We start from the raw sequence: 144179 nt of genomic DNA, 5'->3' as shown, positions 1-144179 counted from the left end.
ATATGAGAGTATGAAAAAAGCAAGCCATTGATTAGGGAATTATATTTGTAAATCATGCATTCACAAAAATATTGAAACCAGAATATTTAATAAACTTGCACAAATGAAAGTGAAAACAACTGAATGCCCTCATCCCTAGTCCATGATGGAAAGAAAATTTTAAAAATGCATTTTACAAAATAAGATATAAAATGGCCAATAAATATATACATATTTATATAAGTATACTAAAAATTGATAGGTATAAGAGAAATACAAATTAAATGCAGTATGACACATACAAATTAAATGATATATAACACAGAAAATTAAATAAAAAATCAGGATTTAGAAAGGATGCAGAGTAATTGTGCTTATATACAGTGAAATGGGAGTATAAGTTGCTATAATTACTTTGGATAATGATTGACCCTAGTTAGCAAAGTAGGACAGACTTTGTGACCCACAGTACAGAAATACCTCAAGTGACCATTAACAGTAGAACAGGTAAATTTTATACATTTTTACACTGAAATTTTATACCAAGAAAAATAACTAATTATTGCAACAATAAATAGTATGTTACATCTCTCAGAAAAATGAGCAAATGATGTCAGACACAAAATCTATTTCTGTATGATTCATTCTTTATAAAAAGTTCAGAAACAAGCAAATATAATACATGGTGATAGAAACTTGAAGAACAATTTGGAGGCAGGAAATGCCATGATCATTGTTTCTGATATGCAAGTAATATATTATATCTTGATATGTTGGACGGTTATTTTCAGTCTAAAACTTCATTGAATATATACTAATGAGTCATGGATTTTTCTTTAGATACGTTTTTGCTTCAACAGTTTATTTAAAAATAAATTCATGAGATAAAACTAAATTAGGACTTAGATAAAATAACTTTATATAAACTTAACAGGAATCAAATGAGGTTATAAAGTAATGAGCTGAACAGTCAACTCAGAAAATTGTAAAAAGAACATCTCAGGAAATCTAAAATAAGGAGAAAGAAATATTAAAGAAAAAGGCTGAAATAAGTGCAATAGAGTAGAGAATAAGAAGTTTAATAGAACCAAATTATTTGAAAAGATTAGTAATGTAAAAATATCCTTGGCATAACCTAACAAGAAAAAATGGCTATAACTGTGTGGTATAATTTTTACTATCATTCAATAGAAGAAAAAGATTTATTAGTATATGTTGCTGGGAAGAATGGCTGAAAATAAGGAGGAAACCCAAACAAATAAAACCACTAAATCCTTTCATAATACCACATATATAAGTGAAATGCATATGAATTAATGATAGATCCTAAATCTGAAAATCAATAAAAGAAAATGTAGGAGAATATTTCTATGATATGGATATGCAAAAGGGCTTCTTAAATAATTCTTTATAACTGTCATGGCAAAAAATATTGAATTTAGTTACCACAAACAAGTATTTCTGTTTACTGAAGGACACAGTGAATAGAGTTAATGAACATATGACATATTGGAAGATAACTGTAATGTGTGAAAATGACAAGGGAGCAGTGTCCAAAATGTATGAAAATAATCAAGTGACATAAAGACCACAGAATGAAATCAAATACATTATGGACTTCAAGTCTACAACAAGCTAAAAATAGTGTGAAACCATGATGAAACTAATTAGTAATCAGAAAAATGTGAGAATGAGATATCACTTATGATGCTGAAAATAAAGATTGAATGAAAAATTAATGCCAACTGAGAGCACACAGCACAAGTAGACATTTCCAGAAGCAGCTTTTAAGGATGCATTTCAGAGTAAAGGAAGATAACTCCTGAAAGATAATTTAAAAGGCAAGAAGGAATGAAGAAAGAATGAAATAGCATGCATCTATATTTATTTAAATGACTCAATGTATAAAATAACAATAAATTTATCTAATTTGGAAGTTTAACATTTGTTTAAAATTCTTGGCAAAATTTCAAGTTTAAACCTTACAAAAGGAAGAGTGCAGAGCATAAATTTCAAACCAGATGAGTATAAATGTCAAAGAAAATGAAAAATTTGAATAAAGAGAAATTAAGATAAACCTCAAATTCAAAATATAACTCATAAAGAGAAAAATGTAGGCAAATAGAAAGTGCACAAAATTGAAAACAAAATAATTAATATAATGGAAAAAGCCCAAATATATTAATAAGCACTACAATTGCAAATGGACTAAGTGCAGAATGCAGAAAAGTAAAAATAATTGTTTACTGGAAAATAAAATCCAGCCGTGTGCTGGTTATCACAAGTACATACACCTAAAAATAAGAATCCTTAAATATCCATTTAAATGGATAGTCTAGGCAGATATAAATGCAAAAAGTCTTACATGGCTATATTAATGTCATTAACATTTACTTCTATACACAAAATATTATTAATAATGGACAGAGTACCAGATAAGGGAAAATTAATTCAAGAGGAAGAAAGAACAGTGTATACTTATATGCTCTTTACATGATTGTCTTAAATATTTATAAAGCAAAAATTGATTCAACTGCTGATATGGGTGAATAAATGCCTGATTGGCTGTCCCTCATACAATAACTGAAAGTCTAGATTAAATACAAAAACAATTAGAACAACCTTAAGATTTTGGAGAGTGAACCAAAGCTGCCAATTTCTGGAAGGCTGTCAAAACTTTAAAGAAGGGTGGATGAAGAATGAGAGTTAATAGGTACTGGGGTTCTTTTTGGAATAATGAAAATATTCTAAACTTTGATGGTGGTTATGATTGTACAGCTGTGTCAATAACCTAGAAACCACTTAATTATATACTTTAAAAGGGTGAACATTATGGATTATGGATTGCAGTATAACTCAATAATACTGTTATACATATACAAAGAAATATTTGAAGACAAGATTGCCATAGGATGAATTTGTTTCCCTTTGATTTCTAGCCTGAAGTTAGGCCTCAGCCACAGCACTGTATGGGGCAGATAAAACTGTGGTATTTTACAGTCTTCTGGCCTAGACACTGCCCACATTTCTAGTAGATCCCTGAAAGATACAAGCATGAAGCACACAACAATGAGCCTACTGAAGGGGAAAAAAGAAAAAAAAAAAAAGAACTAAGCTTTGAGCCAAATATCAACCAAGAATTAAGGAGAAATAAAGACATCTTCAGATGAAAGGAAATCAAGAGAATCCATCACCAGCAGATGTACATTATAAAAAAAGCTGAAGACATTCTTCAGATGAAGGGAAATCATACTTAAGGGAAAATCGAATATTCTGGAATAAATGAAGAGCATCAGAAATAGCATGTATTGTGGTAAATAGAAAATATTTGTTTTTTCCTCTTCGTTCCAATAACATTCATATATCCTTTCAAAGCAAATTTAATAACATAATATACATATGGATGTAATACATATAACATAGGTGGCATAAAGGGCGGTGAGAATGGAAAATGTATCTGTAGAGTGGTAAGGTACCTATATTTCACATAAAGCAGAAAAATTTAATTATAAATACATTATGAAGATTTAAGGATGCATATTATAATCCCTAGGGCAATTAAGAAGGAGAAGAAGGAGAGGAAGAAGAGAAAGAGGAAGGAAGAACAAGGAAAAAGAGGAAGAGAGAAGCAGCAAATAGGTATAGTTTAAAAACAAACTAAAAAGAAATTCTAAAAAATATTAGTAATAATCACAAAAGAGGCAGAAAAGGAAGAATAGAAACAAAAAATAGAGGGAATAAAGAAAGGAAATTTTAAAATGGTAGTTGTAAATCTCTTCATATCAATAATTACATTTACTCTTAAAACTGTCGAAAAGGACATAAAATCAAGTTCCAACTAAATGCTGCGTATGTTAAATGCCCTTTAAATATAAAAAATAGTTGTTTTCAAAACAAATAGGAAGGAAAATGTTATACAAACCAAAAGAATAAGAAGAATGAGATGGCAATATTAATATCAGCTAAACATTAACACAAAAAGTATTTCCTGAGATAAAGAGGAACATTGTTTGTAATGGTACAAGGAACAGTACTAAGACAAACTTAGAAAACTTAAACTACCTCACTTCAAGTCCTATTATAAAATGATATTAATCAAGACAGAGTCATATTAGCATAAATATTGATAAATCAGTAGGCTGGAATAGAGAGCCCAGAAATAGATCCTCAGTTTTATGATCATCTGATTTTTAGAAAAGGCACCAAATCAATCCTATAGAGAAAGAAATGCCTTTTCAGCAATTGTGCTGGCATAATTGGATACCCACAAAGAATAAAACAAAACAAAATAAAACAAAACAAAATAAAACAAAACATTGACTCTACCTTATACCATATACAAACAAACAAAAAAATTGAGGGTAATTTAACTATAAATTAACTGTAAAGCTTTTAAAGAAAACATAAGGTCCTAGTGATTTGGAAATATGTAAAATTTATCTAGAAAAATTACAGAAGGAAATAATGTTTCTTTTGTTTTAAATGATAAATTAGACCTCATCAAAATTAAAACCTTTTGGCTCATCAACCTACACTATTTGGGAAGTTTTAAATACAAGCCACATACGGGAATAAAATTATTTATAGATAATGTATATGATAAATATTTACAGTACATAGTTATATGTACTATGATATACATATACTGCTATACTATGCATATATATAATACTGATATACAACATATACTTAGAATACTTAAAGTCAATATTATCAAAAGAAAGAATCTAGTTAAATAATAAGCAGTATTTTAACATATTTTATCAAGGATTCAAATGCCCTACAAGCACATGCAAAATTATTCAACATGATTAGACATCAGACAATGTGAAGTAAGACCACAATGGAATACTACTTTACACTCAGCAACATTACTAAATGTTGGTAAATTTCCAATTGCTTCTGAAAATGTTATAGCTTGTTTGTGGGTGTGTAAAAATTCCCACATCTTTAGGAAACATTTTAACCATTTCTTATAAAACTAAATATTTCTTATAAAACTCACCCTATGACCCAGAAATTCCACTTTCAGGTAGTTACCCAAGAAAATACAACATGCGTTTCACAATAGCTTCATACTACAATGTTCATAGAAGCTTTATTTTTAATAGCCAAAAACTAAACTTTGTCATCCATATGTATGAGATGGAGAGTGTGCTGACATGGAAAACACACAGTAAACTGAATGACTCTCAAAACCTTATGCTGACTGAGATCAACCTTTTACATAGAGTAAATACTGCATGTTTCCATTTATATGAAGTTTAACAAATGGCCATGTATGTAATAAATGGGTATAGCTAAATATAGTAAATCTAGGGGATGAGTATACATGTGCTCACTGTAAAATTCTTTCAACTTTAATAAATGTTCAAATATTTTCAAAATAAAAATCTTATAAATTGGTAGAAAAAGAAAGAAATTTACTATAAGAAATAGATATTTCTATACCCATGTGTCACATAAGGATTGCCAAGCAGAGAAAACAGAATATTTCTTTAAATCTCATTAATCTTACTTTACCTATAAGCAGCATTTAACATTGGCGAACACACCTCGTTGATACATCATACTTTTAACTTGGCTTTTAAGAAACACATGTGCTCTTCCTTTTCTAAAAAAAATTTAGCAAGCCCTTCATAATTTTCTTTGCTGAATCGTCTTACGTTTTTGACAAACAATCATTGGAGTGTCCCAGAATCAAGATATTTTCTCTCTTCTATTTACAAATATTATTTGGGTGCACTCATTTGGTCTCTTGCTATAAAATACTGTGTATATATTTTCAGCTCACAGTTGTATATCTCTTGGCCATACAACTCTTCTAAATTCCAGAGTTTTCCTACTCAATATCTCCATTTGGAAGTCTAATTTCATCCAAAGCTTATAATATCCAAATACTGAGCCATTGGTATTTTCCAAAACATTCTATATATGCAGTCCTCCTTACTAAGTTAATTACAGTATCATCCTTCCTGTTGGCCAAACTAAAAAAAAAAAAAAAATCACTGTCGAGTCCTCCTCTTTCTTTTTCTCTCATACCCATTCCTACCTACTAGACTGTTCTATTAAATCTGTCTTCAAAATATATTCAGAACCTGGCTACTTGTCTCAATCTCCATTTCTAGGACCCTAGTTCTAGTCACCATCATTTCTACCTGGATTTCTGCACTTGCCTCATGATTGCCTCTTTGCACTGAGTGTATTCTCAAAGAGCAGATAATCCCATTAAAACAGAAAGCAGAGCATGTCATAACTCACCATTTCACATGAGTTAAAGCCCAACTCTTACTACATGGTTTAGTTCCATGTCTCTTCTCTGACTTCATCTGCTATTACTCTCACTCAGGTTTCATTACCTCATTCATGACACAAGGTCATGTTTGCTATTTCTCAAAACTGCCAGGGATATTCCCAAATAAGGGGATTTGTACTGTCTCCTCTGACTGGAAAGAGTATCTGTTCGGCTCCCTCCCTCACATGTAAGACATCTGTGTACAGAAGTTGCCTTTCAATGAGGTCAACTTTAATCAGGTTATATAGCGTTGCAAATGTTAGGTAACGTTAATGGTACACATTACCTCATGTTTCCCTCATGCAATTTATCATCTCTAATTTCCATTTAATTTTTTAGCTAGTATGTTGATCATTCCTTACCTGTCATTACAGAATTCAACTCATTAAAAGTTTTGTCAATTTTCTTCATTCACATTTTCCAAGCATAAAGCCCAAGGCTCAGGATATAGAAGGTACCAATAAGTACTTCTTTCATGACCAAGTTTAAACAGCATAATTTAGTACGTCTGTGTATTAAAAAAATAAAATGAACAACTGAAGAATATGTATTCTTTTTAACGTACAAAGGGTATTTATATAATTTAAGAGCAAACTGGACCATTTAAGAAAGTTTGTAAACTTAAATCATTGATATCATTAAATAACATGCTCTGATAATAGCAGAATTTGGATAGACATTAATAATGAAGAAAGATATATTTAGAACATAATTATACATTTGGAAACTTGTAAACGCCATTGTAAATAATGCATGAGTTAAAGTATAGCAATCAAATTGTAAAATACTGTAAGCTATGCTATAAAAAATTTACAGTTCTGAATACTATTTGTAAATATCTCATGATTCAAAGAAGAAACAATAATCAAATTTTAAAATAATTTGAGCTCTTCCATGAGGAAAATGTATATTCTTGAGTGCTAATATCAAAAAATTTAGAAACACTAAAAATGTATTTTTAAATGTGCTTGTAGGAAGTTACAAAAAGAATGACAAAATTTTAAAGTGTGGCAGATTTTATTTTCTAAAGCTGGTTGAAGAAATATGTGCTCTTCCAACAGTATGACTGACTCTTCTCCCAACAAAGGGAGGTGTGGTCTTCATTTGCTTCCCTTGAATCTCAACAGAAACTTGGGACTATTCATTTAAGTAGAGGATATTGGAATCATGCTGTCAAGCCTAAGGCTTGGTCATAAAAAGCATAGACTTCTCACTCTCTAATGATAGGTGCCATGGGAGACCTGAGTGGACATGCAAAAAAGTCCAAATACTTTGAAGCCCCTATACTAAAGAGGTCACATGTAGACACCACATAAAATAAATATGCCCAAGGAGCTTCAGCCTTACTGGCCCTTAGCTCTTTGAGTTTTCCCAGCACCAACCACCAGACTTGTAAATGAATATGTTCTGAGATGATTCCATGTCCTGGCCTTCAAACTGCAATAAGAGATGTCAAGTAGAGCAGAGACAAGTCTTCCCCGCTGTGTCCTGTCCAAACTTCTGGCTCACAGAATCTGTGAGCATAATAAATAGTTGACAACTTAGCTAAAACTGGAAACTATATTTTCCATATTCCTCTTTCATATATATTTCTAAGTTAGAGTTGACCAAAACAGGAAAATGAATAAGAATTAAAAGTTGGAAATAAAGAAGCATTACTTTACAAAGACCTTAGGAGCAGGTCAAAGCTAGACATAGAGGTGCCTAGAGGACTCCAGAATCCAGGTGATCTTTCAGACTACTGGCCCCAGCAGCCAGTTGTGGACCCAAGACAGCTGCCAAACCCTTCACTGAAGTTGAAAAATAGCAAATTCCACAGATATCTCCACCAGATTTCCCTTCGTGGTTTCACTTTGACAGCTAGACATGCGTGACTTCCAGGATTTCCCTTAAAGCTCAAATCTGCCCAACTGTTTCCGTGACTCAGGCTGTTATTGACAGTGATTGTACCTTATTACCAATTCCCATCTTTCTTATTTCATTTAGACAATTTCACTCACATTTGTGTAAGTCCTAATTTCTACAGTAAACTCTTTAGCCCTATAACATTTCAAATAGTTATGTCCTAATTGAACACTGATTAATACAATCATGAATTTATCACCTATTATATAAAAAAATGTCTTTGGGAAATATAAACTTTTTTTAATTCTCTAGCTTATATTAGAGGCTACATCATTGGATAAGAGATCTTGAACATAAGAAAATTTGCAAAACAAACAACGTATATTTAACCTACAAGGATTTTCATACATCTAGAGTGGGGTTGGCAACCTGTTTTTGCAAAGGATGAGATAATATTTTAGAGTTTGTAGGCCTTATAGTCTCTGTTACAACTACTCAACTCTGCAGGTGCAGTGTTAAGTCAGCCATAGACAGTACATAAAAAATGATTGTCCTATGTTCCAATAAAACTTTATTTACAAAACAACTGTTAACAGGCCAGACTTGGTCCACAGACCATAGTTTGCTGAACATGGTCTATGGAATCAGGTTGAAACAACTAAAAAGAGAAGAATCTGAGAATCTATTCTACTTTGGATTCTACTTAATTAACTTACAAAACTGCTATGTGCAAACCATATTTTATTACATGTTCCTGCCTTAACCATTCATTACTCCCTAATTTCTATCACACATGCATTTTTCTTCTGACACTAAATATCTTAGATATTACACTTTGACTTTTGAAATGTACAGCTCATTTCCAATTAAAGTCTAATTCCACATATCAGTTGACAAATTACATAGACTTGAACTCTCACAATCTCTTGTGTATCAGCTCATTTTATGCTCCAAATATCCTCTCATATTTGTTATGGAAACCTGGTAAATGTGTGGGATCCCTCATGGTTAAATGTCAAGGGAAATAGTGGTACATGAAATTTAAATTGATTAAGCCCCACAATACTGAACTTCAGGTTGTAAAGCAAACGTGAGGATTTATTCCCTTTGCTCCTTGCTAATAACACCTAAAGGGTGAAAAATAGAAAGAATAAATGAAACACAAGTTCAAAGAGCCTGAAGAACTTGTTAACATTCACATCTTGTGGACTTTACCTCTTTTAGGCAATGAAATCTCAGATTTATTTGGTTACCCTCAGAAGAAAACAAATTACTGTGACATTCCTGAAACGTTTGTAATTCTATCCACAGGCAGCTTAGAGCCCCTCCTTCATTAAGACTCTACATTCTGTAGCTGCTGTAGTCTGTTAAAGTCACAGTAAACATTTCTGACAGCCAGCTGTTTCTTTCTTATGCCATAACTGAACTTTTTTTTCTCTTTTATATATATATATATTTTTTTCTTATTAGTTATCTATTTTATACATATTAGTGTATAGGTCTCAATCCCAATCTCCATAACTGAACTTCTTAAAGTAAATCCTTAGTTGTATTAAATCCACACACATTTTTGTCACTCAAATGATAAAAATATTCATCTGTAAATATTACTAATGTGAATTTTGAGTAATATGACATGCTTCTCTGAGAGAAGAATTACATTTCAAATTAAAAAATCTATTCTTAATTGTACACAAAAGTTCAAATACTATTGAATATTTATGTCATTATGTTTTAACTTTGAACAGTGACTGGTTAAGAAGATTTGTTTTTTCCCCTATGTGAAATGGCATTATTAGAAATGTTAAAGAACTATCAGTCAACTATAGCTATTGACTGTTCAGTTTACACTGAGCTTAAATTTTAGTCATTTAAAGTGAATGTCATCCTTTTTCTCAAGTAACTGATGATATTTTCATCTTTGATTTTAATTCAGGCAGGTATTTTTAACTGAGATACATGGACATATTTTGGTGTCTTTAAATTCCCTTAAATTGTATGCATGCTTGTGCGTGTGATTTTTTTCTGGTGAAAAAAAGTCTGTAGATATTAGTAGATTAAAAAATGGAACTATGAACCAAAATGATCATTAACAGGAAGATGATTGCTATGACATTAGGATAAAAAAATAACTTTTCCCCACTTTTTTCATATAATAACAACATATGTTTTAACTTTATTGTGAAAACTTAGACTCTAAAAATAATTCTGTTTCTGGATTTAAAGGCTTTAAATTAACACTTAAAGACAATTTTCATATCACACACAAAAAGGCATTGCCTAAGACTTAAAAGAAATGACAGCAGAATAAATGCCTTTTGCTGAAATCAATCAATAACTAACATTATGTGACAAATATATTGTAAACCAGAATTTTTCACTGTGCTTCTAATAATGATATGTGGCCCTATGATATAAGAGAGCTATAAGAACTTCTTTCAAGGTTTTGATGTAATCACGCTCGGGTCTGTGCCAGGGCACCAACTGTTTTCTACTATATACCATTTGTAAAGTCCCAGAAAAGTTTTTATTGGTTGCTTGATTTTGTTGTTTAGGCTTTCTCCTTCAATGAATTTTTAAACCACAAAGTCATGTATTTGGAGCATGTTCATCTAAAAAATCGGTCTGGGTTAGGCTAGAAGAGAGCTAGCAAATAGGGCATATTTCTAATTATCCTTACATAACATTCAAGTTAAAAATAATATAGAAACCAGTTTCAGAAGAATGACTTAAAAGGAAGACACTTAACCTTCCTGATTCTTTAGTTTTATCATTTGTAAAATCTCTTTTAGCTTGAAACTGCTGTGATTTCAGTTTCAATAAAATTCTAGCAAATGAACCATGAAAACAATACTGCATTGATCAGGATAATGGATTAAAAAGGATGTAATGAGTATCGGTGATACCCTCTCAGTGGAATCAAGCTATTAAACACCTAAGGTCAATTTCAGCCATCAACTACTCAGAGATTTTCACTTCAGCTACTAGGTAAATTTAATTGAGCAGAATCTGGGCTTGTGTACTTGACTCAGTAATGTACAGTCAAAACACTACGGCATAGTGTCTAATGCTAATGAGGCAGGTAACCCATCTGTTCCTCCAGGCTTATTGGATTGACCTAAGAACAATACTTGCTAAATATTATAATTGGTGAGATGATCCACTCTTCACTGCCATAGAGCAAGAAGAGAAATAGATCCCAGTGGAGGTCTATTCAGAGACATGAATATTCTGAATTGAAATAAATATGTGAATGCTTCTAAACTGAGAGTCTGCTAAAAAAGAATAACACAACTTCTCTTATTTTTTAACTATATTTAACACTTGGCTATTTATCCAGTATAAAAATGTATAGATATTTTAGTTCTGGAAGCTTTATCTTTTTGCTTGTATGATCATACCAGAAGAATTGACCCCTCCTGTTTCAGTGAAATGATACAAATAATTGCTTATATTTAGAAACATGATATTCAGCTACAACTGTCAATATTTTAAAAGTAAGTTCAAGGATGGTAATGAGAAAGTTGCCTTCATCACATCATTTAAAAATAAACATGAGCGGGCTTCCCTGGTGGCGCAGTGATTGAGAGTCCACCTGCCAATGCAGGGGACATGGGTTCGTGCCCCGGTCCGGGAAGATCCCACATGGCGCGGAGCGGCTAGGCCCGTGAGCCATGGCCGCTGGGCCTGCGCGTCCGGAGCCTGTGCTCCGCAACGGGAGAGGCCACAACAGTGAGAGGCCCACGTACCGCAAAACAAACAAACAAACAACAACAACAAAAAAAACATGAGAAATTAAGAAATACAAACAATACAAAACACCCAGGGAAAATAATTGTAAATGTAAGAGATAAAAATAACTACTACATATTTCTCTGTGTAGTCATTTATGGTCAGTTAGAATGTGCTTTTAGATTACCTTTACTAGAAAAATTGTAAGATTTTTTGTCTTAATATTAGTCTTTTTAGGAACTTTGTGAAATATGGTTTAATTTTGTGAGGTGCAAGGTATACACATTAATCATATAAATGAGTATATAAATTGAACATCTAAACAAATTTACATTTAAAATCAGATTTATTTATTGAAGAAAAATGGCAGATCTAGAACGTGAGAAACAGAGAAGATTAAATTGATATTTTTGTGAGAGGAGCTACCATTATAAAGAAGCCTTTGAAAAAATAAATGAATGAGTTAGATTTTTAGGTGCTTTTGCTTTCTGAGATGCAATCCTCTACTTTGTGCATTTTCAGGGAACCTGGAAAATATGTTAATTAATTTACGATAATATTTAGATATCTGATTTAAGAGTTTTTAAGTAGAAAACCATGAAAATTTTCTTTATAATTACATAATTTTTTTCAAATTACCAAGAGTATCATAAGATCTTGTTAGGAAAAAATACTTGATCTTTTAAAATAACTGATTTAGTTCAAACGTCTCTATTTATGAGAAAATAGAGATGTAACAATTGTCTTATTAAAGGACAATATTACTTAACTGAAATAAAAATTCTGCCTTCCATTTCAGTGATTTTCTCTAGTTTCAAGGGTTACCTGTGATTGAGAATCTAATGATTAGATAAGTAGAAAGTATTATAATCAAAAGCACAACACCCTTCAAATCCTGGCTAAATTGCCTTGATTCTTTTCATATAAGAAAAAACCAGCTTGAAGTACAAATATTTTTGACATGAAAATATTTATTTTCAAAACTTTCCCATGCAGACAGCAAACCTTTTCATTCAACCCAGTGGACTTAGTTGTGTGGCTTACTAAGTTCTCTTGGCAGAGGAATGCAAGAACATGAACATCGAAATTTTGAGGCTATAGAGATATTTATTATGTGCTGCATTGTAGTGTAGCTTCCAGACACTCCATTTGGTTAACTTAATACATAATCTTTGGATATGTGAACTGAAGGTCCCAAGCACTCTGAGTTCAATAAATACTTTCTGCAACAACAAGTGGGCTGTACGTTCAGGCAGGACTTGAGACCAAAATAAAATGAATATAAATCATGAATAAAGATGATGCTTATTACATGATTTAGAAACAGAGTGTGGAGATTAAGGTAAGAAATTAAAACTTACTTGGCTAAGGCTCTGGAAATTTATCAATTGTCAGACTTAAGTGGGGATGAATGGAGAAGTAACTAGTATTATTGAGTTCCTATTATGTGGCAGGTGCATAATGCATATAGTGTTTCACTTAATCTAATAACTTAGTATCTTAATTCCCATTTTTATAAATAAGAAATCAAAGATATGTTTACTTTAAAGATTCCATGTGCTGATAACAATGAGGACACTTAAAATCCCATCTAGAGGTCAACTTGGAAGGTGTCAATTAACATTCTTCTGCAACTAAGCATGTTTGGGGAAGACAAAAATGACTGCTACATTCCAATTTAAGAAGAGTTTTAAGTGAGTTTTATTTAAATTCTCAAATACCTTCCTTCTTGGCAGGCCCATCCTTTCTTCTCCAAATAAAACTCAAATCTGAAGCACAAATTCTGTGTAAATTAAACATTCACTTTCCATGCAATGTTGAAAAAACTTGAAAATCTAGTATGTTATCTTTAGAGATTTTAGAAATTTACCCCCAAATTGGAAATATGAAAAAAAATTCTTCTGTTAAAATTATATCAAAATTAAATAGGATTAGAAAGTACTCATAAATGTAAGATTTGAACATACAGAATCTCAAATACAAATATTTATGTGTGTGTGAAATTATTAATTACAAAACCATGGATTTTCTATGTAGCTCTATTTAGAAGACTGACGGGACCCAAATTTTATACAGTGGGCCCTCTGTATCTGCAGATGTGTAACTCGTGGATATGGAGGGTTGACTGTAAGGGACTTGAACATCAGAAGATTTTGGTATCCATGGGGATCTTGGATAAATTAGCAAAATTGATAGATGGCAAAATAAAAATATACATATTATAATAACCATTGTCCTTTCTGACTATTTTAATTTCAGTAAGATTTTGGATGTGATAATAATAAAACATATACAGCCTTGAAATGATGAAAAGACATTAAATTTTCAGCAGAGAAATGGAAACTATAAAAAATAACTAAATGGAATTTTAAGATTTGAAAAACAAATACTTCAAATTTAACAAATAATTTACTAGATGGGTCAAATGGCAAAATAGAGAACTGATGAAAGAGAGAGTAGTTGGAAAGATAGATCAATGAGCATTGCTCAATCTGAAGAATGGAGAATAAAGATATTTTTTAAAAAATGAATCAAGACTCAAGGACATATGAGACAATGTCAAATGATCTAACATTCATGTCATAGTAGCCTTCAGCAGAGACTTCCCAGAGAAGAAAAATATATGACATCAACCAATTCCCAAATCTGGTAAAAGGCAAATGCTCAATAAACAAGAAATGAACAAACATAAGAATACAAAGACATTATAAACAAGCTGCTGAAAATTTTTAAAAATCCTGAAATCAGGCAGAGAAAAATAAAATATTACATATGGTAACAATAATATGAATTACAATAGATTTATTACCAGAAACACGGGAGGTAGAAAAAAAGAACAACTTAAAAACAAAAATATTTTCAAAAAATTATATGACATTCTACACACCAAACTGAAAAGAAAACAAGAGAAACGGTGAATATCTGGATACATATAAATGACTAATGTTCTTCTTTTAAATAATTTAAAATATATATTACTGTTTAACACAAAATTAGAACATTGGTGGGGTTTTTACTTATGTAGGTGAAATATATATGACACCAATAACATAAAGGGGGGGAATAAAGGGACTTACATGACTTGTAAGTGTTATATATTTTATTTGAAATAATAAAACAACTCTAAATAGATTGTAAAGGTTAGTTGTACATATTGTAATCCCTACCTATATGTAAAACAAAACAAAACAAACAAAAAACCCACCAAATTTGAAACATTCCACTATATGAAAGCTGAGTGCTTATTTGCTGCTTGGCAACAGATTCTTCTTCCATCTTAGGGGAAACCTTTCCCATTTTCTAGGTACACAGTGAACTTCTTTGTATTGCTTAAGAGTGTGCATTATATGGCTTTTGGCCAGTCTCACCACCAATATATCTGTCCCTCCAGGAAGGGAATGGTATCTTCACCTGCATCACAAGAGGGGTACATGCTGTCCATCACCCTGAATCAGCTATGGGGAGGGCCTGCTGGCTAGTGGGAGACCTGCACACACTACAAACACTGAATTGTTTTATTTCTTTTCCTTTCTGTAAGTAAAACATTGCTCCACCAGTGACTTGTGAATTGAGTCTTTCTCGGAGATTCCAAACCTGTAAAATATGCCGTGGACCTATGTCTGCAAGCACCTACTTCTGGAGGTTGGCATTATGACTTTTGCCATCTTCCACACCATGGGAATCCTCACTTGTGATTGGTAGTTTGGAACTTCCTGCTCAACATGTAGAGTATCCCGTATATATCTGTTAGATCTAGTTGGTTGCGTTGTTCAAGTACTCTATTTGCTTGCTGGTTGCTCTACTCATTATTTAAAATGTGATATTGAAATCTTTATTATTGTAGAAATGTCGATATCTCCCTTTAACTCTGTAACTTTTTGCTTCATATAATTTGATGGTTTATTATTAGGGACATAGGTGTTTATAATTTCTATGTCTTCTCAATATATTGAAACTTTTATTAATAGATGATGTCTTTTTTGTCTCTAGTAAAATTTTTGATTTAAAGTATATTTTGTCTTATGTTAGTATAGCCATGCCAGCAATGAATATCTTTTTCCAGCATTTCCCTTTCTACCTATTTATGTCTTTGGGTCTAAAGTGAGACTCTTGTAGATAGCATATAGTTGGCTCATGTAATTTTTTTAAATCCATCCTACCAATATCATTCTTTTGTTGGAAAGTTTAATCAATGTATATTTAAATTACTTACTGATAAGGAAGGGCTTAATTTTGTCATTTCGCTATTTGTTTTCTATATGCCTTCTAACTTTTTTGTCCCTCATTTCCTGCATTACTGTCTCTTTTATGTTCAGCTGATTTTTTCTAGTGAAACGTTTTAATTCCCTTCTAATTTCCTTTTGTATATATTCTATAACTATATTTTTGGTTACCATGGGGATTACATTTATCATCCTAACATTATAACACTCTAATTTGAATTTATACCAGCTTAATTTCAATAACACACAAAAACTCTGCTCATTTACAGCTCTGTCCCTACTCTTTTCACTTATTGATGTCGCAAAATTACATCTTTGCACATTGTGTGTCCAAAATCATAAAGTAATAATTTTTAATGCATTAGTCTCTTAAATTATTTAGAAAACAAAACAAGGAGTTATAAACCAAAGTTACAATAATACTAGCTTTTAGACCAATAACTTTGCAAGGTATTAGTCTCATATCATGTAGAAAACAAAAAATGGAGCCATAAACCATTGTTACAACAACGCTAGCTTTTATAATCGCCCATGTATTTTCCTTTACTGAAATTTTTATTTCTTCATATGGCTTTCTAGTTACTGTCTGGTATCCTTTTATTACAACCTGCAGGAATCCCTTTAGAACTTGTTTCAGAATAAGCCTAGCGATAACAAACTTCCTCAGCTTTGTTTATCTGGGAATGTCTTAATTTCTCCCTCATTTTTGAAGGATATTTTTACCAGATATGAGATTCTTGCTTGGAAGTTTTTTCTTGTAGTGCTTAACTATATCACCCACTGTCTTCTGGCTGTCAATGTTTCTGGTAAGAAAACTACTGAGGATCCTTTGTATGTGACGAATCACTTCTCTCTTGTTGCTTTCAAGATTCTCTCTTTGTCTTTGTCTTTCCACAATTTGATTATAACATGTCTTGGTTTGAGGTCATCCTGCATGGAATTCATTGAACTTTTTGGATGTTTATATTCAGGTTTTTCACCATATTTTTCAATTAAATTTATGTGAAATGGTACTGCCTTTTCAAATATATTTCATAATTCATTTGACCAAAGACATTTCCATTTGTCTCTTAAAAATGTTCTCTTGATTTTTAAAATAGTCTTCTGTACTTCAGAGAAACCATGTTATTCAGTGGACTAAAAAGAGAACTAATCAATCTGAGACTATATAATTTCTAATGAACATATTTTGCCAATAAAGACATGTGTGAAATCTACCTTTACATTTACACCATCATCCTTTGGGAGGAAAAAAAATAATCAGCTACACTTCCATGAAATGGAAGACTTAAAAAGACTCAGAAAAATGCACAATTCAAATAAAGCTCCCAAAATGAAATATGTTATTTTAATCTCTGGTAGACTAGAAACATCTATCCATAGACTTATTTAACCTTACCATTCCACATCACTGATTTCTGAAGGTAAATGTTTAATTGAAGTTTAATTTTTATTTAATGCTGCCTAGACTTTCTATTCAATACCACAAACTTTTAATAGTATTTTGGCAAATTTTAGTAATCTGTCTAGTATATCCCCAGCCCATTAGTTTATTTAATCTATCAAAAAAAATCCTAAATGACTGTTCTCCTTTGTCTACTTTCATTTATTTTGATGCTATAAAATTATAGCATGTGTTATTGTCTGTAGATTGTATATGTCAACAAGAGAAATAAAATTGTAATTACATTTTCAAAATATTTCTGAAAAATAACATTCCCAGTGCTTCTCAGGGGTAAATGTCTCATCATCATGTTTTATAATGCACTATTCATAAATAATAGTGTAGAAGCAGTGTGATCATTCACTATACCTACTCTACGAATGAGAAAATTAAAACAATTTTTTTCTCACACGCTATATGTTTTATAGTCCTTAGAACATAAAGCTGCTTGATTTGCTTTGCAGTTCCCAGTAGCCTGTTGCACGTGTACAGACGTGGTCTTACATGATCTGAGTTCAAGTAGACAAAAGTGACCATTTTCTCTAAATACTTACTGAATGATAGTCCAATTGTCAGTCTTTTAAAACTGAGCTTTTCCCCATGTGGCAGTTGCCAGAAAAGATGTCATCTGAATCATACTATCGTAGAACAAAAACTGATTTCACATTAAGAACTCTAGATTCAACATTTCCAACTGAGAGAGAAAAAGAAAGAGAAAGAAAGAAGCCTAAAATTGAGCTTTTATAAGTGTGTCATCTCTAGATTGAAACCTCTATGGTATTCTTGAATAATTACTCATCACTGCAGATGCACGGATGATTAAAGCTTGATTCTTGACTTTAAGAAAAGCAGAGAGTATACTATCTACTAATGCAGGAAGATAATAAGTACATGTAATATGATATGATAGATAACCTGCTCTAATAGAGTATATTTGAGTATAACAGAGTATAGTAAGCATATTTGGGTGCCCAAAAGAAACAACAACCTGAACCTGCCAGAAGAGAAGAGAAAAAGAAAGGGTCAGGTTATGGAAAGTTTTATAGAGAAGCTGTCAATTCAGTTCATCTTTAAAGATGATTTCATAGCTTTATAAAATAAAATTTTTCCCCTTTCTGGATAAACACACATGTGTGTGCATACACACACACACACACACGCTCTCTCTCTCTCTCTCTCTCTCTCACACACACACACACACACACACACAGAGTTAATTGTAATGGAGATGAAGTCTGTTAAAAGCCAGATTAGACAAACACCTTCAAGGGACATTTTTTTTTTGCGTACGCGGGCCTCTCACTGCTGTGGCCTCTCCCGTTGTGGAGCACAGGCTCCGGATGCGCAGGCCCAGTGGCCATGGCCCACGCGCCCAGCTGCTCCACGGCACGTGGGATCCTCCCGGACTGGGGCACGAACCCGTGTCCCCTGCATTGGCAGGCGGACCCTCAACCACTGCGCCACCAGGGAATCCCCAAGGGACATTTTGAATATTAAAATTTGGCCCAATACTGTTCGGTTGGCTCAGAAGCTAGTACTACCCGAAGGCAGAACGTTATTTTCACTTACATTTAAATTTAACTTAAATCCACATGTTAATTAAGTTGTAAGTGCTTAATAAATAGTGACAAGTAATAATAATCAGGGCCTTAACATTTAAAAGTATATATGTACCTATTCTCCTCCAATTAATCACAGGTGTGGAGAATCAGTTGGAGAAACAGCTATTTAAAATAAAATATGTTAAATAGCAAAATAGCTAAAAGAGTCATTTGCTTTCATTTTTTCTCTTGATGAAACTTTGTTGGGTAGCAATGAGGTTAGTTTATTTAGGGAGATTATATGTATTCAAATGCTGAAGGTGCACAAATGAATCAATAAACAGATTTTCTGGACCAACAGAAGATACACTGGTGAATAATGTGGAAATGTTCCAGTTGCTACAAGGGCTTGGAGTGTGCAGAAATGAGAAGGTAGATTGTCATCAAGATCTGCTGCTGTTGTGGGATGACTTCAGGTACTGGGTTAAGAATTAGCTTAGCAGGATAATTTATAAAAACTGGAAAGTACTCTGAGAATAGCATAGGTTATAGGTATGTAAAATAACTTTTCACTCATGAAGTGAAAAGTCAAAGTGAAATTGCACAGTGATACCAACATAGAAAGTCACCAAATGCACGTGATGTGCCTATTGCTGATGCTTATGAATTAAGTAGTTTGGAGAGATTTTCCAAATGAAAAATTTGTGGATACAGATATCTTTTTCCCCCTTGAATTCTAAACACAATTTGTGACGTGGTTTTTCATGACTATTAAGTAGTAATAGAAGACTATTTTAAAATCTATAACAATTACATTCTTTTTCTCATATAACCTGTAATTAATTTCAGAACAGTTAGGACCAGTTTACTAGTTTATAATTTCCAAATTATCATCTTTATAGTATTTAAAGACTAACTTTAGTAAATGCTAAATATATTTTTAGTATTTAATACTAATTTAAACACTAATTTGGTGTGAATTAGAATTTATATTTAAATTTTCAAATCATAATTCCTATAGTATATAATATTTTACAGTAGCTTTATATCAAAACCATACCCTGATAAGGCCTACAAGATAGTTATAAGATAAATTTATTTGAGTAAATTAGCATATCTGTGTCTTGTGGAAGAAACTAAGTTATATAGAGACAGATTATCTACATTTAGACAGATATTGAATGAGAAAAAGTATCCTATTTTGATTCCAGAAAATTGTTTATATAACTGACTTAATGTTCTCTATTAGTTCTTATTTGGACTATATTTACAATGTCTTTGCCAAAGTTATTTAGTTTGTTATTTGTCCTCATTTTAACTGAGACTTAAAAATCCGCCTTATAAAATATCACATATTTAATATATATGAGGACACAATCTGAAGCCTTGTCTGCCTATCTTTAGCTCCATGACTTTAAATACAAAGCAAATAAATAGATATGCACATGATATTAGGGGAAGAGAGAAGGAAAATATAAAACTTACTGGAGAAGAAAAGATTTGGAAAAGAATTTCTAGAGACCATAAACCTTGAGCTGGATCTTGGGTATTAGAAAAACTTGGGATGCGATCAAGTGTATTACAAGCAGGGACAATGCATGAATGAAAGCAGACATATTGAAAATAGAATATTATGATTGAGGAACTATAAATGATTGTTCTGGCTGAGTAGGAATTGAGATAGTTACGGCCTAATTATGGAGAGACCTGTGTACCAATGTAACCAGCTTGCTTCTATACTTAAAAATTGCTAAGAGAGTAGATCTTAAATGTCCTCACCACAAAAAACAAACAGAAAACCAATTTAAAAAAGCTTATGTGAGGTGATATATGTATTAACTAACCTTTCTGTGGTAATCATTTTGCAATATATATGTGTATCCAATCACCATGTTGTATATCTTAACCTTATACAATGTTACATGCCAATTATAGCTCAGTAAAACAGGAAAAAGTAAAAGAAAGAAACAAAAAACCCACAAAGCAACCAGCTTGGTCTTAATTTTAGTATTAATGGAGAACCACTTAATGGCTTTAAATAAGAGAGATATGTCCAGATTACCTTTTGATGTAACTCACTCTATCCATTTTGTTGAAAAAATGTATATCAACTAGGAGTAGTTTCAAAAATGCCACAGAGTGTGAAAGTTAATAAACACAAAAGAATATAAGGAGAAGAACAATTTATGACATACTTTTAGGAAATAAGTTTTGAGATACATTTTGAACTAATATATTGTCTTGAATTTCTGTTTCTGATCTTTCGTTGTTAGTGTATAGAAATGCAACCGATTTCTATGTATTAATTTTTCAACCTGCAACTTTACCAAATTCATTGATGAGCTCTAGTAGTTTTCTGGTAGCTTCTTTAGGATTTTCAATGTGTAGTATCATGTCATCCCCAAACAGTGACAGTTTAACTTCGTCTTTTCCCATTTGGATTCCTTTTATTTCTTTTTCTTCTCTGATTGCCATAGCTAGGACTTCCAAAACTATGTTGAATATAAGTGGCAAGAGTGGACGTCCTTGTCTTGTTCCTGATCTTAGAGGAAATGCTTTTTACCGTTGAGTATGTTAGCTTCAGGTTTTTTGTATATGGCCTTTATTATGTTGAGGTAAGTCCCTCTATGCCCACTTTCTGGAGAGTTTTTATCATAAATAGGTGTTGAATTTTGTCAAAAGTTTTTTCTGTAGCTATTGAGATGATCATGTGGTTTTTAGTCTTCAATTTTTTGATCTGGTGTATCACACTGATTGATTCTCAGATATTGAAAAATCCTTGCATCCCTGGGTTAAATCCCACTTGATCATGGTGTATGATCCTCTTAATGTACTGTTGGATTTGGATTGCTAGTACCTTGCTGAGGAATTTTGCAGTTTTATTCATCAGTGATATTGGCCTGTAATTTTCTTTTTGTGGTATCCTTGTCTAGCTTTGGTATCAGGGTGATGGTGGCCTCATGGAATGAGTTTGGGGGTTTTCCTTCCTCTGCAATTTTTTGGAACAGTTTCAGAAAGATAGGTGTTAGCTCTTCTCTAAAGGTTTAATAGAATTTGCCTGTGAAGCCATCTGGTCCTGGACTTTTGTTTCTTGGGAGTGTTTTAATCACAGTTTCAACTTCAGTACTTATGATTGGTCTGCTCATATTTTCTATTTCTTTCTGGTTCAGTCTTGGGAGATTATACCTTTCTAAGAATTTGTCCATTTCTTTGTGGTTGTCCATTTTATTGGCATAGAGTTGTTGGTAGTAGTCTCTTATGATCCTTTGTATTTCTGTAATGTCATTGTAACTTCTCCTTTTTCATTTCTAATTTTATTAATTTGAGTCCTCTCCATTTTTTTCTTGATGAATCTGGTTAAAGGTTTATCAATTTTGTCTTTTCAAAGAATCAGCTTTTAGTTTCATTGATCTTTGCTATTGTTTTCTTTGTCTCTATTTCATTTATTTCTGCTCTGATCTTTATTTCTTTTCTTCTACTAACTTTAGGTTTTGTTTGTTCTTCTTTCTGTAGTTGACTTATAATATATATATATATATATATATATATATGTACATAGAGTCTATGAAAAAGTTGATTTTAGCTTTACTAATTACAGACAGTATAATTGTGGACAAGTTACCTATCCTATATATCTGAGATTCTCAATGTCAATACTATTACCATTTTTAACTGGGTAATACTTTATTGTACATATGTTGGGGGTGTTGGAGGAGGTGTATCTTGTGTATTGTAGAATGCTTAGCAGGACCTCTGGCTTCTACTCTCTATGTGCCAGTAGTAACCTCCCAGTCATGGCAATCAAAAATGTCCCAAATATTGTAAAATATTTCCTGTGGGAGAAAAACACCCTGTTGGTAAGCCACTGATGTATACCCTCTCAAAATTCAATGTCTTCAGTAATACTGTGAAGATTTGGAGCACATTAAATGAAAATATGTAGTTCCTGATTGTCAATAAACATTAGCTTATCACATTGTTTTGATTTTATCATAATACATGTTAATATATAGATGTGTTTTTTCTTTGTGAAATATATATAAATTATAGAGGTATATATTTCACAAAGGATTACTTTATTATATATAAATTATGCATATATGATTTTTCTACCTGTTTGAAAAATAAATTACGCATAAAGAAAGTTGTGATTATGTTAGATTTTTGTGGGAAATGGAAGAATGAGAAGACGATTTACACAAGTGGATGGGTACAACTCTGTGTTTTGAGATGATGGAGATGGCAAAGCCCCAAGAGGAAACAATAATTATTCTTGTGAAACTGGAAAACTCTGAATAATTCTATTAAATAAAGATATGCTAATTAGATGATGGAAACAGTAGTAAATATAGGTGTGTATTGAATAAATAATTAGGGAAATAAGAATATAGATGTTGGAGCTGGAAAAGACATGCCAAGAAGAAAGAGGTTGTTATAGTTCTCTACTTAATATAAACAATACTCCACATTGTTTTTTGTTTGTTTTTGCATCTTATCTAGACTGCAGGTGATTATGACCTACCGTCAAAGAAATGGAGCCTCAAAACTAAAAGAAACTCTGTTTTTACCTGTTATGACTGGGAAATAAGAATTTCAGTGTCTTATTTACTTTGGGCTGCTATAACAAAATACCATAATAGACTGAGTACCTTAGGGGGAAAAATATTTTTGCCAGTTCTAAAGGCTGGGATCAGGGTACCAGTGTCATAGGGTTTTGATGAAGATATTGAAAGGGGTGAGGATGTCACAAAATTAGAAAACTGTGTGCAAAACTACATGAACAATATTAATCTTGCATGTTTTGAGTAAAAAAGAAAAAAAACAAGAATAAATTACAGCAATTGTAAAATTAATCTATATTAGAAGTCATACTAGTTTTACTTTTGGGGAGGTTAGTAACTACAAGGTAGCAAGAAGCGGGGCTTCTGGGATGCTGGAACATTCTGTTTCTGAAATAATCTGACTATATGCAGTTTGAAAAATTATACTTAGAATAATGTATACTTTTTGCTATATATTTTATGTACAAAGGTGAATTTTAATATAAAGTAAAATAAAAAAGATCTTTAAGAGAGTTCATATTATAAAATGAAGAACATATACAGAAACTTGGCCATATAAAATCACTTGAAAAATTCAATACATTTTATGTTGATCAGTTATTATTTAAACGTAGAGAGTATGAGAAAATATGTGTGGAGATTACACTAGAAAAAAAATGCAGGAACCAGTTCTTAAGGAATCTGTTGTGTTTAATAAAGTTGTTTAAAAATTTATAATCGATTATACTTGTTCATGGAAAACTATCTGGAAAGCATAAAACAGACAGGAAAAAGGTTTTTTTAATCCTCCTAGCCTAAAATCATTGTGAATATTTTGATATCATTTGTGGTATTCTTACTTTTATATTATGATTTAATATGTAAATAAATTTCTTTTGTCTTCTTTGGTAGGTTTATTTTTTATTATTTTAGTTTTGTAAAATACCTACAGGATAATTGTTTACCTATTTTTACATTCTATTTTATTTAATCTTTCATATGAGGATTTAATTATGCCAATTAAAATTCCTAGAATATGTATTTTAAAGGCTACAAATAACTCCATTATTTAGCTATAACATAAATTGATTTGTTGGATCCTTTATCCATTCAGTCCACACCTGATGTCTGCCTGAACATTATCATGCATACGTATATACATTATCATTCCTGTCTCAATTGTTTCTAGATAAAATTCTTGATACTAAAATAGTGTTTGATGCACAGTGCTAAATTTGAATATACAGTTGACCCTTAAACAACATGGGTTTGGGCTGCATGGGGTCCACTTATACAGGGATATTTTCAATAGTAAATACTAGAGTACTACACAGTCTGTACTTGGTTGAATCCAGGGATATGAAAGAACTGCAGATAAGGAGAGCTGACCATAAGTTATATGCAGAGTAACCTCTACCTTTTTCAAAGGTCAACTGTGTATCATAATTTTAGGGTGTAATAAGTCTGAATGATTTTGGTGGGAAAATTATTGGAGATTTCTTTGGATCAGAATTTAAAATTTAATGAAGGTTGGTGAATTTATTCTACCTCTGAACCTGCTGTAGCACTTTCTGTACTCAGTGTGTCCAGCTTTTTATGTAGCAGTCTCATATGGCTAATAAGATCAGGACAATTTATCTTGATGATTACACTGTTCAGACTGGTCAGTACATATAAAATTGTTTGTGTGGGGGACTCATCAGAATTGTATGGAGTGGTATCTTCCTCAAGACCAGTTTGTGTATCTGGAAAAATCAGGTTTTGTGTCCTTTCAGCCTTTTCAGAAAGATGCATTTGTGCAGGCTCATAGGCTTTGATAAAATCCTACATATTCTAACTAGGAATGTTGTTCTGGGGCATTTTTGGCAAATGTATGTATGTGAATGGGCATGGGAAGCTCTTACTAACCCTTTGAAGGAGGGGTCATTGACACTGAAGTGGTTTTTGGTCTGCTTACTCAGGGCAATAAAGGGGCTACTTAAATAATACTTGAAATCTAGGCCCATCTTGCCCTCACTCCAATCCTTCCCTGTAAACTAGAATGTCCCATAGATGGTGGTGGGGATCCCATAAATTTTCTTCTCTTTATAACAAAAGCAAAACCCAAAGCATTCATGACAACTAAATGTTTCTCCCCTTGGATATTACTGGATTCTTCTAAATGCATTCCTATGTCATCTCTTTACCCATAACAATTTGTCCAGATGAGATGGAATAATACATTTTAAAAAGCATATCAGATTACATTATAATATTTATTTGCCCTGAATAAAATTTTTCTTTCAGTTAGAATAAAATATAAATTCTCTACTATCCTCTTGGAAATTATCTTGATGCAATTTCATATGTGTCTCCTCCAACTCCTCGTTTTCTTGTATTCTATGACAAAATTGAATATTCTAAAATAATATATCAAAGTAACATAGATCTAGACTGGTCTAAGAGCCATGCATGACATGTCTTTTCAATACCTCTCCAAATCCAAGATAAATGACTCTTTCTCTTACTCAGTATGTTCCAACTACACTGGGTGACTTGCTGGTCCTCAAGCACACCAAGGTTTTCCTGTCCCAGTGCCTTATATAAATCAGTTTTATTTGTCTAAAACATTCTTCCAGTAATCATTCACCTGGCTAAATACCCTAAAAGTGTCAGTTGAAAGGTCACCCAATTAGAAAATTCACAATCTCACCATCTGACTCATCCTGCCCCTCATATTACTCAGTCAAATAATATGAAAATACGTCTTCTATATTCTTAAGAAAACAAATCTGTTATGATTATATTCATTTTAAAAAATATTTCTGAGCGTATTTTTCTTACATGTTTTAAGCACCATTATAGAACTACAGCTAAAAGCCAAAATCCCATTTTAGCAGGGAACTTCTGCCTCCAAAAATGCTTTTGTACATTTCCATGATCAAACCTCCTCTGAGGGAAAGCTAATTATAGGCTTCAATATGCACCTGGGTGAAAATTAACTTTTAAGCAGCCTTTAAAATGGTTTTTAATTATTATCATTATGCAAAAGCTGCATAAATGCCTTTAATTGTACTTATAAAGTAACATTTGCTGTAATCACCTCTAATATTCAGGAGCAACTACAACAGTTTTCTTTTTTATTAAAATAAAAATATAAGTAACCCTCATTATTGATTCACAGGTCATTTTATTTTATGAGCACAAATGTTATAAATGAAGTACAGCAACTGCTAAAATTTAACATGCATTGAATGATAGTTACTCAAAATTGAGCTTAAAATATCTTGAAAATATGTTGAATTACTGGAAGGTGATTAAAGGTCAATATACAAGATATTCAGCTATAATGTTGAATTTTATGATTTGATTACCCCTCAGTATTAGGCATAATATCTTTTCATAGAGAAATAAAATTGAACATGCACATTTAAAAAATAAGAATATATTTCATTTATTTAAAAAAAATTTAATGCTACCATATTTGTATTGTCTCTTTTAAGAAATGATACTGCTTTAAATTTCTGTGTCTGTGTCTGCGTATGAGTTAGAGAATAATTTTCCACAAAACTCTTGTAAAAGACAAAATGTGTTGAGTCTATTTTTATTTAAACTTAGCCAGAAATTAAAAAAAAAACACATATGCAAAAAAACCCAAAAACACCTTTAAAGTAGTAGCTTTAGGGAGAAATGATGAAGGGGTGGGGAAGTGAGGCAAGAGGCTGTGATAATACGGGGTGGTATAGCAGCTGATTCAACTTTTGTACTTTTGTTTTTCTTTTTTTTCTCTCCCTCTCTAGCACTTTTTATAAGAAATGTATAAAAGATGAAGATGTGGTATTTTAAAAGCACTGTTTTCAGTTTTCATTTTTGGATAGAAAAAAATCATTCTAGACAATTATTTAAAAATTAACTATCAATGCCTAAATTAATTTAACTATGATGCTTCTTTGTAATACTATATGTAATCACAAATCTAGTATCTGTCAGAAAATTCTAATGTTAATTTATTAAATCTTGAATACTTATTTTTAAAAAATTTAAATACATTATTAGCTACCATCCTAATATTTAAATTAATATTTAATTTAAATTGAAGATGCAAAACTGTAGCTTGCCAGGCATCCTAATTGTTACATTAAATGATTTGGAGGCAGAAGCTAATATCTGTGTCCTGTGATTTTATTTTTCCACTCCTGCTTAAGATTATTTCTAGCATTTGTTTGGAATGGGACCTTTATTAGTAAAGATATAGTAAGTTCTACTTGGATGAGGGGCAGATTTATGTGAAAAACTCACTCCCTACTTGGTCCAGTCTACTTTGAGTAGTTTCCTCCTGAAGACCCCTTAAACTGATTCATGTATAAATATGTAGAAGAGAGTTACTAAACACAAAGTAAATGAATGGATAACTCAATCTATGAAGATATCATTGGACATTAATTCATATATCTATGCATTTTCCAGAAGAAATATTCATAGTATATTTTTATATACCAACCAGTAATGGTATATTTTCAGTTTTTTAACTTTTGAGGGTTTTGTTTCTTTTGATTATTAATGGTATGTTCTGCAAAAGTGATAGAAATGGAGAGCAAATGCATTCTAATATATTATCATGGAGAAATGGCCTGAGAGAAGACTGATCATCTGAACCAGGACATTTAATACAACCAGGGCAGATAATTTTTAACAGGCATATACAGGTTGAGGTAATATCCATTCCTTTATATCCCATGTAGCCCAAGGAATAAAAGAACAAAGACTAACTTTAATATTGTCTTCATACATGTTTTAATTAATTTCAATTAATGCTACTAACAATTCATTTTATCTTTAAGAATTATGTTGTCTTTTAACTAAGTAAACTATCTAAAAAACAAGGGCTGCATTATTTATTCCCTTTTCTACTCTCATCTACTGTTTGTCTACAGTTGACATTTATTTCCTTTAACAAATCTATCAATAGATAGAGTATGAAAATTTGAATGTTAAATGGCAGTATTTTAATACTGTTTCCCAGTTGATATGGCCGATCATAGCATTTAACTTGTTCCTTTCCCATACTACAAGACTTCTTTTGACCAATCCCATATTACTTTGATGATGATATCATGCATATACATACCTCATTTAAATTAGAAATAAGACCTATTTGTCTTTCTCTATTTAAAGCAGGGAATTTATGAGTTGCTAATATCATCATAACCTTTACATTGACATAAAAATCACAATTGTTGAAAATACACACAAAAGAACTTTAGAATTTGATAATGTAATTGCATCTTATTTATAAGATGAGGGTAGTCACATTTTTCGGGAATATAGTATAATGAAACATATTTGGGATAGCCTGTTACATCAACAAATAATTATGATTCCATGCTATTTTGCTGAATGAATATTAGTGGATTAAACTTTGTTGTTGTCTTCCCGTGAGATATATTAATACTGTGCATTTGGGAATGATAAAGCTTTTAAATGGGTGCTTCTTTTATATATTGAAAGTTGGTCACGTATATTAACAGTAAACACCCACAGAATGCATATAGACCTACCTTTACCAAGGATATTTTGTCATATATGTATATATCTAAACGCTTTAATGGGGATATATTGATATATGTATATCCATCTATCATCTATCTATCCATCTGTTTATCTAGATACATTTATATCTAATAATTGGAAAGGCTCTAGAAATTAACCAATGTAAAGAATCCCAATTTAAATATGAATAAACTAAGATTTTAAAAAATATTTACCTAATATGTATTTAATTTTTGTAATATCATCCCTCTCCTTGTCAAAATATATATGCATATTTACATACACACTCATACACATACCACACTGGCTTTGAGAAGACATAAGAATTTAAAAATATGAAAATAAAGCAAAAAATCTTTCCACTCTAAATCTCAAAGTTCCAATGCACTCTCTCTTCATCATCACATATAATCCATTTGAAATATATATATATATTTCTATATATATGCATATATAAATATGATGTATGTATAAATATATATTTCAATATAGTATATTCAAATGATTTAATAAGTAATGTCTAGAAAATATTTTGATTGTTATAATTTCAGAATGATATACAATGTATATGTTATGAATAATATGCATGGCTAATTAAAAATATTTAACTTTTAATATAGGAAATTGAACTACTGACATAAGACATTTGATATTTCTCAATAACATATTGAACAATAAAGAAAAAAATTAAATTACTATCAAAATAATATGTAAAATTCAAGTGATTTAAATGTTACAACTTTTTAAAATATTTACTTTTTAAAATTCAGATATTCTAAATGGTCTTAAGCAAATAGTTATGAAATATTTAATGCAGTAAGAACATCTCATTCAAGGATCAGTCCCTTGCAAACATACTGGATGCTATTTACCATTAGTTATATCGATAATTTCTACTTTTCATTTACCTCAAGTTTATTACTCTAAATTCAGCTAGATTCTACCATTTTGTATTTTTACTCAAGCAAAAATACTGTTGTTTGTGAATTTCTGGAGCATAATAGGCAACTATCCTTTATCAAGTTTGATTTAGTGAGTTTATATACTGCTTTCTGTATATGAGATAAGATCACTTATTTTTTCTTACAGTATAAATGGAATCATTGCTGATTTCCTATGCATATAAGAACTGAATTTCTTCAGATAAATCTTATGTTTCTTTTGTGCCCACAAAGACATCTGGATACTCATCAGAAGTGTAAAAATCCCAACTAGAAGAAAAAAGAAATAATTGTTCTTTATTTCTTATTTTTATTATGGATATAGCAAGCTATATTAGAAAAAAAATCATATATACTTCTTAAAATATTTCTCATGTTGCATAGTTCTCTATCAATTTTCTTTACTCATGTATATTGCCTAGCATCATATACATTCAATCAATATTTATTGCATAGCTGAATAAACATAAAAAGTATATAGAGATCAAAATAAATCTATGTTTTTTACATCCCACTGCCACAAAATACTCCCAAATAAGGAATTTAAAAATCTCCTTGAATTTTTCAATAATAGTTTTTCATATGTGTATAAAATACTTCTACACACACATACACACATATGACAAGCAGCATTAATTTTAATCCACATTTTTGTACAGTGGAACAAAGAATTGATGAAAAGGATATGACACATATCCCTTTAATACATGCAGTTCATTACAATTTAACTTCCTTGTGTGTTAAAATGACCAGCGTTCAAGATTACACATTCATGCTCCCAGCTTTCCCTTCACAGATGCATATGAACACTTGAAGACACAGTACATGCAAGCCTGTGCACATGCACAAGAGAGGGTTTAAAATGAAGTGTATTATTATTACCACTGCTTTTTAACAAAAGCTTGTTGCTTAATAAATATATTTGGACTACATTTTCTAGCTTGGATTAAGCCACAATTATATAGAGATGCATAGTAAATAATGTTCCAATATATTTTAATACTGCTAAAAAAATCCAAACTAAAAATAAAGGCAAAAAAATCCCTTTACAAACATGCCTAATTTTAGTACCATACAATCTGTTCTCAGAAATCACTTCTCCTAAAGGTGTATCTACTTCAATTAAATGTCAGTAAACACAGACCTCACCTGGCAATGTTTGCGTCATGACTGTGAAACTAATCCATGATCCAATCTGTTAGATTAAAACATAAATTAACAAATATTGATAGTCAGTCTAGAAATTTGTTCACTTGTGAAATTAAATAGGTAATTTAAAAACTAAACAGTAGGAAAATTCTAAGTAGAAATAACTTTCCTAAAGACAATAATTTTGTTGTTAAATATAATAAAGTTATTAAACAATCCCATAAAACAGTATCATATTCATAAGAAAATGAGACAATATTCCAAAATTTTTGATAAAAAATAAAATCCTGAAGCTTCTCAAGACATTTTATATGATGATTATAAAATTTTCTTTAAATCTAGATAAATATATGCACATATATTCTATATTCTGCAGGGAAAATTGTGGTTGAACTATTCCAGTTTCCTATGCCTATAACTTAAATTGAAATCTATATAATCATCTATATCTCTGGCTATACCTATATCTACAGACAAGACATATACACATATTATCATATATATATATTAATCTATAATACATGTAAGTACATAAACACATGTATTTAGCATATTATCAAATAAAATTCAGTTACTTGCATACATAGCTAGCATACCTCATAGGTGTAGTTAGGACATGAAACCAGGAAAAACATCCACGTAAAGGGGTTATAATTTGGACTTGGAAAACAGGCATTATTTCCTTTTAAAAAGTAGAGTAAAATGTCAATGATGTTACATATTGCAAATTTGATTACATATTTATTGTATAATTCTAAATTCCCTAGAACAACTATATACTACATGAAATGTCATCATATATTTATAGAAACCTATTTCACAAATTACTCAGAAGAGACCCAGCTTCAAATGTTATAACCTTTTGACTGAAATAGAATCCCTATCATTTTCTGACCATGTCTACAGCTATGTTGCTGTAAAATTACAGAATACCACCATAATAATCAATTGTTTAAGTTTTAAAATCAAACAATATATAGATATTACTTTATCAAAGTAGAGCAGCAGTATTGCATACTGAGATTCATAAATGTGTTTTCACAATTGCATGCCTCTTCCTATTCTCCTTTTAGTGTCAAAGAATATATTTCTGGTTGAGAATATTAAATACCTCAAACCTCTTTCTATTAAATTACTGAAAATCCAAAGGGAAGTTCATAATTATGTCATTTATATCAGAAAAGTATGAAAATCGCTCATAAGAGGATTACAGTGAATATCAGTATAGTTAATATTCAGAAATACCATATAAATTATTTCTGCTCAGTAACCAGGATTGTTATTTACAACTCATTATACTTAGCATATTGTCACTTGATTTTTGTTAGCTACTTTTTGCCTTTCAAATTTTTTTGAGAAATATTTTGGATAACAAATTTATAATGATTTCAAGTTGAACTTTGAGCTATGACATTTTGTAAAAGTAAATATGAATTATAAAATTACTGTTTATTCTGCATAGCAAGATTTAATCAGATAACACATAAACTAATCTCTTTTAGTTGTAATTCTAAAGTCATAATGAAATGTCAGTATGTTGTTTTCAAAATTGTAACTATTGTTGAACTATCACAGTGAAAAATATATTAGGCAATGTGCAGATTTCATGCATTGCTCATTTCAAGATAAGGATAAATATGTACGCCATTTAATAGTACAGATTCTCTTGGTAACATTTATGTAAACATCTTTGTGTAGCATCCATATATTCATCAAAAGAAAGATAATTGAGGAACCTACCCACGTTATGGTAAGTGACTTTCAGGTGCAGAATGTGCACACAAGGTAATTTGGGTTAAAGCCAGTGTATGACTGTTCAATTCCTGGAGGTAGTGGAATGATCAGGATCCACAAACACACATTTCTTCCAGATGTGGTTTGCAGATTAAATAACCAATGTGTCTTGTGACACAGAAAAACCTAGTTTTCTTTCCCAGTTTTTGGACTTAAACTAGTTAAACTCATTGATGGAAGAACAGTCTGGGACCCCAGGGAGAAAGACTGCAGCATGGAAATAACTGTATACATATAAGGATTCTCACAATCATTCATTAAAATAACTTCACTAAACTATCTACGGTCATCTGTCTGGGGAACTGTACACTAGTGAGAGTAGACCATCCCTACATTTTAAGGACTGCTAAACACAGTTAGTCCACTGCTTCATAGGGGTTATTTCCCCAGACACTGAATGAATAATTGGAATATACATACTTTGTAGTTTGCATAATCCCATTGTGCATTGATTTACTGGCCTTTGGGGCAAGAGCTAGTGGGGAAATCCAAGCGGAAGCCTCTGAAATTGCACTCATTCTTTTGTAAATATAAACAGTCTGCATCCCAATGAGAGATTAATGCTACATTTAAGATCTAAAGTATGTTTGTATGATATTCTCCATTATATCTCCATTTAATTCACTTCTTTAGGTCCTGCAGAAGCCAGATGTATTTAGGAGGGTGACAGTGGAGTACTGCAAACTTGATCACACATTATCCACCATTGCAATTTATTACCAGATATGATATCTTTACTAAAGCAGATTAACCCAAACTTGGGTCTATGGATATAGCCACTGAATTGACAAATGTATTTTCCATCTCTAGTAGAAAGGGAGGCCAGAATTGTTTACTTTTCTTTAAAATGGGCAATAGCATAGAGTTTCAGTTGTTTTTTTAGTTTTTGTTCTTTTTTTCTTTAACTGTTTAATACACCCTTTGCTAAAAAATAGCTCAAGAAGACCCAGGTTGGTTGGGCATCTCACTGAAAATCACTAGATCAATAACATTATGCTATTCATACTGAATGAGTAAGAAGTGGCTAGTATGCTGGTGGCCTTACTAAGACATGTGTGGTCCACAGAAGGGGGGTTGCTAATAAACACTACAAAGATTTAGGGGCCAAATGATTGTGGGGCAACCTTTCCAAAACAGAGAAAATGTGTGGCAACTTGAAACCCATATCATTAAGAAGGAAGCAAAATGCCTTGTAGGCCTCTTCTAGTTCGGCAGGTATATTATACACCAGGGAAACCTCCTCTGAACTGCACACCATGGAGTACAAAAAGCTGTGAAAGTTTAGTAGGGCACAAGGCAGAAAATTGCAGCAGGTTCAAGTTTTACTGCAAGCACTCCTGCACTTGGACTTATAATCAGGTAGACTCTACATATTAAATTTATCAGTGGTGGAAAAACTTAATATGTAGAACTTATGGTTAGCCCCAATGGAATAATCACAATCCTGAACCTTGGTATTCTGGAGCAGGCCATGGCTTTGTAGCACAGAATTATATCTCTTTGACAAGATAGTCCTGGAATGCTATTGAATCCTGGTATAATTAAGACTCTACTCTAGGGACACCAATTGACCATGTGGTCCTAACTGAGCACTATAAGCTGAGTTCTGTTAGATGTACCAAGTCATAAGGTTAGGTAAGACTAGTAATAATTCATTTGAAGATAGAAGTGATACATTCAGAATGAAACTGAAAATAGGCAATAGGATACAAACAAGCTGCATTACCAGGCATCCAGACATGTCACACACCACTGTTGAGCCAAAATGTCTCCTAACTCACATGCATGAAAACGTTAGGTATCCTTTCAGGCCAGCTGAAAAGGAGGAAGGCCTTGAGCTTAGTTCAGGGATGAGTTGGCTGGCATGTGGGAGGAAGCCAAAATGCACAGCGGCTACAATAGAGTCACATTTAGGGGTCACACCCTAAAAGACAGTAGTGAGGGGTAAATTCTCCCAGTGGGCATAGTCTCTGTAGTTGAACAAAATATATCCAACCTACATTATACATAAAATAACAGGCAGTGTCAAATGGACAAACTAGTAAGGATTGCAAGACTGCCCATGAATATGAGTGGCCATGAAATGTGAAGATATGTGTACCACATGTTAATGCCCCAAAGGGAGCATCAATGATGGAAGAGACAAACAGGTAGAAAATTTGACTTAGCCAGTCACTGTCAGCCTGTTTCTGTAATGGATTACTTATTGCTAGTATGGGTGCATGAATGGAGTATGGTGGCAGGGATGGAAACTATACTTGGCCTCAATAGCATGAGTTCCCACTTACCAGGGCAGATATAACTACTGCCACTACCAAGTGTCCAAACTGTCACCAATAAAGAACACCAGTTAGACTGTAACAAGGCACCATTCTGCACAGATATGATCTAGTAACCTGATGGCAAGGTGATTTGTTGAACACCTTCTATTTTTAAAGAGGCAGCAATTAATATTTGCAGGAAAAGACACATACTCTGTGAATGGATTTCCTTTTCCTTCCTTTAGGTCCTGAGTCAGTCCTATTATCTGAGGATTTACACAGTATTTGATCAATTAACACATCTCTTCCACAATACACTATTTGTTTGTTTGTTTGTTTTAACATCTTTATTGGAGTATAATTGCTTTACAATGGTGTGTTAGTTTCTGCTTTATAACAAAGTGAATCAGCTATACATATACATATATCCCCGTATTCCCACCCTCTTGCATCTCCCTCCCACCCTCCCTATCCCACCCCTCTAGGTGGTCACAAAGCACCAAGCTGATCTCCCTGTGCTATGCGCTGCTTCCCACTAGCTATCTATTTTACATTTGGTAGTATATATATGTCCATGCCACTTTCTCACTTCGTCCCAGCTTACCCTTCCCCCTCCCTGTGTCCTCAAGCCCATTCATTATGTCTGAGTGTTTATTCCTGTCCTGTCCCTAGGTTCTTCATAACCATTTTTTTTAAGATTCCATGTATATGTGTTAGCATATGGTATTTGTTTTTCTCTTTCTGACTTACTTCACTCTGTATGACAGACCCTAGGTCCATCCACAATACACTGTTACTTTAAGAAATCCATTTTTCAAAGAGGAGGTACAGAAGTAGGCCCATAACCAAAGGAACAATTTCTCATATCAAATACAGCATCATCAAAAAGTTGCCAACCTCTTCCCTGGTGGCGCAGTGGTTGGGAGTCTGCCTGCCGATGCAGGGGACACGGGTTCGTGCCCCTGTCTGGGAAGATCCCACATGCCACGGAGTGGCTGGGCCCGTGAGCCATGGCCGCTGAGCCTGCGCGTCCGGAGCCTGTGCTCCGCAATGGGAGAGGCCACAACAGTGAGAGGCCCGCGTACCGAAAAAAAAAAAAGTTGCCAACCTGATGGATTAATTTGCTAATCTGTTGAAGGCACAGTTGAAATGCTGACTTAGGGGCAAAGTACACCTTTAAATCTGTAAGATAAGGTTTATAATTGAATGGGAATCAACCCATGTCCCATGACAGAAAATTCTCCACTTGGAAACAAGGATCTTAAAACCTGAAGACCCCAGTGTTGTGGGGAATGAATCACTACTCTTGGCAGAGTAATTGATCCTATCATGAAAAGGAGGTAAACCTGCTGTTATACAGTGGGGTAAGAAGAGTATATTTTGCCTCTAGTATTTGGACATCTCTGGTATTCCCTTGACCCATGGACAGGGGCCATGTCCATGTCCTGATAAGGACTCTCAAGTGAGGGTCCATGTCATACCACAGATAATCCCTGAGATGTTAAATGTGTCAGTTGAGGGGGAAGGGAATCTAGAAGTTTGTGGAGGAGGAAAATTGTACAAATCAGTTGTTAGACCAAGGCCATGTGCAGCAGTGAAGGCTGTGTAATTTCCCACTAATATGTCTCTTTTAAATTTCTGCTGGTAACAGAAAGCTTTCACCTATTACACCCTCTGAAAGGATGAACTTGACAAAAGAGAACTGCCTTATCCTAGATAATTTCCCCATTTCCAGGGAGCCCCAAATCCAACCTACCTTTTCTCTAGTCATTCCAACTTAGGGTAACTCAGAAGGGTTCTCCTAGTTTCAGATAACCCTAGAGAAATGACTGAGGCCACCCTTCAGACATCACAACTCAGTTTCCTACTAGGCACAATTCTTCCCTTTTTTTCAGTACTTTGTAATAAGCATTTTAAAAATGTGTTCTATATCAAATTGTGTTTTCTGGGGAACACATTTTGTGACATCTTGCTTAAACAGTCAATATAAAATGGTCCCCCATTCCATAATTCATGCCTAAAGCATATCTAAGGTACAGATATTACTACAAACTTGAATTAATATGTAAGTGGGGAAATAAAAATCCAAGAGCAACAGAGACTCATTTAGAGGTGACACAGGAAATGAGAGTTGGATAAGGATTTTATGTAAGGAAAAAGAGTGCACTGTGTATGCAGATATCAAGAATTCATGATCAGAAGAAGAGGGTTTACTCTGAGAAAACGTCTGAGACCTGAGGTTATCAGGACACTGGATACAGAGAACTGAAATGAAATGATTTGAGAGTAGTGAGTCCAGAGGTTTTCATATTAGAAGGCACTGCTTCTAAGAAAGGAGAAAATACTTTGAAGGCTTAGAGGGGAAGGGAAAGAAGGTAGTATTTCTGGGAATTAAGGAATTTAGAAAACAAAGGAGTGTATAGAGGATCAAAAGACACAATGAAACACCCCATCCCCTCCAGAGCACACTTTATTCTTTAGAGACTTCACTTCAATCACCCCATCTGTAAAAACACTTGTTATTTCTCTTCAGGGACAATCTACACTCTTAAAATGACCATAAGTTGATCAATATTCACATAAGGCTTCTATATGAATAAAAACAAAAGCCAGAATTTTTTCCAACTGATAAAAATAACTCCCCCAAAAATTAAAACAGAGAAAAATTTTAATGCATAGAAGCATTTGCAGATAACAAAGAACATAACTGTTAAGAAATCCCAGAACTCAAAATAGGTATGGACAAAACAGGAACAAAAAAATAGTTGATTCTTCTCAAGAATTAAATTGTAGGAAAAAATCACATTACTAATATGGTACATATTTTCAGTTTGCCTAAGGGTAGAATGTTCACTAGAATAGGGGATATTAAGTAGATGAACAAAAACAGTGAAAAAAAAATCTAAAAAGTTAAAAACAGAAAGTGATAGATATATAAAATAGAGGCAGATGTAACATGCGTGTAATGTAACCCCACCCTCTCCTCACAGGCCACAATGTAACAAACCAAATTTTCAACTATAATACAAGAAAACTTTATAGAATTAAAACAAAGACATGAGTCAACCTACTAGAAGATTACATCATGTCTCTGGGAAAATTGATCTGGAATTATCAAATCTAAGACACATCCTGCAAAACTCTGTACAAAATTAATAGACTTCAGTGATAAAGGAAAAGTATTCTGAGTCTAGAGGCAAAAGACCAAGCCAATTAGTCAAGGAGGGAAGATTAGATTGGCTTCTGACTTGGCAAGAGCAACATACAAAGCAAGGTAAAGGGTGGAGTAAAAGCATACACACACAGATAGAAAAGTCTTTCTCACATAAACATTTCCAAAGTTTGACTTTGAAAACATGATGATTTAAAATTTTCATTTTTAAGTAATGACTGCATATACCAGATAGATGAAGAAACTTGTGCAAAGTCACATTGTTAGAGAGTCAGGGTCAAGACTAAAAGGTGTGATATTCATAAATTTGGCAATGTTAGCATTTTTATAAAATTGTGTTGTGTTCTGCTTCTATACTTAAAAAAATCAGACAATCAGAAGTTTTTCATCTGGGCTTCACATACTTCCAAAGAGAAATCAGTAGATCTATGAATTTGGATTAGATAAAAATGGCATTTAACCTCTAAATAAAATGCAAGATTTAATTCAATACAAATGCAGACAGAAAAACACAATACTATTTGCATTATTCTGTTAATTTTTTTCAGGCAGAGATATTTTCAAATAATATTACAGTTGTTTTAGATTTCCATATATATAATTTATGGTCATCAATATGGTACTGATCAAAGTGTTATGTAATGTAGGAATCAAAACATTTATGTTATATATTATATTACAGCTTTTATGTGTTCACAAATATTCTAATATAATAAATTTCTTTTGTAATTTTATGTATTATAGAAAAAAATATTCTGGAAAGTGTTTCATATATTTCCCCAGCCTGCCAGAACTGTTCAAGACAAGAAAATGTTAAGAAATTCAGGTAGATTCAAGTTAAAACAAACTTGAAGAGACAGACACAACTTTATATTTGCAACTAGATTGATAAAAACGTGAAATCCAAATGTTGACCACTGCTATGGGAAATTACAGTTAAATTATGTACAATGTACAGTAAGCCATTGTGAATCCCTACCTATAATTTAACCTGAATGAGAGTATTGATTTACCAAAAATACCTTTAAATTATATAGACACTGTAAATTTTTTCAAATCTTTTGGCAAACCAGTAAATTCAAAATGTTCTCCCAAACATTGCTATTTCACTGCCATTGAATTTGTCAGAGAAAATTCACTTTTATTAGAAAAAGTTTAAGAAGTCATTTGAAATACAGTGGGATTGTAACATACTGTGCAAATTAGATTAAGAATTGAAAGTTAACCTAAGAAATGTGGATATTCATCAAAGGATTTCATACTTCTTTATTTCTTAATCATGTTTGTTTCTTCATATATTTAAATAAGAGAGAGAGAGAGATTGTGTGTGTGTGTGTGTGTGTGTGTTTGTGTTTGTACATGCACACTTCACTTTAGAGAAACCATAATTAGGGAATATAATATAGTTCAAATATTTTGAAAACTTAGGCATAAAAGAGCAATAATTGGGGAATACTAATCTTAAATGTTTCCAACTATTGCTTTAAAAAATAACAATTAGCATAATTCCCTCTAGAGGAGATTAAAAAAGTGACTAACCTGTGTGATTGGGATGAGCCAACACTACATTGATGAAATGATTTCCAGCTTCACAAATCTGCAAAACATTTCAACCTTTTCAGTGTGATATACTTGTCTTTTTTAAAAATACATTTTTAGATATACAAATATCCATGTAATATATTGATTCTAAAGATCCAAAAATATACTATTACTCTAACTGTAAGAAGAAGAAATTTTATATTTTAACAATGAAAGAAGCTGCTGTGGACATATGTAGAATCAAAGGAATGAGTTACATTGAGGTAGAGATTTTGAAGGTATTCTTGATCCCTTTTGATAGTTATGTTCAAATTGCCTTGTTAATCTGGTCCTGTTGATTATCTGCTTTGTATTTGATACAATAGGTAAATTTTCACAGCGTGAAGAGACAAGCCATATCACTGAAGATATATTTGGCATAGGTTTATATATTCCAGGTTTACTAACACAGTAGCAACCCTTGCACTGCAAGGGTAGTAGTATGGTTCCTGGCTGGTTTCAGCTCAGTTTAGAAAATGTATTGTAAGCAGTACTGTCCCACAAAGTCACTTGTTGCTTGTCTGTCACCTTACCTCTTAATCATGTACACTCCACTAGTTGTCCCTGTTTAGTAGACCACTATGACCCTCTAAGAAGCTTCAGGGTTAACAATATCTCCTGGGCTAATACTGTTTGAATTGGCAACATGTAGCCTCGGAAGATAGGACTGTTTCCTTTGTCTGTCATATACACCTTACCTGATTCAATGCAAAGTATGTATTCAATATATAAATACTACGTTATTAATAGCAGGTTATGCTATCCAAAATATAAGCAACCCACAGATATTACCAAAATTGCTTTAGTTGTGAAGAACAAGATGGTCTAGATTTTAAAATTGCTATCGCACAACAGTATGAATATACATAACACTACTGAACTGTACACTAAAAATGGTTAAGATAGTAAATGTTATGATATTTTTATTTTTACCACAATTAAAAGTAAAAGAAGCCACTAGGTAAAATGTTTTAAGTGAGAAAGAACATTAGAATGGTAAATGATAAAAATTCAAATAGGCTTGTACCTGGATGCATATGGGTGGCTTAAAGTAAATTTTAAAATATTCATTTGTGCTTGATTTTATAAAAATTTTATTGACTACTTGTTGCTTCACACTAGCATTCATTTGAAAAATGATTCAATAGTCCACTCTCTTCTTCAGAGTTATCATTAGGTGAATAAATAAGAAATATGAAATTTCCAGCTAACAGAATTGAAAAAAGTCACAGTTTTTACATGGAAAAAATCATCATTTAAAAAATGTTTTGATTCAGAATGTAATGAAAGCATTTTTACTTCTTTCAGCACCCTTTGTACTCTCAGTTCGTTGAGATTACAATTTTATTTTTAATCAGTACACCTAAACATTTAACAATGTACAATGTGGGGAATGTTAAATTTTAATAAACCACAAAGCACTTTGGTTAATATATTAGAAGTGACATATCATGCATCACATTGTACTCCACAGATTTTTCTGAAAATATTCCTGATTAAGTTCTACTGTTTTCAGGTTGAAAGACATGATTGTATCAGAATATATAAAATTTCAGCAGTAAGATTCTTATTGTTTAATACTAGGCACAGTAGCCCCTCCCCCTTATCTGCAGTTTCACTTTCTGTGGTTTCAGTTACCCACAGTCAATTGAGGTCCAAAAATATTAAATGTAAAATTACAGATTAATTTATATGTTTTAAATTGCCCTCCATCCTGAGCAGCATGATGAAATCTCAGGCCATTCTAATCTGTTCTGACATTCTCTTGCTGTGCTTAATTTATAAATTAAACTTAGCCATAGGTATGTATGTTAAGAAAAAATACATGATATATATATAGGGTTCAGTACTATATGAGGTTTCATATAGTACATTCAATGAGAGACATTCAATGAGAGCCTTGGAATGTATCCCCCACAGATAAGGGGAGATGATTGTATTGTGACTCAGTCATAGCATGTTGGCATTGTGGCAAAGATGTCAGTGGCCAATGACCAAAACAAAGGTTCCAGGGAGACTAACTTGCAGGGAGATATATATCTTGCTCTTCCTAACAAGTTTCATCATGTTAAGCATTCTCTGCTTTAAATAGTGAAAGTGATGTGTCTATAGAAAAACAAACAACAGCAGACAACTGCCCTAATATAGAATTTGTAGCCATGAATCAAGTAGTCAGGCTGTCATATTATCAAACTAAAATACTTTTAGTTTCCACAGCAAAAACAAGTAACCTTTATTCTGTGATCTCATAATATTTTTAGAGGATGACCATAATCTATCTTTTTTCTGCATATGTTATCCCTACATTTTTATATGCATTATTATTAATTATTGGCAGTTCTAATATCTTATAACTTTATCATTTAAGCAATGTGATAATCATTTTACTAATTTATATGAAACAGAATCTGCTAAAATGTTTCTAACACTCTTAAGCTTGAGTTTTGGCTATTTTTTCTCTATAATAATGATAATAACAATAATTATAATTTTGTTATATTTATTTTACCTTAATAAACATTTCAAAAATAAGGAAAATCTAGGCTAAATACATAATTACAAAAAGTTTCACCTGTAAAATATATCAACTCCTCTGATCTTGGGAAGTTAATTTCTCTTTTTTTTTCTTTTTGGAGTTAGTTTCTACTTTAAGGGATAAGGTATATCACATACACTGAAATACTGTTTGATAATATAAGCCAATATACTGTCTCAGCATTCATTAAGTCATAACTTATGATAATTTATATTATTATGATCATAAAATTATAGAACTTTATTCTAATTCCTAATCTCTACTCTTTTATTATGAAACCCACTTATATGTGATTCCATTTTTTTATTCCATTTTTTAAAAAGGATAATATATATGTGTTTCAGAAGAAATATATTCAATATATTAATTATTGGTTTAACAGAAAGTACATGAATACCAACCTATGATTTTTTTTCGTTAAGACAATTTTTTTAGAGCAGTGTGAAGTACACAGCAAAATTGAGGAGAAGTTACAGAGATTTACAGACTCCCTGCCAATACATGCATAACCTCCTTCATTATCAACACCCACCATCAGACTGGTACATTTGTTACATTTGATGAACCTACATTGACACATCATTATCAACCGATGTGCACAGTTTACATTACAGTTTGCTTGGTGTTATACATTCTATGTTTGGACAAATGTATGACATTTATCTATCATTATGGTATCATACAGAGTATTGTCACTGCCCTAAAAATCCTCTGTACTCCTCTTGTTCATCCTTCTCCCCCAACTTCTAGAAACCACTTTTTTTTTACTGTCACCAGAGCTTTGGCTATTCCAGAATATCATAGAGTTGGAATCATACAGTATATAAGCTTTTTAGATTGGTTTAAATATACATTTAAGGTTCCTCCATATATTTTTCATGGATTGATAGCTCATTTTTTTTTTTTTAACACTGAATACTATCCCATTGTCTGGATATACCACAGTTTATTTATCCATTCATCTACTGAAGGATATCTTTACTGCTTCCAAATTTTGCCAATTATGAATAAAGCTGCTGTAAACATCCCTGTGCAAGGCTTTGTATAGACATACGTTTTCAACTCCTCTGGGTAACACTAAGGAGCATGATTGCTGGATCACATGGTAAGAGTAAGTTTAGTTTTGTAAGAAATGTCAGTCTTTTTAAAATGGCAGTGCCATTTGCATCAGTGGTGAATGATAGTTCTCATTGTTCCACATCCTCACCAGCATTTGGTGTTATCAGTGTTTTGGATTTTGGCTATTCTATAGGTGTATAGTGGTATCATATTGTTGTCTTAATTTGCATTTCCCTGATGACAGATGATGTGGAGCATCTTTTCATATGCTTATTTGCCATCTGTATATCTTCATTTGTGAAATATTGGTTAAGGTCTTGGTCAATCTTTTAATCAAGTTGTTTGTCTTACTGTTGAGTTTTAAGAGTTTTTTTTTTTTTTAATATTTTGGATAACAGTATTTCATCAGATGTGTCTTTTGCAAATTATTTTCCCAGTCTATGCTTGTCTTCTCATTCTCTTGACATTGTCTTTGCATAGCAGTGTTACATTTTAATAAATTAGCTTACCACTTATTGCTTTCATGGATTGTGTTTTGGTGTTGTATCTAAAAAGTCATTGCTATACCTAAATTCATCCAGGTTTTCTCCTATGTTATCTTCTAAGTATGTTACAGTTTTGTGTTTCACATTTAGGTCTGTGATTCATTTTGAGTCAATTTTTGTGTTGAGTGTAAGTTCTAGGCCTAGACTTTTTCTTTTAGACATGTGAATGTCTAGTCATTTCAGCACCACTTATGACTGTCTTTGCTCCATTGTATTTTCTTTGCTTTAACCAATATACTTTTGAAAATGAAAAACTGAAAGATTTTTTAAAAAATTTCAGACATCATATTTATATTATTGTATGATATGAATGATAAATTTTACTAGCTCTTTTAGTAATTTATTTTTTGCATGAGACTAATAGTTTATTGTCTAAACTTTGCTATAGGAGAGGATATTTTCACTCATAAATTGCAACTCGAAGTCTGATTTTGGAATTGATTTAATGTTTAAAAATATTTTATTTCTCTGATCCATCTCATTACCACAATTTTGGGGATATCTGAATTGTTTTAATCCATAGAGCTTTCATGAAATATTGTATAACAAAAAAGTGTGCACATATAGCATAACAATATAGTATAAGAATAGCACAATAGAGTAGAATATTTTTAATAAATATTATTTTTTTAAATAAATATATACTATGTAGTTAATTATTGTTAAAACACTTATTATTTTGGGGATTCTTTTACATTAGCTTTGATATATATTTATATATAATTTATAATTATATATTTTGATAATTATATATCAAGATGATAATTTTTATGGTTATAGTAACTGCTGATTTTATTTTAAATCACTACTATAATTAGGAGTAAGTCAGTTTTACCTGAAAAACAACAATAATTATAACAAATTATAATGAAATAGCAAAATATAATATGTATTAATTTTATATCATTAATTTCTTAAAACTAGTTTTCTAAATAATTATTTAAGAAGAAGTGAGTTCAAATTTAGGTATAAATGTTGATTCCTATTTATGTTATTATTTATGTCAGATATTTCAGGGGCTTTGAGAAGAAGCGAAAATGATGAGAAAACAGAGTCCTAGATTTTAAGTCTGCAGTAAGGAGTAAATGTAAATCATTTTATTCGTATCTCTCAAGAGTTGGCAGAGGATCAGAAAAAAATTGTCATGACCAAATCTGAGCAAATTGCTGAAAATATTTAACTGTGGTACATCTTTTTTTCCCCTCATTCATCTCATCCACAAATACTAAATACTCACAAGCACTTCACTAGCCTTTCTGTGGTTTCCACAGCAGGGCCCCACTCTCCTCCACGCTTATTAAAAGCTATGATATATCATTCCCAGAATCCTCTCCCCTAATCAAAAATCATTGTGCTATGTACAATGTCCTTTTCAGCTAAATGCTACAAGAGCAGGTGTGACTTCTTGATAAGAGCCTAATTTATTATTTCTCCAAGAGTATTTGCATTTTAATAATGAGAAAACAAACTCAACCTAAATGAGTGAATAACTAATTGTGAGAATGAGGACACAGAGGTAAAACCACGGAGAAAAATTAATGTCACCACTTTTCAAACCATGTCTTATGCATTATTATCTATTCCTCCCATTTTGTACATTATTGAAGAGAGTAAGAAAAGCAAGAAAAAAAATTCTTTTCTGATGTAATGCTCAATGTACAAAGAATTGACAATCAATTGCTTCTGGAGAGCAAAAATAAAGTTGAAAGAAAGAGTGGATAAAGGAAACAGGATTATTATTTATGTAAAATATATATTGTTTTGCAATGGTAATTTTGGTGTTTTGTAGGTGAAGTTGGGTTCAGAGGATAATTAGGGGGATCATAGAAATATGAAGAGCCTGGATTATAGTGTGTCTCAACAATATTTGCAGCAGAAAAATCAAAATTACATCTAAAAGTTTTGTAGAGAGATATTCTAAAGTGCTTATAGAGTTGCATATAATTGATTTTCCATATTTGATTTTTTCCTTGTAGATTTTGTGATACCAGAATATATTCAAGGGAAGTAAATTGTGTTGCAAGTCAAAAAGAATTTATACAGAAGGAGGGGTGATAAAATACTTCTTAGAACATAGTTTACACATGTCAAAACTCAGCAAAATCAGATTTTCCGCAAAGAATCATTACCTAATTTTGGAATATATTATGTACACATTGTGAAGTGTCTTGTTTTGCTTGACATATTTTGTTTAGTGTATTAGGGAACTCAGAATATTAGTAGAAAGAAAATGGAGGGAGTAGAAGAAAAAGTTATAATTGTTAATGGTTAGTCTGCAAAAGGGATGATTCATCCATTAATAATTAAGAATTAACTGTAATCATATTCAACACAGTTCTAACATATTATCTTCTTACCAAGTGGAAATCTGGCTCTACATAACTACAGAAGCTAAACCAACTTTAATGAATAATACTTTTCTTCTTCTGTGTTGAAAGAGTGTATAGATCAATAAATGAAGAACATGAAGTTTTGCAAACATAACATTTTATTAGCAAAAACATTAGCACTTGCAAATAGGATACACATTTTCTGGTTGAATTTTATATTATACAAGACTGACCCACGAATTTCCCCTTTGTTTCTTTTATATAATTGATTCTACTATATACTGGTAATTTTAATATAAAATAATTTAAAATAGATTAGACTTAAAAACAGTTTGCTTATTTTTTCTAAACTGTTTACACATATGTATTTGTGATAAACCTGAAACTCACACATATGTTTTCAGTTATTATGAATGAAAAATTTAACCTTGAAATATAGGGTGTTATGCTCATAATAATATGGTAGGAATCTTCAATTTAGGTGATTATATACAAGCTCAATAAACTCACTAATTGTTATATTCTGTATTAGAATCAATTTCCTAAAATGTATATCTTACTGTCATATTTTATTAGTAAAAGTTCAATGTGTCTTGCCTACATTAAGCAGTTCCAGGATTAGCAGGCTTTTTTATTTTATTTACTTATTTTTATTTTTTTCCATTATAGTTTATTACAAGATATTCAATATATTTCCCCATGTTATACATTAGGGCCTTGTAGTTTATCTATTTTGTACACAGTAGCTTGCATCTGCCAATCCCAAGCTCCTAATTTATCCCTTCCCCCACCCCACTCTCTCCTTTTGTAACCATAAGTTTGTTTTCTATGTCTGTGAGTCTGTTTCCGTTTTGTATCATATTTTAGATTCCACATAAAAGTGATATCATATGATATTTGTCTTTCTCTGTTTAACTTACTTCATTTAGTATGATAATCTCTAGGTCCATCCATGTTGCTGCAAATGGCACTATTTTATTTTTAATGACTGAGTGATATTCCATTATATATACCACATCTTTGTTATCCATTCATCTGTCAATAGACACTTAGGTTGCTTCCATGTCTTAGCTATTGTAAATAGTGCCACTGTGAACATTGGGTGCAGGTATCTTTTCGAATTAGAGTTTTCTCCAGATACATGCCCAGGAGTGGCATTGTTGGATCATATGGTACCTCTATTTTTAGATTTTTAAGGAACCTCCATACTGTTTTCCCTAGTGGCTGCACTAATTTACATTCCTACCAACAGTGTAGGAGGGTTCCCTTTTCTCCACACCCTCTCCAACATTTGTTATTTGTAGACTTTTTAATGATTGTCATTCTGAATGGTGTGAAGTGATACGTAATTGTAATTTTCATTTGTGTTTCTTTAATAATTAGCAATGTTGAGCATCTTTTCATGTGCTTTTTTGCCATATGTATGTCTTCTTTGGAGAAATGTCTATTTAGGTCTTCTGCCCATTTTTTGATTGGGTTGTTTTTTGATTTTGTTGTTGTTGTTATTGAGTTGTATGAGCTGTTTGTATATCTTGGAAATTAAGCCCTTGTCTGTTGCATTGTTTGCAAATATTTTCTCCCAGTATATAGGTTGTCTTTTCATTTGTTTATAGTTTCCTTCACTGTGCAAAAGCCTATAAGTTTGATTAGGTCCTATTTGTTCATTCTTGCTTTTATTTATACTGCCTTTGGAGACTGACCTAAGAAAACTTTGCTACGAATTATGTCAGAGAATCTTTTGCCTATGTTCTCTTTTAGGAGTCTTATGGTGTCATGTTTTATATTTAAGTCTTAAAGTCATTTTGAGTTTATTTTTGTGTGTGGTGTGAGGGAGTGTTCTAACTACAATGATTTACATGACGCTGTCCAGCTTTCTCAACACCAGTTGCCAAAGAGACTTTCTTTTCTCTGTTATACATTCTTGCCTCCTTTGTCGAAGATTAATTGACTGTAGGTGTGGGAGCTTATTTCTGGGTTCTCTGTTCTGTTCCATTGATCTATATGTTTTTGTGCCAGTACCATGCTGTTTTGATTACTGTAGCTTTGTAGTCTTGTCTGAAGTCTGGGAGGGTTATGCTAGAAGGCCTTTGAAATTTGTCATCACAATTTACAATTTTAACAGAGTCACAGTGGAACTTATGTTGCTTTGAAATGTGGAATTAAAGTTCTTACATTTACCTAGTACGTCTGTATTGGACATAGTCTATGCTACTATTAATTGGTATTTGTGTAGTTTGGTGCCTTGGCTCCTATAAGACAGCAACTGTGATAAAGTTTTCCTATTTGCCTAATTCTTCTTGTTATTATTTAATAAATGTTTTCCAGTGGATAATGTATAAAATAGCACTGACTAATAAAGGCATGTATGAGGAGGAAGAACTAGTATGTTAATAAAAAGGGCAGATTTTTAAAAAGTCTTTAGGGGAAAATGTACATAGCAAACTATTAGAATTTTGATTATTTCCAATTATGTCTCTTTTCACTTTTTAAGAAAAATATTATAACTATTATGACATATAGTGTTTTAAAAAGTTAAAATTTTTCTTTCACACTAGAGCCATGGATTTATAACCATATCACATTTGAGAAAAGGGAAGAAATCAAGAATATTATATAAAATGGGAGCTGTGTAAATATTTACAATGAAATAAATGACAGTAAATGAGTTGCAAAAAAAAGTAGGAGATATCTTGAGGAAAAATAAAACAATCAGATATTAATCTAAATACATATCTGAATAAATAGCAAGTGTGTGGTTATTATTTTGTTCACTCATCAATTCTTCCATTTGCTCACATTTACTGAGTAGTTAATACACAGAGAACATTAGACTTGGTTCAACATAGGTTAACAATGAAGGCATCAAAATAAATGAATTGCAAGATTGCTGACTATAAACAATATGCACACATGGAAAAGTAAAAGGCAGTGATATATTTACAAACTATTTGCTTTAAAATTCTAAATAAAATAATTTGTAATTTATTCAAGCAAGTGGTGAGTACACTTGTACAATACTAGGTGCTAAAAAGATAAAAGCATAACCTGCCCCTCTCACAGCCAACACAGTAGTGGATGTTATTAACTAAATTATTAATTCTATATACATATATATCTATGTGTATTTACACACACATACACATAGAGATTCATATGAGAGCTTTTTACAAAGTGTAGTGTATAATCTGTTCCTTGTATGAAATGGTGGGGTATAAGTTGTTCAATATAAACTTCACAAATGATCTTGTCATGTACGTGAGTCATGGGTGTTTATCAATGTATCAGGGACAGGAATAATGAGAGTTAATCTATCAAGGGCAAGAATGAGGGAAAACACGACTAAAGAATGAAATCATGGAGTTATATGGCACGTGGAGCTAAATATATATCTAATAAAATAATGCATTTCAGAAATAATAGAGAATATTTTGTAGTCAGATTGATTTGTATCAGATTCAGACAATGCATATGTGAAGTTAAATAGAATGATCTAAAGAGCTGGACTGAGGACAATTAGTATAGAGCCCTGTTTCATTCACAAAAGTAGACTTTGTTTTCATTCAGAATTACTTAATAATTACGCCAAAGTTTTCTGCATAATCATCAGGTAGACTTGTAAAACTTTCTGCTCTTAGCAGTTTGTAAGTTGGTAAATGTGCAGACAACTGGAAGAATTACTGAATTTAATTTTCCCCCCAAATTTTACTATATTTCAAATAATTCTAATCATCCTTTATAGATGAGTAGAACATTTTGATGAAAAGATTTAGAGAGCTAAGGACTTGATTATGGGAAGTTATTTGATTTATTTAATTTAATGCCATTATGCATATAATATAAAAATAAATCATATTTTCTACATGACAAATCCTTAAATGCAATCTGTTTGAATGCTTAATAATGTCACAACTAGAGCATGAATAGCAAATTATATAAATGATACATACCAGAAAATTGATAGCAGATACTGTGACTTGCCTGTTTCCAAATGCTAGAAAGCAGAAGAAGATGTTATGTAAACACTCATTTTTTGGATTGGCAAACTATAGATATAATTCAGGAAAGGTTTATTGGATATCACTACACTCTAATAAACAGTACTATGTGATATGTACTATCTGACCTTTTGGAATGATACTTTTGCAATCTAAAGAGATGACAATATTTTGCTTTCCATGTATACTTATCTTCTAGTGACCTAATGATATTTAGAATATAAATGGAGTCTATTTATAATTTTTATTATTAAACTATTTGAAAGCAGATTCAATTTACCTTGTTTGTCATTTTAAAAGCATATTAGTATGACCTAGTGTGTAATTGCACTCAATAATATCTCTTCTTTTTAAATGTTCAACAATAAAAAGAAAAATGCTAATAATAGTAATTTTTATTTTTGCATTGATGTTTTGCAACAGGCAATATTTTAAGTGTTTTGTATATTTTCACCATAAAAACAAACACATGAAGCAATATTATTGTTCTCACCTTACAGTAAAAAATTATACTTTATATAACTTGCCAAATCATACAAAGAGTAATGAACAAAATGGAATTTGAAACAGAGTTCTAAATTCACCTTGTTTATAGAGGAGAATTTGGAATATACAAAAATAATGAAAACTAAAATTATCTAATAAGCTCATTATCTGTATTAACAGTTGCATTTCTTCTAGTTTTATGTAAATTGCATTTATTTATATAAACACATCTACAAATAAAAATTAATGTAATTACTCATTTTGAATCAGGTTTTTTACGTAAGATTATATTTAAAGACTTTTACGATATTATTAAATATTCGTGGTCACAGGTATGATAGAAACTACATCACAATGTATAATGTGGCTAGTCTTAAAACATTAAATATTATCCAATTGCTGCATAATTAGAATTACTTTAATTTTATAAATAATAGACAGCACTGTTTCAAATATCTTTCCATATAAATCTTTTATTTAAGTTCTATTTCCATGGGCTAGAAACTTAAGAGGGTAATATACTTAAATTTTATATAAGTATTTATGCATGGATATATGTAAAACATGTACATGTATTGGAAGTTTTTTTTTATAAAGTACATATATATTATTATAAAATAAAATATATTAATGGAGACATTTTTGAAAGACATAAAAGTGTAAAGGGAAAATAAAATTCATCCATGGAAAACCAGTTAATATTCGGATTTTTCCCTTTGGAAATATACATATTTGTTATATACTTTTACCATATTTGATAGAATTATTTTATAATCACTTAGTCCCTTAATATTATGTTATACACATTTTGCCATATAATTAAACATTTTTCTCTAGCTAAATCATAATAATTAGTTGGTATTCATCCCTATAGAGCATAATTTTTAAAAATTTGTATCTACTACTAGACTAAACTTCACTAATTCAACACTAGTTTTTAGAAATTTATATGGCAGGCTGTGTGACTGTGGATAAATTAATTATAAATAAACACAAATGCAACCCTTATCTTAATAGAAATTATTTTCTGACAAGGAAACAAATGCTCATCACACGCTAACAAATGAAAGCATGCAACTTTAATGTGTTACTGAGAAGGATCTATGCAATATTTAATATAAGAGCTAAAAAAAAAGATTTGTTGTAATCAGGGAGATCAGGGAGAACTTTGAGTACATGACTGAACTTTTATCTAAAAAAGTGAATAGATATTAACACAGGGATGAGAGGGTTCAGAACATTTCCTGCATCAAGACTGTGAAGATATGTCTTGTTTCCATTTTTTTGTGAGAAAAAATAATGATGTGGTAAAAAGGTACTGGGCCAAAGAGTGTAATTTTAAAGTATTTTTATATTTATTTCCAAAAAAAGTTACAGATAATATAATTTGAAATAAACTTTCTAGAAAAAATGTTAGACACCATTAAAACTTTCTATAATGTTTTTATAATTTGTATAATATTTCACATTTAGATAGGCAAAAATATAGGTCATTTTTCCTTGACTGTTTTTGATACTAAATATTTTTGTATTAAACTTCCTGAACATATTCATTCCAGTTTATGGTTAATGGAATATTCCTGCCATTAGGCAGTCCAATTATGATAATATATTTTTCTTATTTATTTTAAATATTGTTCAAGTATGTAAAGTGACCTCCCTAATGGTATATGCTTTGGAAATACATACCAATATGTTGTTTTTCATTTAAGTACTTTGTGTGTGTAAATGTGCAAATGCTATTTATTTTGTGCAGTCAGATCTGTTGAGAATAGGGCTATAAAAAATGTGAAACTGTTAGTGCAGAGAATACAGAAAGAGGTGAAAAAAAAACCCAGTTGATGTAAAGGGCAAAGCACAATGTAAATTATGACAATATAAAAATAACGGAAAATTAATTATCATATCTGTAGTAAGGACAAAATATCCTGAATTAAACACTTGAGTATGTAAGTCAAAAGAACATATACAAAGTGAACGCACAGAAAAATATGATGAAAAAATTAAACACGCATTAAAAAATACAATCACTGTTTCTTTCTTCTAATTGTGAGGATGAAATGAAGGAAGATTACATTGTAAGCATTCAGGTTTTAAAGAAAATTTTCAAGGGAAATAATTTAAAAATTGGCTCAACTGTTCTACAACTCTTAAGTACCTGAACTTAATGCAGCATATAATTTGAGTACAGTGTTTTAATATAAAGGAATTTTTAACTTGTTTAATTAGTATGTTTGTTTCATTTTCCTTAAATATGATTATTTAATAAGGTTATAACTACTTGGATAAAAAAGCTCTGATATGTACTGTTTACTCTTTTGTCACTTTGTCATTGTCTTTAATGTATTTTTACTTTTAGATTCAATAGTTACTTAGGAATAGGTTTTTAAGTATCTAGTTTTAAAATTTTTGTTTAAAAATTTTTTGTACTTATCTATGTTTTCAGGTTTAGTTCATCTCATCTAAAGATAATGTAGTTTGTACCGTTTTTTTCTTTTTTTTGGATTCCACATATAAGCCTATTTACAAAACAGAAATAGAGTCACAGATGTAGAAAACATACTTATGGTTACCTAGGGGGAATGTGGGGAGGGATAAGTTGGGAAATTGGGATTGACATATATACACTACTATATATAAAATACGTAAGTAATAAGAACATACTGTATAGCACAGAGAATTCTACTCAATACTCTGTAATGACCTATAAGGGAATAGAGTCTAAAAAAGTGTGGATACAGGTATATGTATAACTGATCCACTTTGCTGCACAGCAGAAACTAACACAACATTGTAAATCAACTATACTTCAATAAAATTAATTAAAAAATAAAGATAGTGTAGTTTGTACTAGCTCTACTTTGAAGGAACAGCATTGGATTTTTACAATCTAATATATAATCAAAAATTTTAATCTATAAATTCTAATCAAAGAGTTATAAAAGGGGAAGAACAATCTTTAAAAATCTTAGGCAGAGATAATGAATGCAAGGATCGAACTTTTTGTAGCATTTATGCAGAAAAGTGAAATTCTAAGGAAAAAATAAAACCTAACAAATGTCATAATCACATGACAACTTAGATCCCATTATTTGCCTGCAATGTGGGCTAATTATCCTAGGCCCCTCACCACTATTGCTATAGACTGAATGGTGCCTCTCAACATTTAGATGTTGAAACCACAACCTTCAATATAATGGTGTTTGGAGATGGAGCTTTTGGGAAGTAATTAAGGTTAGATGAAGTCATGAGGTTAGGGCCCTTTTGATGGGAATTAGTGTCCTTAATAGAAGAGATGCCAGAGAGCTTGCTTTCTCTCTCTCCACCACGTGAGCACACAGTGAGAAGGGAGCAATCTGCAAGTCAGGAAGAGAGTCCCCACCAGGGAACCCAATCTGCCAGCACCTTGATCTTGGACTTCCCAGACTCCACAATTGTTCCAGTTATTTGCTGGTTGTGAGTGAACTGAATAAGAGATGTGCAGTTATCAACCACCATCAGATGTCACTGACCATGATGTGCATCCATTATTTATAGAGTGATATGTGGACTAAAGAGCTAGCTGCAAAGTTTGTACTTTGTGAAATTACAATTAGCGTATGTGGTAACTGAATTTGAAGCATGGTTTTAGGGGCTGGTATTATTTTAAAAAACCATAAAAACTGAAATCCATGCATATCAGAGCCATGCAAAGCATGCAGTGCGTGTACATGATACTCACCCTCCACTTGGAATAGGTATTGTAATGCTCTATGTATTTTCACATTATTTGAGTCCTACTTACATCATATTCATTTAAGAGTCTTAAGCACAGTAAAATTAAACTTTCAGAGCCTTATTTTCCTAATATATAGTGGGGAATATTAACACCTACATAATAATATTGTTTCTAATTACAAAAGAAATAGCAATTTTACAGTTCTTGACAAACAGTAAGTGTTCCATAAATATTTTGCATATATGAACACAGTTAACCTCTATTATTTTGTATCAGATATATGAATGTAGCATTTTTCAGAGGCTCCTCTTTTTAAACATACTATGGATAAAAAATATCTTTTAAAAAATTTTTCTGTTCATGTTCTAAACTTAGAAGGTACATCTTCTGTTAAAATATTTTTAAAAATCAGTTAGAGTTTTGTGAGATCAGGGACTTTTCTCCTTCAATATTCATAGTTAATTTGTTAGTATTTAGAAGAGTTAAAGTTCTGAACATTGCAATCATTTACTGTGATTGCTGAACTAGATTTACTGATTTTGGCAAAAACCCTGAATAATGTAATTCTCTGTGTCAGTGCTTCAAGAAAAGATACTAATTTATTTTAATGTCTTTAAGATTTATGTTATTTTATAAAATCTAAAATAAAGCTTGAATACATCATTTATATCCATTTATTTTCAAACTTTATAAACTAGAAATAGACCACAAAAAATAACTCTCAGGGGCTTCCCTGGTGGCACAGTGGTTGAGAGTCTGCCTGCCAATGCAGGGGACACGGGTTCGTGCCCCAGTCCGGGAAGATCCCACATGCTGCAGAGCGGCTAGGCCCGTGGGCCATGGCCTCTGGGTCTGCGCGTCCGGAGCCTGTGCTCCACAACGGGAGAGGCCACAACAGTGAGAAGCCCGAGTACCACAAAACAAAAACAAAAACAAAAACAAAAACCTCTCAGTTAAATATGAAATGTCAACACATAACAATAGGGCTCTGCTGTGTGTGCCTTGTGAGCTGCAGTAAAAGCTGAGAAGAGAAAGATCCACAGAAGATAAAAGAAATGTAATTCTTTGATCAGGACAGGTATGTTTCCCCCAAGATTAGGAACTTAGGATTTAGATTTGGTTCCAGTGTGCAGTTCACTAAATTGCTTCATCTGAGTCAAGGGACAAGACATTTAATAAAGTTATAAATAGAGAACAATATGTCACAGGAAAAAAAGCCTCTATTTTTTTCTTTTGAAGTTATATTTAAAAGAATAATTTAATTATTTTTAAAAATCCTGATGGTTGTACATGATTATGTGATTATATGGCATGCTTCTTTTTCATCTTTACTCTTTCATTTTACTGTCTGTCATTTTGAACGTTTATAATCAACTTACATTTTTTGCTAGAGTTTCTATGGAAAGAAAATAAATCAAAACATGTCAGTCAAATTTGGTCTTTTAAGCCTACATAAATACTTAATGGAGTATTATGAAAGCAATTTAAAATTGACGTTATTTTCTTATTCCTCTATATGTGCCATGTCGTTCATCATCTCTATGTAGTTTAGAACAGAGTTTTGATGTTGGGAATTTAGTATGGGTATAGAAGAATAAATTCTACATACATGGTGGTGTATACCGTGGGTGATTAATGTAGTAGGCAATCCAAGAGGTGAATCCCCAATAAAAGGCACAACTCTACAAATAAAACAAAATAAAAGTTAGGGAATATATATATATATTATATATATATATAATATATATATCACATCATTTGAAGTCACCCCATACATTTATGTGCCACACTGCAGCATTTTGGTATAAAAAATGTTATAAATTTTCTAAGCTAGTTAAATGGTATGTTTCTTCATTCAGTAAAGTAGCATTTTAAAAGTACCTATTTGATATCACTAAGGAAATGCATTTCTTTGCTCAACACTTGTTAATATAAATGAGGATTTAGGATATAGTGAAATGTAACAATGTATTTTATGAAGATTTTCAAGAATAGCTTTTGTCTATCAAGTAGTATATAGGAGTGAAGTAATAAAAATAATAAACAGCTGTTTTCCAACAGTAAATGAATAAAAGAATGAATTATTTAATCATTACTAATAATGTTTTGTGATTGATTATAGAGGGAAATGGCCTCATTTTAGGTGTACTAGGCTATGATGCTGATCTTACATGACGAATTTTAATAACTTCTCTCAAAAGAGAAGCTAGTCTAAATGATTTTTTGAGGTTTGTAAAAGTTCTAGAGTTTACTGGTTTCATTATAATGACAACAATAGAATGTCTGCTTGTTGAAATTCTAAGAAAACAGATATTTGCTAAAATTCAGGAATATTTTAGTAAAGAAATAATTCATTCTGAAACTAAATTTTAAATTGGAAAAAAAATTAAAATAAATTTTAATTTGAATTGGAAAACTGAATTGCACCATGTTATCTAATGTACATTTCCATTTCAATGTTCCAGAACATTTCCCATTTTCTTGATAGTTAATTGATGGTTAATAACGTTTGTATTTACCATTTTGGGGAAGAGCAAAGATATTGTCATTACACTGACACCAATCACAAATATAGGGTGTAGCATCATCATTTTAATCACACAAATATATATTTATAAGAGGGTTTATATATGAGATTCTTCCTCTTCAAGTGGCACTTAATCTGAATTCAGTGCTAAGTATTTCCAAAATTAAAGGTGCCTAAAAGTATGTAACTTGGAACGTAAGGTCATGCCAAATATTTTATGTAATGTTATTGGTTGAGGGCAGCTCCAATGAACTAGATCGCTCAGGAAATGGCATTTCAGGAGCGGAATGTTTAAGATATGCTGATAAAGCTGAATAGAAAAATCTAAGCTTGAGAGAAATAAACATGATTTAATGATGATGTAGATGATCCAATACATAAAATTTCTCAATAACAATTAAAATTACAAAACATATCAGTTCCCACCTTTATCAAATTTTTCAAAGGTGTATGTCCTGCAGAAACCTTGTGAACAAATAAGGTTTCCAAAAGGTATCGGATATAGTGTATACAATGACAGAAGCAGGCCAAGCTAGAAAGAAAATAAAACACAAACACATTAAATTCCCTTACAAAAATCTGGGTCACCTTATATATAAGATATTTTAATTTTTTTTTTTTTTTTTTAGTTTACTACAACTTTCTTTTTCTTTTTTTATTATTTTTTTATGTGGACCATTTTTAGAGTCTTTATTGACTTTGTTACAATATTGCTTCTGCTTTATGTTTTGGTTTTTTGGCCTCGAGGCATGTGGGAATCTCAGCTCCCTGACCAGGGATTGAACCCACATCCCTTACATTGGAAGGCAAAGTCTTAACCATTGGGCCACCAGGGAAGTCCCTTTTTCTTATTTTTGAAGTTACATCTTTTTTAAAATTAATTTTTACTGGAGTATAGTTGATTTACAATGTTGTGTTAGTTTCTGCTGTATAGCAAAGTGAATCAGTTATACATATACATATATTCACTGTTTTTTAGATTCTTTTCCCATACAGATCATTACAGAGTATTGAATAGAGTTCCCTGTGCTATACAGTAGGTTCTTATTAGTTATCTATTTTATACATAGTAGTGTGTATATGTCAATGCCAATCTTTCAATTTATCCTTCCCCAACTTTTCCCCCTTGGTAATCATAAGTTTGTTTTCTCATCTGTGACTTTATTTCTGTTTTGTAAATAGGTTCATTTGTATGCTACAACTTTCTATTTATCAGGAAATATTGTTTCTGGTAACCAAAACACAAGTTTTTTTGATATTTTTATTTTATTCTAGAAAATTTCTAAATTTATTTAATAATAAAAGTACTATAACAACAGTTTCTATAAATTTACTTCTGATGACTCTCAAGATATTTCATAATAATAGTCATTAACTGTATGTTTACATCTGCACAAGGAATATATATATAAATATAATAATTGTAAATATGCTCATTTCAAAATGCCTTAAGACTGAAGCAGAAAATTTACAACTTTAAAAGTATTCAAAACATACTTACAATGCATTTGACATTTTATATAATATCCAAAATACTTTTTTCATTGTCTGATTGTCCTTTAGCAAGTACCATAGACTGAAAAAGTTGGAATTTCCTTTCCTATGGAGTCAATGCAGCTTTTGTTTTGTTTATTTTATGTTTGGTCTTTGACTGCCTAACATATTGCAGTATTTTGTGTTGCTTTGTTTTTGTTGCTATTCTAACATATCACCTCTTCTTGTCATTTATATAACTAATATTTAAAAAGTAAATGTCAAATATGATTTATAGAAGCATGTATTCTTGTGTATATTTAAAATATATTTCTATTAAAATATGCATCTATTTTATTATAAATAAACCTGTAAAACTTCAAAAACTATAATTGTTTTTCAAGAAAATCAATAAGGATCAAAGATTATATACTTAAATGTATAAAGGTTAAGCATAAAAATAAGCATTTCATTTACAATATGTAAAATCAAACATTGAGTCTACACTGTAAGTTTATATTAAACACAACGAATTAATGATTTCTGGTATTAATAAGAATGACTTTAGGGAAAAGAAATAATCAAAAACAAACCAACCTGGTTAAATCATTAGGGAATATATCATTATTCATTAATTCATAAAAATATAATTGTGCACCTATTATGGGAGAGACATGTTCTGTGTGATGTGTATATCTAAGAACAATAGACAAATTCTGAAAGAAGTGAGAAAACAAAGTGTAGATATTTGGGGACAGAGATTTCTAGACAGTAAGAGAAGCAAAAACAAACATCCTGATATAGGAGGTTGCATGTGGGTTCAAAGGACTGGTAAGAGAATCAGCATCTCTCTTAACTTCTTGGTTCTTTTGAAGAATATTTATATAAATACTTGAGTAGTAGAATTTTCCATTTTGTAAGAAAGCAGAAAAATTATCTAATGCCCAGCAATGTAGCAGAGCACTGAATGAGAAATTTTAATTTAAACTATGATTAAATTAGTTCACATATTTAATTTATATTACAGCATTAGGGCATAGATATTAGCATAGCAGCTAGCTATGACTTAATATCTGGATATATACCACTTTGCACATTATTGGACTTTGCACTTACCAAGTTTGATTTCATTCCAAAATATTCTATTTAATTATGGTTGACTTCCCTTCAAACTCAACTCTTTCTCTTTCCAGTGCTAAACTAATTGAACATCCATAAATAGGCTTGGGTCTCTTTTTCCCAAATGTAATATTTGAAAATATCTTATGTTTCATCAAGTAAGTTTCAAGGTATGAGGACTGTGAAAGAAGACACTTTATAGAGCTGCAAGGGAGGCAGTGTACCAGGTTTCTGTTGAGGAAGAATATGAAGGCAATGCTCAGATAAAAGGTTGACAATATAAGAAATTTGCTAACAGTGGACTTTGAATTGCAGAGGGCACAGTGGAAGGATTCCAGGAGTTGAGAAGGGCTCAGGAAAGGCAACAAATAGAAGATTTTAGAGTCTTTTTAGATGGAGTGTGGTATATGAGGGATGACCTGACCTCTACTAGACACTCAAATTTCAAAAGTAGTTTGTGTGTTTGTGTGTATCTCCTCTGAATGATTTAATATAAACTTCACATATTTGCTCCTTAAGAAGAATGTGGAACAGATACATTTATCATTGAGAAGTTATAAAATATGCTGTGTTTGTGTTTAAGAATAATAACAAACTGTTGGTCAATTCCTTTGAGAATGCTGCTGGGGAAAAAAAAGTGTTCTTTTTTCATGCTGTGATATATATCTGGTACACATTATATGTTTGATCTAAAAAATGAGGGCAATTACATTCTCCTATGAACACTCCATTCCAGACTTTCTAAATGAATTGGGCATTCTCTTAACTTAAGAAAAAGAAAGGTAGATTTTAACACTCCAAAAGGCCCTGAGCAACTTGCCAGATACTGACCTGACTATGATCCCTGAGATCCAATCTCCCCTTGCTTCTCTGTGCCTCTACTCTCCTAGCTTTCTGTCTGCTCCTACAAAGCATCAAACTGCTATGTACCACAGATAATTTCCATATGAAGGTTCCTCAGATTTACTAGTTAAAATCTGACACGTCCCTTCAGAAAACAAAGAAAAATGTTCAAACATAACTTTCATAGAAAAGCCCATTTCAGAACTCACATCCATATCAGGTTCCTCTGCTTTTATACTCTAAAAGTGCCTAATATAAAATAAATTTTCATGTAACTGGTTCATGTATTTATTCATACAGAACATTACTATTGAGTATTTTTTATAAATCAGGTAATGTGTTAAGCAGCAAAATTGACTGAGCACCAAAAGACACCCATTACAGAAATTAAACTCTATAGAGGGAAAGACACAAATGACTATGTAAATATATAATTTTAAAGTAATAAACTGTATAAAGGAAAAACATTTTAGTAACGTATTTCTCATTGAAGGAATAGGAATGGATAATACTAAGTAATATTGAGCTCTATTTGAAGTTTGAAAAAAATAAAGAAGAGGGAGGCAATGGAGGAAGAGGGATGGTGTGTAAGGGCATGGTAGGTATCAGGACAAGGGTGGTAACTGTGGCTGGAGTACAGAATTAAGAGTGAAGGAAAGACAAATCTGAGATGAGAAATCCAGGAGTCAAATTATTCTCTGTCTTCTAGCATCCTTATGACCTGAATTTTGCTTCTTAATTCACTTAGAGTTTAGTCATTTGCCCAGGTTCCTTTTTTTTTTTTTTAACAAATTTCTAACTCTACATGCCAATGTAACATCTTGAATGATTATTCTTTCTCTTTAATTTGTTATTTGATATGAAGAGAGAGAGAGAGAGAGGGAGACTATTTCCACAATACGTGAAGAACTATAGTTATATATTCTGCTTTGATAACTGTCCTGGTTAAAAGTAAAATTTAATTTTGTAATTTTAAAACCTTTTTCTTCCAGTTTATTAGTTCAGTCATTATTTCTTTTCTATGCAATGTTGCCCATGTTTTTAGAGAAGTATTAATATTTTGAGTCCTATATATGGCCTCTCAACTTTGTAATATTAAGCTTTTCTCTTGTTGATTGTGATCATAATTAACTGAAATTACCTCTGCTTTAAGGTATACTTAAAGTATTAAGTATATTAAGTAATAGTTCCTGTTTATAAACTTAAAAGTTGGCATGCATACATTACTTCTTGTTATCTAAAATATATTACCCTAAAATTGAATCCACAATAATTGTGTTTACAAAAAATATTTATTAGCATAATGTCTGTGTACTAGTTTGTCTCCTCCTTAATCTATATGTTACATGTATATGTATTACTTACTGTACCACTGGGTGACGTAATCTTCTAGAGCTCTCTTTCATGTCATATATATATGGGATCCTCAAATAAAAGAGGAGATATATTAGCAGAGGTCCTGTGTATTCAGCCAAAAATACCTAAAAAAAGAAGGTGATTTAGATTAAACAGTGCATTTTATAGATATGATTAAGATTTACTTAGGACCATAATAAGCATGTCCACAGACTTAGCCTGCTACGTAAATTGGTGAAATGGACAGGTGAGCATCTATTATTGAAAAAGAACTAAATTAAGTGCTATCACAAATAGCAAGAAGTCTTCCTTGGAAGAATTAACCAAGTGTTAAGGAAAAGGACAATCATAAATGGTTAATTTAATTAAAAATATTGAACATAATGATTTCTTCATAAATAGTACACTGGAATTTTTATTTAATCAAACAATCATAAATGCATTTCTCATGTCTCTCCAGCCCCATACAAATGAATCTTCTGTGTTAACTGTCTTTGTCATTGGATGGAATGGGAAATAGTTTCTCTTTCTTTCTTTTAATCTTTTTATGGCCATGTCATTTTGAACTCAATTGATTTGACACTTATTCAGATTGAAATAATTTACTTCTCATTTTTGGAAATTTTAAATTAATTCTAATGAGTCTGAGTGAGTAGTTTTATAAGATTGACTTCTGAATTCTGGAGCTAAGTGGCAACCATGTATGTGGAGAGAGATATCCAATCTACAGAGACATAATCATAAAAATTGGGAAGATAATTGAAAATGAGACCTTGTGATTGCAGAAAGATAATTGACTTGTTTTCTAATAGTTTTCTGAATCTGGTGACTGTCAATTATTTGGTTTTGTTTTGATGCTAAAACCAGGTTAAAGTCACATTCTGAAAATTTCAGGCAAAAAAGCAAAAATAATTTCCTCTATGTGTGTTCAAAGAGAAGAGAAAGAATACAAATATGACAATGATTAATTCGACTGCCATTACTACTTTGCTTTGTCTTTGCCAATTTTTATCATTTTTCTAAGGTAGGAAACTTGAAGTTGTACATATTTTACTCAAAAATACAGGTGTTCACATTATTAATTATGCTCTTATCTCTGGTGAGAATTTTGTATAGCTACATGGTTAAAATATATGATATATGCACATACATATATAATTACATATATATGTATATATACATACGTATAAATAGCTATTTATACATGCAGGTTTCTTCAGTTATACTTTTTCTAAATGATATTTATTATCTCATGAGGCAAGAAAGACGTCTATGTGAGGGTAAGAACAGTGCAACATCCGATAAATTCAGTATTAAAGCAACATTTTTACTGAGAGAAGAGACTATATTTATTTATGGCATACAACATTCCTGATTATTCAGATATGAAATAAAAATGTTTATCACTTTTTTTTTTTTTTTTTTGGTATGCGGGCCTCTCACTGTTGTGGCCTCTCCCATTGCGGAGCACAGGCTCCGGACACGCAGGCTCAGCAGCCATGGCTCACGGGCCTAGCCGCTCCGCGACATGTGGGATCTCCCCGGACCGGGGCACGAACCCGTGTCCCCTGCATCGGCAGGCGGACTCTTAACTACTGCACCACCAGGGAAGCCCTGTTTACCACTTTTGAATATCTGATAATATAATCTATTAATAATACTCTAGAATAATTAGGATAGTGATTGTTTTATTACAACAAAAAGTTTAAAATATCTATTTCAGTGCCTCTGACCTAGTCAAGTCAATTTTGAGCAAGTTCTATTGTAATATGTCAGAAATGAAAAATATTGTAAACAATAGTTAACCTGACCAAATGTCACTCTTTATTAAGTTAGTAAAAATGTTATCACAAATATGAAACTTTTTTGGATCAGAGAAAATTAAACTACAATCTTGTCTCCATCATCTCCTAAAAAAATCAGGGGAGCCTGCTAGCTTACAATAATATGTTCTAGAAGACCCAGCATTTTATCACAAATATTGTTCATGCTGAAACATGGGGGTTAAAAGAGTACCGAAGTATGAAGGATACATCCGGACCGGAAAGAACTGGAGGATAATAAGAAATAACTTTTAGACAATGCATCTTTCAAGCAAAATGTCTATTTGGGTGCAGATAGAAGGAATAGAGATGTTTGATTATATTTAGGAAGTAATCAGAAAATAGATTTAGAGTAAAGAAAAACAAGAGCCATGTAGAGAAATATTAATAAAACAGACTTCTGAAAAAGGAATTGCTCTTCTTCTACCAAAAAAGAGTAAAAACAAGACTAAAGCCAAAGTAAACATACAAACATATGTATTTACAGGTATACAGCCTAAGCAAAGCAGGTGAATTTACAAAGACTGGGAATTCCATAATCTAAAAGTTTAATAGAGATTCTATATTCAAAATAAGCAGATGCACTTTCTTTTTACTTTGAAGATATATACTACTTTTAAATTCCAATTTACTTCTGACATCAAGTTTTCATGCATCTCCTTATAGAAAGTTCTCTGTTTTAAACTTAGGTGTTGCTTTAAATGTAAAATCCATTATTTCTACTAGGCAAGCTATGTAATTGGGATTTTTGGAGCTTCTGTGGAATATTCAAATTGGTATATATCTAAATTGAAAAGGAAGAAGGCAATAAGCTGTTTAGAGAATATAAATTGAAACATTCAGCTGCAATTGTTGTGAACTGATTAAGACCCTTGTACTTAGACTGCACTTAATGTATTTCATTCTCCCTTATATTTTTTTTAGTCCTGTCATTATTAGGGTGGTGTTGGCTTTACTTATTTTCTAAAATAGCAATTGACAGTCAAAAGCAAAATAAATTGCACATTTCACAGTTGTTGGAAATTGCTGACAAAAATAAAGTAGTGCCAACCTTAATTTTCCAAAGATAGGAGAGCTACTAAGTAAAATTACAAAAACATTTCCCAGTAGTAATATCACTTTTTACTCAGTGAATACTATTGAAGGTAATATGATACTAGAAGGGTTTTTTTAAAAGAAAAAATAACTATTATATGCATAACATATAATGGAGAATTCTATTCCCATGTTATTCAAACAAACCATCCTAATGAGATCAGCAAGAAAAATTGATCGAAATGTTTTTCAGGCTCCAAAGAGCTACTGAGTCACTGAAGAATTAGAATGTGAAGATGTTTTAAGTGGAGCTCCAGAGAAGTGATTGACCTGGGATATGAAGCTTGGTAACAGCCTGATAAAAAGACCAAATCTTTTGAGGGTGCTTGAGAATGGAAGTACAAAAATTATTGCTTGGTATCTTTCAAAGACAGAGGTGGCTCTATAAAATCTCCAGGATTTGGGCTGGGATCTAGAAGAGTTACAACTTAGGAGTGAAGATGAGGCAGAAATAGATCTGTCTTCATAGATACTGAAGCTCAGTCTGAAATCATTTTAATCATGGATTGGAATGAGATGACCTGTACACAATAGTGCCATTAGTCCATCTGCAGAATGATAGATTATCTTTGAAAGACAATAACATCATCCTAGGCCTCAAGTTATCTTTAAATTTATTCACATAAATTTTCCCACACTAAGTCAGAAATATGAAGGTATACAAGGAGTGAAGATATTGTGACCATAACCGAAGGACACTGAAAACAGGAGAACTAAAGATTCACATGACAGAATTATCAGTTAGATTTAGAAAACAATCTTTTAATGTTCAAAGAAAAATAAAAGGTTGAGAATTGAGGCAGATATTTGAAAACTCTGAAAAGTATGAAAACGTAATATAAATCTCAGAAGGAGAATACAAAGAGAATAACAGAGAATCAAAACATGACAAGATTATGCTAATTTTTCAAATTAAATATATATCAAACCATAGACTCAGATAACACATAAACCCAAAGCAGGATAAATAAAACCACAATCATAGCTATGTACACCATAATCAAACTTCTGATAATCAAACAAAAGTAGAATTTTAAATAAGCCAGGGAAAAGACTTAAGGAGTACAGTAGACTTTTCAACAAAAACAATGGGAGTCAGAAGTCAAAATAATGCAGTTTTGTGAAGTAAAGACAAAAATAACTGCCAACATGTATTTTTTTCTGCAAAAATATTCTCTAAGAATAGAAGTTAAATAAGTTCAATAAATACATTTTAAGATGAACAATAATTGAGAGAACTCATCAAAGACAGAACCAGAATAAAGCATTAAAAGTGTTTTTAAGGAAGAAGGATAATGATACCAGATGTAAGCTCAGTATTAGAAGGAAAAACGAAATTGCAGTAAAAAGGATAAATTTAAATAAAGATTGGCCACGTGATATTACAGTAGTGGATTTTAACTTTAAAGTATATAATTAAAATATATCACAGTAATAGAAAATTCAGGAGGAGCCTAAATACCTTAAAGGTATTCAACTCTCTGTGAAGTATTTTCACATTAATAAACAAACAATTTTTATTAGTATTTAATATTTTAAAGATACACATTATAATCTCTTGGTTAATCACTAGAGTTAGTGAAAAATAAGATATAACTACCAAAATACCAGAGAGGCTAATAGAAAAGATAGTATGACAATTAATCCATATGGAGTAAGAAAAAAAAAAGCCAACAATAGATTATAGGACACATGAGGCAAATTAAAAATAAACATTGTTTGACAATTAAAAAATAGATAATTCTTTATAATAGAAAACTATGATTAAAACGTAAAATATTAAACTATTAAACCATTAGAAGAACTCATAAAAGAAAAACTCCTGGGCCTAAGTCTAGGCAAAAGTTTCTTACATATGATAGTGAAGGCAAGATCCTTAAAAGAAAACATAACTAAATTAGGTTGCATTAAAATTGAAAACTTTTTGTACAGCAACAAAAGTCCTGTTAAGAGGGTGAAAAGACTAGTTAAAACTGAGAGAAAATATTTGCAAACCACGTATCAGACAAAGGACTTGTATGTAGAATATAAAAGTTACTCTTAAAACTCAACAGTGGTCCCACAGAAATAAAAATCTATGTTCATACCAACACCTACACTCAAATAGGTAGTAGCTTTATTTGTAACAGCAAAATACTGACAGCTAGTCAAATGTCTGTCAATGGGTGAATAATTAAAGAAGCCCTGTTACATACATACAACTGAGTACCACTCACCAATAAAAAGAAGCTAAGTATTGATATACATGCAACAGGCAGGATGGATCCCAAGGGCACTATGCTTAGAGAAAAATAAACATCAATCAAAAAATATTTGATTCTGTTTATATAGCAATTGCCACATGACAGAATATAGAGTTGAAAAACAGATTGGTGGTTGCCCCAGGATAGGAAAAAGTGTGTGAATACAGAGGGGTAATATGAGGGAGTTCCTTTGTGGGAATGAATAATTCTGTATCTGATTTTGGTGGTGAATACATGAATCTATGCAAGAGATAAATTGCATAGGACTATATACGCACATGAATGAATATAAAAATGGTGAAAACTGAATAAGATCTTTAGTTAATAGGATTTGTGTGATGGGGATTATTATATTATTATAATAAGCCTTTCTCCTAAGTCTTCCAATAAGTTCCATGAGGCAAGAATTTTCTCAATATTCTGTAACAAACTCTTATTTCATGAAAAATATTATTAAAATCTTAATTTTGACTTTGCTAAATTGAAGAGATTATTTCTCACAAAAAGAATACTTATGATAGGGCTTCCCTGGTGGCGCAGTGGTTGAGAGTCCGCCTGCCGATGCAAGGGACACGGGTTCCTGCCCCGGTCCGGGAAGATCCCACATGCCGCGGAGCGGCTGGGCCCGTGAGCCATGGCCGCTGAGCCTGTGCGTCCGGAGCCTGTGCTCCGCAACGGGAGAGGCCACAGCAGTGAGAGGCCCGCGTACCGCAAAAAAAAAAAAAAAGAATACTTGTGATAATGCTTTTATTATAGGAGTACATTTTAATATTTTATGAATGTGCAGGAATGTTATGTGTGGTAAAAATATTGCTTTTATTGTATAATTTGGTTGATATAAAGTGGGTGTGATTGCAATATAATGTGTATATTTTTAGCATTTAATAGGACTGACTCATTTGGAGCAAAAGAGTGTGTGAACCATAGGGTTGATTTTAAAATATCCAGCCTATTTTCAGAGTTCTCTTTGTCACCTAAATGACTTTCTTCCCAAATAAGCTATAATTTTCTAGTACAATTGTCATAGAATTCTACCTTAGCACTTTTTCTCCTCAGTGCTTATCCAAATGCTGCAGCTGGAATTTCTTATGAACTCACAGTTATTGTCACTCACTCTGATACTATTTCTGTAGACAGAATTCCCTTTTCATTATAAATGTGGACAAAGACTCTGTGAATATTTTAACCTTCGAAAATCAAAATCTGCTAGTCTAAGATCTCTTTTAGCAAAGGTCTGTAGATATCACATTTAAACATTAAGCCCTTTGCTTATTTGATGCATGTATTAGTAGGTTGTTTTGTAAACATTATGATATACTTCACAAGGATTCAGAATACTATAAACTCAGTTTTTAGTGCAACAAATTAGTACTCAGAGGCTCAGAAAATCTTGGAAACTAAAGGAACCATTTAACCAAACACACTAAAATAATTATCTAAATACAGGAAGATAATGTATGTTAAAGGAGAAATTGCTGGAAAAGTAAAGCATGTGACAACATTTTGATTAATGAATGTAAACTGGAATTTCTCCTTTTGAGAATTAAATAACAATGTATAAATTATCATGTGTCTGTAATAATTTTAAAAATTGATTGTTTAACTATAAAGGGAAAACTCAAAGCACTATGCTGGCAAAAGAAAGCCATTTTGAATAGAAAATATTAAAAGTAACCATATCACAAATATTAAATAGAAGGTAATCAGAAAAAAACTTTAAAAATCTGAACAATATAAAAATAGGTTTAATTTAATTGAATAATAGAATGATTGCACTGGTCAAAATTATTTATCAGATTAACTCCTTAACTGCCTGTCACTAAATATCACATAGCTTCATAGCTTCTTTCTACTGAAGATATTCCATCCATCTATTCCATTACTCATGAAAATGTCAATACTTGTGAAGTAGTGCAAGTATTTTATGTTTCTTAGTCCTCCTGTTTTTTAATATGGTCTTCATTCTTCTAATGTTACTGGATTCAGTTGCCACCACTTTGAAAACACCTCCTTCAAGAAAGTCAAAAGAATGCCCCACCCCTCACAACACAAAGAAGTCTTACTACTTCACTCTCAGTCTTTAAAATGTCCTCCCCACTGCCTTGGAACATTTTTTATTGAATATTCTCTCTCCACTCTTTCCAAACAAATGGGTCTTCATTATCACGAGGCTCTTAGAAGGAAAAGTTGAAGAAACACTATGTAACTGACAAAGCATAGGGAAAGCAGAAAGCCATCGGTCATAAGATAGATTGACATTTAAAAAGGGATTTATCCTCCTTTCAACCATGTATTTTCATTTCTCCAATTCTTGAATGGAAATTTGGCCACTGGTCATAGTAAGAATGGAAAATTTAAAATACCTTTAGTGCAATATTTTGTTTCGCTATGTATTTGTTTGACAGAAAATGTCCTCTATGTCAACAAATTACGTCAAAATGTGGGACATGTTTATTGCATTTCAAATCGATACTTACTGTAGTCCAACTGACTTGTTGACCTAGGTCTGTAAAATAAAGTGTGACAATGGAGGAAGATGCAACACTTTGAATGGTTATGTAGTCCTTCAAAAAGGGCCCACCTTAAACGACAAGGAAATATCATTTTAATACAATTTCAAGGCATAATGATAAATAATTTTAATGTGAAACCAGTGAAAGCTAAGGATGAATTTTACATAGAAATTGCAATTTACAGTAAATCTTTAAAGTAAGATAACATGAATAAACCCATTTTATAAAATATATCTGGCAAATTTTCAAATACACAGTGGTTTCCCAATGCTATTTAAACAAAGTACAGACTACCACTAGCTACTATCATATTGTGTTCTGAGAAAATGTAATATTAGGTGATATAATAATCAACTATGATACAAGGTATTTTTAAAGTATAATTTTGTGTGTCAGTAGATATCAACCGTTCTATAAATGATTTTATTATAAGATAAATTATTTGGAGTAGAATGATTTTAAAAGTCATTGCAAAGCACCTGGGGATAGGCATGATTCACCTTTTTAAAAGATGGTTATGGGTGCTCTGTGGTAACTGGGAAGAAAGGGAGCAAGATTACTTAGGAGGAAGTCAAAATTCATCAATCAGGGTATGAGGTTTGTTTGGATTAACATGGCACTGGTGGAAATGTTAAAATTTCATCAATCCCAGACATATTTTGAACTTAGCGCAGGTTCAACTTAAGAGAAAAGGATTCAGTGAGATACAGGCAGTGCTTATATTTTTGACCTGAGCACTTACGTGCATTGTAATCTCATTAACTATCATGAAGAAGATTGAGGAAAGAGTGGGATTTGGGGTGAAAATGAAAATTTCGGTTAGGGTGTATTTAGTGTGTGATATCTATTAGACCTGCAAGTGGGAGCTGTCAAGTAGGCAGTTGGGTAGCTCTGTAGATTATTTAAAAGTCATTAAAAGTTAAAGCCATGGGGCATGAAGAGATTATTTATGCATTCAGTTTGAAAAGGAAAGATGGAAACTAAGACTGAGATTTCTAGCACTCCAGGCTTTTGAAGTAAGAAGACATATATACCTCAAAAATTACTGAGAAGGAATTTCTCATTAAATAGGAGGAAAATAAACAGAACATGTCAAAAGATGTGTAAGGGAAATGTTCTGTTCTTAAAAATAAACACTAGGTGAGTCTGGCAAGTGTGTCCTGAAGAATATGTACAAAGATGTCCTTTTTAGCCCTGTTTGTAATAGCGAAACATTGTAAAAAATCTTGTGTTCATAAATGAGATATGGATAACTATATTTTGTTTTATTTATTTTTTAAATAAATTTTTTAAAATTTTTTAATTTATTCTGTACAGTATACTGTACAGGAAGAAAAATGAGTACATTAGAGCCATATGTACCAACACGGATGTATCTCACAAGTATAATGCTATTAGTGTTGCTGTTGTTGTTTTTATTTATATTATAGTTTATGTTAATCTATCTGTGATTTATCTTATCTCCAGTCATGTACAGGTTTCATTTTATTCTCTATTATTGAAAGAAAGAGTAAGATGTTAATTTATGACTATCATTAGATGATTTTCAAAATCCAAGGCATAGTTTTACAATTATAGGTATTTTAACGTAAGATAAAAATATAAAATTGTTATATATTAATTTTGATAAATACAACATGAATATAATAGGCTATCACTTCCCTGATTAGGTTTTGATATATGGCTTCAAAAGAGATCATCTAGGTGGACCTGAGTTAATAACAAATTCTTTAAATCTGCATGAAGGAGTCAGAAAGAGGGATACAGAGCTTCAATATATTGATACTAGTTTTACAGACTAGGGTTCTGGCCTCCTTAATCAGTAGAAATTGATCAGAGGCCAGACAAGAAATTCAGGTGAGGTTTTATTGGGACTCCTGCTACAGCAAGGGGAAGAGAGAACAAACAAAAGATTTCCTTGCTTGCCCACTCCCTGAGGTAGGGGAGTGCTTGTTCCTTATATGGGGTGAGGGTAGGGGTGTGTCCAGAGATAGGGCCAGAGGGGTGGCTTAGGTGTTTTGCCCACCTCTTAGGTGGTGTTGTGTGCAGGGGGCATGCACAGCACCCTGCTCTTGCTCCCGACCCCCGCGGAATATGTGGGCCCAGGAGACCATGCCTAATGGAAGCCCATCCATTTATATGATACTTTGACCATTTAAGGCCACTGAATTTTCTGCCTGAATTAACTCAAGTAATACATCTTTTGGGGGCATTTTCTCCCAAGAATGGGCCAGACACTAAGGTGTATACTTCTAACCTTACGGGTTTGTCAAGGCTGTTTTATAATGGGTATGGATGGTTGGAGACAGGGATGGGAAGAGAGGGACCAACTCTACCCATGCTTCAACTTTCTATTGAACAAATCTAATGGTTCTAAGAATTAGAAATTCAACACTGTACTTCCAGGACATTATGAAGTATATTAATCGCAGTAATAAGAGAGAGCACATTTTAGTTACCAGTTTATATGACAGATTTATTGCAATAATGACTGCAATTATTCACCATTACCATAACAACACCATTTGCAATATGACTTTTAGTTCCTTCTATTAAGAGTTGGTGTCTATTTTCCCACCCCTTGAATATAAGCTAGCCTAGTGTCTTGCTTTGACAAATAGAATGTGGGACAAGGGATCATATCCCAGTTCTAAGCCTGAATCTCATGAATTCTTGAGTGCTTGTGCTCATTTATTTGCACCTCTGATGCCACCATGATAACAAGCACAGAATATTCTGATGAAGCATAGAGCAGAGAGGAATGACTGTAGTCGTGGCCATCTTAAAAAGGTCAGTCTTCAACAATCCGCCAGTTGACTGTAGCTATTTGAGTGAGATTAGCCAAGCAAAGCCAAGTCCAGCCCAGCTCAGCAGAAACACTGAGCTAAATAAACCTTTGCTATTTTTCACATAAAAATCAATTGCTTACTCTTTTATTTGTGTTTTTGCAGTCTTTTGTGTCAGGAAACTGTAAAGGACTCTAAATTCACATGGCGTCATTACTTATAGTGCAATCATTCTGTCAAATGTATTCTGGCAGCAACTATAATGTAAATATTCATGCCTTGCTTTGTTTTGGTGTTAAGTCTTTTTCCTTAATATTAATAGTTACAACTATGTTCAATGAAGCATCTACCACGTACAAATCATGATAGCATTTTATAAACATAATCCTATTTAATACTTACAAACCTTCCCACCCCCCGCCCCCACACACACAAAAAAACATGTTAGGTTCTTTATTAGCTCTACTTTATAAAAGAAGACTCTAAAGATAAGTAGAAGAGTCAGGTTTAAAATTCTGCATTACTGCAAATAACCTCTTCTTGGCACCATGTCCTGCTTGTATTACTAAATGCATTGATTTGTTTTTTAAAATATGCCATCATATTCCTATCAAAGAACACTTGGAGGGTTATACTTTATTCACATCACACCCTGGAACACTCAACCAGGTATATAAATGAGGGGAAAGTAAAAAGTCACATTCACCAGAAAGGGTGAAGTAACAGAAATCCCCCAGTCCCATATAGTGTCCTTCAAATTGAAGTTACATTTGACATTGACACCTGTGGCATTCTCAGTTTTCTTTATATAAGAGTCAAGTTCAGAAAACAAAACCACTATTTCATTTTATGTTATTTCAGTATCCTTGTGTTGAAAGGTATTTATGTGCCTGGCACATACTATGCCCTGCAGAGGCAAAAATAAACAAGACAATGATTCTCTTTTAAACTCTAGCCAGATGGGAATTTGTCTTGAACAATTGAGTTTGGAAAAGTGTAAGACCTTAAGAAAGTGTGACTTTTAAGAATGATGTGGATTCCTATGTTTTCAACATAGATGTCTCACAGAAAGATGGAATATTTAAGATAACAATGAAAACAGAATATCTTAGAGAAATCCAAGAAAATGATCATTTGTCCTTAAGTGAATGTGATATCTAAGAAATGATACCCTGAATATTAGGAAAAGCAAAAACTGCAGAAAAATAAAATTCAGTTCACAATTGAATGGAAAAAGTTAGATATTGAAATTCCTTAATAGATGCCTCTTGTAGACTTACTATCATGGACCTGAACTGAGTAGCCCCCCCAAATTTACATTCTACCCACAGCTTTTATTTAACAAGTCCAAATTTAAGGTCAAGTTGATGCAATGTCAAAAACAATGATTCTAAACAGGATTCGCTTTAGTGTGTATATTTATAAATTTTCTGAATGGAGAATAGGGTTTGAAATTTTGAAATACTTGAGGGTTATTAATGGATACAATACTTTTCCCTATAATTCATTCATTCTGTTCCTCCTTACCTCCCTTATTCTGTTTTTAAATAGAAAAAAAAAAGGAAACAGAGCTAAGCTGTATCCCTGAGAATATATCAGGAAGCAGTAGATTGCAGGAATATAGCAGTAAAAACTTTTGATACAGATGTTAGTTCAGATCCTGTCTCCAATACACATTGACAGTGAATGTGTGAAATTTATTTCTGTGAGACTAAAATTCCTTGCCTATAAAAGGGGAACACTACCTTTTTGGGAGGATCAAATGAGATAATATATTTAAAGTATTTATTACAATACCTGCCATTTAGTAAGTGATAAATAAATATTATCTATTGAGACAGCAAATGGACTCTAAATTAAACAAATAGATTCGTGAAATTGGTTCTTACCACGTTCTAGCTGCAGGCCCACTCGAGAAGGGTACCACTTTGGACCTATTCAATGAAAAATAACATTTAATTGTAAGCACAGGTGTAAACACATTTTATTTATTTATTTATTTTTTAAATAAATACATTTATTTATTTATTTACTTATGGCTTCATTGGGTCTTCATTACTTCTTAGGGGCTTTCTCTAGCTGTGGTGAGAGCGGGCTACTCTTCGTTGAGGTGTGCGGGCTTCTAATTGCATTGGCTTCTCTTGCAGAGCACAGGCTCTAGGCGTGCAGTTTTCAGTAGTTGTGGTACATGGGCTCAGTAGTTGTGGCTTGCAGGCTCTAGAGAGCAGGCTCAGTAGTTGTAGCGCACGGGCTCTGCGGCATGTGGGATCTTCCCACACCAGGGCTTGAACTGTGCCCCCCTGCATTGGCAGGTGGATTCTTAACCACTGTGCTACCAGGAAGCCCTAAACACATTTTAAAAGCAATAGTTTCCATTGGAAGACAGATTAGATCTCAGGAAGTGAATAAAAATTATCATTCAGTGCCAGAAATGGAGATAGTGGTTATCCTTTGCAGGGTGCTGAGAAGCACTGTGGATAATTCTGGAAGAAAGCATGATGGGAGCTTTAGGAGTGGTGTTTTTCTGCTTTTTCATCTGAGGACTTTTTAAGTAGTTGCATTCAATTTGTGGACATGTTCTAAAATAAGTGACCTATGACTTGTGTGCTTTTTGAAAATTATTCTTAAAAAAATAATCTTAAACATCTTCATTTAAAACTGGAGAACTCTGACTTCATTTAAGATTTATTTAACATTAGCATGTGAAAGTGAGTTATTTTCTCTATCAGGAGTAAGACATTCTATCAGAATAATATATACCATCGACTTAAAGTATTATGGGCATATTAATTATAGCAGAATCGTCACTTTAGTATCTTCTACTTATACTACTATTAGTAATACATAGATTACTAAAAATTCTATCTGGTTAGGAAAATCAAAATACCTTTATTACACACTGCCATAAAAAAAAGGTTGGTTCACAATTACCAGAATATAATTATTTTCTCTTAAAATGAATTCTATGTTACTATTTTAAAGTCTCTATTGAAAATTTAATACTTAACTTTGAAGTACAATTTTAAGCACATTCAGTTAATAAAAAATAAATTAAAAGAAGAAATCATCAAAAGAATATTCCACAGTTGTTATTTCATTCTCAAAACATTACTTTCTAAAGTGTCAGAGTAATTAATGATAACATGGCATAACTAGACTATTGGGATCAATTCTTTCTAAATTTACTGCAAAAAGACAACTATACATGCAAGTTCTCATGGACAAAAAATTCATAAGTCAAAACTTGTAATCACAAGTTAAAAGCTATTTAGGATTATATCTAAACAAAATTTAGTAATAGCGAGGCAAATGAGGAAGACACAGACATTTAACTCTGACATTTGATTTTTTTTAATTAGAAAATATGCAGGTAAAGAGACTTTATTTTTGTTTTGTATTTACGAATAATTGTTATTATTTATATAGCCATTTGTTGTTCTGAAATGCATGTTAACATTATCTGTTGAAAAGCATTTATAAATAGCTACCTTTATTATTCATACTGAAAATCTGCTGCCAAAGAAGCATGATGGAAACAAATGCAAAGAGATGTCTACAGTTTTAATTGTTTCCAATTATGGATATTGAAGAAAAGACAAAACTTATGACATTCCATTTATATTTGACAAATAGTCATTGAGCACTTATGATTAGTGTGCATAAGCTGTCAAGTTCTGTCCATTTTAACAATATTCATGTAAAACATCATTTTTAATAGCACTTTATGATGCCTTTAATGGTGGAAATGCCAATTCAAAACTTAGTCTATCATTCTAGGCAAATAGATATGTCTATGAACTAGATGAATCAATACTGGCTGAATCCACAATGATCAGTCAGAGGAGTCAGAAGCTCTAAACACCTTCAGGGAAAACCATGTCCTTCCAACTCACTCAACAAGGATAAACTATAAATCTACTTATGAAATAAACCCTGCACTTAATGGTTGTGATCTTTGAATACTGTGTCCTAGTGAAAGAGAATTAATACCTGCCTAATTAAAGCTATAGATTAGTTTCAGTCATCTTTTCAAAGAGCAAAACATACATTTTCTGAAATGCTCTGTGATAGTTGGGGTGAGATGGAATAGGCTGGAAGAACAGCAGAGAAAAAGACAGTTTATAAAGGATAAAGGACCCATGTTGTACAAGGTTTTTTTCATATATGAATGGTCTAGAATATTATTTATAATGCTGAGTACATTTGAACTTGGACAACTGGCTCAGCTGAATTATGACTATGTAGTAGATCTAATGCATCTGCCAGTATCTTAAATTACTTAAGGTATTGTACTTGACTTGTGTAACTCCTGTCATATTCTAGGCATGACTTCGCGTTCTATCCTTGATGAATGGAAGTGTTCATATCACTATGTAGTAACATCCTAAATAAGTAATGTATGCATGTAATTCAAATATATTTATTTTAATAAGATAGGGTTTTCTAAACTGCTGGTTGTGACCCATTAGTAAGTTGAAAAATAGAATTAATGTTATTCTCAGCATTATATAAAGGAGTAGAATAGAATAGAATAAAGCAGAAATGGATTGTCATGGCACTGGATGTCATATATTAGGATAAACTCTGGATAGACAGGTTCAGTATTGTTTCTTGAACTTTTGTTTCAATAACTTAAATTGTAGAGATACATTTGTGTTTTTGTAAGATTAATGTTCATTCTTTATTCTGAATCATATGGATCTAATATATATATATTGTATTTTATTATAAAATAAAATATATTTCCTAAAGCTCTGTATTATAGAGCTTTTTTATAAAAATTGGCATCAGTGATTGAATTAAATCCTGTAAGATAAATAAAACAGATTTAAAGGTTTGAACATTTTCTTTCTTCAAAAAGATTTGTTTTAAAATTTTGAAACACAAAGGAAGAGGGCAATAATATAATTATATTGGATATAAATCATCTAAAATATGTTATAAGCTACATACACTCAAGTATATATGCCAGATGCCTGTCCTTACTTTCTTTTAACCTAAGAACATGTTGACTGCCATCATTTTATTATGATTGGAATTCCTCTTATAGAATATTGATCAACAGTATAAATTTTAACTGAAATGCACCATTCATATTTCCAGGTATTCAATTTTAGAAATGACAAAAGTCAGCAATAGAGAAATATTTTATTCTTGACTCACTGATGGCATGTGTTCTATCTTTGTGTATATGAAAATATACAGCCAATTAGTAGCTACAACCTACAGACTAAAGCATGCATAGATTAAATTATTTAGTGTGGTACAGTTTATAAGGTATTAAAATTATTCTTGATAGTTCTTGATTACACATGGTATTGAATACTTAAATGAAACATATGTGTCATATTAATACTGAAAGAGGAGAAATTTAGAAGAAAAAGTACTGTAGGAACTTTTCAGAAATAATTAGTATCCTTCATGACCTAGAACTTGACTCCCTTACATAAGACTCTAGGTAAAACTTGCCCCCTAACCTCTACCATTTTCTTGATCACCAGTCCTACTAGGAAGGAGAAATTCTGAGAACAGTTAAGGATTAATTAAAGAAACCACTTAATTAACATGGTGGAATATTCATAGCGGACCACAGAGACGTTTGGGGAAAGAAAGCAGTGATTTATTTTTGTTGTTTACATCTTGGGTGCTTTGTGGCTGGTGCGGTGAGATGGGATGAAGAGTAAAGAGAAATAGAATGCAGTTCTTAAGAATATGCTATGCAGAGCTGGCTGTGTTCAAGAGTTTAGCAGAAGTAAGATAAAACAATGTTGTACAAGTTTCTATGCGGCTCAGTTCAGTGCCTCAAAATTCCATAACTGCATGTAGGAGAAAACAAGTGAATTTGTCTGGGTTGTTCATTGTGACCTACCACTAGATACAAGTGTTGCAGTCAGAGTTAATCTGGGGGATGACAGTTCCAGAGAGGAAGAAGCAAAGAAGGCCCATATTTTCTAAATAATTGGTATATACAGGATATTAGGAAATACATTTGAAATGTTCAGAAAACTAAATATGTGACATGTCAACAAAACCTTTAGGTAATAAAGCCTCAAAAATGTAGCATCATAAATTTAAAGTGTATTAATTGTTATTTTCAATAACCCACTTGAAAAGTGAACTACAGATAATTAATGTGTTTATATGTAATATAAATATGTTATATATTATATATATTTACTTTTTTCAAATACAAGTACATATAAAAGCACTATGTGTATATATATATAAAACAATGCAGATTCATTTTAAGGTTAAAAATATAAAAAATGGAAAAAATAGTTATATGAATAGATGAATAACAAGACATTAATACAAAGGAACCATTTAGAATTCTATCTGGAATAATAAAGTCTGGCATAATGTGAATATGTACTAAAAGTTAATATAATGCAAAATCTCTTAATGACATTCCCTATATGAAAATTAATAAAGGAAGGATATCATCAATAGTTGATGAAGAGGTTTTGATGGTAAATTTCTGAGCATAGAACACTGCATTTCACCTTCAGTAGACTTTTTTCTTACCCCAGAAAATGACAGTAATACTATAAATGCTAAAATAAACATAATTAGAAGGCCATTAAAATCGTATAGGAAAGAAACATTTTTTAAAAAAATCTCTAAAACTTATGAAATCAACTTGATTTAATCTAAAATGATTTCCTGAAATGAACTAAAATAACTGCAAGTGTAATTGAAAAACAATTGTGAACCTGTAGCTGCTAAGTGCATTTCAAATGGCATCCAATTTCAGGATAACCTTGTAAGGCAAGCAAATAAAACCAGAGTGTAATGAGAAATAAATTAAAGGAACTATAAGCACGAGGTAAAATAAACAAATTAATTTTCCAGAAAAGGGATGGTAGTAGTCTCCTGTGCTTAAATTCTATGACACCAGATCTGAGTTTTGAACATACATCTATACACAACACTTTGAAGAAAAGATAACAGGCAAGAGGCCATTTGTTGAAAACATCAAGCATGATGACGGGTCTTGAAATGCTGCTTTTCATGAGGTGATTCTGAAACATTGTATATATTTTATCTAAAGAAAAAGATTTAGGGGAAAATGAAAGTAATTTTTAAATACTGAAAAATTATTAAGCAGGATAAAGACAAGGACTATTAAAAACACCTTTAGGGTTAACTGGAAGAAAGAGTATTTGTGCAAGGTAAGAATTTCATTGAAAGTGGTTAACCACTGGCTTCCTCTCATAGATATGTGTAATGTGAATATTTAAAAGATAATGTAGCATAAATTCCTCTATTTTGTGGGGAGGTGGACTGAAAAACTTTTAAGATACATATCACTTCTCAAAAAAGCATTTTTTAATAATTCCGTATTATTAAAAAATGAATACCTGAAACTTTGTATCAGGTTTTGTCAATCATCCTAATAATATATATTTTTAATCCTTGCTTAAGATAATTAAATTAAGAAAAATAATTGGCATAATAAGCATAAACTACATAACATGCATAATGCTTGTATGTATAATAAGCAGACATAAAATTTTTCATCATAGAATATTCATACTGTAAAATTCTTCAAAATATATCTACTATTAATCATAACAATGAAAAAGATAAGGCCAAGTATGATGAAATTATTTGCCTAAATTAAATCAATGATTTAATGGTTAAGTCTGGTCTAGCACCCAAGACTCTCAATTCCCAATTTACTAAACTTTCTAATATACCATGTTTTATTTTTTTCTGATTCTTTTAAATCAGTAAATAGCATGTCAAAGTGTAGTAAAAGGAAAACAATAAGTGAAGGAAAGGAAAATGAATATATGTAGCCACTCTTATTCCTCAATGCCTTGATTGTTCTAAGCTTTAACTGGGACTTTTATTTTATTTATTTATTTCTTATTGACATATAGTTGATGTACAATATTATATACAAATGTACAATATAGTGATTTGCAATTTTTAAAGGTTGTACTCTATTGATAGTTATTATAAAATATTGGCTATATTCCCTGTGTTGTACAATAAATCCTTGTAGCTTATTTTATATATAATAGTTTGTACCTCTTAATCCTCTACCGCTATGTTGATCCTCTCTCTCCCTTTCTGTCTCCCCACTGGTAACCACTAGTTTGTTCTCCATATCTGTGAGTCTGCTTCCTTTTAGTTATATTCACTAGTTTGTTGTATGTTTTTAGATTCCACAGATAAGTGATATCATACAGTACTTTTCTTTCTCTGTTTGGCTTATTTCACTTAGCATAATACCCTCCAATTCCATCCATGTTGCTGCATATGGCAAAATTTCATTCGTTTCTATGGCTGAGTATTAGTCCATTGCATATATCTATATCACATCTTCTTTATCCATTCATTTGTTGATGGACACTTAGGTTGCTTGCATATCTTGGCAACTGTAAATAATGCTGCTATAAATATTGAAGTAAATTCTTGTTTCCTCTTATCTTTTTTTCTGTTATGCATATTAATATCTTTGAAATTGAAACATTTCAGTAGCAAATTTAAAGGACAAAAAAATCATGTCAGTTATAAATGGTTTAAATGGCATATCACTGTTTGTATTGCATAATCTGTGGAGTCTCTCTGGATGGAAACTTATTGCAAGTTTGCCAAATATATGATCATTTATCTGTGTCTTTTTTTTTTTTTTTTTTTTTTTGCGGTACGCAGGCCTCTCACTGTTGTGGCCTCTCCTGCTGCGGAGCACAGGCTCTGAATATGCAGGCTCAGCGGCCATGGCTCACGGGCCCAGCCGCTCCGTGGCATGTGGGATCTTCCCGGACCAGGGCACAAACCCACATCCCCTGCATCGGCAGGTGGACTCTCAACCACTGTGCCACCAGGGAAGCCCTATCTGTGTCTTCTTGTTAATGCAGGAATTGAAATGCACTGCAATGTTATAAATTATATTTAATACATACTAAGTGCCCACTTATACACTATAAGAATCTATATGGCATGATTACCATTCTTCAGTATTTTATAAATTAAAAAGAACAACTGATGACTCAGAATGATGCACATAAGATATTTTACAATGTCATTTTTAAGAGACATTGGAATTCAGAGAAGGCTGAAGTGACTGAGTACTGGAAAAGCATGGGAGTATTTCATGGGCAGAGACTTTATTAACACATAATATATAACTAATTAGAAGAAAATAGGAAAGGTCAGATGAGAAATATATGTGGAAAATTAAAAAGATACATTGAATCATTTACCTTCCAATATGTGTGTGTATCTTCAATACATGCACTGAAGTAAATGTAACTTTGTAGAAAGTATGTTATTTCCCTAAAAATAACAAATTAAAATAGCAGATAACAAAGCTGATGGATTCCATTTAGGGATGATTAGTTTTGTGACTTTCCATAGTCAATGATTGCATTTGGTTGGAAACTATATTTCCATGATCATGATTCAGTGTATTCACACTGATAATAAATAAACCTTCCAAGGTATGTTTATGATATGAATAGTCAAATTAATATACTCAATCATCAGTACTTTTTAAAATAAACATTTGAAATGCAACATATAATACAATAAATGATCAAAGACCAAGATTAAGTCCAGAGAGCATCAGATATGTAAAGTGTCTCATAAACTTAATCACCTAAATTTATTAAAAAACGAGTAAAGATGTAAAATAAGGAATCAAAAACATGAGAAAAGAATATAGCACTATAAACATTTAGAGTTTTATTTGATGAAATACCAAATAAAATTTATAGAAAACAAACAGTTAATTTTATAGTAATAAAAATGTAATGGAATGATGGAATAGTCAATACTACGAGGCAGAAGAGAGAATTTGTCAATTGGAAGATGAACCAGAAGAAATTACTCAAAAAGTAGAAAATTAAAAGGAATAAGAAAATATAAAAAACATTAAAAGAAATAGAAAATTGAATGATAAACCATACATCCTTAAGCATATACAAAGAATTCCATTAACTGCAATAGTAAACTATATGTTCTACCCAATTCTTCCTATTGAGGACAACTAAGAAAGTATGGCAAAATATTTTATCAAAATCTCCATAGAGTTAATAACAAAAATGAAGTATTATGAAGCTAATATCTGGGAGAAAGGGAATTCCAGAAAGCTGAGCCCAGCAACTGAAGCCACATTCCTCCCAGGATATCTGCTTATTTTGAAAGAGACAGCTGAGCAAGGCTTTCCACAGACTCACAAGCCTGAGAAAACAGAAAAGCAGATTTTATTCTCAATCAAGAAGGAAAAGTCCTAGTAAAAGCCCACTTTTTCAACCGGTATCACAAAATAAGGACAAATCAGAAACACAAGTTCTCACAAAGAATGAAGCTGAATTTTGAATCATCTTAATACTTGTTTGGATTCAAGGGATCTGTAAGTTCCAAAGTCCAGCCCTACTGCCTGAAGAAGCAAAAGTAAATCTCTGGAGACATACAATTTTATCCAGAGTCTTTAATTACCTCACATTTTTTGATATTTTCAAATTTCATGAAGGGCAATTAGACTGAGAACAGATTTCAAAATGATGGCAACAAGAGATATTGTCCAAATAGCTTCCAAATGGAGTATTTTTTTAAAGGAAATATAAAATAGTAACGTTATTAGTTAGACTCACAAATCTTACCATTAATAGACCCTTGTTGTCTGTTAGTAGATGAACATCCAAAGGATCAACTTTGAGAAAAAGAAATTGATTCTAGGACTGAGATGAGATAAACTAAACAATATTGAGCAAAGAAACTAGCACATAAGTAGATGTTTTATATAAGATAGCAGAATATCTATATAATTTGAATATATAAATTAATAATGATAAATAAGTAATAATTTACATTCATATACAAAAACAAAATACTGGACAGCAATAATGTACAAAGTGGAAAGTATTCTTTGGATTTAAGCATTCTGAATACCTTATAAAATTTAAGAAGGATGTAAAAAGTAGTAGTTAATCTCAGATTTTGATAAAAGGTTTTTAAAATTTTTTGAGCAGTTTTATTAGTAAAATTTTATACATCTGGGAATCCAAACTTTTTCTTAATAATGGCAAACTATTTTCCTTATTCTGGCATCCAGAGATGTACACAACTTTCTCCTTTCCTGTCCAGCAAAAGCCCTGCTCCAATGGGAAGTTCTCATGTGTACAAAACAAAATTAAGGGACAGGAAATATTGACCAGGCCATGGAATGCTAAATAGGAAACACGGTAGCATTACAGAATGTCCTGTGTACGTTGAATTATCACTTTAGCTACATTGTTTTAGTAGTACTTTTATACTCTTTCCAAACAGTAAAAACCTAAAAGCCTGAACAAATGGGCAAACACATGAATTCTGTTTCTTTTCTCATTGGAAATAAACACCAAGTATCATACAAAACCCTTCCTTGATGTACTAAAACACTTTCTGGTGATTTAATATTGTTGAATCAGTTGTTTTATTTGTGAGAAATGATTCCTTCCTTATAGTACTTCACTAGAAATAAATGAACCATTTTATTCCCTGTACACCATAAATGCCACCTACGCAATTAAGTGAAAATGCTAAAATGGAATCAAGGAAACCAGTAAAATTATGTGTATTAGTGTTTATGTATCTGAAAAATAAGAGGACAATTTCCTATCTTATACCCAATAACAACAAGTTTTAACACTCAAACCAGCATCAACCAATGTGTATAAATTTTGCTGACCTTGAAAAGAAAATGCATCTGCTAGAGAGTTTGCTATTACAAAGTTCTCAAGTAAGAAAGACAAAGTGTTATAATGCTGTATAATCAGCAACCACAAAGCAAGCCTTCTGTAGGAAAACAGACATGGTTCTAAAAATATTTAAAAGCTGCATAAACAAATGTTCAGAATTATAAAATAAAGAGTATGAAAGCAAGAGACATAAAGTAACAAGCCAATTTCACAGTAAAATACAGGGCACAAAGCAAGAAAATGTGGGACAGGAAGAAGAGCATACAGAGCACAACTGAACTATTTCTTTGTCTTCCCTGGTTTAAGTTTATAACCAGTTTGTTCACGTAATTACCCACCATACTTCTAAGGAACCACCAGGATTGATCATCATGCCTATACTCCCATTTACTTTAGATATCATTTAGTTGTTCAAGTGTCTCAGAGCATCCAACATCAGAGTGACACTTCTCCCAATTTGGCTTTGTACAACAACTAATCAGACCTAACTGTCCACCTCTCCATGTTTTCTCAGAATCCTCCAGTGTACTTCAGGGCATTTATAGTCTGTCATCAGCAACAACTTTTAAATCAACAACTTCCACTCAAAAAATCCCTCAATCTTCTTACTTTGATATAAAACTTTTCTGCATCTTCTTCAACTGGTATTTATTCTTTATGCCAAACCCAATTGTGTGCCTAAAAGTATATTAGGAATCCTCCTTGCTATTAAATCCAAAACATTTTTCCCCATTCTCCTCAGGTAATGCCTATCAACAGACTTTACTACCTAGCATTATTTCTTCTTGTTGACATCTATGATCCACAGGTATTTCCATCTAAGTCACTGAGGACTTAACTCAGAGCAACCTCTCTACCACTATTCATTTACCATTGTACCATTGTAGGTGATTTTAACATCACTTAAATTCCCTGTCCTTTAGTGCCTTGATCTACTCATCCAAATATTCTCTGTCTACTCTCTCACTCTTTCCCAGAGTCTCATGCTCACCAATAAATGCATTGCCTCCAAAACACATATTTCCAACATCCTACTTCCTCATCATCACTACCATTCCTTCCTATTTAATTAAGTTAGTATTTCTAGCTCAGATAATTTTTGCTTCTCCAAGGACTTCCCAAAAATTATCTTACTATTTTCACTATGATAAGTTTTTTATTTCTCCCACATTTAAATTTTTCTCTAGGCTCAATTCCAGTATCCATAATTGTAATCACACCTAATCAATGATCTTAACTACTTCGCTACTTAGAAAATGCTAAACCTTGTTGTATTCAACTATTCCATTCTCTGTGTCTGAATCTGAGTTTTTGAATGGTTTTCCTCTGATGCTATCACTTCCCTGGTTTCCCTTATACTATCAGAATGAGCAGACCCCAGTACTACTTCCCAGTTACTTTTTCCCATTACATTGCTTTTTGATCTTTCTATCTGAAATGATTTTATGTAGCTATTAAGATGCTTAGTATACATTCCTCCTTACTGTTGTGCAACATCATGAGGATAGGTAGTTATAGTCATTTGTATTACCACTATATAGAGAGATTAGAAGATTACCTGGCACAGAGGAATGTGTGAATTTATAAGATTTGAATAAACACATGGCCTCTTACTGAAGAATAATTGGCAGAAGATATGCACCATAGTTTTAATAAAATGTAATATCAGTTATTTATAATAAATCCTTTTCCCTGTATAATGAATCAGTGTCTTGTTACTAGTTAATTGAAAAGTCTGTGGACATTGACTGGGTTTAAATCCTGAGACTATAATCTACTAGTTGTCTTATTTATCTTGAGCAAGTTACCTTTCTGAATCCTATTTTTCTCGTATGTTAAGCAAAATTTTTTGAAAACAAATAGAGGAGGGGTAACAAAGTTATCTAACTCCTAGGGATGTTTTGAGACTTAAACGAGATAATGCATGCAAATAATCAAAAACTCTCAACAACTAATTGAAAGATGTGATGTGTGTAAGAAAGATTTGTGACTCCTGAAATTAACAAAGATAAGGGGGAAATAGATTGTAATCATTTCCAAGACAGAGTGCATGGGCAAATTGAGCCAGGTAAGAAATAAATACTGTGATACAGTGTCTATTTGCCTACATCTTCTTCATGTGTTCGTGTTATTTACGTTGCAGTAAGTTACTGTTTCTCAGTGGTGCAAAGTGATCATGCTCATAGAAAATGTGTATGAACAATTATAAATTTCACACTATGCTAATATAATTATCCTATTTATCAATCATATAATAACTCACTAGAGTTACAGAAACTAATAGAGCAAATAAATTATAGAGTATGAATAATGTCACAGTCAAAACACAGTTGCTCTTCAACAGGGACAAAACCAAGGAAACATTCCTCACCCCACACCTCAAATTATACATTAAATAGCTTTTTCTTTGCCGCCACCAAGATGAACATACACACATACACGCAGAGTATGAGGACATTATGAGAATCTTCTGTGCTATAAGAAGCTTGAACCTGATGCTAGAGGTAGTTAGGTAGTAAGGACAAGATACTAGAGCAGGTCAATATATGAGAAAATGTATCCAACAGGAGTCTATGCAGGTATCTAGATTAAAAATTACAAAGACTTAAACTGTGGTTATGAGAATTACGGTGATTTGCAGATTTCAAATATACCAGTGGTATCAAATTGGTACTTTTTTCAGTAGTAGTCATTTATTTATTAATCAGAGGCCTCTTTCAGAAAATCGCATTGTAATTTCTGAACACAATCTAAGAATTTTAATAAATATACTTGTAATATGGCTTTATGTACACACGCCTGCACAGCCAGACCTATATACAAACAAACACAAATAGTTGCTCTTATAATTGAGATATTTCACCTTTTTTGGGATTAGGAAAGTTTACATTAATTTGTCATTCCCCAAACCCAATAGCTTCAAATGTAAACAAAATGCTTAGGATATATATGACTTCTCATTATCAAACTACTACAATTACTGAGAAATCCAAACACAGTTTTCAGCTAAGGCAGATAAACAGTTCATAAGGTGAAAATCTTCCATGTCAATAAACCCTAGAACTTTTTAAATGACATTTTTATATCACAAGATGATTTAATATGAAGTACATTTTATTATATATTGTCCCAAAGATTACTTCTTTTCAGTTTTCACCAATTGTTAGGACTTGGAAAAAACCTTGAATGTTTCCAGATTGAGTCTATTCCCCCAGGTGTGTGTGTCAAAATTCTAATGAATTGCTCTTAGGTGTCGGCAATATGTACAAGATATTGAGATGCCAGATTGGCTGTTTAATATACAGTTGAAAGTTCTAAGAAGGAGACAGTTTTGATTTCATTTATTCATTAGTGATATTTTCTAAGCCACGGGAATTGTTGAGAACATAACATAAGAGAAAGAAATGTAGAATAAAAAGGGGAAATTGTTGAAAATAGAATTTGAGAAGTAATGAATATTTAAGAGGCCAAAAAATGATGAGCGGTCCTCAAAGGAGTCTGGGAACAAGAAGTTAGAGATGACAAAAGTCATATATAATGTCTTAAAATCAAATGGGCAGAGAGTTAAAATCAACAAACAAACGAAGACAATCAAAGAGAAGAATGGTGTATTAAGTCAAATGCAACTGAGAGTTCAAGTTACACATGACCAAAAATGATCCACCGCCTCAGCAAAACAGAAACTGCCAGTGACCTTAGACAGGTCTTTGGCATGCTGACAAAGAAAACTATTTTGAAGTGACTGCTAAGTGGTGGACAGAAGAAGGAGTGATGATATTGCTAGAAGTGGTTTGTAAGTTGAGATATTCTTTTTTATTTATTATTTTTAAAGTTTTATTTATTTATTTTATATAGCAGGTTCTTATTAGTTATCTATTTTATACAGATATTCTTTTTTTTAACATCTTTATTGGAATATAATTGCTTTACAATGGTGTGTTAGTTTCTGCTTTATAACAAAATGAATCAGTTATACATATACATATGTTCCCATATCTCTTCCTTCTTGCATCTCCCTCCCTCCCACCCTCCCTATCCTACCCCTCTAGTGTGGGACAAAGCACTGAGCTGATCTCCCTGTGCTATGCAGCTGCTTCCCACTAGCTATCTATTTTACGTTTGGTAGTGTATATATGTCCATGCCACTCTCTCACTTTGTCACACCTTACCCTTCCCCCTCCCCATATCCTCAAGTCCATTCTCTAGTAGGTCTGTGTCTTTATTCCCATCTTGCCCCAGGTTCTTCATGACCTTTTTTTTTTTTTCTCTTAGATTCCATATATACGTGTTAGCATATGGTATTTTTTTTTCTCTTTCTGACTTACTTCACTCTGTATGACAGACTCTAGGTCCATCCACCTCACTACAAATAACTCAATTTCGTTTCTTTTTATGGCTGAGTAATATTCCATTGTATATATGTGCCACATCTTCTTTATCCATTCATGTTGATGGACACTTAGGTTGCTTCCATGTCCTGGCTATTGTAAATAGAGCTGCAATGAACATTTTGGTACATGACTCTTTTTGAATTATGGTTTTCTCAGGGTATATGCCCAGTAGTGGAATTGCTGGGTCATATGGTAGTTCTATTTGTAGTTTTTTAAGGAACCTCCATACTGTTCTCCATAGTGGCTGTATCAATTTACATTCCCACCAGCAGTGCAAGAGTGTTCCCTTTTCTCCATACCCTCTCCAGCATTTATTGTTTCTAGATTTTTTTGATGATGGCCATTCTGACTTGTGTGAGATGATATCTCATTGTAGTTTTGATTTGGATTTCTCTAATGATTAGTGATGTTGAGCATTCTTTCATGTGTTTGTTGGCAATCTGTATATCTTCTTTGGAGAAATGTCTATTTAGGTTTTCTGCCCATTTTTGGATTGGGTTGTTTGTTTTTTTGTTATTGAGCTGCATGAGCTGCTTGTAAATTTTGGAGATTAATCCTTTGTCAGTTGATTTATCAGATACTCTTGATAAAAGAATAACGAGGAAGCATTTGAAGATATAAGGAGAATGAGAGTAAAGGAATAAATCTCATTTATTTAAAGGATATGGAGAGAGGATTGCACAGTGGAGCTGAGAATTTGATATGGATCAACCAGAAAGAGAGCAGTTTAGGTAAAGTACAAAAAAAAAAAAAAATCAATGTTAAGCTAGATGATAAATCCAAAGACAGGTGGTGTTCTAGAGACTGTGTATCTCCCCGAGTTCCAGAAACTGGAAGTCCTGAAGCAAAAGAGCAAGATGTTTAGAATAATAGATGGTCAAAAGATTTGTTCAGAGTTTCAAATATTGAAATTAACTTCTAACTAATGACAAATCTCATGGTATTGATAAGGGGGTAAGTAGCTAAAGCAGAGTGGAAGTGAAAATAGCAGAAAATCAAGGAGTTCTGGGACTAGCATAATGGATGGTCATTATTTTAGATGTAATTTTCAATGAAATGCCAGAACTTCGAATGAAGGTGAAAATTTTGTCAGATTCTAGAGCCATCAAAGAAAATAGAGAACGGTTATGTAGGTAAGTACAAAATAAAGAGGAATGAAAGGTAGTAAACTAGAATAACATGGATCTTACAGAAGGTGAAGTTTTATGTGAAAGAAAATTTAATGACTTAAATTTTAAAAGTTAACTAGATGAATGATGTACTGTGGATTATGACAAAATATAGGAATTTTACTTGATGAACATACAGTCAACCTCAAATTATACTATAGATATGTCTATCTAAAATATTCTTTTTAGATTAAATCATTTTACTTTTGACTCTCCTACATTATTTTGGTACAGCTCAGAAATGACCAAGATAGGCTTTTAGACTCAAGTGATACTGTAATAGGGAATTAAGATATTCTCTTGTTAAGAACATATAGATATAACAAGTAGTAACGTGTTAATCATAATATATTTGTATTATATATACATTATTTGGGGCTTCTGAAAATCTTTTGTCTATACTAAATAAGTTAGCCAGGAAAGATTGCTTTATTCATACAAATGCATTTCATAATTTTCTGAAAAGACTTTAGAACATCTCTATACTTTCCCAGCTTTATGGTGGAAAAGGTAAATATTTTAACAATATGCTCAATTGATGATACACCTTGCCCTAACATCTAATCCTACACACACACACACACCCTAAATTCTGTATATTAAAATGCACAGAATACTTATATAATACCGTATAATGCTACCCTATAATCATTTAGATGGTACTATGAATAAAAGCTGTTTCAGTGTGGCTTTATTTGACAGTTTATTCTAACTCATTTCAAGAGAGAACTAGTACTCATTAAAATATATGGTGAGGGCTTCCCTGGTGGTGCAGTGGTTGGGAATCCGCCTGCCAATGCAGGGGACATTGGTTCGAGCCCTGGTCCAGGAAGATCCCACATGCCGCAGAGCAACTGAGCCCATGCACCACAACTGCTGAGCCAGTGCTCTGGAGCCCACAAGCTACAACTGATGAGCCTGCTTCCTGCAGCTACTGAAGCCCGTGCTCCTAGAGCCTGTGCTTCGCAACAGGAGAAGCCACTGCAATGAGAGGCCCCTGCACCGCAGCAAAGAGTGGCCCCTGCTCGCCACAACTAGAGAAAGCCTGTGTGCAGCAATGAAGACCCAATGCAGCCAAAAATAAATTAAATAAATAAATTTATTTTAAAAAATAAAATAAACTATATGGTGAAAAGATAAGAGTGCTATTCAGGGTGATATTTGGTAACTATTAAAAATTAAATATTACTGATTTATATAAATATTGGGATTATAATTTTGTAAAGCATTATGCCCCTGAAAATGTTTAGAATTCAAATTTATAGAACCCTAAAAATAAATGAAAGGGATGTCAAGAAGTTATCTTCTGAGAATTATGAATGAAAGAACAGAGAAATCATGATACAAAATAAATGGCCATGGGAACATTTTTAAAGTAGAATTAATTCTCTAAGATTTAAATTTCTAAGATTTAGATATTTGAAAAGGAAAATATATAAAATATCTATATGAGAGAAAATAGCTCTATAAATTTATATATAATATATGAGTAGAAGCTAAAATTTTAAAAATGACAAAGACAATTGAAATGGTGAGAATCCTATATCCATTTCTTATACCAAGATATATTCCAGATACCAAAAATATTTTATGTAAAAAACTAAACCATAACTTACAAGTGTAAAAATAAAACATCAGTAACATTTTTAATGTTTGGAGGATGAAAAAATCTAAGATACACAAAACAGAAAATATGAAATATGTAATTGGCAAATTTAGATTTATAAGATTTATTTTTTTCCAGAAGAAAATAAAAAACAGTGACTGTGGCCTGTACACCAACTAATAAAGACATATATTATTAAGGCAATAAAAATATCTGAATAAACAAAAATGTGGGTAAAGACCTTGAATGGGCAATATCCAGAAAAAATACATATAAATCACAAACAAGAGTATGAAAAACTTCTCTAGTGATCCAATACATGGAATCTAATACTAAATGAAATTGTTTTTCCAATCCTTAATTACTAAAAATTGATATCTGTGAATATCCAGAGTTATAGAGAAAAGGGAAAAAAGACATTCTGAAGTATTGTTTTGAGTCTGTAAATTAGGAGGGTAAATTTTGCAATAATGTATTACATCAATAATGAATACATCAATGCATAGTACATGGTAAATGTTCAATAAATATTTTTCAACATTCAACAAATATTGATGAATAAACAAATATAATATTGCTTTATTATGGAAACAGTTAGGTATGTATCCAGAGAATGTGTATTGCTCATCCAAGCAAAAGTATATCTCCAGTAATATTGTTTTTTTTCTTTTGCGGTACGCGGGCCTCTCACTGTTGTGGCCTCTCCTGTTGCGGAGCACAGGCTCCAGACGCAGGCTCAGCAGCCTTGGCTCACGAGCCCAGCTGCTCCGTGGCATGTGGGATCTTCCCGGACCGGGGCACGAACCCGTGTCCCCTGCATTGGCAGGCGGACTCTCAACCACTGTGCCACCAGGGAAGCCCACGGGAAGTTTTTTTTAAGTCTCTTGAAATCTTAAAAAAAGATCCACATAGTTTTAGGCAGAATGTCACCTGGACTTGTATAATTCTTTATTTTTCATCTCAGTTTTCAAAGCAAGGTTTAATTCTTCTGTGAGACCTTTGTGAGAAGATGAGAATGACTAGAGTGTGGTGTATAGAGACATGAGTATGAAAATCACTGAAGCTCTCCAGGAGAGACTTCAAGATACAAACAAGAATGATAATTACAAGTGTTAATGAATAAATAAATGGAGATAAAGAAAGACTAGTGGAGGATTTGCAGCTGAGGGCTTTTTACCATTTTGGTACATGAAATAAAAAGAGGAGAAATAGGCCAAAGTATATATTTGTATGTGTATGCATATATATAATTTATAATTTTATCTCTTTTTCATGAAAACCATTGCTCTTTCCCTTTTGCCTTAACAGCTAATATTATGACTGTAGTTTCCTCCCCTTTCTACCTCTTCACCAGTCTGATTGTTATGGTGTCACCAAGGTAATCTAAAATATGACTCATAACAAAGCAGAACTGAAAAATTATGAGCCTTAGAAGAGCATAAGATAGTCATTTTATAGGACAAGAAAAATCACAGTAAAGAAAGTTCTAAAACAGAGCTAAGAAAAATGTTACACTAACACAAGTCAGAGGAATAGGAGGAAGACAAGAAATCAAGTTTAGTCAGAACACCTAAGAGAAGAAAGGATAGAGATAAACGACATGTAGAGAGAATTTTCCCCTCAGGAAACCTAGTCTTCTGATAAGAGTTATATATATATATATATATTTTTTTTTTCTTTTCTTTACAAGATTAACAATTCCTATTATACCTCCAGGGCCTAAAAATAAACATCATCCAAAACATCTTAATCAAAAATGATTTGGTGTCAAAAAGTAAAGAAGTAACTGTAAAAACCTTACTGTTACAAAACTGTAGTTATAAAACAACTGTAGATATAAAACTACATATATAATATGTATTTTTATGTTAAAATAATTTATGAATTTGAATAAAGTATTCAATATTGGTCAATCTTAAAATATGCTAAAAACATGAAATATTAAGGCAATCAACACACAATTTTTTTTACCATTATATATACAGTCACATATTGTTAGATTTAGCAATATTTTTTAATTTCCTTTCACCATTTGGCAAATGCATTAAGCATAATGTCCAATTTAATTCACTTCTAGATATTTCTCTGCAATGTGATACAGAAAAACATGTTTTTGTGTTTCTGTACTTTGTAAAACCTGAAGACCAATACGTCCTTGAAATACACTATAATAAATACAAGATCTTCTGAATACTATTTTTCTTTAAGTGATGGGTATACTTTTAAAGTAAAGGTAATTTTGAAAAAGTAGAAAAAGTTACAATTTATTTAAAACTGATAAAGTTTAGAACTGTGCTTCAAAAAGTGAATAAAATAATAGGGGTCAAGAAATCCTTAAGTCTTGATACAGGTATTAAAACTAACCATATAATCATCATATTTTCAACTGTCCAGTTCTGAAACTGGATGTTACTAGGATTTTTCACAAGCTATTACACCTCACTTTCCTAATTACTAGAAAAGGCTCTAGACCACATAAATGTAGATCTGGTTCTAAAATTTTAAGTCACCGTATAATTATGTCTATATGTAGATACAAACTAACATAAAAATAGTCATAATATCACACATCAAGGTGACTGCACGTTCTTTCTAAACATACATTAGCTTTTGATTAACTTCCTTGTTTCCAGACAGTGATAGAAATAATATATTCTTACGTTGTCATTATTAACTTAAATGAAATAATTTTGTTGTATCTTTCTGCTTTATAGCAAAAAAGTCTTTTTAAAATGTCTTCGCACTTATTACTACAATCTAAACTTTCTGAAACTTTACTAGATAAAATTACTAAGTCTTTTAAAGGATGGAAATTCAATTGCTAGCTTAACAAAACAAATGCATTTAGAATGTAAATAAACTGGAAATACTTGAAATAACCAGGGTAACATCTTTCACATATGTACTAAGGTAGAAATTATGAGTTTTCAATAATTTAGAAAATATTGGCATAAATATACAGAGAATTTAATTACCAAGCTCAAAGTTAGAGAATTAATCCACAACAAATCTCTACACTTCACTTGTTTCATTCTTTTTTCTCTACTATAATGCATTTCTGGTTCTCTTCTGCATATCCAAATCCTACATGTCTTTATGGCAAAATATCAAAACTCACCTGCCTCAAGAATTTTAAACTGGCTAAGCATATTTCAAATAATTCTATTTCATCCTGTATCTGCTTTATGTTCCTATTAAAAATTCTAAATAGAGCTTTCCCCAAATATTTATAAATTTTATATACATTGACTACTTGGGTTTTATTTTTATATTATATATATATATATATATATAGAGAGAGAGAGAGAGAGAGAGAGAGTCTTCTTCATGAGCAATTTTTTGAAGGCTAATAAGATGTCTTCTATCTTCATTTGATTATTCATTATGCCTAACATAATGTCATATACACAAAAAGTATTCAGCAAATAGTCTACATTTTTCCTGAAAGAAAATAATGAAAATAATAAAACAGTTCTACCAACTTTACTCTCAAGTATTGTTAAACAATTTGATGTATTAAATTGTGAGCTTTAACTATTTTCAGAAAAGAAATGTTGTTCAACTAAATCCAAAAGTATTGAAAATGCTCCTTAGCAAAATCCACAGAATGTACAACACCAAAAATGAATCCTAATGTAAACTGTGGACTTTGGGTAATTATGATGTGTCAATGTAAGTTTGGGGGGTGTAAAAATGTACGACTCTGTATGTTTGTGGTGGAGAATGCTGTACCCCTGTGGGGCAGGTGTATATGGGAACTCTGTATTTTCTGCATAATTTTTCTGTGAATCTAAAACTGCTCTAAAAATTTAGTTACTTAAAAATTGTTACCTAATAATTATAGACATTACCACTATGTTAACAATTATAGCTAAACTAATTGAAAAGTTGTAAAAATAAAAGAAATCTCATATAATTATTTCCCGATAAATAGTAACAGCAGATCTCTTAATGAGATCTCTTAAATCTAGCTATTAATAAAATTAAATAACAATTTAAATGCATTGTTTAAAGAATTTCTATGTGGAAGATAATCGACCAGTATAAATACTGAAGTAAAAATTTTGCTCTATATTTGCTTAAATGTAAAGAAATATCTTATATTGATTAATGCCTTTCACATATAGGAAGTTTCTTGTTTAGTATGAAAAAAGTTCAAATAAAAAACTGAAAGAGTGTTGAAGGTTAAAATATGAATTAGAAAGTTAGATATGAAAATGTTCACAATGAACAAATGTTTAGAATAGAATAGAATATTTCTGAGTTCCATGTAAAAATATGATTTCCACACGCTCTTTCCATCGTAATATTGAACTTATTCTTACAGGTAAATCTTAAGCAATTTGAGAAAAAAAAGACTGTAATATAAATTCAAAATTGTGTATAAAACTTACATGCTTTGTGAAATTTTTGTTTCACGTCATGAATAGTAGATTTTTGTGTCACCTGAAAAATAAAATAGAATTATAAGGAAAAAGTGTTCATTTGTTTGCTACATATTTCTTTAAGAAGAAAACATAATTTAATATATTCAAAATGTAAAATAAGTACAAAATAGCCAGCTTGTTTTCTTTAGCTCTTTAGGCACTACTGCTTTGACAACCTTGAAAATTTTCATCAGTATAGCTTTTTCCAAAGTTTTATATTTGTATATAATAATAATAGTATAATCATGTGAGTTCATCCAAATTTTTATCTCAAAATATACTTTTGAATTTTCTCTGCCCATAATATTAAATTTCTGGTTTCCAAATTTATGAGACTATCAATTAAAAGTATGAGTAAATGCAAAAAGAGAAAAAATATATAGTAAAAGAGTTTATCAGAGGAGGCCAGGGATATAAAATTGATTTACATGGACAAAAGAGGGAAATGTTTACTTCAAAATATTATAAGAAAAAAATATATATCCTATCTAAACCCTGTAGTTAGTTATGTTTTTAAAACTTCCATCCAAAAATATAATAGGTCCATCAAAAATCTATGTTAGATACCTTTTTTTGGGAATCTTTAAGTATATTATTGTTATTTGATCCTAATCTACTAAAATTACCTCTTTCTAATGTTAGAAAAGTGCATAAGGGAGAAATATTTCTTCATCTAAATAGGAAAATTCATGATAAGAGTTTTATCCAAACACCTCAAGCCATCACAGTACTTTTTGACTTTCTGATTTTGTTCATATCAAACTTGCCAACTGAAATTCCCCTCTGCCTCTGATTCTTCACTGACTTATGAAAAACCCAACAATCCTTCAAAGTCTACATCAAAGACATTTTCATGATCATGCAAGTCAAATTTATTTCCTTTCTCTAAACATGTATAGAATATTTCATACATTATTTTATTTTTTGCTACACTAAAAATCTTCTTATGGCTATTTTGGAGGACAAAATGAAAAAAAAAGTGCATAAAGGGATGCCACATAATAATACTCCAGGCAGTTCTTATTAACATTATTATATTATATTTAATATTGTATTATATATCAAAAGCATGATGATGAATACATTTCTTTTACTATATTCCACTCCCTCCCATAACCAAGTGTGTGATATACCATTCAGAATTTTTTTCTTATTTTTTCTATTTATATAGTTTACTAACAAGAAAGTTCTAAGATTTGGGCACTGAAAAATGATATTAATTTCCAGTTATGTTATGCTTAAAAGAACCCTAAATTATTCTGTTACTATGAAATTTTAAATTGTTCATAGCATTGTCCTTTTCTGGAATATGTTAGGAAATATTTGAAAAAACTTTTAGAGAGGGTAATATATATTTATTTGCTTGAACATGTCATATTTCATTTTAATTTTGATTATTGCATTTGATATTTGAATTATATTTTTAAAAGGGGATGATTTGTTTTAACAATGTTCATTGCTTTATCTCACTGTTACTTAATCACGAAGCACTATTATAAGTTGTGTCCTCTGACAGAGATGCCTAAAATCTACGTGCTATACCTACAGTAACAAATACCAGTCCATCAGTCTTTTCAAGGGCCATCTAATTTTAAAAAAATAATAATTTTCATAATTAACAGCTCCTCTGTTAGGATTTGCTATATGCTTAGCTTCTGCTTTATGAGGGTACATAATCTTGTGCTTATGTGCTGGCGGTTCCAACAATCTATCAGGTCCTTGAAAACAATGATCTGGTGTATTGCAGTTTGTGTCTCAACATGTAGCACACCACATAGCATATAAGGAAGTGTTAAGTCACTTTTGTTGAAGTCGAAAATAAAGCTGTGAATGCAAAGTCACATGAAAACAGAAGCTCCTTGATCTGATATGAAGTGTTTCACAAGTAGATTACTATCGAAAAGCTGTATGTTTTTTTCCCAAACCAGCATACATTAAATGACAATATTCTAATTTATATATGCATATTTTTTCCTGAATTTACAAACTTTCAAGACTAAGATTATGTTCTCCTGAAAATACCTACATGTGGGAAGTGGGTTGTTATTAAAAGCTTTCTCACAAAGTTTTAAATTTATTTTTTTAAATTACATTGGACTTTCACTTGTTAAAATGTTGATTTTGCATAAATCTTTGAGAACTGACCTTTCTGGAGCAATTTTAGTCAAATACAGCAGAAAAGAATATAATTAACCATTAAATGATTCAGACAGCGTTGCTCAATTAGCCACAAGACTATGCTTGATCAACTCTTTCAGTACTTTAGCTGTACTCAGAACACAAAGAGAGGAAAAGATGATAATTAACAGAGCATATAGGACTTTCTGATTACTAAATTGATGACTCTGTAGCTTCATCAAGAAGTTTATTCGTAATAACTTCTACTTTTTAGCCAGTTTTACCTCTTAAAAAGGACAAACTATCATTACAATAATGTATTCACTTTTATATATCACCATTAATTGTGCAGATGGAAGAAATAAGTATTCCGTCATCTGAAATCCTGAAATTCTCTTCATTAATGTTTCCTTCTAATTAGAGAAAATTAATCTTAAAATGTTAAGTACACAAGGTAAATGATGTTTGAAACAGAAATTTACCTCTGAATTTCAACTGATCGTAGTTGAATTTTGGGTCATCATTACTTTATTCAACACTTAAGTCGATGGACTTAGATAAAGCTTTTCACATTCAAGTGAGATTTAGGATTTGCTTGAATTTGCCCCCTGTGAAGATACTGCAGTATTTCACAAAAAACTTTTTTTTTGCACTATTACTAATTTTTAAAACTATATTTTAGCCACTTTCTCAGGAACTCCTTAAAATGAACAGATATCTCCAGAATACTGTTTATCCTGCTTAGAGAAATGAACATTAAATAGTAAGGAAAAATAACAACTTGAAATTTGTTTGACAGAGTAATTGCAAAGTGCAAACCAAAAATTGTTAATGAACTTTGTAAAAAAAATGTGTTTACTAAAGACACAGAGAGACTGTATAGTATACATAAACCAAAAAGACACATAGAATATATAGTTGCATACACATTACTCAGAATGGACAGGAAGTTTTCTGAGTAAAAATATATTATTTTACTAGTGAATAACCTTCAGATTGTAACTAAGATACAAATAAGCAATCTATATGAAAACATTCTTATAAATTCAGAACATGTTTGATATTTTATAGAATATCAAGAATTTTTGCTATGAATGTGACGTGATACTATAGATATGCAGAAATATCAGTTTTAATAAGGTTTAAACATTTTAAATTTAACTGGATTTCTTTACTATTTAAGAAATTAGATAATTGTTTTTTAGCCTATCAATTTTATTTCTTTATATACTACACTGGATTATTTAAAATGAGTTTTTGTTACGTCAAAATAATATATGTATGTATATACACATATGTTTCAATTTTTAGTATCATAACAAATGGTTCTTTTTATGTTGCAATAACACATTTAGTCAATTCATTTTTAATTCAAAAAGAAAATAAACATTAATAAATTCTTTATAATTTTTACCATAGAAATTTTCAAAAATATATTCTTCTGAAATAATATGCTTTTTTTAAAATAAAAAACAAAAGACACTTTATTATTATCGTAAAGTTTCATAACTTGAAAAAATCTATTTGCACATTGTTTTAATATAACATTACCCTGATGATATTGATTTTATTTTATTTAATTTTTAAAACATCTTTATTGGAGTATAGTTGCTTTACAATGTTGTGTTAGTTTTTTCTGTATAACAAAGTGAATCAGCTATATGTATACATATATCCCCATATCCCCTCCCTCTTGCATCTGCCTCCCACCCTTCCTATCCCACTCCTCTAGGTTGTCACAAAGCACAGATCTGATCTCCCTGTGCTATGCAGCTGCTTCCCACTACCTTGAATAATAAGCTTTTAAATAAATACTTTACTCCCCAGTAAATTATGTGTAAATATAAATTTTATTTAGGAGTATAGCCTAGATATTATTTATTTTCTTATTACATATACATATATATCATATAAGTATTATAAATATGAGTAGAGAGAAAATATGGTGAAAAATATGACTGAATATCTGATTTTATTATATGTAATTTTTGTATAGTTATATTATTTCAACATTGCAGACATAAATAAAATCTCAGTAACCACTCTAAAACTAATATTTAATTTTTATAATCCTTCAATAAAATTAAATGTCCTTTAGTGACTAGAATATTTATAGTATTTATTGCAAAGCCATTTCATTTCTATTCAATATGAAAATGGTAGTCTTTATATAATATGTATTGAATAAATGGTTATTTCTATACACTTGTTTTCTGTCTTATAACTTGAAATTCTAACATATGGAAAATATGAAAGAAAATTTAACATTGCAACTAGAGTTCAATACCCTATCAAAATAAAGAAAAAAAAGAAATATGTTTTATTAAAGTAGAAAATAATTCTGGTTTTATAGAACACACAATTTTCCATAGTGAATGGTCTTTCTGGAATATTTTTTAGGATGTATGATTTATAAACTAGGCGAGAATATTTTAGGACTAGAGAGGATCATGAAGACCACAGAATTAAAAGCATATATTTAAGAATAAAATAAAGTCTGGTGAAATTAATGTGTATGATTACTTCTTAGATGACTTTGATTATGCTTTCCTATTGCAGGTTTGTGAAGTCAAGAAAATAATCCTTGCATTCAGGAAAGTTTAGACTTAATACATGATATTAAAACATGATATTACTGAAATAAGGAAGCTCAAATCCTATTTAAATGAAGTGGTTTCTGTATAAATACTGAAGGACTATTTCAAATAAAATAGTGTTACCTATGGGCAAACTAATAAGTAATCATTAAGAAAACAATCTGTTAAAAACACTATGATAAGTGTTACTTTTTCTCTTCCAATTGTATTCCTTTTATTTCTTTTTCTTCTCTGATTGCCGTGACTAGGACTTCCAAAATTATGTTAAATTAGAGTGGCAAGAGTGGACATCCTTGTCTTGTTCCTGATTTTACAGGAAATGCTTTCAGTTTTTCACCACTGAGAATGATGTTTGCTGTGGGTTTGTCATATATAGCCTTTATTATGTTGACGTAGGTTCCCTCTATGCCCACTTTCTGGAGAGTTTTTATCATAAATTGGTGTTGAATTTTGCCAAAATACTTTTTCTGCATCTATTGAGATGATCATATGGTTTTTATTCTTCAATTTCTTAATATGGTGTATCACATTGATTGAGTTGTGTACACTGAAGAATCCTTGCATCCCTCGGATAAATCCCACTTGATCATGGTGATCGTGTATGATCCTTTTCATGGGTGTTGGATTCTGTTTGCTAGTATTTTGTTGAGGATTTTTGCATCTATATTCATCAGTGATACTGGTCTGTAATTTTCTTTTTTTGTAGTGTCTTTGTCTGGTTTTGGTATCAGGGTGATGTGGCCTCATAGAATGAATTCGGGAGGGTTCCTCCCTCTGCAATTTTTTGGAAGAATTTGAGAGGGATGGGTGTTAGCCCTTCTCAAAGGGTTTGATAGAATTTGCCTGTGAAGTCATTTGGTCCTGGACTTTTGTTTGTTGGAAGATTTTTAATCACAGCTTCAATTTCATTACTTGTGATTGGTCTGTTCATATTTTCTGTTTCTTCCTGGTTCAGTCTTGGAAGGTTATACCTTTCTAAGAATTTGTCCATTTCTTCCAAGTTGTCCATTTTATTGGCATAGAATTGTTTGTAGTAGTCTCTTATGATGCTTTGTATTTCTGTGGTGTCCGTTGTAATGTCTCCTTTTTCATTTCTAATTTTATTGATTGGAGTCCTCTCCCTCTTTTTCTTGATGAGTCTGGCTAAAGGATTACCAATTTTGTTTATCTTCTCAAAGAACCAGCTTTTAGTTTTATTGATCTTCCCTACTGTTTTCTTTGTTTCTATTTCATTTATTTCAGCTGTGATCTGTATGAATTCTTCTATAACTTTGGGTTTTGTTTGTTCTTCTTTCTCTAGTTCCTTTATGTGTAAGGTTAGATTGTTTATTTGAGATTTTTCTTGTTTCTTGATGTAGGCATGTATAGCTATAAACTTCCCTCTTAGAACTGCTTTTGCTGCATCCCATAGATTTTGGATCATTGTGTTTTCATTGTAATTTGTCTCTAGGTATTTTTTGATTTCCTCTTTGATTTCTTCAGTGATCTCTTGGTTATTTAGCAATGTATTTAGTCTCCACGTTTTTGTGTTTTTTACATTTTTTCCCCTGTAATTGGTTTCTAATTTCATAGCGTTGTGGTCAGAAAAGATGCTTGATATGATTTCAGTTTTCTTACATTTACCAAGGTTTGATTTGTGACCCAGGATGTAATCTATCCTGGAGAATGTTTCGTGTGCACTTGAGAAGAAAGTGTGATCTGCTGTTTTTGGATGGAATGTCCTATAAATATCAATTAAATCTATCTGGTCTATTTAGTCATTTAAAGCTTGTCTTTCCTTATTAATTTTCTGTCTGGATGATCTGTCCATTGGTGTAAGTGAGGTGTTAAAGTCCGTCACTGTTACTGTGTTACTGTTGATTTCCTTTTTTATAGCTGTTGGTAGTTGCCTTATGTATTGAGGTGATCCTATTATGGGTGCATATATATTTATAATTGTTATATCTTCTTCTTGGATTGATCCCTTGATCATTATGTAGTGTCCTTTCTTGTTTCTGGATGACATGATACTATACATAGAAAATTCTAAATGTCACCAGAAAAATACTAGAGCTAATCAATGAATTCAGTAAAGTTGCAGGATACAAAATGAATGCACAGAAATCTCTTGCATTCCTATACACTCATGATGAAAAATCTGAAAGAGAAATTAAGGAAACACTCCCATTAACCATTACAACAAAAAGAATAAAATACCCAGGAATAAACCTACCTAAGGAGGTAAAAGACTTGTACTCAGAAAAGTATAAGACACTGATGAAAGAAATCAAAGATGACACAAACAGATGGAGAGATACACCATTTTCTTGGATTGGAAGAGCCAATATTTTGAAAATGACTATACTACCCAAAGCAATCTACAGGTTCAATGCAATCCCTATCAAATTACCAGTGGCATTCTTTACAGAACTAGAACAAAATATCTTAAAATTTGTATGGAGACACAAAAGACCCCAAATAGCCAAAGCAGTCTTGAGGGAAAAAAAACGGAGCTGGAGGAATCAGACTCCCTGACTTCAAACTATACTACAGTGCTACAGTAATCAAGACAATATGGTACTGGCACAGAAACAGAAATATAGATCAATGGAACAGGATAGAAAGCTCAGAGATAAACCTATGCACCTATGGTCAACTAATCTATGACAAAGGAAGCAAGGATATACAATGGAGAAAAGACAGTCTCTTCAATAAATGGTGTTGGGAAAACTGGACAGCTACATGTAAAAGAATGAAACTAGAACACTCCCTAACACCGTACACAAAAATAAACTCAAAATGGATTAAAGACCTAAATGTAAGACTGGACACTATACAACTCTTAGAGGAAAACATAGGAAGAACACTCTTTGACATAAATCACAGCAAGAGCTTTTTTGATCCACCTCCTAGAATAATGGAAATAAAAATAAACAAATGGGATCTAATAAAACTTAAAAGCTCTATGAACAAAGGAAACTGCAAACAAGACGAAAAGACAACCCTCAGAATGGGAGAAAATATTTGCAAACAAATCAATAAACAAAGGATTAATCTCCAAAATATATAAATAGCTCATGCAGCTCAATATTAAAAAAAACAAACAACCCAATCAAAAAATAGGCAGAAGATGTAAATAGACATTTCTCCAAAAAAGACATACAGATGGCCAAGGAGCTCATGAAAATCTGCTCAACATCACTAATTATTAGAGAAATACAATTCAAAACTACAATTAGGTATCATCTCAAACCAGTTAGAATGGGCATCATCAGAAAATCTACAATAAACAAATGCTAGAGAGGGTGTGGAGAAAAGGGAACCCTCTTGCACTGTTGGTGGGAATGTAAATTGATACAGCCACTATGGAGAACAGCATGGAGGTTCCTTAAAAAACTATAAATAGAATTACCATATGACCCAGCAATTCCACTACTGGGCATATACCCTACGAAAACCATAATTCAAAAACAGTCATGTACCACAATGGTCATTGAAGCATCATTTACCTTAGTCAGGACATGGAAACAACTTAAATGCCCATTGACAGACAAATGGGTAAAGAAGAAGTGGTACATATATAGAATGGAATATTACTCAGCCATAAAAAGGAATGAAATTGGGTCATTTGTAGAGACGTGGATGGATCTAGAGACTCATACAGAGTGACGTATATCAGAAAGAGAAAAACAAATATTGTATATTAACACATATATGTGGAACCTAGAAAAATGATACAGATGAACCAATTTTCAGGGCAGAAATAGAACACAGATGTAGAGAACAAACGTATGGACACCAAGGTCGGAAAGCGGTGGGGGTGGTGGGGGTGGTGTGGTGAATTGGGAGATTGGGATTGACATAGATACACTACTATGTACAAAATAAATAGTAAGAAAAAATTATGTTTATTTAAACCGAAGTACAATTCTGACAAACTTTTTGATAGCAACAATAATTAAGTTCTGTAATATGTCAGCTTAAATATAATTCCCAAGGCCCTTAGTTAACTTTAAAATCTAGTATGAATGGTAAGTATAATTTTGGATATCTGGGTAATTTCTAAGTAATATAGGAGGCTCAAACATTGGTCATGAGGTGTAGTCTATATCTAGCTTTGCTTCTTATATTTATATGTCATGAAGTAGGTAGATCTTTGTGTCAGTCAAATTGCCACTAAGAAGGTATAAAAGGTATGTGTGTAGCAGTGGGGGTTATTTCATGTGTTCTTATAAACTCTTTTGGTTTGTGTGAAATTGTGATTTATATTAAGAAATATATATTTTGTCTTCCTCTTGTTTCTGGCTCCTAAAACCCTTGGAACTTCCTAAGTGATGAGCATAATAAATGTGTCTTTTGTTATGTTAAAAAGAAAAAAACAAACAAAAAAAACCCTGTAGTGATCAAATGACAATCATATTCCTTTCCAAATAGTCACACATATTATTACATGAAAATTAACTATATGAAGAAAATAGTTAACAAATGAATGATGTTCTACTACCTATTGATTAATCATTCAGCTTCATAATCATAGGGAAAAGACTTAATGTATCTATGCATAATCCAAATTAATTTATATTCATTTCTTTGAAAAAGGTGATTTTTCCATAAGTAAAAAAATTCTACATCAATAATACTGTTCATCAAAATATAAATGCAGATAAAGGGGAAATAAAAAGTCCATGTGATATATTTTAAATCTAGTTTGAATTTTCTTAATTGCAGTTTGTAAAATGTTTCAGGGCCATATTTAAGTGATATAATTGCCTAATGATAATCAGAATAAAAAGTCTTGGAAGAAGTAAGCATTTATAGTCCATTGAAAAATTATTGCTTAAAACATAATTGGTTTCTATTTATTGATTTGCAATGACAAGAACATTTACCAAAGTTGCTTTGCTTTTAGTTGTAAATGGAAAAGGTGATGTTTATGAATACTTCAATTATAAGTGCCATGAAATATATTTTGAATAAAGGCTCAAATATTGTGAAAATAGCAATGAAAGTGATAAGTAATAATGGGCTCAGTATTAGTAGTATCTATAATCTGTTTTGTATATATGTACATATGTATATAATATTTATTAGTAATAAAAATATACGTTATTCTATACTATTGTGGTGATTGTAAAATTGGCCACAGTATTTTGCAGATCCTCCCATCAAGAACTAGAGTTTATTTCCCTGGACGTTATATTTAAGTTAGCCTTATGATTTGGTTTAACCAAAAGCATGTGTTGAAAGTGAGGCTGTGCAAGTCATGAATCTAAGACTCGACAGGCCATGTATTTCTATTCTTTCTGCCAACACCCTCACATAAAGAAGCCTGAGTTAGCTTCCCCAGTGATGACAGACACATGGCCCTGTTGCACCCTTTCCTAGAGCTCACTCCCAGATCAATCACCCAGCTACCTGGCAGCGGGCTTGAGCCCAGCAGACATCAGCAGATCTGCTGGACAACTATAAGCTAAATCACCAAATAACAGAATAATGAGATAAATAAATGGCCTTTATTTTAAGTTGCTAAGTTTTTGAGTATTTTCTCTCAAGTGGTAAAGAACTATTAAAAACATTAATCATGTAAGGAGGACAAGGAAAAGAAATTTATCGCTCAACCATTTCATTGTACAGATTACAAACAAATTCAGAAGGGTGATGTTTACTTTTTAAAATTGTACATCAGGTTTGTAAATCACCTGCGATGTTAACTCTGTTGTGTAATTAATTTTTGGCTTTTTTCTACTGACGATGTTAAAGAGATATGTCAATTAACTTTAAAAAAATACACTCAAATGTCTAATTCTATATGCAAAAATGAAACTAACATGGTACCACTGTGAAATATGTCATATGTTTAGTTTTATAATAAATCTGAAACTATTCATGACTCCATAAATATTTAACCTTAATATTCAAGATACCTAGTATTTGCTTTTGAAAGATGCACAATGCAGTTAAACTGAATTTCAGCAAAAACAAAAACAACACAAAACAAAAAACAGTAACAAAAAATATAACCAAAATCTTACACTGCATAAGATCTTAAAACGTGAGGGTTTTTTTCCCCTGGTGATTCAAGGAAATCCACAGTTTAAGATTCATAGTATCTCTTGGGAAAAGAGTTATTATGGGTGGCCAGTTTTCTAGAGATGTAGGATTTTACCTACCTCTTTATGCATCAACTATTTAAATCCATCCACTTTGAATAATTTTCTTCCTAAAATATATTTATTGTCCTACCAAAAGAAGGATAATTTTAATGGTTCTTAGAAACTGAATATCTGTGGCATATTAGTTATTTTAGCAAATATTTGTTCCATTCATCATTTCCACTTCTCTAGAAAGTGATGCTGGTTGTGTTGGACTTGGCTCTTTGGCTTGCTTTGTACAATGGAATGTGGACAGATGAGGCAATGTCAATTTCAAGCCTTAGGTCCTAAAAGGCATTATGAGCTTTCACGTGACCATCTGGGAGCTACTGAATTCTACCATGACAAGTACATGTTCTGGAAGCTGGCTCTCATTTCTTAACTTTTCCTTCATTCTCTTGCTACAGTGTCACTTCTCTTTTTTGCTTATAAACCAGGCATCCAGTATTGTTTCAACTAAGTAAATCTGTGAGTAGAATTTGAATGAGAAATTGGGGCTCCATATATGATTAAAGTGAATGAAGTTTGGAATATGAATTTTGGAATAAATAACTTCATTGCTAAGAGTCTGCTTACTCTGGTAGATTTATAATTGCTCAAAATACTTGTTGTCCTTCTGAGGGCAGGCCTTCTAGAGGGAATAATTGGTATCTCTACCATGTTGAACTCAGCCCTGACACAGATTGACCAGTGAAATATGAGAGGAAAACAAATGTTTAATGTCCAAGCAGAAGCTTTACAAGCCAGAGTGTAGCTCACCAACTGCCACGGACTGAATGTTTGTGTGTCCCAAAATCCAAATGCTGAAATCCTAACCCACAATGTTATGTTATTAGGAGCTGGGGGTCTTTGGGAGGTAATTATGTCATGAGGGTGGAGCTTTCATGATGGAGTTAGTGCCCTTATGAAAGAAACTCCAGAGAGCGTTTAGTCTTCTAAATAAAATAAGAGAATGGCAGTCTGCAACCCAAAAGGGGATCCTAACCAGAACCTGACCATGCTGGCACCCTGATCTTGGACTTCGAGCCTCCAGAACTGAGAAGTAAATTTCTGTTGTTTAAAAGCCACCCGTCTGTGTCACTTTTTATAGTAGTCGAAACTAAGATGCCACCTCTCTGTTCACTCTACTTGGAAACTGACATGATAATGACAATGACAAGAGCTGCTTCATCAACCTGGTTACAGAACAGAGAGCTCAGAGCACAGCCACAGCTCATCAACACTGGCATGCCACGAGTCAGAAGTAAACCTTTGTTATTGTCCATCATTGATTATTTGGAGTCATTGCTTAATCTAGACTGAAAGTCACTCTTACTTGTTTTATAAAATAAATTTTACTTGTTCAAAAATTTGTGGGACTTTTTTTTAGATAACTATATTAAACATATTGATGTGGAAGGACTCCATATCTTATAATCTTGATAGATTTTAAATGACTTCCAAAACATCAGAGATCACTTCAAATTTTAAAGTGATGGTCATAAACTTCTTTTTAGCTACTTCAAGATTATGTTACAGTTTTTAAAATGTGGAGAATGTGAAATGAGTTTCAAGAAAAAAATAATTAGGGAGGAAAACCAACTTTAGAAAGTTTATATTATTAATTAATTGTTTGACATCAAACCACAGAGATAGATGTTACAATTATTTCTGCATCACTGGCTCACTGCCTTCATAAATGCTACTACAGAGTGCCAGCCACTGAAAGTGATTGCATTATTTTTCAAATTTCACTGTGCATTGCATGTTCATGGACAAATTAATCAACAATTAAACAAATTCTGAGTATATTTCATCTTAGAACAATGAAAAATTTATTATTTAATATGCCTGAAAATCTAAAAAATGTTTGATGATTAAGTGAGCCATGAAGCTTCAATACCTTCATTACATCATTTTACATTACGTCCTGGGTAAAAATAAGACATGCTTTATCTGTAAAGCTGATCTAATGCATTCTCATGACTTTGAATGCCATGTATTTTCATACCCTCAGGTGTATATCTCCAGCACTAACTTGTTTTCATAGCTGCAAACTTATATATACAACTAGATATTTAATACATTTTCATGGATATCTGGCAGTGATCACAAATTTAAACATCCAGAACTGAATGCTATGTGGGTTAAGCCAAGAACTGTTTCTATTCTATTAATGACACTAATATTCAAAGAGTTTTTCAAACTAGAATCTTTTTTATAAACAATGAATTTTCAACTTCATTATCTGAGAAATTTCAGAGTTCTATTGATGCAACCTCCTATATTTAGAGTCATCCCCCTTCTGCTGCCTATTTTATTCAATATCTCCTACTAGAAATACACTAAGTACTCATTAAACATTCACTGAAGAAATTAATATCCAGTGAATAGGTGGAGTATCTAATATAGTCAATTTATTGAATTATCTTCTTTGTATAATAAGATATTTTATTAACCTGTTTTACAGTTTTCTGTATGTGTTTATTAAAATATTGTATTTAAAATTTGTTTCAGGTTTATTGAGGTAAAATTAAAAATTAAATGATAAGATATTTAAAATGTACAACACGATGACTTGATATATGTATACATTATTAAAGGACTCCCCCAGTGAGTTAATTAACACATCCATCACCATACATATTTACTTTTTTGGTTTTGGTGAGAACATTTAAGTTGTTCTCAGCAAATTTCTCTCAGCAAACTTGTTCTCAGCAAATTTCAATTATACAATACAGTGGTGTCAGCTATAGTCATCATATTATACCATAGATCCTCTGGCCTTATTCATCTTATAACTGAAATTTCATACCCTGTTAACAACCTCTCTTTATTTCCTCCAACCTCCAGCCAACAGCAGTCACTTTTCTACTCTCTGATTCTATGAGTTTAACTTAAAAACAAAATCCACATATAAGTGATACCATGCAGTATTTATTTTTCTCTGTCTGACATTTCTCTTAGCATAATGCCCTTTAGTTTCATTCATACTGTTGCAAATGACAGAATTTCCTTCTTTTTAAAGGCTGAATAATATTTCATTGAATATATATACAATGAATATATATATATATATATACACACAATATATTTACATATTTTCTTTATCCATTCATCTGTAGATGGACACTTAGGTTGTTTCCGTAATACTGGAAATAATACTATGTAAATAATACTGCTTTGTAAATAATACTTGGCTTCTGTAAATAATACTGCTATAATCATGGAAGTACAGATATCTCTGAGATAATGATTTCACTTCCATTGGATATATACACAGAAGTTCGATTATTGGATTATATGGTAGTTCTATTTGCCATTTCTTGAGGAATATCCATACTGTTTTCCATAGTGTCTGTGCCAATTTGCATTCCCACCAACTAGTGCACAAAGGTTCCCTTTTCTTCACATCCTGGCCAACACATATTATCTCTTGTTGTTTTGATGATAGCCATTGTAACAGGTTTGAGGTGATATTGTGGTTTTGATTTTCATTTTCCTGATGACTAGTGATTTTGAAAATCTTTTCATGTACCTGTTGGCCACCTGTATGTCTTTGGGAAAAAAGTCTATTTAGATCTTTTGTTTATTTTAAAGTTGGGTTATTTATTCTTTTGCTATTGAGGTATATGAGTTCCTTATATATTTTGGATATTAACCCCTTGTTGGATATATGGTTTGCAAATTTTTCTCCCATTTCATAGGTTGTCTTTACATTTTATTGATGGTTTTCTTTACCATGAAGAAGCTTTTTAGTTTGAGTAGTCCTGCCTTACTGTAATCCTACAGTTTTAAATAGAAAAGGAAACATTACACATATATATGTATATATATACATATATACGTATAACTGTTTTTCCTCTCTCTCTTTCTCTTTGTTATATTTTTCTAATGATGAAAGGATCACTAATATTGAAATGACAAAATCATGAATCTCATCTTTAATTCAAGTTTCATTGAATGCACCTGTCAGAATAGTTTAGGTTGTTTTGCAAAACTCATTGGTTTGAAACAACATATGCTATGTTTTCACATGCACTACATGTATATCACAGGTTGACTGATGCAACTACTCTGCATTTTCCTTAGTCTAGGATCTATATTGACATAGCAGACAACATATGGAACATTGCTTGTTTCCAAGGCAAAAGTTAGGGGGAAAAATGATAGTGAAATTAGATTAGGTTTTTAAAGCTTCCCTCAGGAAATAAATACATGTCTTTCACTCTCATTTCACAGAACAAAATCCGTTACTTTGAAGAGGTAGGCAAGTTTAATTCTACCATGTTTCTGTGTGAGAACAAGAAAAAATCTTAATAAACAACACCAATATTTACCAGAGTTTAATATTTACCTTCTGATCAAATAGTTGGTCCCTTATCCTTTACTCATGAGTATCCTTTACTCACCCTTATCATTTACTCAAAATACAACATCATGTCCTCACAGAAGCAATGAAAAATTCTTTTCAATTATGGTATCAATCCCAATGTCCAAGATGTCTGAATGATGTGAGGTATTATGTACTTATGCAACTCAGAGACCTATGAACTAAAAGACAAGGTATCTGCTCTCCAAGAGCCCACTTCCTACCCATGGATGTTGAGAAACCAAAAATGCTTTTAATGCTTCTAAAGTCAGTGTCCAAAATGATTAAAATTTTATTATCTAGAATATTCTAGAAGACCATAAAACCAGGCACTATTTCCATCGTTTCTCTGTGTGTCTTAAGTAAGAATACACAATGCATGTTATTTTACTCTCATGATAGATAGATATAGGTATATAGATATAATGTTACATATATATTTCAAACATTGTTTTATACATGCTAGAGAGAGAGAGAAGAGAGGGAGGGAGGAGAGAAGAGAGGGAGGCCAGAAAATTTAGTTTTTTTTCAGGTTGGGGAGACAGAATATGAAATATAATTCATTTTCCCTGCTTTACATAAGACATAGGCTTTCCATCATTGACCAAGAAAGACATTAGTTTCCTAGGCACATGACAGAAATAAAATAAAGTCAGCTCATCAGCTATTAAATAAATATAAGATCAACTATTTTGTTACATGAATTACAAAGTTACCTCTATCACCAGTGTGATCTTATATATAGTGTCCATAAAATCATGATAGCAAATAATAATCAAAATTCCTTCCGCACTGCATATGTCAGGCAGTTTAGTCTCTGTTCCTCATGGTCCAGAAGTGGTAGCTATTAGGCACGATAACATTATCGTTCTCCTCATTGTTGTACAGTTAACATTTTTTTGAAACTTTTATCAGTTTCTTTTGAAGCTAGAAAAATTAGTCTTCAGTAGTTATGCAGGGCATAGGCTTCTGGAGTACACTCATCTCACAGGCTTAAATGTAGAAAAGGCAAGCACAGAATTCATAGTTCCAATTGACAGTTTTAAATGTAAAATGTTTTCATTAAATACACCACAACACAAGAATAAAAAGTATTTTACAGGTAAGGAATTCTACCTCTGGACATATGTTTTCTGCCTTCTGTAAATTGAACAGACTCTAGGTGACAAAGTGATAATGCAATAACAAAACTATTTCACCTGCAATAACAAATGCCAAATTCTATTTCACCTGGCAATATTGTGGAAACTCTGTGGGCTATAACTACATGTGATAGAAATAGTATATTTTTAGTATATATAGTATAGTTACTCTGTTTTGCTACATATACTGTGGGTGTTCAGTGAAGAATCATGTAGAGTGTAGATCAGTCCATACGTTAGAGATGATGGTAATTTAAACTTGGATGGGTACAGTTCAGTAAGGAGATATATTGTGTATAGAATGAAGTGATTTACTGATTGATTGCATGTAGTAAAAACAGGGAGAGATTCTAGAGAGTCAGCAGCTTGATAAACTGGCTCAGGTGAGACTTTCTCCATCAGTTCATTAAAGAATTATATTCATAGGTGAATTCTCTATTGATGAGGACACTTTGATCATGTTGCAAACACTTGCTGATTGTTGGCCTCTTCAACCTCTCAAATGAATAACTTTGAGGCAATAAGCAGATATGGAAAAATTGCACATTCCATCACATACACATTATGCATCATTTTAGTGATAAGTAGTATGTGTAAATAGAAGAGCCATAATCAGGCAAAGAGGAAATGGGTGTGTTTCTATACAGAAGTAAAGCTAACCTTTGAGTCCAGATTTTTTTTCTATTATAATACAGAACAGCCTCAATATCAGTTAACTAGAAAATTAGGTATTTTAGCCAAATTGTACTTACATACTTAAACTGACATGGAGCATTAAGTTATTGAATTCTATTATCAACAAAGGCCTAGGAAGACATTATGTCTATACGATGCCAGAAACGCCAACTGAAAAGTAAAAGCAAGTAAATTTATGGATCTATTTATTTATAATTACAAAAAACCTATTTGATTTCTTTCTTCCCAGTTTGAAATAAAGCCAGTTTTATTTTAGCAATCAACACCTCAGGGTTTGTGGCTATTCTTGCTGTTTGTGTTCTTATCATGTCAAGAGTTAAAAGAATTCTACATAAAATAGGTCTTTAGATAAAAGTAGTTTCTCAAGGATTTTAGAGTGAGAGCTTTTTGAAACTTTTCTATCTATAAAAAAGTAGTAGCCTATATCTGAATGATTGCCTCAGGATTCTATGTTAAAGTTGCGATTAAATTAAATTCAGACTATTACAGGATTTATTAAATAAAGTTTATGAGAAGCAGATAATAAATATATATTTAATGGCACACAGATCAGTATTGACAAGTAAAGGGGTCAGTTAGGCAGTAATTCATCAAATGTCTTGTAAAAAGATATTACTAACTACATCACATTTTGATTTTTTTTAAAAAATCAAATAACCAATAATTACAATTCAGAGACACCCAACATGAAGTAATATTACATGGTTATTTGGGAGGCAGTAAAAATGTGTAATGAGAAAACAAACTACAATAAGAAAAAAAGGAGAGGTAATAATTCAGTCTTTTTACAATATGATGTTAGAATGATGAGTTTATAAGAAGGCAGAAGTACAGCATTCCTTGGTTTAAGAGTAAGATCAATTCTGAAATAAAATATATGTTAGCTAGATGTAGTAGGCAGTTCAAAATAAATCTGTCTAAAAGAGAACTAACCTCTCATAGGAAAATAAATGTGTGTGACATTCATAGGCTTTATGTGGTGACAGACTGGTGGGCTCAGGTTACTTAGTTGAATCCCAGTAGATCAACAGGGATTGAAAATTATTTAATGACTGTCAGTTTAAAAATTCACTAATAAAATATAGTATACTAATGGTATAGAGCCTGAAAAGTGTACACATTTGAAGTTCTTAAGTAGGTAGGGAGTTCATCTTTGCCTTCCTTCCTAAATTCTCCAGAGGTGTGCTTATAGCAATATGCTTTCAGTTAAAGCCTGAAAGGCATTTAGAGGAGATAATTTCTACTTTAGGAGATTGCCCTTTACTGTTAGAGCCATCCCCAGGATGGTCGTTCAATGTGCTGGGACTCCTTATAACTGGAAGAGATTTCTAAAGCCGCTTTCTTCAATAGAAGAAAAAAAATCATCCATCTGTGCTCAGCACTTTGTTCTTTCCTCTACTTTAGCTTAGGTTATATTATCTTGTGCTGGACTATTTACATGTAATTATCCATTACAATATGGTGAACATTGGAAGAGGAGGGAACAGATTTTGTGTGGTTTGGATTGGTTTCTATGCTGATGTTCCTAGTGTCTATTAAAGGGCCTACCAACTGGAAGGCTGGTATTCTTCAACGTATATGAAGAAAAACAGGGAAAAACGAAAGTAGGAAGGAGGGGAGGAGAGAAATGGAAGGCAGGTGCTGTTCTAGGATTATGCCCCTGCAAGACATTCTTGTAGGTACTTGATAATAGTCAATTGAAATCATTTTAAGGGTAATATTACTTCAAACAATGATTGCCTCCAAACTTTTGAGCTCATATCATGTAGCCATGCAAATAACATAGCTTTACATAGCTTTTACAGCAGAAAGTAAAATGCAAGTACATCTTCTTAGCTTAACTGTAAACAAAAACAGTTTTCTTAGATGGTGATACAATTGGAAAGTGGAAAAATATAGACATAATTTAGTTGATTATATGTAATACTATATATTAGTTTTGTAAATTCCCCTCATGAATAGTTTTCTAGAGTATATTTATTTTTTTCTCTACTATTAAATTGACATGCAATGTTTGTATATCCATTGGTATCTTTCATGGTATAACATAGTATAAGTAACCAATGCATATTATTTGGAGTATGAGAGTAGGTTACAGAATTCTAGAAACTGATACTACAAAGATGGGTCCCTGTGACTATGTTTTCTAATTCTAATGCTTCCTAATCATTTCAGAAAGGGAGAATAATAGCTATTATTTTAAAATGCCTAAATTTTTATAGTCATAATAGAAAAGTATCAATTCAGTTATTTTCCCACTTTAATGGAATAATAATATTTTAAAATATATTGCCACTATCTAAAATACAATGTTCATTAGCAGAAAAATAACCATGTGGCAGACAAGGTGTTACATTTTGCATACAAATATAAAATCCTTAGATACTCCTGGAAGATAGATATTTACCCTACTTTGATTTGTGATTTACCCTACTTGGAAAACCAAGACTCAGAGTAGTTAAGTAATATGTTAAGGTGATAAGACATTAATGAGTTGCAAAGCTCAAGTGCAGACACAAATATGTCTGACTTCAGAGCATACACATTTTTACTACATTGTCTCTCATCACATTATATATTTGGACTATATATTGTGACCAAATATATATAATAGGTCTACATTTTCTGAGAGAAATAAAGTCAGAGCAGATAATATTAAACACTGATTTTTTTGAAGTTAGAACCACATGCTGTATTACGGAATTCTCAAGTATATATAAAAGAGAGGTTGACATTGGGGATCCTCTGGGTTCATATAAAATGATTACATTAATTACCTCTTTTGGAAGGAACTATTTATTTTAATTTCTTAATTATTAATGATGTAAAAATTTGAGCATATTTTGTCTTTATTATTAAAAGGAATTTAAAGTATTTTTAATTTCTAGGTTTGAATATTAAATAATGCTATTTTATATTTATATATATAAAATAGAATGCTTAAGATCCTTCCTACCTCTGTCCTGAAACACATTGTATTGGAAGTCAGATGCCCTAATCATGAAATTAAATAGAACATGAGAATCTTGGTTAATGGAGGTCATTAATCTTTCACATTATAGTGTATAATAGTTAAGAGCAAGGCACAGAATGTGTATTAGCCAGGTTCAAAGCTTGGTTCTAACACACACTAAGTTCTTTTCAAGTCTCTGTGCCACCTTTTCTTCACCTACACAGGGGAAGAATAATAATATCTAAATCCTTTTGTAGAAAAAGATAATAAGGGGCAGAGGTATTAGACCATATCCAAGGAAAAAGAAAAAATAGGCCAGAGTTATATTAAAATTGTAGTCTATGTAAATCCAAAGGTCATAAATTTTCAATTATATCATGCTCCATCATAAGAAATAGGATGAAGGGGATGGGGGTGGAGAGGAGAAAAAAGGGGACAGGCATGGGAAGAAGATAGTAACAAAATAGAGGAGGAAAAGAGGAATAAAAAACAGAAGAGAAGGAGAAAGGAGTAATGGAAGAGAAAGAAGATATTGTTACTTGCTTATACATGAAATTCTGAAAACTGCCATTAGGCCATTTTAAGGCAGGTGCTATTCTCATTTTACAGATGAGCAAATTAAGGCATAAATATGCTAAATCGCATGTACAAGGTGAAGTATTAAAAGAGGCAAACTCAGACATTAAGAATTCTCAAATTTTCTAACCGAGGTATTAAAAGTACAGTTTTTATGAAATCTTACTACCCTATTATTCTCTCTACAGTTTTCTGGTGAACATTGGTATTTTTATCATTAAAAGGAGAGGAGAATTTTTGAGTACTTTATTTTATTCATAAGAAGCCTTTAAAAAACTTTTGAGAATTTTTACTTAGCGTATATAGGTGATAGAGGGCTCTTGAGGTCAAGTTCCTTGAAGAAAAGATTAAAGAAAAAAGAATGTGATGATATTGGAAATGTTTATCAACCCTAACATTTTAGAGTTCTTTCCTTGCTCTTGAATCATCCACTTGTCACTAGATAAGCTTCTGACATTTTAAAAAATAGAAGTGAGACAGGGATAGTTAGCAACTGGAAATTATTCCATTTTACACTGTTAAATTTTTAAAATGTATTTTTCATATACATTTTTGATGTTCCAAAAAATAATTAAGATGATATTTAACAATATTTTAAAAAAATATGCTCTCCATTTTCATCATTCTTTATAGTTATATTATTTTAATTATTCATGGGAAATAACTACATCAGTTAAATATTCCCATCTGCATTTCCTTCTTTATGAAGGGCTTGTTAGCCTTTGTAATCAGAACATGACTATTTGTTAGTAAATTATACACAGTACAAAGTTGAATTCTATACATTTTTGTTGGGAGCAAGCCGAGAGGAATTTGGACATTCAGTGGAATGATTTAATTAAATGTCCTTTTCCGTGAATATATTTGCATTTATTTGATTGATAATTAGATTTAGAAAATAGTAAAAAGTACTTTCAAATATCATACTCCTCCATCCAAAAACTGTCGCTGCTAAACATGAGTTCATTGTCAAATCCATATATCCCTTGAACAGGCATCGATTTATTCAGTAAATATTGGTTAAACACTTTCTTTGGGCCAAGCACTGTTTTAAATGTTGGAGATACAGGAGTGAAAATACCCAAAGCCCTGATTTTGTGAAACTGGAATAATAGGGGTAGGCCAAATAATAACCAAAATGAAAAAAAAGGAAAATAAGCAGTATGTTAAATAGTGATAAGTGTTAGCAAAGAAGTAGAACAGGGAAGAGTAATAGAGGATACTGGCAGATTTTGCAATTTTACACAGGTAAAGGGCCCCAAGGAAAAAGTGACAGGTAAGTAAAGACCTAAAGGAAGACACTGACTAGTTCTGAGTAGGGAATGATATTATCTGACATGATTTTAACAGGCTAGTTCTGGTTGCTATGTAGAGAATATATTGAATGTGCTAAGGACAGAGCAAAGATTTAGGAGTGCGGGCATTAGAGGTGGTGAAAATTTGTCAGTCTGGATATATTTGAAAGTATCAAAGAAGATGGATTGTATGTGGGCTGTGAGATTAAGAGATGAGTCATGATGCCTCTAAGTGTTTGGTTTGAGCTATTTGAAAGATGTAGTTGCTACTTGTTGATTTGGAAAACTGGAAAATTTTTTTGGGAAGACCAAGCGCTCAGTTTTAGATACACCAAGTTTGAAATGCCTAGTAAACATCCAAGTAGATGGATAGATAGATGGATGAATACACAGATACATAGATAAATACACAGATAGATACATACATAGATAAATGGATTTGTATTTCAGGGGAAAAGAATAAGCTGTAGTTTTATGTTTATGAGTCATCAATATGCAGATGATATTTAAAGCTATAGGACTCAATAAAGTAAATGACTAAAGATGTGGAAAAGTCCTGATGACTGAGTTGGTGACAGTCCACACTAATAAGTCAGATAATGAAGAAGCAGCAGGAGAAAAGGGAGAAGCCAATGATGTGGGTTTTTTAAAAATGTGTGTGTTATTCTGGAACTCAAAGAGCAAACATGTTTTCAGGAGAAGGATGTGCTTAGCAGTGGCAGATGTTGCCCATATACTAAATAAGTGAAGCATGAGAACCGACCTTTGGATTTAGCAAGGTATTTATTACTGCCTCACTGGTGACCTCAGCAAGTTCATACTCTGAGAAGTGATAGAGGCAAATGCCTGAATACAGTGGGTTCAGTATAGAATGAGAACAGGAAAATGTGTACAGACAACATGAACACAATGAAAGTAAGGAGAGAAATGGGATAGAAGCTGGAGAAGATTATGAAGGCAGTAGAAGGATTTGTGGTTCTTTGGGGGGTGTGTTTGTGTGTGTGTGTCAGTAAAAGAACATGATTCAATATGTTTTCTTTAATCCAAGGAATTCATTTAATGTTTTTGTCTTATGAATATCTTGAGTAAATACTTTGTCCATTCTGAAGTTAAAGTTATAATATCTAGATGCAAACAAAATTTCTGAGATCAGCATATATTACTAAAATACATACATCCTACTCATATTTGAAAATTCATATCTAACATAAGCATTATACCAGATCATGTCAATAGGCAATTGTCAAGAAGTCAAATTTACAGACTGTGCCAGTATCACGAGTTTCATCACTTATTTTTTCTTGGATTTGTATGCAGATTAAATTTCTCTTTCCAAGTGATTATTAAATTAAAAAAATTAGTTTCCCTATTATGTTCAAGACACTATGCTAAATGTGTTACATATCTTACTCTTCACTATAGGCTTACAAAATAGATTTTATTAACCTATGTTCTAAATAAGAGTCCTGGGGATCAGCAATTCAGTGACTTTCCCAAGCCTTTGATAAATATGACTGATGTAGCAGGGATTCAGTCCAGGTATACTTAGTTCCAAAATATATGACCTTCAACCTTGACTACTTTATAACATTATAGTTACTGAAAGACAGGGACTAAGTTATAAGCAACACTTCTTTTGTATACTGGGTAGAACCAAGTCTAATGTGAGGCAATTAACATGACCTTACTCTTAATATAGCTGTTAATTTGTCCAAGAAAAAAACAATATATTGGACAACAAACAAAATGTTTGTCATGTTTACAATCATTAAGCAAAAAAAAAAGTAAACTAATCCAGATTATTTTTTCTTTTAAATGTCTTGCCATTATTATGAGACATTATTTATGAGACAGTTTTAAATTACAAAGCTAAAACAAGACAAAACAAAATTTGTGCTGCTGACAAGTCAGAGATTTGGACGCAGTAAGTTGCACATCAGATGGTGTTGATTGTGCAATAAAGGCTGTGAGGAATCCAAAATTAATCCTCTAGCTAGTCTACTGAGTTTCCCTAAAGGTTTGCCACTGGAGATGCAATTACCAGGACTCTTACAGTTCAAGTGTAACCAAATCCTTACCTCGAAAGAATGATGGCTTTCTGCATGCTTAAATTTTGTGCAGTTTAATTAATACCTAAAAATGTAAAGCTCCATGTCTTAGCTTCAAATAAAATCTCAAAAACAGAAATGTTAAATGTGCTAGGAAAATAATTAGTAGCCCAACATTTTCTCATTACTTTAAAGTAGATTTTGTGTCAACATTTAGACACATATCAGAAAAGACACAACCAGCCTCATTTTAGAATTTTGGTCTTTGTAAATCCTTGACCAGTATAATATCTATTCCACTTATTGTTTTATTCCCCTTCATTTCATTGTATTTTCCTTCTAAGTTTTAAATTTTCAGTAGTGAGAAACTGCAAACATCAACAACCTCTGGATGATAATTTTATTTTTAAAATTCTATGGATGTAGAAAAAAAACTTATGGTTACCAGGGGATAAGGGGGGGAGGGATAAATTGGGAGATTGGGATTGACATATACACACTACTATTTATAAAATAGATAACTAATAAGAACCTGCCTTGTAGCACAGGGAACTCTATTCAATACTCTGTAATGGCCTATATGGGAAAAGAATCTAAATAAAAAAGAGTGGATATATGTATAACTGATTTACATTGCTGTACACCTGAAACTAACACAACATTGTAAATCAACTATACTTCAATAAAAAAAAAGTCTTATTCCTGTATGATATAAAAAATACATTTTACTGAGATACTTAAATGGTAACATGCCTGAAGTTTGTAATTTAAAGGTCTATTATACATAATTCATATTTATCATTTATACATGGCCCCAGTGGTACTATAGAAAAGAATATGATTTACAGTTGCAAAGAAATGGTTTTGAATTTCATATTTTCCACATATGAACTACATGAACTTGTAAAAGGTCTGTATTTTTCATTTCCATATGTAAATAAAAGTTAATATTACACGAGTAATAGGCTGGTCATAGTGTTATAATTACTAAATAAGAAAGTATTATTATCTTCTTGGCAATTAAAAGCAAGTAAACAATTTCTTCTCTTTTCCTCTTATCTAGAAACACAGCTAGAGCATAGATAAATGGAATCAGTGATTGAATTTTAATTTTAGAACAACAGAAAAAAACTTATTCAACCTGTCTGTAAAGCAAAATAAAGATATGTCTTATTAAAAATGTCAATCTTTCTCATAATAAATTGAAATACTAATGTTTTTTCAAACTTTAGGAAAACTGAAAATGACTGGACTATTGTACATACACATGTATATCTACAATACACACATATATTTGTTTTTTTTAATTTTGTAACCTAGGAAGTATATATCTTATCTTTCCTTAGTGAAACATTGATATGTGATATGAATACAGAGGAATAGCATATTAAGCAAGACTTTTTTTTTAGGAACTTAAACATTGTAGTTGTGAAATGAGTTAACTTTTTATAAAAAGTGAAATGGTTATATTTCAAGACAGTTAAAGCAATTATAAATAATTTTCAAATGACTAGATTTTATCACATATGCTAAATATTACTTTTAATAACTTTGGGGCCTTTTGCTTGCTGTTTTCTACAAACACTATTAAGACTCTGAAAATTTGAATATGCAAGGAAGTGCATGAATAGAAAGACATTTCGTCATGTAGGCTGAGAAGGTGAGCACTAAAATTTTACCTCCTGCCAATGGCCAATGTTAGGAGGAAAACCAAAACCTAGTAATTATTAGTTACCATTTAAATTGAGTATGAAAATTCAGTGAATATTTTCTACTGAAACAAAGTATATAAAGTATACTTTAAAGTATATTATAAAGTATCCATCCCACTCATCTTAAAATTAATATTAAAATCCAGAGATACATTTTGGTATTGTCTTATCAGCATTAAGCAAGTGATCAGTAATCTTTGGGACAAAAAAGAGAATTTTAAATAAATAAATGAAACTCACCTTGTCCACAATACATATCTGCTTTCTGGTTTGAGCATCAAGTATTTCAATCTCAAAGTGAGTAGTTTTTGAATGTTTAACTGCTGGAGTTGATTTTAGAGGGCCTGCTGAGAGTATAAATTGCGACAAAGAGTGAAAATTTCTCAGGTCATTCTTCAGTATGGACCGTGTAGCTCCTGGGGAAGTTAATTCTCTCTTGCGTTCTGAAGCAAGGAACTTGTGCCTTTTGAACATTGTGTGAACTACCAGGAGAATCTGTCTTGTCAACAGGAGACACTTGCAAGTGTGTTCCCTTCAAACAAGTTAAATACTGCTGGTGAAACCTGGAAAGGTCAAGTGGCATGCAATTCCAAGAGTTCAGTTTTATTTAGCAGGCTTGAAAACAATGACTGATCTCTTTCTATATATAACACACTATTGTGAATTGCTGCAATGTAGATTACTTGACCAGCATTGGAATTATTTCTAGCTTTCTCCTTTTATCTCTGCTTCTTAATATGGCCAGTAGTATCTGAAATTCCAAAGTAAGATAAGAATAGACAAGAGTTTTATCTCTGAACTCTGGATACACTAATCTTTAAACACATATATTATTATTCACACATTCACATGTAGATGTATTTAAAATTAGCTTATTGCTATCTTATAGTTAGATTTTAAAATACCTAGTACATTATTACATAACAACATTTTTTGGTAAATGCTGCCTAGGATAAAGATTTGTGCCATGTTTTGAATGCACACATATACATCTGATAGAAAACAGACAAGTTCTTCATTCCATACAGGGAGTAGAAAAATGGCAAATCATCTATGAGATTGGAATATATAGAGCGGAACTGTATAATTTAAGGAAAAGGAAGTAAACCTTATTTTAACATTTTTATGCACATTACATCATAAGGAGATCATTAAGTTTATATACAAAATCAGTACTAAACATCACATTTATCACAAAACTAGGTTATGGCAAATTCAAATAATCTCAGAATGAACACTGAAAAGTGATAAACAAACTAGAAAGAAGGGTTTGTGAAAGATTCCAGGTACTCTGATACCTGTAAATCTGAAGAAGGAACAACTGACAAAAATCCAAACTGTAGTGTCACTGATTCAAAGGAATATTATAGGAAAATATTCTGGGATGTTATTTTCAATGAAAACATGAAAAGGGAAATGTCTACAACAGTAGATGGGGAAATCTAAATATCTATCTAACTAATCTTTACTTTTATAATTAAATAAAATAATGTAATTTTAAAAATTTGGACTACACATTATGTGCTGGAGATTCACTTACACATTGTTCAGTTATCATTTTCCTACTCTAGACCACCAGCACACTCAATATTTATTATTAAAATTAGAAGACAGAGATGTATGTGTATATATATTTGCATGCACACACACACACACACATACACACACACACACACACATTCTCAATTTTATCACCCCAGTTGTTCAGGACTTTAAACTTGGGATTACCCTTAACATTTCCCTTTCTCCCACACCTAAGATCTAATCCATCAGAAATCCAGAACACAATCTTGTCACCATCTCCATAGCTAACTTCAAAGCATCAATCTCACCTGTATTGCTTTTCCAAACTGATCTCCCTTTGTCAATATTGTTCAATTTATAGTCTCTTTATAAGGCAGCAGCTCGTGATCAATCCTTATATTAAAACAGGTAATGCAATTATCTGCTTAACGCACTGTTTGGGGATTCGTATTTTATGTAATGAAAAAGCCAAATTTCTCTGAAAACGTCTACAAGGCTCTGCATCATCAGCATTTTTTTTTTTTTTTTTTTGCGGTACGCGGGCCTCTCACTGTTGTGGCCTCTCCCGTTGCGGAGCACAGGCTCTGGACGCGCAGGCTCAGCGGCCATGGCTCATGGGCGCAGCCGCTCCGCAGCAAGTAGGATCTTCCTGGACCGGGGCACGAACCCGTGTCCCCTGCATCGGCAGGTGGACTCTCACCACTGCGCCACCAGGGAAGCCCCATCAGCGTTTTTTAATATCTCTGATCTCATCCTCTAATCTATCCACAGTGCTCAGAACAGTGTCTGGCACACAGCAGGTGCCTAATACATATGTATTAAACAAATAATCAACTAATAAATAATCGATCAATAAATGTATCTTAACGGTGTAGGCAGAATGATGTAAATTAATTGCATGCTGAGGTAAACTACTAGCACATTATAGTAAGGTAACATAACTGTGCAACCCATATAATATAACCTTCAGAGATAGTTTCTATTTAAAAAAAAAAAGAAGAGAATAGTTGAAGGACACAGGTGCCAAACTGCAAGAGCTCCCATTGCCAACACTGGAATAATTCAAGTAAGAACATAAATACTGATGATAATATATTCTAACTCAAAGAACAGTGTAAATATCTGTGAGTCCATACTGTTATAAATAAGTGATTGAATAAATAATAGATAAATAAATTGGGACAAGGGGTGAAATTTCCATATACAAGAATTGCAAATTATATATAAAAATCTCCCCTTGAATGTGGGTTTCATTTAAGTAACACAATGAATGGAAGTGGAAAATAGAAGCTTTATGGTGGAAAAACCTGACAGGCAAACAGCATTTTAACCTAGAGGCCAAGTCTAATATCACCACGAAGAGTCATGCTGATATCATGTACCAACTGATATCATGAGATGAGGGCACTTCACCTCTGGGGTATTCTTCCAAAAGTTTATTACCTCAGTCTAACCATGAGAAAATATCAGACAAACACAAATTGAGGGGTGTTCTACAAAAATACCTAATATTCTCTCAAACTGTCAAGAATATAAAAAATGAGGAGAAATTGAGATACTGTGGCAGATCAAAAGAGACTATGTAAAGACATGAATAAAAATGCAATGTGGTATCCTGATTGTTTTCTGGAAGAGAAAATAAATGAATAGAAAATCCAGTAAAATAAGAATAACATCTGAAGTTTAATTAATAGTATTATACCAATATTAATTTCTGAGTTTTGACCAAGGTTATGCAAGATGTTAAGATAGGGGAAACTGAGTAAAAACTACACAAAAAACTTTCCTTTCAATGTTTTTGTAAAATTATTCTAAAGTAAAAGGTATGAAGTAAACATATACCAACACATGCAAAAAAAAAATGGCATTATTTAAAAGGAGAAAATTGTAGATTTTTGTCTGCTGATCACCTAAGTTAAAAATTTTGGAAGAGAATAAAAAACATTTCAGATATTATGCTATTTATTGTTTCATTTTGTATTTTGAAGTAGCTTTAAAAATAAAATGTTTTATATATGCTAAGGTGTTCTTTTAAGATTATTGCTAAATACATCATAATGAAATTAATACCATGAATTACTATTTGTTTAATACTAGACCTGGCATACCACTTTAAACTAGATTGCAGTTTAAATATATTTATAATAGAAAACTATTATAAAACAATGCAGCATAAAACAGGAATCTTTATTCCAATTGCATTTACTTACAGTAAAATGTGAAGAGGGGGGCTTACAATATCATTTTTCTTTATCATATTTTTCATTTTTTTGACAGAAAGCATATCATTTCAATTTATTTTCCATTTGAAGTGCTACTTCTTATGAGATCATTTAAAATAATTAATAGACATCTTTAGAGCAGTTTTAGTTCAAACAAAAATTGGGCAATTAAAAGTGCGGAGTTTCCGTATATTTATTCTCTTCCTTCCCAATACACTATACATCCTATTATTAATATCTTGCATTAATGTGAAACATTTGTTACAATTGATGAACCAATATTGATAGATATTTATGAATTAAAGTCCATACTTTATTTTAGAGTTTAGTCTTGGTGTTTTAGGACTAAACTAAAGTTCTATGACTTTTGACAAATGGATAAATTCATGTATCCACCATGATAACATCATACAGAATAGTTTCACTGACCTGAGAGTGTCCTGTGCTCTACCTTTTCATCCCTCTCTGCACTGCTCCTGAATTCATGGCAAACACTGATATTTTTACTGTCTTTGTAGTTTTGCCTTTTCCAGAATATCATTATTTGGAATCATACAGTATGTAATGTTTTCAGACTGGCTTATTTCACTTAACAATATGCATTTAAAATTAGAGGTTTTTTAAAAATCACTGAATAATATCCCGTTATGTGAATGTACCACAGTTTACTTATTCATTCATCTATTGAAGGACATCTTCGTTGTTGCCATGAACATTTGTGTTCAGGTTTATGTATGAGTATAATTTCAATTTATTTGGGTAAAGAACTAAGAGTGTGTTTGCTTAATTGAACGGTTGGCCTATGTTTAGCTTTGTATGAAACTGTCAGACTGCCTTCCAAAATGGTTGTACCATTTTGCATTCCTACCAGCAGTGAATGAGAGTTCCTGTTGCGCCACATCCTCCACAGTGTTTGATATTATCACTGTTGCTGGAATTTGGCCATTCTAGTAAGTGTGTTGTGGTATCTCATTGTTTAAATATACAATTCTCTAATGAAAAATGATGTAGAGCATCTTTTCTTATGCTTATTTGCCATCTGTACATCTTTGGTGAGGTGTCTGTCCAGATCTCTTGTCCATATTGTAATTGCTTTTTTTTTCCCCTACTCTTGATTTTTGAGAGTTCTCTTTGTATTTTGTATATAAGTCCTTTATCATATATGTGTTTTCCACATCCCTTCTACCTGTTTGTCTTGTTTTCTAATTCTCTTAAGAGTATCTTTTGCAGAGCAAGGGTTTTAAATTTTAATGAATCCAACTTACCACTTTTTCTCATTCATGGACTGTGCTTTTGGTGTGTTGTTTTCTATAAATTGTATTATTTTGCATTTTACATTTATGTCTATGATCCATTTTGAGTTAATGTATGTGAAAGATAAAAGGTCTGTGAATAGATTCATTTTCTTTTTGCATGGGTTTCGAGCTGTCCCAGTACCATTTGTTGGAAAGACTATCCTTTCTCCATTGGCCTGCCTATAATTGCTTGATTATACTTGTGTGGGTCTATTTCTAGGCTGTCTATTCTGTCCCCTGATCTATCTGTCTATTCTTTTGCCAACACCACATCATCCTTATTATGGTAACTTCATAATAAGTCTTAATGTCTGGTAATGTTGGCCCTCTGACTTTGTTCTTCTTCTTCAATATTGAGGGTCTTCTGTTTCTTAGGTCAGTTTTTATGATAGATACTCCATGTATTTCCAAAATTTCATTGTGGATTTTCTAACTCATAGTCTCTTAAATTTGAACATCTCCATGTTAACAATGAATATTCTTATAAAATTATAATATTGGGAATTTACAGAATTGATACACCTTTGCTCTGAATCAATGGCAAAGATGTAAAAAGAAAGGACATTATGCCCATCATTGGATAAATTGTTCTCAGCCATTTTTCTAGAGAGTAGTTCATTTCTCTGTATTTACATTTTTTGTTGATACTTTAGTCAAGTAATGGAAATTGTAATTATCCAAACATATTTGTGATATTTAACCACCACAGCATAAAATCCATGAGGCAAAGATCAGATCTAATTTTGTCCATCACTCTACCTTCAAGGCATAGTATAATTCCTGGCATATACTAAGTACTCAACATTGTTTGTTGAATGAATAAATCATCATGTGAATAAATCTTCCTCTTTAAGTTGAGATACTAATCAATGACATCACAATAAGGTAGTCACTGGATTCCTTTGATAATAGAAAGAACTTCATGATAAGACCTGTGTCTTTAATCTGTACTGTCTCCTGAGTAAATCCTTAAAGACACTAAACCTGGAGTTAGCTGGGTGAAAAAGAAAGAAATAGAAAGCCAAAGACCAACCACTTGTCATGGATATATTTTGGTCAATGTTCATAAGAAAATTTTATATATAAGGTACAAAGAATTAGATTTTAGGAAGTTAAGGTGGGAGCAGAATATTAAAATAAACATCAAGTCATACTATACTTGGACCTAAGCAAATATATAAGCAAGTAATATGTGTCTAGCAAATAACAGTTTTAGTAGAAATAGTATGGGTTCAAGAAGTTCCTTGTAATGCTTAAATAGCTATGTGATGTCAAGTTTTCCATTAGCAGTCACATTTTGATAACATTATGCATTTCACAAGACTCTTATGATATATAGTCAGACAATGCATATAAAGTAAACAGAGAAGTTTCTGAAAAATGGAGGGTGTTCAATATACACATACAACATACATTCTCAGTGTTGGTTTGCAAAATCAGATTTATACCTCCCCAAATCAGATCTATGCTTTTCTTTCCCATCACCCTACTCAAGTATTCAGATTATTCCTCTTCTCTACTTTTCTAAATCTAAATGGTTACAGTCACTGGAAAGTGAAATTTACTCATAATTACCACACTGATGGGCGGACAGTTTTCTAACCTAGTTCAATTGACTCCTTAAAATATCTGCAAGTATATTTATCAACCTCTTCCTCTATAAAGTTTTATATAGTCTTATTTTTTTCTCTAATTTTCTCAATTTTAGTGATACCAATGAACTATGAAATGGGCTCTGAATAGGCAAGCTAAAGGCAGATAGAAAGGACTTCAGTAATATGAAAATAAATTATTTTCTGAGTCTCCAGAGGATATGAGTTTTCCCAAAAGAATATTTTATATCCTGATTTATTACATAAGCTTCTTAAAGTCCTGAAACTACTAAGTGGTTAAAACCACTGATGTTAACATTTGAACTAATAGATAATGATTGAAACATTTTATATAATAATTATTTATTTTGGTTATATGAAATAAATTACTTGTAATAAAGGAAAGGATTAAGAAAGAAAAACAGGTGTTCTTACCATGACAAAGTTTCAATTTTACATTTTTGACCAACAGATTAGGATAGTTGATCTAAAACAGTCATCAATAAGAAATAATGATGAATAAATTAATTCAGATTGTAGGTAAATAATAGTTGTTCTATTAAAAAAGACTGAAATGTAGGGGAAATAACTCTGGAGTTAAATTCAGAGCTGTAGATTCTTGGTCTAACTCTGCCAATGTCTGCTGTGTGATACTGGATAAACTGGGAAACCTCTCTTAATACTGGTTGTATCATTCATAAAATGAACGCATGCTCAGAATGATATCTAATGATCCTTGGAACTATAATATCCAAGTAATATTTAAAAGTTTGTTTCCTGTTTAAAATCAGCTGTAATAAAAAAACAAATAGAAATAAGAGCTGCATAGTAGTCTTTCCCTCACAAGGTTATTGTACCATTAAAATAATGTTTGTGAAAATGACCCGTGAAATCCTATACATTAGTAGTAATTAACAAATTAGACTGGAATGGACGTCTCTGTATTTCACTAAGACTATGGTGAAACTAAATGGTTTCCTGAAAAGTGAATCAGTTGAACGGAGATTTAATCTTTTTTTTTAAATTGAGGAAAACATAGTCTCATCTCGTGTGTACAAGGTTCAAGTTTCTTGTAAAATTAAAATCTCTGTAGAAAAGTAAAAGTAAAAAGGAGGAGGAACTTACTTCATATTCAGTTTCAAGCAGACCATGTATTTCTATTTAACTTGTCTCTATCTTTTTTTAATTTTGAGTTCAGTATTTACCAAAATGTTTTCTTTGGGCCATTTACATAAATTACAAACTCACCACAAACCATTTAATCTCAGTCTTTAACTCAGCTCTGCCTTCTTCATTTATCCTTGATTGCACACTATGTTTTCATTAAGGCAGTTGGCCATGCCCTCTCCTGTGTTCTCTGATTCATCCCTGGAGAGTTTCCAGACATTCAGGCTTGCCCTTCCCAGAGTCTGCCATGCGATTGCAGTTGTTCTCTGATGTGTGTTGGCAAGTGCTGTCCTTTATTTTGGGAGCTGAGGCCATGCCTATTCCTCCTCTGCAAGGGATTTGTTGCCATGAACTGTGTGGACTATAGAGTTCCTTTCTCAATGTTGAAAGAAAAACTTGAAAAAAAAATCCAAATACTCGGGGTCTATATATATTTAGAAACAAACGCATACACTTTCTAGGCAGTTTTATCTCTACTTTGGTAAGTTGTGAGGAAATCATGGTCAAACAAAAAGTTTTCCATTTGAGAAATAAGAACTCAGCTGTAGTATGTACAGCTTCTTTCTTGGGCTTGGGGAATTGAGGCCAGCACATTTTTTGGTTTCATAGATATTCAAGAAAACTTAAAAACATCAGAAAGTTAAGAATGAGACAGTACAAACAGAGTGAGGGTATTAACTCTTCATCCTCATAATTTAAAAGTCAGTAATGTTATTTTTATTTAGGTTTTTCATGCACATTTCAAATAATTTAAGTAGCATGACCTGAGATGTTTGAGGTGCCTTTTCAACGTGAAGGAGAGAGATTGACTAGCACTATTTGAAACATTATCTTGTCTGGTGATACTCTGGGGTTGTAATGTTGTTTTCATTTTTATACATTTTATGCCACAAGATTTTCATAATCTATTTAGAAAACAGCAGAAGTTATGCTTGTAGTGAAGTATTTGGTATTCACAGAATAATAGTCAGTGACCATGTGAGGCATATTATGGTTCAGGCAATATACTCAGTGCTTATCCACATAGCAACTGTATAATATAGTTTTTATTATAGATGCAGAAAGAGGCACAGAGAATTTAAGTAACTTCACCAAAGTGAATAGTCAAAAAATGGCATAGGACTTCCCTGGTGGCGCAGTGGTTGAGAGTCCGCCTGCCGATGCAGGGGACACGGGTTCATGCCCCGGTCCGGGAGGATGCTACATGCCGCAGAGCGGCTGGGCCCGTGAGCCATGGCCGCTGAGCCTGTGCCCCGTTGGCAACGGGAGAGGCCACAACAGTGAGAGGCCCGCGTACTGCAAAGGAAAAAAAAAAAAAGTGGCATAGTCACAAACCAGTCCAAGTTCTTAATCACTTTCCAGCATCACATTTTATGACCACATACATACACATACAGAGCTAAATACGTATGTAGGGATCTATTGTCATTGCATAGTTAAAGTCATTCAATAAGCTGCATGTATACACTATCAAAATATAAATGTGGCTGCAAAATGATCAACACACATTTTGCAATGGCAAACCCACAATATCATCTATGTGTGAGTATATCTGTGCTTACAAATGCATGTGTGTGTGTGTGTGTGTGTGTTTGTGTGTGATGTCTTAGAACAATTGGTGCTGCTCTTTGGGGAGCTTGCTCTTAACGAAATAACAAACATAATGTCCCTTGACATATATATAGGCTTATGCTTCTCTGACTTCAATTCACTCTAAATTTGACACATGAGTCAGTTTTCCTGCCATTCCTACATCCTAGCCATCCTGGAATTTACTTGGGCCATAGTGATACCTAGAGTTACACAATTTTCTTAAGGACTAAAATAGGCCATCACAGAATCCTTCTGTTTACTATATAATGAAATTAAACTGCATCATACTCAGAGCCATGTTATTTTGTCTTTTGATTTGGTATATTATGCAGTTTCTCTAAAGGAATTGTATTTTCTTTAAATATCAGTATTTATCTTAACCTGTTTTTGAACGGATACAGCACAATACCTAGTGTGTAGTATAAAAGGTGCTCAAAAAAATTTAATGAATGTACAAATGAATGGCAATATAAAAATTATGCTTAAGATGGTATAAAATAATGGGTAAGATATAGTTTTATGTTAATAAGTACAGTGAATATCAATATTGGGTTAGATTGTATGTGGGACCAGAATATTCTTTTGATTATATTAGCAAAGAAACATCCAGTCAAGAATAGTCATACTCTGTAGAGAACAATGTATGGATATCAAGGGGGGAAGGAGGAGGTGGGATGGATTGGGAGATTGGGATTGACATGTATACACTACTATGTATAAAATAGATAACTAATGAGAACTAACTGTATAGCACAGGGAACTCTACTCAATGCTCTGTGGTGACCTAAATAGGAAGGAAAACCATAAAAGAGGGGATATATGTATATGTATAGATGATTCTTTGCTGTACAGCGAAACTAACACAATATTGTAAAGCAACTATACCTCAGTAAAAAAAAAAAAAGAAAAGAAAAGAAAACGGAAGAGTCAAACTCTGCCATTTCTGTCTCCTGGTAGAATGTACTGACAATAGATGAATTAAGAAATATCATATATCAGAAAGATATAAAATTCAGGATTTTTATTGTATCTCCTTTCTTATTGGTCTATGCAATTACATAAATAGTGAAGAATGACAGTTCTTTACAGTAGAATATCAAGTAATAAGGAATAAGAGAACCACAAAAACACCATTTTGCTATCATCATATTAAAATTTTTCTGGCAAGAATCTTCAATGGACAATAAAACATTATATTTACATAGTTTCAACGTGTCTATCAAATAATCACAGATTAAAGAGGGAAAGTGGTAATGTTTCATTGAAGAAATCTGGGAGCCATCATCATAAGTGATCTATATTAACATCAACAAAATACCATAAACTGATATCTTGTATCTCCTGATATGATATACTGAGAAGGCTATATTAATTCTGTAGTACTCTTTCCATAAATAATTGTTCACTTTAATCATAAAGAAATATCAGATAAAAATAAATAAGACATATGAACTAAATTCCTCAAAATTACAATGTAAAATAATTACTAAATAGCTGTTTCAGATGAAGAAAGACTAAAGAAACATGAAAAATAATTAGTAGTTACTTCTCAATTGGATGCAGGATAAGGTAGAAATTAGTGTAATGCTATAAAGGATGAATCTGAGATAAATGAAGACACATTGAACTGTATATTAAATAATATCTTTGTAAAAATAGTTAATGTTCTGAGTTGAATAATTTTTAACATAATTATGTAAGAAAGTGTACTTGGGAAATAAATGCTGAATTATTTAGGAAGAAAGCACCTTGATGTTTGGAACTAAATCTCAAATAGTTTTAGGAAAATGAAATGTATTTATACAAGTCAAAAAATGGTAAATCTTGGTTAAGGATGTTCTTTATATTATTATTGTTACTCTTTAACCTTGTAACTACTTAAAAATAAGAAGTACTTCTGGTATAAATGAAAAGGCTCAAACTATATGACTCAAAAGAGATGAAGAATAAATATATAAGGCTACAAGCTTTTAATTTAAAATGTATTTCTCATTTGCAATGAGATTAAATGGAAAAAAATAGTAGGGATCTGGAGTTTTCCTCCACGTATCCATGGCATCTTGCAATTTTTAACCTCCTAGTAAGTGTATTAGTAGCTTTGTTTCCTGGCTTGTCTTCAGAGCAATGAGTTTCACTGTTATGACATTATATCATTTATATTTTAGTGGAGTCTACACATAAAGGGCACTTTAGAATAAATTATAGAAATGAGTAATTACCATAAAATTACTATGAAATTTACATTGCACCAATACCTTATACCAGGAACTGTGAAAAATGCCATAAATTGTTTTTCTTCTAATTTAGTTATTTCTCTTGACTCTTTTCTTCTGTCTGTAAATAGTAAATCTGCAGGATGATTTTATAAACTCTCTAAAGTTGGTTCTAAATATCACATAGGTCATCAGCTAAGTGATGAATATTAATGTGCTTATTATTTCACTCCTCATTGATATAACACAATTTAAAATCTTTCTATAAACAAGTATGTGTCTGTTAACATTATTTTACATCTATTCAAGTTTATGTAACAAGTATTATGTCTACTAACTTTCTTGTTAATAAATATTATTATTATGCCTGTCGACCTTAAAAGCACTTAAGCTGAATAAATTACTGAAAATTAAACTAAAATTTTTGAAGGTTAAATGCTAATGAAAACGGAAATTGCATATATGTAAATGTGATAATATTGATATATATAAAACTATGTATAAAATGAGTTCTTAATAATAAAAGTTAATAGAAAATTATGTGTTATAAAATCATTTCTCTTCTGCCCAATATGTATAGTAAGAGACTTTGTTTGGAAAGGGCTAATCTGTACATTTTGCCACCCACTCCTGACCCATCTGTATTTAACTGGACATATCTGAGTGTCTGGAACTTTCTCATTTTTCTTATTCTTCTAGCACTTTTACCCCACCCTTCTCTCTCTCAGCTGTTGAATTTTCTTCACATACCAATAAGAAAATATAAACAGTGGTAAGACAAGTTCCACATCTGTCAATAAACCTGCCTCTGTGCCCATATATTCCTACTTTTTGGACTCATATTGCAAGACTGACCTTCTCCCACCTAAGGAGAGAGCCTCCAATTGTACACAAATTCCCATTTCCTTTTGCTGGTTAAGAACATTGTTCCAGCAATTAGTCCTTTGTTTTCTGTATCACCAGTTTTAATTCTTCTTACAGTATCATTAATATTAGCTTATAAATGTCATAATATCACTAATATTAAAAAATAAACAACTTCTCTTTACCCCATGTCTTCTTCCATCTAGTTCCCCTTTATTTCTATGTTCCTCTCTATATAGAAACCCTTACAAATTTTATCTGAAATCCTTGTCCCATTTCCTTTCCTCTTCTTACAAATTAAATTATCATTTCTGTCTTCAGTTTTCAAACCAGTCTGCAGTGTTTAACCGAGTAAGTCACAATCTCTAAAACATTTTCAGCCTTTGACCTCTGAGACTCCATCTCCCCTCATTCTTTCTTTATCACTTGCATAGTCTCCCAAGGATTTCTTTCTAGAATTCCTCCTGAACCCCTAAATGCTGCTGTTCTTCCCTTATGTTAGTCCCAAAACTCTTGCTTTCTCCACATAACAATCACTCTCTAAATAATACTATTCTGTTTTATGGCTTTTTCTTTAATCAGCAAATATTCACTTAGCATCTGCTACGTTCCAGACACTATGCTGGGTGATAGTGTTACTTCAAAAACTCCTCGGACCTTCCTGGGTATTGTCTGAAACTGGCCCCCTTACAAAGAGGGTAGGGGGAAACCTAAGGAAAAGGTAGCCACTCCAGATTGGCAGGGGTAACTTTTAAAAAGCAAGGGAATCTACTTATGAGGTTTGTCTTGGGCAGCCAAAAGACAAGTAGATTTCTTCACCTGCCCACCACAACCTTAAAAGTTTATTTAGAGCCTAACTGGGTTCAGTCACAGTCACATACCAGTACGGATAGCTTCACATTTCTATTTCAAGGCTGCATGCTTGGAGCAGCTTCTGGGAGCAGGGAAGGCAAGCTGAAAGCATATTCAAAGGACAAGGAGGGGGTGGGGAGCCTCCAATTGCCCAGGTCCAGCTCACAGGTCAATTGGTGGTCACATCGTTTTGATGGCCTGCTTCAACAGGTAGAGATATATCAATGAACAAAATAAACAAGCAGCCTGCCTCCTGGAGTGCACATTCTGTTGGGTAGAGAGACCTGTAATATACAGCAAATTATATAGTGTAGTAGAAGGTGGTAAATATTAAGGAGAAAAATAAATCAGTGCTGAGAAAAGTTGGGTAGGCGGTATTTGAGCAAAGGCATGAAGAAAGTGGAATAGTGAGCAATGGATTCTCAGGAAGTCATATACTTTTAAATGCAGCCTATGCATGGGGGAAAAAATCACAGCTCCAGCTCTGGTCTGTACCATAAACACCACACTCCCATGTCCAATTACTTACTTATATCTCATGTGGATAAATAATCTAAGAGACATCTCAAGTATGGCATGTCTAAAAACAAAACAAAATTTGAAAATCCTGATTTTCTCCAACAAACATTCTCCCTACAGTCATTTACATTTCAGTAAATGGCAATTCTAGTTTTTCTGACCAGCATTCACGTATCAATCTTCTCTCTCTCCTTTCTCACAACCCATAGCCAGTCCAACAGCAAATGCTGTTGAGTTTATTGTTTAAAAATAGCTGGAATCTGAGCATTTTCACAACCTTCACAGAAAATGCTGTGAAGACGTCATATCACTCAAGACATCATCATCTCTCATTTTGAATATGGCAATAGCCTCCAAACTCCTATTCCTTCTTCTAATCTTGTTTCTCAAAAGCCAAGCCCTGGGTAAACCAAATCTATCTTATCATCTCCCTAAAAAGTAAATGCAAAGATAATGTACACTGCAGAGTCTGGTACTGCTGGAGCCCCAATCTCTTGTCTTTTCCCACTGTTCTCTTTGCTCATTCTGCTCCATTACTCTGGTTCAGCTGTTTCTGGAAAATATCAAGCATCTCTCCCCTGAGATTTGCAACTTGTCTTCATTCTCCTTGGAGTCCAATTACTCAGATAATTTTCAAGACCACTTAAAAATTTTTTTCCAGGTCTCTGCTTAAATATCGTCATTTTAAAGAGGATGTTCTTAACGATTCTGTCTCTATTGGCCACAAGTCTGGGTCCTTATCCTCCATCATTTCTTCTGAGCACATATCATCATTTGACACATTAAGAATGTATTTTAAATATTCTCCTCCTACTTCCACTAGAATATAAGCTCCACAGAGTAGGAAGTAATCTGTTTGTTTACCATTGTATATTCAACACCAAGAATAATTGTCAGGCATATAGTAGGTATAAGAAAAATATTTATTAAATGTATCTTGAATAAGTTAAACATGAAACAAAGCAGACAGTCTAAATGTACTGCAGATCATTGTAGCTGAAAGTAGTCTTAAGATTTAGTAGTTTTGTAGCTATCAAAACCAAAATGGACAAGATACACAATAATGTATGTATATGTAAATATACATGTATTTGCCTCTGCATTTAGAAAAATGTTCAGACCAGAAGCTTTTCTTAAAAGAATTTCTAGGATTTCTTTTCTTCTTTCTTCAGGTAGACTACATTATGCAAGTATACTATAGAATAAGTAATATTTCTTAGTGGCCAATCTAAATAGATATCTTGCATTTTCCATGTAGTAAGTGAGGAAAGAGTGGATGTAGACCATCCCAGTTTTGAGAACAGACACAAACACTGGCTAGCTAATGTTCAGCAACAGTTTAAATTTTTTAAAAGTGCTTATATGTCACAATTCTTTAAAAAATGTTTTTAGTAATCATGAAATTGTTCTTTAAGCAAAGTTATGCATATTTTATTTAATGCACTATCTCACAGCCTCTCATTTCCCCCTAATCCACATCATAATTATACAAAGTATTTTTTGTCAAATTTCTAAATATACATTCTTCTCATAAAAATCAACCTGTGTCATTCAGTATTTCATATTCTCCACATCAATGCTTACTAGTTTGGCAAAACTAAATGATCTATTAATCCAGTTACTCTGATAAAGAATAATATTGAATAGAATATTGACATGAAAATTTAGAATCAATAGAGAATGGAAAATAAATACACTACCTGGCATAATAAGGAACACATGGGGATATGAAACTTTTCCCACAGCACTAAAAAAAAGATTGTTTACCTTTTGCAGAGCGACAATATATTTTTAGGGTAAAAACTAATGTGTACTGATGACTGCTTCAGTAGGTTCAGATTTGGGGTTTTCTCTTAAATGTTACTTTCCCTTATGTGCTCAGCCTGTAATGGATTTATAGTTCATACTAGTGTTACATTACATAAAGTGTTAAAGTTTTACATCAGTAAAACAACATATTTATCACACATGCATGCTGCTCAGACTCACATATTCACTCTATACCACTTTTCATTTCAACTTGTTATAAAGTCTGGCTAATTTTTAAGATATGCTCTTTAGATTACTAAAGCAATTAATATCCATTTATACTGTTTGTAATAAATTTGTAAATTCTATGTCTGAAGAGATTTCAGGAAAGACACTTCAAAGTTATAGGATCTTACTCTTCTAGTTCAAATCTGATTAAGAAAAAACTAAGCTCATTTTAAAATACAGTTGAATCATCATATTTGATTGTACATTCATTTCACTGAATGTATATTTTTGAAAACTTGAAAAATAATTTTGTTTGATTTTCTGCTTAATAATTACATACTTTAATTGAAGATCCAATGCCAACATGAAACAAATAAATTGACATTTTTAATAGTTCTCTGGCACTATCATTAGTCATAATCTTATACTGTTTGTGGCAGGTCATGTTGGATGTTGAAAACTCCATTGTGTGGAATAGCTCCTGGCACACTGAGTTATTTGAATTGTGTCATCATTAGTTTAGCAAATAAGTCATTTGCTATGAGATAATGTTTGCTTTTATTATAGAAGAACAGAGAAGAACCAACTATATTCTTGATTCAAATTACATTAATACTATTTCAATTTGTACTTCAGAAAAGCATACAGGTTGATTTTGGAAAACAAACAGCAAATAAATTATCACATTTTGTGTAATGCCACTCATACACTTTCTAATAATCTTAGCTGCTCCTCAAAACAATCATGTGTGATAGGGTATTTTTGTGTGTGTGCTTTTAAAGGTGTTTAAATTTTCATTAAATAGAACTGGGTACAGCAAAACCTTAACTGGTGGTTAAGCAATTTGACAAAGTTATAAAAAGGGCACATCTGGGCTTGACTCCAAGTCTTCTGAGGAAAATTTAAATGACTGTCTGATACAAAGTATTTCAACCCAAAAGTTTGTTCAGGAGAAAATATGAAGATAAACAAAAATATTTATAAGCAAAATGGAGGTTTCCTTGTATGATGGAGACATATATTAAAACTTTAACCCTAATAGGCTCCAATCTTTGTGTTTGTGCATGTTTATATAGGTGTAGTGGGTACTGTGTCTATATAAAAGAAAATATACATAAACATGTGATTGTACATTTAAGTTTCAATCATTTTATTTCTGAAATGTATTGTGAGTACAAAATGCTCCACATAATATAGCTTTAAAGTTTAAAGTCTATTAATAAAACAAAACTGAAGTATCATGGCATAGAATTAAAAAATAAAATTTAAAGTTCTTTTTATGCCCCTCCACAAAATTGTCTTGCTTTCTCTTTCAGTTAACCCTTTCCTTAATTTTGGCTTATTTATTCCTAAAAAAACATAGTATTGTTTGGGGTTTTGAGAACCAATTTTTGATATCTATATAAGCAGTGCTCATTCCTCTGTGATTTGCATTTTCTCCCAAATATACTTTCTTTGAAACTTAGATATATTCATGCATGCAGTGAGAGGGGATTCCAATAGAAGAATATAGTCACCAATCATTAGACATGACATGGTCACATCATATCGTTCCATGTTTTGGCATATAGTAAAATTTATTTAATTGTGATTGTACATAATTTTTTTATTATATGTTTGTCAGGGTTTTTGTTTGCAATTTTTTATTTTGCAAACAATTCTGCAACAAAAATGTAAGAACATGACTTTGGTACACACATTAGCTGTGCTATACATCCAGAAGTACATGTGCATACATGTTCAATTGTATTGGGAAATAAAAATTGTTTTCCAAAGTTGTTGCATAAACTTTCAGTAGAGTGCATAAAATTTCCATTGCCCTACAAGCTTTTCTGCACTTGATATTATCACCAGCCTCATTTTTTCAAACACAATATGTGTAAAATGTTTTTTGACTGCAATTTTAATTTCCATTTTCTAGATTACTCATATGGTCAAGCATGTCATCATAGATTTTTGGATGATATGCTTTTCCTTGTTCAATACAGCCAACTCAAGATTTTTGTTTATATATTTATTTATATATTGAATTGTTTGCTCATTCAAATAATTTGTATAGGCTTTTTACAGTTCTCTATTTAAATTTTATTGCTTATGTATATTGTTAATATACAAATTTTTGAGTTGTCATTTCTCCCTCTCTGTAGTGTATTTAATAAACACAAATTCTTAATTTCAAGGTAGTATAATTTGTTGGTTTTTTCTTTGCCTAACTGCTTTTGGATCTTTAAGAAAACTTTCTATTTACTAAAATGGTAAAGCTTTTCCTCTATATTTTCTTCTAAAGGTTTTCAAAATTTTCCTTCCAAATATAACTACATAATTCATTAGAATTGAAAATTTATGTTATAATGAAGGGTTCATATTTTTTCCAACATGAATAACAAATGGACACAGCACCATTGATTTAATGGGCCACTATTGCCTTGCTAATTTGCAACACCAGCTCTCTCTATATGAAGTTTCCATATAAATCTGATTCCAAGGTCTCTATTTGGTGCAACTGGTGAAATTGCCCATTCCTGTACCATTATTATAGTATTTTTATTACTATAAGGAGCCATAATATGAACTAGGACAAATCCTCCCATTTGATTGTTCAGCAGGTATATCTTGTATATGTTTGGATTCTTTCTCTTTTATATTAATTTTAGATATATGTTATCACATTCCTTGGAAAATTGTGTAGATTTTGACTGTGATTACAATTTGGAGAAACTAATATTTTATTACCTTTAATAACTTTGTATGATTTATATTCTTTCTCTGAATTGTCTGCAAATAACAATATTTTGAATCTTTACATTGTCTTTTTTTCTTATTCTGCTGGTTAGGACTTGTAACTCATTTTTAAAAAGAAGTGATGACAAGATGTCAGCAAGAATGATGAAATAAGAGACTTCTGATTTTCTCTCCTTTTACAGACACACTGAATAAACTACTACACAGGGGTCAATTCCCTCTGAGAGAAATACGAAAATTAATTGAGTGACTCCTATACATTCAGTGACTGAGAAAATACCCACACTGAAAAGAGTAGGAAAATCTGAGAAACACTCATACCATACAACACAGCCCCTGGTACAGAGTTTTCTATTCAGGATGGAACCCTCAACTCAGCTTCTCCCAGAGATGCACATTTAGCACCCCAACTTTTAAGGCTGCTATTTGAGAAACTAGCTCCCAAATTACTCACCTCTGAGAGCTGATGAGTCTCAGCATTTGCAAGTCTCCCGGACCATGTGAAACAAAGAGGCGGCTTTGTTTCACCCCCAACCCAACCCTGACCAGCTCAGAGGGAGCAGGTGAAAACTCAAGGCTCCCAGTTTTTCCCTGAATGGGGTTTCACTGCATACTTTCCCAGCTGAGGGTCAAACTTCTAATCAGCTTGCATCTGGGAGCTGACTGGGATCCTCTGGGAGCTTGAAAGGGCTTTTGGACATTTGCCCTGTCTTCTCCTCCCAGATTGCTCCAACAATAAAACAGTCTCCAGTTTCTCCCTAGAAGAAAGTGTCCACCATCTTGTGCCCCAATTTCTAAGGCTGCCACTCAAGAGACTGGCTCCTAAATCACCTAGTTCTAGGAGCTGATGGAGTTCTGCAATTTCAAGTCCCCCAGAACACAAAGACAAAGGGCAGTTTTATATGGATGCACAAGCACCCCAGTGGTTCTTCCCTATGGCTCAGCAAAGAGCTAGTAGGCAAAATAACCAGTTCCCAGTTTCTGCCTGAGAAGAGCTAGACTGCCTATAGAACATCCCAGCTTTCACAGCTGCTGCCTGAAAGGCTTCCAATCAGCTCCTATCTGGGAGCTGACAGGGCAGGCTATTAGAAGTCCTCTGGAAATGGGAATGGGAATGTGGAAATTTCCCCACCTTTGGTCACTGACTGAACTTGACATATTCTAATCTCCTGGGAGCCGCTAAGAGCAGAGGTAGGGATTTGGAAAAACACAAAGACTTCGGAGGTGCCAGAATCTCAGACCAGATTGAGGACTTTTCCAACTATATTCATCAGAAATATTGGCCTATAGTTTTCTTTTCTTGTAGTGTCCTCATCTGACTTTGATATCAAGGAAATGCTGGCCTTGTAAAATAAGTTGAGAAATATTCTTCTCTATTCAATTCTTTGGAAGAATTTGAGAAGGATTGACATTAATTTTTCTTTAAAAGTTTGGTAGAATTTTCCAGTGAAGCTATTTGTTTCTGGGCTTTTCTTTTTTGGAAAATTTTCTAGTGCTACTTCGATCTCTTTACTTGTCTGTTCAGATTTTCTGTTTTATCATGACTCATTATTGTAGGGTTGTATGTTTCCAGAAATTTCTTTCTTCTAGGTTAGTTGGTATATAATTATTCATAGTAATCTCTTATGATTCTTCATATATCTGTTGTATCAGTTATAATGTCTCCTCTTTCATTTCTGATTTTATTTATTTCAGTGTTTGCTCATTGGTTTTCTTAGTCTAGCTAAAATCTTGACAATTTTGTTTATCTTTTCAAAAAACCAAACTCAGTTTGTTGATTTTTTTCTATTGCCTTTCTACTTTCAATTTCATTTATTTTTGCTCATCTTTGTTATTTCTTCATTCTACTAACTTTGGGCTTAGTTTGTTCTTTTTCTATTTCCTTAGTTTGTTCCTTTTTCTAATTCCTAGTTGGCTTGCTTATTGGAAATCTTTCTTTTTTCTTAATATAGGCATTTATTGCCATAAGCTTCACTCATAGAACTGCTGTTCCTGCATCCCATAAGTTTTGGGCTGTTGCATTTCTATTTTTGTTTGTCTTGAGACACTCTTTGATTTCTCTTTTGATGTCTTCTTTGACCCATTGTTTGTTCAGGACTCTCAAGTGTCCACATTTGTCACTGCAGCCCCATGCAACCACCAAAAGCTCTGTTGTTTTCTTTTTCCACGAGCAGTAGTCCTCTGCCTGGACTGAACAAATCACTTTTATATTTTAAGTTGTTTTACTGATTTTTCTCAGTGTAAGGATTAACCTGCCACAGACTGTCGTATCCTATTTTGAACAAGGAAACTGAAATCTGATTTTCAAAATCAACTCTGATAATAGTTTTCTTTAACTGGAGTGTTAAGACCACTTACATTTATCACATATTTCTCATATGCCAATACTATGAATATGGATTCATTTCTATTTTTTTATATGTTTCTTACCTATTCTGTCTTTAACCACTTTCCTAGATTGTTTTCTAATGCATTCTTTGTTTTCCTTTTTGTTACACTATTTTTTCCTATTCCTTTTTTTGGGGGAATTTTACACATATTTATATTTGTTAATGGTTTACCTTAAAATTTTGGTACTCACATTCAACTTAAGAATGTGAATCCTATTTGATAGATTTTCGCAGTTCTGAAGTGATATAATGAACTTTAGATTATTTTGTGTGATTAACACATGCTATTGTTATTCAGCATGTTTGTTTTATATTGATTTATTTATCCCACATATTTCGTATTATTATGCAGTATTGCTGTAAATAATGATTGTCTAGATTTTCTAAACATTTACTATTTCCTTTGATTACCATTTTTTTCCCTCAGATTTCTTAGGTGATTTTTCTTTTTCCTTGAATCTCATCCTTCAGTTTTCTACAGAGATGCTCTGTTGGAACTAACCCAGTATGATACTGTATATCTGGAAATATTTCCCCCTTTTCTTCTCAAGAGAGAGTTTCATTAGGTGTGCAATTGATATCAGTTGTTTGAAGATATTATTTTGTTGTTTATGCAACCGTTGTTACTACTAAGATATCAACTGGCCCTCTATTTTCATTTTTTTTTTAAGTAATCTATCTATCCCATCCAACTCCTCTTTTCCCCTTTCAGGATGCTCTAAAGATACCCTCTTTATCTTTGGTTCTGATTTCACTAAAATATATCTGGCTGGGAATTTCTTTTTACTTATCATCCTTTGGAGTCACTAGGTTAACAGAGTGTGAGAATTGATGTCATTCAATTATGTATGTCTTGGTCATTTTGTCTTCAAAAATTCACTTTAGGATTAGCTTTTTTGAAAATAGTGTGAATTTTTATTTACAATTATAGTTCAGGTTCATTTTAGCAAATTTGTGGTATATGAAAAATTCAGAAAACCACTTTTAAACACAACTCCAAGAAATGATAACATCTTAGTATAAGCAACTCTTTTGTTTTTGCTTTACTAAGATATAAAAAGTATACATAGAAAAGTTAATATAAATGAGTTTCATAGACTATTTCTCAAGATAATTAATATTCTTCTACAACATAAATTTGGTGACTCTATGGTATTATATATATAAACCAATTTAACCAATCATCTAGCTTTCAAATATTTAAGTTGTTCCCATCTCTCCATTCTTATGCTCAGTTATTAGGATATGATAGTGAAATAAATGTGAAAAAATTTTTGTCTGCAGAAACCTTGCAATCTACTTGGTGAAAACAAGCACTAAATAACATAGTAGTAAGTATATAGTATTTTTTTAATGTGATGAATGTTGAGGAAAAAAACATATGAAGTGGGAAAGGTGGATACAGATTATTAGGGCTTGCTGTGTGAAATATTAGCATGTCCAGGAAAGGTTTCTCTGAGAAAGTGTTTTGATTAACATATGAATGAAACCAGTCATACAGATATCTGGAAGATCATGCTAGGAAGAGAAAACAGCAAGTACAAAGTCTCAAAGTGGCAACATGCCATGAGTAGGAAGCCAGAATGCTGGATTGAAGGAGGCATTGGAGAGCATGGGATGACATCAGATGGTACCAGAGGGTCAGGTCATGCTGGATTTTAGGGGTCGTAGTGAGGATTTACCTTTTACTGGGAAAGAAATGATAAGTCTTTGGGGATTCTGAGGAGAGAAGTGGTATGATCTGAATTAAAGGTATCATTTTGACTACTTTGTTGAGGATAGACTAAAGAGTAGACAGCAGTGAGTCCAGTTAGGAGGTTGCTTTAATGTTCTAGGCCAAAGATGATGGA

General features: G+C 32.0%; 1 protein-coding gene across 1 annotated transcript; it reads right to left on the bottom strand.

Moving 5' to 3' along the window:
- Window positions 1–29721: 29721 nt before the first annotated feature.
- TECRL (trans-2,3-enoyl-CoA reductase like) lies at window positions 29722–121962 on the bottom strand. The gene is made up of 12 exons (XM_029235657.1): window positions 121620–121962; window positions 95728–95779; window positions 74364–74408; window positions 69653–69756; window positions 62024–62139; window positions 57650–57755; window positions 56306–56378; window positions 50445–50488; window positions 39986–40043; window positions 31816–31901; window positions 31220–31265; window positions 29722–30340 (listed from the first exon to the last, which is right to left on the bottom strand). The coding sequence occupies exons 1-12, from the start codon at window positions 121851–121853 to the stop codon at window positions 30213–30215; spliced, it is 1092 nt and encodes a 363-aa protein (XP_029091490.1). The 5' UTR covers window positions 121854–121962; the 3' UTR covers window positions 29722–30212.
- Between the last annotated feature and the right edge of the window lie 22217 nt (window positions 121963–144179).

The sequence above is a fragment of the Monodon monoceros genome, unplaced genomic scaffold, assembly GCF_005190385.1.
Source record: "Monodon monoceros isolate NGI ecotype Baffin Bay Population unplaced genomic scaffold, NGI_Narwhal_1 Super_Scaffold_20, whole genome shotgun sequence".
NCBI lineage: Eukaryota > Metazoa > Chordata > Mammalia > Artiodactyla > Monodontidae > Monodon > Monodon monoceros.
Note: the sequence above shows the minus strand (reverse complement) of the source record. Positions and strands in the feature narration are given on the sequence as shown.

What these genes read in the sequence shown, in the direction of transcription:
- TECRL (XM_029235657.1), bottom strand. Translation starts at nt 121,853, where the DNA reads ATGTTCAAAAGGCACAAGTTCCTTGCTTCAGAACGCAAGAGAGAATTA. An exon ending in ACAAAAATTTCACAAAGCAT is followed by an intron (nt 74,409 to 95,727) that starts GTAAGTTTTATA and finishes TTCATTGAATAG; the next exon opens with GTCCAAAGTGGTACCCTTCT. An exon ending in CCCACGGTATACACCACCAT is followed by an intron (nt 50,489 to 56,305) that starts GTATGTAGAATT and finishes TCTGCTTTCTAG; the next exon opens with CATTTGGAAACAGGCAAGTC.